At 38.4% G+C, this 144,179-nt stretch overlaps 2 protein-coding genes and 1 pseudogene across 6 annotated transcripts; 1 reads left to right on the forward strand and 2 right to left on the reverse strand.

Moving 5' to 3' along the window:
- The first annotated feature begins 1,319 nt into the window (after nt 1-1,319).
- TMEM11 (transmembrane protein 11) lies at nt 1,320-25,265 on the forward strand. Its single transcript, XM_074204850.1, is given in 3 exon segments — nt 1,320-1,639; nt 1,641-1,787; nt 13,051-25,265. Coding segments are annotated over 3 exon segments (969 nt in total). The 5' UTR covers nt 1,320-1,334; the 3' UTR covers nt 13,568-25,265.
- DHRS7B (dehydrogenase/reductase 7B) lies at nt 15,859-97,563 on the reverse strand. 5 transcript variants are annotated; one of them, XM_074204845.1, is made up of 9 exons: nt 83,450-83,526; nt 80,450-80,630; nt 60,185-60,338; nt 51,962-52,140; nt 46,366-46,475; nt 35,583-35,793; nt 29,405-29,497; nt 27,758-27,910; nt 15,859-20,135 (listed from the first exon to the last, which is right to left on the reverse strand). In XM_074204845.1, exons 4-9 carry the CDS (start codon nt 52,113-52,115, stop codon nt 19,930-19,932), a joined length of 927 nt encoding a protein of 308 aa, XP_074060946.1. In that variant the 5' UTR covers nt 52,116-52,140; nt 60,185-60,338; nt 80,450-80,630; nt 83,450-83,526; the 3' UTR covers nt 15,859-19,929. The 5 variants fall into 5 exon arrangements, with proteins under 5 accessions (XP_074060946.1, XP_074060947.1, XP_074060948.1 ...); XM_074204846.1 differs by lacking the exon at nt 80,450-80,630; XM_074204847.1 differs by lacking the exon at nt 60,185-60,338.
- A 43,135-nt stretch (nt 97,564-140,698) lies between these two features.
- Nucleotides 140,699-142,970, reverse strand: LOC141498850 (post-GPI attachment to proteins factor 6 pseudogene; annotated as a pseudogene).
- Nucleotides 142,971-144,179: the final 1,209 nt, after the last annotated feature.

A 144,179-nucleotide genomic window follows, 5' to 3' on the forward strand; every position in this document is an offset into this window, starting at 1 on the left:
CTTGTGGTGAGACCACAAACTGATCTCAACTTCTTGTGTCCCAGAAGGTTGTGATTTTCTTGGTCCAGATTGCAGAGGACCACTGGGCTCTCATGATCAGAACCTTGCTACCCCATGTTATTTCCTTTCCCTCTCCTTAGAATTATAAACACTTTTTCATGAGTCTCTTTGTTTTGGGAAACTCATGGGACAGATCATAGGGTGACAGCCTTGTTTATCCTCTTATCTCAACTCATGGCTTTGATTTATTTCAGGATTTGATACCATATTCTCTTCCTTCAATCCAAGGACCAGGGCTTGGCCTCCTTGTTCTTTCAGTAACAGCAAAACACTCTTCTGGCTTTTTTCAAGACAACTCAAATGTACCTCCTCCAAAGGAAGCCTTTCACAATCTCTCTTCATTCTAGTCGTTCTATTAAGCTTAGTGAATTTATTGAAGGCTGGGGCTCTTTTTCTTTCCTGACTGACATACTGGTTGACTGATTGGATGGGGAAGCTGGGTTTTGGATGGGTCAGTACAAGGGGAAATGAGTGAAGGGAAGGAGTGTCACTCAGTTAGTTAAATCTGACCATGTTCCCATTCCAAGACTGGTGAAGTCTGAGACTGACTCGGTATTATCATTCTTGTCCTCAGACTAAATGACCAAATCCCCCCCTCCAAAGGCTGCCAAGTTTTCTCTATGGACTTTTAGTTGTCAGGCAAAGCAACTTCCTGGGTGAAACTGGGACCTTCCTAAGCCCTCCCAGTAGCAGCCTGGCCGTCTCCCAGCCCTGGTGTGCTGTCTAAGCCTGGTTCCCAGCCCAGTCCTCGGGGACGCCAGCACTCGCTATGTGGCACCTCCATCTCCCGGATATAAAGACCTCAATTTGGCCACATAGTCCGTTTTTCTCTGGATTCAGGTTGGCGGGAGAGATGGGAGAATAGATGAAGGGGTGGAGGGAAAAGGAGATGGGTAGATGGATGGGGAGAATGGAGAGTTAATAGAGGAAGGGGGGATGAGTGACTAAAGGAAGGAGTGGAGGGAAAGGGACGGGGCTGGATGAATGGGTAGAGGAGTGAAAGGCGGGAAGGGGAGTGGGTGAAGGGGGATGAATGAAGGGAAGAGGAAGGAGGGGGCAGGGTGACGGGGGGGGGGGGCAGCTTCCCTCCGCGGGGACCTCAGCGGGCAGAGGCGGCGAAGGGCAGGGGCTCTCCGGGAGGGAGGCGCCGGAAGGGGCGGGGCTCGGGCCGGCCCGCCGCTCTCAGGCCTAGCCCGAAGCAGGCGGCCGGCGGCGGCGTGGGAGCGGGGCCGGCGGGAGGCTGGGGGCGGGGCGGAGGAGCGCCTCCCCGCTGCATGCTGGGACTTCTAGGCTCTCCCGCGCGGCCCCTCGGCCTTTCTTTCCCGGGGCCGGCGGCGTGCGGCGCCCGCCGGGCCTTTGCGTCTGAACTCTCTGGAAGGCTCGGCTGGAGGAGGGCGGATTTGGCGCCCAACACCGGCCCGGAAGGCGCCTCTCCTGCCCTCGTGGCCCTCCTCCCTCAGGGTCCGGACTACATTTCCCAGCGATCTTGCGAGCAGGCCGCCTGGCGAGGTGGCGCGGTGCACCGTGGGCCTTGTAGTTCCCGCTCGATTCGGGCTTCCACACCGGGGCTGCTCCGGCTCAAGGGCAGGACTACATTTCCCTTCGGTCCTCCCGGTTCCCCTCGGCCGCCTTGGCGGAGACATTTGCGAACCGAGTGTCTCCAAGATGGCCGCTTGGGGAAGGAGGCGCCTTGGCCCGGGCAGCAGCGGCGGCAGTAGCCGAGAGAGGTGAGTCCGGGGGAGCCGCGGCTCGCCCCGGCCGGCGGCGGAAGGTGTGGGGAGCCGAGCGGCGTTGCGGGGGCCCCGGCGCCTGGCCCTGCTCCCGCCTGCCCCGCAGTTCCCCGGACTCCTCCTCCCGCCCGCTCGGCCCCGGCTGTCTTCCGAGGGCGCCCGCAGTCCGAGCCGGGGGCGGGAGGGGGGAGGGCGCGGGGCCGGGCTCGGGGCGCCCCTCCCCCACGCGGGTGCGGAGGGGCGCGGGCGCGGGGCCGGGGGCGCGGCGGCAAGGTCAGCGCCGCCCCGCGGCGGGCACCGGGCGCCCTCCGGCCCGTGACCTTCCCCGCCGGCCCCGCGGGCCCCGGGCGCGGCGGCCACCGGGGCTGGCCTGTGGCGGCGACCCGGGCCCCCCGGGCCCGCCGCGGGCTGCTGTTGGCGGCGTGGTCGGGCTCCCGGACCCCCCCACAGGGCAGCGACGAGTGTTTGTGCCTTTTATTGAACGCTAAAACACGAATCCAGGGAAGAACCCATTCAAACCGGTGGGTGAGTGCCTCCTGGAAGCGGGGCATTTGGTTTTCTGGTTTCTCCGGCGCCTTTCTCCTTCCCCCAGTGTGTCCTGGCTCGGCGGAAGATGACCTGCGTGTTCGGGGAAGTTCGGCTAGGTTTGCTTGGGCAGCAGGCCCCCGGCTCTCAGCTTCCCCAAAGACCCACCTCCCACTCCAGAAGCAGGGGTGCAAGCAGAACCCTGCCATGGAGACCTAGCTTGTCAGCGCCTTTCTGGGGCACACCTACAGATCTGGCTTGGCTGGTGGGAAGACTACTCGAAGGGCAGGGTAGATTTTAATTGATTACACATCACCATAAATTATAATGGTTGCATGTTATTGAGTCTTATGACTGAAGTAGACTATTTTAAGGCTCTTCTAAATGACTTTGTTCCATGTCCGGTTTGCACTGATTAAAATTACAGCTCTAAATTTCTCATTCACTTTTAAGACCAGTTGCTGGGTTTACTTGACTGGCATCTGGTTGGTGGTGGAATTCTGAAGAAACATTTGTCTAGTGTGTGGGGCATGGATGGAGACTGGGAAAACCTAATGCACTAACTAGCATTCCGAAAACTGAAGTTTGTCTTAGAATGGAAGGGCTAGACTTTCTATTCACGCTATTACCGTTAGAGATTCTGCATATCCATTGTGATATAACTTTTCCAGAAACTATTTAAACCACGTTTACAATGTTAGTGGAGTCTGGATTCACTCAGGTGTAGGGGGAAATAGAGGGGGTGGAAATAGTGAAAAATGATAGCTGCTATTTGCATGTTGCTTTGTTCTCCATTCTAGTTGGACTCTTAATAATTCCTTCTCACATATTCCATTAAATCTAGGGATCCAACCATGTTTATAATGAAGAACAGCAGACTCTGAGCTGTAACCTGAATTCTTGTCTAAAATTCAGCACACTGGCTGCAAGAGCACCAAACAGAATGCCACTTGTTCCGTCGGATTCTTTGAGACAAACTTGCACACCTAGGACAGAACAGTGCAGGTATCTGTGTGTTCTGCAATACATGGGCCAACTTGGAACAGATCACAGCTCTACTTTCCCTATGTTTGCTGCTTAGACTAAGGCAGGGGCCTTAAGAGTTTGCTTCCATCAGTGATGGTTTGAATGTGAGTATAGTCATTTGTTTGGGGTTCCTTCTTTATAGTTGACTGAATGGATTTTCTTTGCACCCTGTTCTTTTTTGCTGTTATTGCAGCTACTATTTATGAGCCTTCAAAGGCCAGCAATATTTCAGATTTGTAGGTAAATGGGCCTCCAGGGTGGTTTCAATTTTTATTTCTCCAGGGTAAAAGTCATTTTCTTACTAAGCCCAGAGGTGCCTTTAAAAAAAAAAAAGAAAGAGCCTCTCCCAGGATATACTCCTCCACTACCTCTCCATGTTATAGAATCATCTTTTAGGAAGCAAGGATTTGGATAGGATTATTTTCAAGTCTTTCAGGATCACATCTTTTTTTTAGATGGAACTTGATTGATCCAAACTACTTTTTATTTGACTTGTATTTTGATGGTGAAATGGTTTTTAGGTTAGTACTCATGTTGAATATCTTGGTCATTAAAGGGACATTGAAAAGAACAATATTGGCAGGTCCTAGAAATGTTGACTTTTTTGGTCATTGTACTTCTGTCCTGATTGGCATTTTTCGTTTTAGATTTGAAAGCTGGAAGGCACTTTGAGATCCCTATTCTGGCATCTCATCAGAGAGACTCTTGAATTTTTATAAGTGGCTTTGTGGTATAACTTTTTCCATGACTGATTTGGAAAAGACCACCAAGTGTATTTTTTGCTCATGACTATCAAGGATTAAATCTCAAGCCTTTAGATGTTTTAAAAGGTCTGTGTTGTGTTCTGCTTAGCAAGCCAAACAAAGGCTAGATTCCTAGTTCACTTAAGTAGGCACCCAGTTGCTGTATTCATATTCTTGGAGTTGGATGTGACCATTAGGATATTTGCTTGGGTTCATTTTAGTTGAAGGTTGGAAATGAGGTGCCTCACCAATTTGTGAGATGAAAAGTTTTTTGAATTAATGCTGACAAACTGCTGCCTAGTATAAAACATTTAATGCTTTTTTTATATATGATCAGACATTTCTGAAATGAGAATGGTCACCTAATTGCCTGTTTTGAGGCTTATGAAGCTGAAAATTAAAGAAATGAACCTGGACATTAACTTAGTCTTTAAATTGGCTTGTGAAGGAAGGCATTGTTCAGTCAGCAAACTGAAATAATTTTGAAAAATGAGTAAAGGAAAAAAAAAGATGGAATCTCCCCTTTCTAGAGGTATTCTGGTGATTATGTGAACTCCCAATTGCTTTACTGTTTCTCCTTCCCAGTTTCACCTATGAGGAGACATTGCCTTTAGCCAGCGGAGGTTTATTTGTGATACCTTAATATTAAGTCTATATGTACCTGGAGGAGAAAGGTTTGGCCAAAGGAAGCTGTAATCCCTAGTTCTTGGAAACTAATAGTCTCTCTCCAGACCTCCCAGAGCTTGAAGTTCTCTGGAGTATTACCAGTGTCTAGCACTCTTGACATTCCCTCCTCCCAGTCCCCTTCATTTCCCAACATCTGCTCATGTTTCAGTAGCATGTAAGTTGCTATGCATGTTTTGGTCACTGCAGTTGCCAATGGAAAGGACAGGAAGATATTTTCCTGTACCCTTGTTTCCTTTGAAAGGTGCAAGATTGTGATATTTGGAGTAATAGAACAGTTGCTAGGAACATCTGAATTGTTAATCTTTTGGTCTTTATAACATACAACTTTCTGCCTTACTGGTCTTTAATTCTGAAGTAGATAAAATATATACTTTTGATCATTGAGTTGCTCTATACCTCTAGGGGGACAGTTTTTAAGTGTTAATTTAGGTTAGGCTTACTTAATAGAAAGTAACTCCTAGTCTTTTTTTCAGGACCCCCATTGGATGGCAATGCTATCTCAGCAATGCTTTACTGTTCACATTATAGGCATATTTTATTTTATGTAGTAGATGCTTGAAAACCCTTTTGTTCTATTTACTTGGGTGAAGTGGGTCTGAGGGGAATTTATAGGGTGGGGAAAAGATATTTTTAGGATGGGGAAAGCTTATAGTTAAAAGAGAAGATAATAAATCATGGGCAAACACTTGTGGACAAAGGAACTCTAGGTCTGCTCCTACAGACAACTCTATTAACCTTGATATAAATTACACTCATGAGTTACCTTGGAAATTTTCATTTACAAGTTGGTACTGCCTTCAGCCCAATTCTACCAAGCTCCTTAACTGCCATTATCTGAAGTGGACTCACAGTTGTTTCTACATGTAGTATTCAGGAAATGGAAAAGAATTTCAGAATTAACCAGCTACAAAGGGTTTGTATGCACATGTAAATAACCCCCATCCCTACTTCTGCCAGGAATGGAGAAAATTAAGAGTTAACAATATACAGTGAAAGCAGAGAAATGAATTGAATCAAGTCCATAAAAACAATATGGAAGAAACTAATTTGAATTCAATTTTAAAAGGCCTCTAGGTGGAGCTGGGAGGCTCCTAGGGTGTGTGAAGGCCTGTACCAAAAGTAAAAAAGGGTCTTTAGGGGTGAAATGATAACACAATGCCTGTCTAGGAATGGGAGTATGCCCTAAATTCCGATTTTGATAGATCTGAGAATGAATGTCAAGATTATTGATAGGTATTTGGTTTCATGTTAATGGACATTTCCACATCTATACTTGTGGTAGATGGTTCTTTATTAAGAACTGAAAGGGGGAAGGAGGATGTTTATGGTAGCACTATAGGGGCCATGTGTATTTGTGTATTTTAATGTTGGTTTTTTTTTTTGTTTTTTTTTTTTTTAGTTTTTGCAAGGCAATGGGGTTAAGTGGCTTGCCCAAGGCCACACATCTAGGTAATTATTAAGTGTCTGTCTGAGGCCAGATTTGAACTCAGGGATTCCTGACTCCAGGGCTGCTGCTCTATCTACTGTGCCACCTAACCGCCCAATGTTGATTCTTAATATACATTTAATACCTGCAGTGAAAATCATTTCAGAATATCATCCAAACTTTTAAAAGTAGATGAGTTGTTTTTTGTCAGAAGCCTAAAGCTCCCAAAGATAGAAACTTTTATCTTCCACTTTCTAGAACCAAGGTAGACTTAATGAACTTTACACATTTTATTGCAAACTACTGATTGATTTTGGGGGAAAGTTGGCCAATGAAACTAAGCATCAGTCAAAGTATAAAGTAATGTTAACTACTTGTTGGTTTCTGTTTGTCCATTCATTTAGATTATGTGACTTTTAGAAGAGTACTGTGTGTTGTTGGGTGATAACTAGAAATTAGAAATAACTTCCTCAGTGGAGCAGTGGAACTATTTTCATTTCCTAACTAAGGATGAAAATCAGTATCAGGAGTTCGGAGCTGAACCGACAAACAACATGATCTTGGCAGCCTTTCACAGTTCTAATAATCCATGTTAGAAGTAGCAGAGCATTATTTAAAATGTGAATTTTATGGACTGTCTACTCTGACCTAAACGAATTCTGACAGATTATTTGTTGTCTTTGGTTTTAATATATTGACTTAAATTTATACTTGTCCCTTATAAAATTCTGGAAAGCCAGTTGATTCACAAAACAGTGTCTGCTACCAGGATTGAGAGGGGCACAAAGACAAAAATATTATCAGCCTGTCCTCAAGGATGAGGCTCCAAAGGGGCAGGAGATGAAGCTTGAATACATGGAAGTATATATAAAATAAGGCAGAATAATTTCAAGAAAGAGAAATCACTAAGTTATTAGGGATCAGGAAAAGCCTCTAATAGGAGTAGGTGTGATCTGAGTCATGCCTGAAGGCAGATAAGGACTCTAGGAAGCAGAGATGAGCAGAGTGTCCAAGAAAGGCAAGAGATACATTGTCTTATAGAGGGAAGAGCTTGTGTGTCTGCCTATTTGTGGACTGGTCAAAGGAGTTTGGGGGTAGTACACCTCTGGAGGAGAAAGAGCATATAAAATCACTTCCTTTCCAGGCAGGTCTATTAATTCTCTTGTAGGGATGAATAGATAGCTCTTTTCAGGTCCCCATAAGATGCTGCCATTGACTTTCATGCCCCAGTCTTCTTTGAGCATCTCTCTGCCTTTTAATCTTTACCCTCTGAGTTGCTGGTGTTATTTGTTGGACAACTTTCCTTGACTTTGGATTTTTTATTTTCAAGCAGAAAATGTCTATTAGCCAGAGACATCCAAAGCAAGACATTCAGGTTGACAGGACCCTTGAGACCATGGTATATTAGAATTAGTTGAAGGATACAGTGATGATTAATGTCTAGATATTTGAGAGGAAGTCTGGTCAAAGAGGGACTTAAGTGATTTGTGGCAGTGTTCTTAGAAGTAGGAACAATGGGTACAAATTTAAGAGGTAAATTTAGACCTGATTGAAGAGGAAAATGCCCTTAGATGGTAATCCAAAAAAGTGGAATAGGCTGCCCTCAGGAGATGTAGTAAGTTCCTCCTTTGACTCTTAGTTGAGATGGTGTAGAGGACATCATTGTTCTAATAGGCTGAATTTCTGTGAGTTTTGTGACTTCTTCCACCTCTGAGATTCTATGACCTTTTATTTTGAGTAGTATTCCTCAAGTTCACATTGTTTTGGTTCTTTGCAAATAGTGTCTGTTTTCTTAACAGTGGATTCTCTAATGCTTTTCAGGAACTCAGGGAAGAAGGCATGATGGCAGGATACGACTTATAGTTGTATTGAAATATTAAATAATTTAAAAATGTATTTAATTGGGGGCAGCTAGGTGGCGCAGGGGATACAGCACCTGCCCTGGAGTCAGGAGTACTACCTGAGTTCAAATTTTGCCTCAGACACTTAAAATTATCTAGCCGTGTGGCCCTGGGCAAGCCACTTAACCCCACTGCTTTGCAAAAAAACTAAAAAAAAATGTATTTGTGCTATATACCCAAGTGCATGTGCTAACAAATTGGATTTGCCTTCTAGTAATTTTTATTTTCCTCTAACCCAAATGCTAAGGATTATACAAATCTTATTTTCAGGCATAGAATGTAGCTTTCCTATAGGGTAACCTAGTAGAATAGGTAATGATATGTATTACATCCTGATAAAAAAGAGAGATATCTATTCACAAAGCTACCAGAAATTGCATGATAATTGAACTAGCACAGATTGTGCTAGGATGGAAAACTTCAGTTTCAAAGGACTGATGCCTATCATTGAGTTTCATCATTTTCAGCAGTAACTTTAATTTTAAATACCTAGTTCTTCAGAGGAACCAAAATGAAAATATTAGCTTGTTTGTCTCCCTGTTTTTTTTTTCACATATTGGGCCCCTGGGGAAATAATTTTGGGTGAGTATTTTACTACTATTTCTGTCAAAGACAGTGACTCTTCAGGAGTAGAAAAGAATGGGAGGGAACTCAGATTGGGAAAATGTGATTGGGCTGAGGAATGACTGCTCAAAGATGTATGTTTGCAAGAGAAATAACTTTTAAGGTATTGTGATTTTGATTTGTAGTCTTAGGAAAAGGAAATAGTGTATAATTTAGTTTGCTCTGTAATCCTATTTTTAAAATATCCATTTAAGAATATTATTTGTAGGCTTTGGTAGATGGCCAAAGGAGTCCACTTCACAAAAAAAAAAGTTAATCTTTAGAAGAAGAAACAGACTTCATTTGGAGGAGTTGAGATATTAGCCAAAACTTGTTAAAAAAGCTGTAATTGAGACATCTGTTTGTTTGAGGATGTGGAGACACCTTGACCAAAGAAGTTCCTCCATTGAGTGATAGAATTTTTTGATTTTTCAACCCTTAAATCAGTTGAGTCCCAGGACTTTTAATCTAACCTTGATTGATATTTTTTTTTAAGTTTTTTTGCAAGGCAAATGGGGTTAAGTGGCTTGCCCAAGGCCACACAGCTAGGTTATTATTAAGTGTCTGAGGCCAGATTTGAACTCAGGTACTCCTGACTCCAGGGCCGGTGCTCTGTCCACTGCGCCAACTAGCCGCTCCTCTCTTTTTTTAAGAACTCTTCTTTCTTGATGTTTTTCTTCTTTGGATCATAGACTCCTTTTTTGGCTCATGCTTTTGAAAATCCAGAGAAAATGTCTAGGTCTGAGATTCTGTGAACTTAAGTTTTCATACACTTCAGAATTAAGACCCATTTATGCAAAATTCAACCTATTCAAGATTTCTACCTGCTTATAATTATTAATTTACCCCTCAGTAAGGAACTGATGATAGATTTAGACTCTGCTATTTTTGCACTGTGAACAAGCTGTTTTGGCAACACATAGTTGGAAACATTTTAACAACCCATCATATTTATGTAGCCCAACTGCCTTTAGGGAACTAATTTGTCTTCATAGCACTGCAGATAGTCTACCACCTGGTTAATTCCCATGATTGCCACCTTTAGAATATACTAAATTGAATTTAGCACACAACTTAATTAGAATGGACTAGTCTATTTTTAGCCAAAAGTAATAAACAATTTCATTCCCTAGAATAAAAGGGTTTTTTCTAGGCTCACAGGCACACACAACTCAAACCTACTGCTTATTGTGCTGTCCATTCTAATACACTTTACATCCAGTGACAGCTTTATCAGTCCATTAATAACTACTTTTGATTTTGATGGGAGCCTGTGGGAGAGCTAATCAGTTATTTACCCTAATTAACTTGAAAGTAGACTAAAACTAAACTTTGCCTAAGGCTTTTGAAAAGTTGACTTAACCTGAGTAACTTTGGTAATCTGCTATTTTAATACATTACAGGCACTGGCCCTTTTTCTTTGTACCCTGACATTCTCAGTTTACACACTGTGTATTAGACTTTATTTGCTTTCTTATTGATGATGGAGGGTAAGGATTTGGTTATAAATAGTAGATCTGATTCTTTGTTATAAGGCAGGAATGGGAAACGTTTTCTGCCAAATGCCATTTATGTTTATAAAATCATTCACCTGTTATATTTAATCAAATACTTAATTCACTCCTAAAAAGCTCCAAGATTTATTGAATTTTTGAGTCCCTGTTTGCCAGGGCAGCACCAAATCAAATGATTTCCAGGGGACTTTATACTGCCTGTTCTCTGCCTTGTTATAAGGACAGGTTCACTGGCAAAGGGGTGGATGGGAAGGTATACAGGGGAAAATGTGAACAGTGTAAAAACAAAAAATGTTAAAAAAAAAACTAAATTGCAAGCCTAAAAAAGTTCGAGTCAGATATCTCTCACATGTAGCTAATTAGGAAAATGAATAAATTTTATTCTAGATCTTTTGTTATAGTATTCCAAATAACCTTTTATTTGTTGTTATTCAAAATGGTATTTATTAACCAGTTTAGCTTAGAAATCAATCTTTCACTATTTTTTTAAATTAAAGATATTATTTAAGTTTTACAATTTCCCCCCCCATCTTACTTCCCTCCACCCCACCACGGAAAGCCATCTGTCAGTCTTTACTTTGTTTCCATGTTGTACCTTGATCCAAATTTAGTGTGATGAGAGATAAATCATATCCTCAAGGAAGAGACAAAAAGTCCAAGAGATAACAAGATTAGACCATAAGATCTTTTTTTCCCTAAATTAAAGGGAATAGTCCTTGAACTTTGTTCAAAATCCACGGCTCTTTCTCTGGATACAGATATGGTATTCTCCATTCCAGACAGCCCAAAATTGTTCCCGATTGTTGCACTGATGGAATGAGTGAGTCCTTTAAGGTTGAACACCCCCATGTTGCTATTAGGATGTACAGTGTTTTTCTGGTTCTGCTCATCTCACTCAGCATCAGTTTGTTGCAAATCCCTCCAGGCTTCCCAGAAATCCCATCCCTCCTGGTTTCTAATAGAACAGCAGTGTTCCATGACATACATATACCACAGTTTATTAATGCCATTCCCCAATTGAAGGACATTTACTTGATTTCCAATTCTCTGCCACCACAAACAGGGCTGCTATGAATATTTTTGTACAAGTGATGTTTTTACCCTTTTTCATCATCTCTTCAGGGTATAGACCCAGTAGTGGTATTGCTAGGTCAAAGTGTATGCTCATTTTTGTTGCCCTTTGGGCATCGTTCCAGATTTCTTAGAGATCAATCTTGATTAGTATGTAGAAAATAGTAATTACTGCTAGCATAAGTACCTTAAAATCACAGCAGCCTATCTCCTTCCTTGATAGGAATCTGAAAACTGGTACATCAGAAAACTGTTGTAGTCTTGTTTCATTTAGCAGAGTATTTGATAAGATTCTGTCCTGATATTCTTATGGACAGGAGGGAATGATGATGGCAATTTCACTATTTGACATTGAGCAACTGGACCCAAAGAGTGTTAGTTTGAATGATGGATTGGTATCAATCAGAAGTTGGTGTCTCCATAGTGAGAAGTGTTGGACTTGTAGCTATGAAGAGGCATGTTTGAATTCTTCAGATAGTCCCACAATAAGAGTTGATGATAAAACATGCAACTCACAGGGTTTTGTATCTGTCAAATGAAATGAGATAAAGTGCTTTGTAAACCTTAAAGCACTTACATGGATAATCAGCTGTTTTTATTCTATTCTTAGTGAAGCTTTTCCTGATTTCACCCACAAGATTTCAAAAAATAATAGGTGAATAATTTGATGTCTCATTTCCCCATCGGATAATAAGCTTGAATTTACCTTAAGAATCTAACCATGGTGCTCTGTTTAATACTTGCAATATAAAATTGAATACAGTATTTTCTGCAGTGGACTGAAGCTGAATCAAAGGATGGTCTTTTCCAGTGTCAATGATTATTTGAAATGCCCTACAATAAGTGGTTTGCTGGGTTATAGCTAATGGGATATGTTCTGGGTATTAATTATAAGTAGTGAATAACTGGCTAATTTCTGTTTTGGTGATAACACCTTCTCCCCTCCATTCAAGTTTGTCAATCTCCAGGAAGGAAGTTAATAGTTCTCCAAAAATCTTGCATGTAGAAAAATTTTATAATAAAAAGTTTGTAGTTCTTCAAGAAAAGCAGTTTTCAAATTGAAACCCAAGAAAAAACTTGCAATATATTAGCTTGTTTTGGATATCCATGTTTACTTTAGTTTATTAAAAACCTTAACGTCCTTGAATCTATTGAACAGGTATTTGGGCAGTGATTGAAAGGAGACAGTAGGGCTGTTGTTGCAGCTTTTGAGGAGTTCTGGTCATTTGGTCTTCTGACATCCATGCCAGAGGATGCTTTGTGCTCAATCACTAAAGACTAAATTGTACCATTGTATCCTTTGTTCTTAGAGACAAAGATGACTTCCTTTGAGCACGTGAGGGCAGTGTGTTATAACATTACCTTTTTATCAGTGTGTATTGACTTTCTACTCTCTTTTGGGATAATGCCTTAAATAAGTAAATTTAGTTTTATGCACTTTTTTTTTAGCCTGTTGTAATAGCCTCCAGAGATATAATTCTTGCCTTCTGTATCCTCCCCCAACTTTTTAACTGAACTCTACTTTTTTATCTGCAGCAAGACAGACCTAAAGCTGGCATGCTTTATATTAGGAAGTTTTCCTAGATTTTGGGGTCCCTTATTAAATTCTAATTTAGAGTATCCCTGGAGGCATTTTGAAGGTGTTGGATCTTTTCACATTTAAACTGAACTTCACCCTCCTAACTCCTCTCTAGGATGCCGGCATTGTTGAAATTAAGCAAATCCATTTTTTCTTTTTAATTCTCATTTTTCTCTCCTTAACAGGGTAACCTTGTCTGCCACAGAGTGTTACATCGTTCATGAAATCTACAATGGAGAAAATGCCCAAGACCAGTTTGAGTACGAGTTGGAACAGGCTCTAGAGGCGCAGTACAAATACATAGTTATAGAGCCCACCCGGATTGGTGATGAGACTGCCCGATGGATCACTGTTGGGAACTGCCTGCACAAGACAGCCGTGCTGGCAGGCAGCGCCTGCCTCTTCACCCCGTTGGCACTTCCCTTAGATTATTCCCATTACATCTCCCTGCCTGCTGGCGTGCTGAGCATGGCCTGTTGCACCCTCTATGGAATCTCCTGGCAGTTTGACCCCTGCTGCAAGTATCAAGTGGAGTATGATGCCTATAAACTTTCCCGACTGCCTCTGCATACGCTCACTTCCTCCACTCCTGTGGTGTTGGTAAGGAAGGATGATCTGCACAGAAAGAGACTGCATAATACAATAGCACTCGCTGCCCTGGTGTACTGTGTAAAGAAGATTTACGAGCTTTATGCTGTATGATTTCAGTAGACAAGGGAGAGAGAGAGGAACACCCACAAAAGACAACAATGTATTAAGATTTCCACAGTAACATTTTTTTTCCTCTGAAATGCAGTGGAGAACTGGGAAGGTGTTTGGTTGAATATTTTATTTTTCACAGTAAGACAAATCACTGCTACACCAAGGGATTTTCAGCTCACACTAAAATGTGGATCTGCAGTGACTCAAGACATGTTCTAGGCTGTGGAGGTCTGAGCAGTGGAATGTCAGTGGAAGCAAACTCTAAGGGGGTGTGAAATGCTTTTTTGGGGGAGGGGGGAACCTTTCAAGTATATTGTTTAACTGTACCATCCAGAGCCAGCCAGAAGCTATTGACCATTAAAATAATGAGCATTTCAAGTGTTCTCTCTCTCTCCATGCTTTTATATTTCCCTACTTTTTTTATGGATCTGCTTTAGGATGGTGGCTTCCAGCTGAGACTAATAAGGTTCAACTGAGGGACAAGTTGTGTTTTTGTTTGAATCTTAGAAGTTTACTTTATGAGAAGGGCCTTCTGCACCACAGTGAAATCCATTTGAATGGGGTGGGTGTAGTCAGCCAAAGGGTCTCTATCCAGTAGATTACAAAGCTTTACTTGATTCTGTGGAGGAGAGAAGAGGGGTGTATCACACTGCCAGCAAGGTACTCATCCTTCTTTCTCTGGACTACTCCTTAGTGACATTCAAGATGTCCAGGAAGTGTGAAAAAAAATCATTTAATTTTAGGCAGTGGGGTTAAGTGACTTGCCTAAGGTCACACAGCTAGACAATTCTTAAGTGTCTGAGCTCAAATTTGAATTCAGGTCCTCCTCACTCTGGGCTAGTGCTCTACCACTGCTACCTAGCAGCACCTAAAAAAATCTCTTAAAAAGATTAGAAACTCCTGCCCCAGCAGTTGTTTAAACTGTTTAAAGATTTCTCTGCTCATTTATCCTAGGTGATCAATACTTGTTTTTCCTCTTCTGTGGCCAGTTGCTAGACTGCCAGTTTAGATTTAAGGTTTTAAAACTGCCAAAACTATCTTTAGAGTTTGAATGCCTAAACATTTCATTTTCTGACTTGAGGTTGGGTAGCAAAATGGTGTTGGGATATTTAGCAGTGAGTTTAACAGTGAGCTTTTGCAGGTGATTTGCCACTGGCCAAAGGGAAAGTAATATCCAATCTCCTATTTGATTCAGAAGAGCTAATTGAAATCCTGTCGTGATGATCTCTCTCAGGGATCTAGAAGCTTGTTACCTACTTGGAAATCCTGTTTTGCTTGAATGACAAATGCTTATGTAACAGGTCCTGACTTGGGAAGGAAGCCACTTGCTCTGTTTGGAAATGTTCTATTTGCAAATCAAATTTCAGATGGTATAGTGGCTTGGAGCAGGTAGGTCTTCACTTGAGCAATGGAAGATAACTGTTGCAAGCTTAGGAGGTATTAGGAAGAAGCTCTTACCTTTGAAATAGAATCTGTTTTTATCACTACTTCCTGAGCAGCATTTGACAAGGTATGTTTTGTAAAGAGAATAACCCAAATTCTGAAACACTATCTTATTTACATTTTCTGTAGCCAAGAAGACTGGATGATCACTTTTTTTGTTTGAGGGGTTAAGTGACTAGCCTAAGGCCACACAGCTAGGTAAGTATCTAAGGCTGTATTTGAACTCTGGTCCTCCTGACTCCAAGGCTAGTGCTTTATCTACTTAGCTGCCTCCATGGTCACTTTCATGAAAACTAAGACAGGAAGTTTTAATCCTTGGTGTTTCCATAAGTAGTGGACTTCATCAATAAGAAAACTTGGAAATTTCTTATCCTGGCATCTGTTATCACCAAACCATTGTAAATTTTGCTCCCTAATATGAAGGTTAACCATTTTAGCTCATCCTCACTCATTTGTGATGTTAATTTCTTATTTCTAGAGATGGGGCAATGAAATAACTGCTATTACCCTGTATTATGCCAATCCTAGTGCTAATTTTAGATTATGGTAATTAATTTTTTTTTGCTTTTTGGGGTGAATGGATCATAAGAAAACATACCGTTGATGTTTCTATGTACTACTTTGTTGCTTCAAAGTACTTTATATACATGATTTCATTTGAGGTTCAAAAAATGACCTTATTAAATTGTGCAGGTATTACCCTTTTTTTACAAATGAGGAAACTAAGGCACAAAATAAAATTATTTCTTCAATACCCCTGAACATGTGGGAGCTTCCAGTGAAGAGAGGGAAATCCATTATCTCCTGAGGTAGCACTTATCACTGTCATAATTAAAAAGGTTCTTTCCCCCCCCCTTTTCATTGATCAGAAATTTTCCTTTCTGGGGCTTCTTCCAATCCCTTGCTCCTAATTCTGCCTTCTTAGGTTAAGCAAAACAAACCTAATCCTTTTTCACAAGACAGCTCCTTAAACACTTGAAGGCATCTATTCCTTTACTCCCCTCAAGTGTTCTCTGCTTTCAATATTAGTGTTATTAGTCCCTTTAGCTAAACCTGGTATGGCATGGTACCCAGTTTCTCCTCATCTTGGTGGCCCTTCTGGACCTATTCCAATTTGTAAATGTCCCTGGCATATTTTCCAACTTCATTCCTATCTCATCAATCATTCATTGAACAAACATTGATTGAATATGCTAGACAGATGGTGTAAGACTTTACATCAAGAACGAAGACCAAGACATAGTCTTGATGAAAATCTTTTTGTCCTCTGAAACCCTAGTTTACAGTAAACTTGCTTATAAACTTCATATATAATCTCCAGTGCTCTGGAAGCTTAGTGCAAACAGCTCTGTAGGAAGATTACTAATTATGAGGTTAAAAAAGGTGATGCAGTGAATCTATATAAGATAAGCTGGAGAAGGAAAATAAGTAGCAGAGTAGGACTTGGAAAGAAAACCTGGAAAAATGACTTGAACCTGATTGGTTGCCTAAAAATTCTTATGACACTAAAAGATTTTTTTTGTGTGGAAATTGGAAGAGTTCTGAAGACTTGAGAATAGCAGGATAAAGAAGGTAAGAACCATGCTGCTGTGTAGGACAGCAGTAACATCAGCCTTTTCTATTGTTGGCAAGGTACACATTCAATCCCAGGAATGAGGGACTAAAGGACTTTGGGCAATCTGAATGAATTCATTTATAGGCAGCTGTCCCTTCGAGTTTACACCTTCTAAAGATAATATCTATGGATTTTGTGTATTGAAAAGTCCTATTAAAACTATTTTGGGGGCTGTTAGGTGGTGCAGTGGATAAAGCACTGGCCCCGGAGTCAGGAGTACCTGGGTTCAAATCCAATCTCAGACACTTAATGATTACCTGGCCCTGTGGCCTCAGGCAAGCCACTTAACCCCATTTGCCTTGCAAAACCATCAAAACAAAAACAAAACTATTTTCATTTTGATCTAACAAAACTTTAAAGAGAAGCTTTTAAATTTTTAACCTAAAGCAGTTAAGGTGGCCATTAGGGGGGTCTGAGTTCAGCTTTTCCTCCCATTTAATTTGAGGCTTGGATAATAAAACATTTCAGTATTTAGAGTCTACTTAGCCTAGACACAGCTAAAGGTTGAAAATGCAGAAAAAAGGTAAAAAAGACAGTCCCTGCCCTTAAGCTACATATAGGACAAATAGGAAACAATCCCCAGAAGGACAAAGCTGGAGTTAGAAGGTGGGGAAGGCTTCCTGTAGAAAATGGAATTTAGCCTGGGACTTGAGGGGAGTCAGTAGTCAAGAGCTGAGGTGGGATAGTGGCCTCTACAGAGGGCAGTCTGAGAGAGCATTCAAGAATGGTGAGCTGGCATGTCTTGTTCCTGGAACAGCCAGGAGGCTGGGGGTGGGGTGGGTGTCACTGGATCACAGTGTAAGGTCCAAGAAGATTGGACAGGAAGGGGGGGACTTGGTCAAATGAATGTGTGTCTTTGATCCTAGAGATAACAGGGGAGTTGATTGAGTTAGGGGAGCCAGTGTGGCAGGACCTGCACTAATTTAAGGTAATAGCTTAAATGGCTGATCTAAGTAGAGAGAGGCCCTTGGGGCTGGTTATCCCAGTATTCAGGCATGAGGTAATGAGGGCCTGCACTAGACTGGTGGCAATGTCAGGAATGGTCTATTTGAGAGGTTATCTGATATGGGAGTTGGGAGAATGAGGACTCAAGGAGGACATCTAAGGTTCTGGGTCTGAGAGGTTTAATGTAAATTTAAGATGCATATCCAGTTTAAGCTGTCTGAAAGAAAGCTGGAGATTAGAGGTCAGCAGAGAGATTGGGGCAGGATGGATGGATGGATCTGAAATCGTTGGCATAGAGAGAGCAATATGGATATAATGTGATCACCAAGGGTAGCAATATAGTGGGATGAGAGAAGAGGACCCAAGACTGAACACAGACATAATCTGGAGGAGGATCCAGCAAAAGAGGAATGGTCTGATGAGGGATGGAGGAATGGGGGAGAGAGGTATCTAAAAAATCTGAAGCAAAAAAGTATCCAGGAGATTGCCCAACAGTGTCTGATCCTGCAGAGGTCACAGAGGAGACCGGATGGAATGGGATCACAGGAAGAGGGAAGCAAAGGCTTTAGAACTGTTACAAAGGGTCCATCTCAAGTTAAAACCTCAGTAGTGGATTGCAGCGCTGCTCTGATGCATCCATCTATACCCTTTTTCTCAAAGCTCAGTGTAAACTCTCAAACCTTTGTCAACATACTTTTTCACTATCCTTTCATTTTAAAAGTCACAGTATTTGAGCAGAGCTTGGAGCTCTAAGCATCCAATGAGAGAAAGCACACCCCATTCTTGTAAATGTCCTTATTTAATACTGCAGACATACAAGTTACAGCTGTGCTTTTGGTTTTGGATAGTCCCTGAAAGGAAAGAATACAATGTAACAACATCACATTCACCACTAGCCAGAGCAAAGAAAATTACAGGAAATTTTTATTTATTCAGAATTAGGATAAGAAATCTAACTAGCATCCAGGTCTCTGGATTACTGATCTGTCATTTTTTCACTGACCCATCAAGTCAAGAAAACTGGAAAAGTTCTTCATGTTATGGGCCTAAAAGACAGCAAGTTCAAGCATCTGCAAATATTCTGGGGTAGGAAGAGAACCACTTCCCCATTTTATCTGCTTCCATAGCACAACCAAAAATCCCTGTAATGTCCAAGACACCTTGGGTTGGAGGAGGTAGGAATACAAAGAACTCAACCCAAATTCTCCTTCCCAGAAATTGTAACTATATAATAAGCCTTCACTCCCACATGTCATGTGGCTAATTTTACTTAAAAATTTCAGTGCTGGCTGGATTTGTGGCTTATGAATCAGAGCAGCAAGGAACTCCAATGGACCCGCCAAAGAAAGGAGTCAGTCTAAATAGAAATAGCTCCTTAAGCCTCAGAATAGAATTTGACCCGTTTGGGTCCCGAGAGTCTTGAGAGCTAACAAGTTACTATGCCCGCCAAAGGGCTGGACTGCTTGCTTTCAGATTCATGTCATTTGTGAATTCTTGTTTTGAACTGTAGCCGAACCATGCACTGCCAGCATTGCCAGCATTACCTAATACTCAATTTCTACTGGTGTATTCTAACCTATTTGCCACTTTATATTTATTATAGTTATCATGTTGGGTGAGGATGAAACTTGAATTTTTCTGAAAATTCAATGTCCAGGGTCAGTACACCACAGAAGTTAATGTAAGCCCCTGCTAAAATGTTGAATGAGAGGCAGGACCTTGGCTGAGCTTGGAGACCTAAATTCTAGCCCTAATTTTGACTGATATACACTGACTAATCATGGACAAGTTATTTCAGGACCCCTGGCAACTGTCTTAAGAATAATTTGCCTGAGTAGTGGAAGAAACTCTAGACCTAGAGTTTCTTAAAGCCCCAAGGACCAAAGAATAAGTTAACAGAAATAGTTTTTTCAAATCAGTGCCTCCCAGGAAGCATTAAGGATGAGTTATATGCTGAAGATTAAGAGGCAAAATAATTTTTGATAAGCCCAAGGCTTGCCAAACCACTAGAATAGAAATCCTGATATTCCTTCTGGCTTGTATTGATTGATGAGATTGTAGAAATTGGCAACCTGGAAGTGTGAGGAAATGTGTTTTTTTCCAGCAGGTACATATTGTTTCCATCGTACAAAATTCTTTCACAATTAGAGAAACATGTTTCTGGGATACATTACTTTTTCTTGTGCGTTCAGCATAAATTTGCTTAATTCCTCTGTCCTACCATAAGAGGCTACCCAGTGATCTGCAGCAAACAGCTGTACCTTTTAGTTTCCATTAGTTCATTTGTCACATATACTACTACCAAACCAAGATCAGAGGACATGTCCTTGGTCTTGAATGAAGTCTCTCTGAAGTGAGACTAAGAACTCTTCTCTTTCCTTTCCTTTTTGGCTCTCAATGCCATGATATAGAAGAAGAGCCTAGGAGACAGAGTTCTCAGGAAGATGGCCAAAACAGGCAGGAGATCTGCTACCATCACTTCCTTTTTCTTCTTCCCCACAGCTGAGAGAACTGTCTGAGCCACCTCTGCAGGACTTCTGCCACTGACTGTCGTCTTGTCCATAACTAAAAATAAAGTCAGAAATCTTAGTACATAAAACTTTAAATCAATGTGAAGAAAGAAAAATCAGCTGGTTAAATTTCCCTACAAGGAGGCTACTTGTGCTCAGGAGGTGGATGTTGCTACCACTGCTGTGTGGCTCTCTGAGCTAAATGCCATGGTAGGAAGCACCAGCTGGTCAACAGGGAAAGAGTTTACTGAAGCTTAGCTCATTTGTACTTGATTAATGCCTTCACCACTGATTTTATTTACTTTTGTGACCTTGGGCAAGACACAAGATTCCTTCCAGAACAAGTTTTTAGATGTTCACTTTATCCTAATACTATACAGTAATCCAAGGAAGTACCCAACTGGTTGAAAATATATCCTCAAAGGGACTGGCTATACTCTCATTTATCAATTCATTGATGATGATGATGATGATGATAAGAGCTTACTATGTGACAGGCACCATGCTAAACACTTCTTTCTTTTTTAGGTTCTTTTTTTGCAAGGCACTGGGGTTAAGTGGCTTGCCCAAGGTGACACAGCTAGGTAATTATTAAGTGTCTGAGGCCGGATTTGAACTCAGGTATTCCTGACTCCAGGGCTGGTGCTCTATCCACTGTGCCACCTAGCCACCCCCCCCCACTTTTTTCCTTTAAGAAAGATTTTTATTTGAGTTTTACAATTTTTCCCCATTCCTGCTTCCCTTCCCCCACCCACACAGAAGGTAGTCTGCTAGTCTTTACATTGTTTCCATGGTATACATTGATCCAAGTTGAATGTGATAGAAATATCCTTAAGGAAGAAAAATAAAGTATAAGAAATAGCAAAATTACATAATGAGATAATGGGGTTTCCCCCCTCCGAAATTGAAGGTAATGCTCTTTGGTCTTTGTTCAAACTCCACAATTCTTTCTTTGGATACAGGTGATATTTTCCATTGCAGATAGCCCAAAATAGTCCCTGATTTTTCATGCTAAGCACTTTGTGAGAGGTGTTATCCCCATTTTACAAATAAGGCATCTGAGTCAAGGAAAGTTAAGTGACAGGCCCAAGACTCTATCCAATGTGCCCCATCTGCTTATGGTTGAAGTACTTCTATGTTTTAGGTACTACAATGAAATATATTCCATTTACCTGCCAAGACAAATTCAGAAACTATATGAAAATTATAATTAAAATTACAAAACATTTTTCAAATAAAATCATGGGTAGGTTGAGCTAATAATAAAAATGACAATTGCAGCTAAATTGAATTACTTATTCCAATCAAACTACCAAAAAATTACTCTGGAGGAATAAAAGATCAAGAATATCAATATTAAGGGAATTAATGGGGAAAAAAGAATGCAAAGAAAGTTGACCTAACTACCAAATCTAAAATTTATTATAAAGCAACAGTCACCAAAACTGTCTGGTACTAGAGTGGTGGATCAGCGGAATAGATTAGAAACAATATTAAGGGACTATAGTAATCTGTTTGATAAACTCAGACTCCAGCTTCTGGGTTAAGAACTCACTATTTGATGAAAACTGAAAGATAATATAGGAGAAACTAGGCATAGACCCACATCCTACATCCTATACCAAGCTAAGGTTGAAATGGGTACTGACTTTAGACTTAAAGGGTGATATCATAAGCCAATTAAAAAGGAATAGTATGTCTGTCATATCTGTGGAAGTAGTTTATGAACAAACAAGCAATATAAAATATAAAATACAAAATGAATAATTTTAAAGTTGTTGCACAAATAAAATCAATGCAACCAAGATTAGAAGAAAAATGTTGGGAAACAATTTTTACATCTAGTATTTCTGATAAAGGACTCATTTCTAAAATATATAGAGAACTGAGTTAAAATTATAAGAATAAAAGTCATTCCCCAATTGATAAATGATCAAAGGATATGAATAGGCAGTTTTCAATTGAAATTAAAGCTACAGTCATGAAAAAAATGCTCCAAATCAATTAGAGAAAAGCAAATTAAAACTGAGGCACCACCTCGCTCCCATCCAATTGGCCAATATGACAAAAAAAGGAAAATGACCAATATGGGAACACTAGGACACTTAATGCACTGTTGGGGTTATGAACTGATCCTACCATTATGGAGAGTAATTTGGAATGAAGCCTAAAGGGTAATAAAACTTCATACCCTTTGATCTAGCAATACCACTACTAGGTCTTTATCTCAAAGATCACAAAAAAGAATAAAAAAACTCATACAAAAATATTTACAGCAACCATTTTTTTACAGTGGCAAAGAACTGGAAACTGGGGGGATGCCCATCAATTGGGGAATGGCTGAATAAATTGTGTTATAGGAATGTGATGGAACTATTATTCTATAATAGTTCAGAATAGCCTGGGAAGATTTGCATGAACTGATGCTGAGTAAGTTAGCAGAACCAGAAGAATATTGTACACACTAATAGCAACACTATGTAATGATCAACTATGGTTTGTTCAGTTCAGCAGTACAATAAAGACAATTCCATATCCAGAGAAGGAACTATGGAGTTAAATGCAGATCAAAGCATACTATTTTTCTGTTTAAAAATTTGTTTTATGCATTTAAAAAAATAGTATTCCAAAGGGGTTGTTGCCATTTCATGTTTTCATCACTGGCATGAATGATGAAAGGAAAAGCATGTTTTACTGGGTTTGCAGTGAATCCATCTAGAGAGGTAAGAACAACACCTCTACCCCAGGGAGTTCTACAGGGAGCAGATATAAATCTAAGCAAAGTAATTTCTGAGGCTGGGGAGATAACCTGGGGAGGGAACATCAGGAAAGGCTTCAGGTAATCTTTAGGCAGAAGCTGAGACTAAACTAACTCTTAAGGTCATTCCACATCATAATTTTGTTATTCAGGCACAGTCCCTATGTTTTATATGGAGTGTCCTAACTTTGGAAAACGATTAATAGGATGGATTTCAAAAGGCACTGAAAGTTCCTTTGGTCTTATGTGCAGTCAGTCAACAAGCTTTTATTAAGCACTACTGAGAGCTAGTAAGGTGGAAGAGACAGTTCCTGACCTAGGGAAGGTGGGAGGTGGTGGTAGAGAGAGAGCTCCCAATAATTGGAGAAAACAGAATGGTGTTGGGATTTAGAATCAAATCTAGGTTTGGTTTCCAGCTCTGATAATTAAGACTGAAAGGATCTTAGCCTAGTCACTCTCTGAGCCTGTTTCCTTAACTGTAAAATGTGGAAGTTGGAAATAAAATGAGTAAGTTAAAATGTTAAAAAGAGAAATGCTGGATAAATATTTGTCTAGCTTTTCCTATAATATTAAGGAACTATTATCTGTATTTATCTGATTTTCTGTGGGCCTCTGATTCCCTCTCCATTGTTCAGTTTAACCTTCTCAAATATAATTTTGTCAAAATCTTAGAAAGTCACCTCAGCCCATTCCTTCCACCCCTCCTTCACCTTCTTGGCCCTTAGCCTTCCAAAGTCTTTCCAAGGTCTAACTCCAGTAAAGTCCATGTGGGTCACTCTTTGATCCCCCCCCCTCCTGCACAGGAGATGGGCTAGACTCCCTATGAAAGTTTGGCTGAACCTGTCCTCCATGCTGGATCCATATGAGACTAAGCCTAGTCACACATCTCATGGCTGTTTCCCTTTCCTCTTTCTTAAATGTCTTTATTAAGTTTTTGTGAACTTGTGAACTTTTGTGCAACCTGTGAATTAAAATCTAAGCCTTTCTTCAACTCCCTGAGTCAGAATGGTGAGTTTTCACCCCCCTTTGGTTGAACCCTGCTTTCTCCATCTTCAGTACTAGATGACTTCTGAGGTCCTTTCCAGATTAAAATCTATGATCCTATGACTTAATTAAATACTACTTAGAGACATGGATACACTAACGAATGACCTGGAAGTTCCCTCAAACCTTATGACTTCACTTGTTCAACTAAGGGAAATCGAGACGCATGTTTTTTTCACAGTATAATAAACTCTCAGGGGAGAAAATTCCTGCCAATAGCACTTTCTCTGGAACTTATTAATCTTACATGGATGAGTTAACTATAACAGTATTCATATTTATATGGCATCTGCTTTGAAACCTTGTACTATAGATAATGCAATTCTTAGCATTCCCACTTGAGGGATCCAAGGTTCAGAGAAGGGAATGAGGAAAGTTAATCTGTTGTAAATCAAATTTTAATAGTGGTTAAAACCATTCTTTTTGTACGGTGCATAACATCTGTACAAAAGTAGTAAAAAAGTAAATGATTACTAAATGCTTTTTGAACCTAATCCCCTTCCTTTCCCCCCAAAAACCTTATTAATCTTATAAGTTGGAACTCCCGATTAGATGACTTGCTAGGACCTCCCAGCCAGTGTATATGTATGTGTGTGTGTGTGTGTGTGTGTGTGTGTGTGTGTGTGTGTATATCAGAGGCCAGGTCTCTAGTCACTGTGCCATGCTACATTTCTTCAACTAATCTAAATATGCCTTGATGCTCATCTGTGATACTGACTCACAGATACATGTCCGGGTTCTCAGACTAATCTTCTCACTAGAAATTAACTGGGAATACAGTTACCATTAGAATTACAGAATACAGTTAGAAATACAGAATAAAGTTAGAATTAGAAATTATAATTAAGGGGTCTTAACGGTTATAGGATCATAGATTTAGAGATGGAAGGGACCCCAGAGGTCAAACTTAACCTCCTCTTTTTCCAGAGTGCCAATAGTCACAAAGCTAGGATCCTGAGGCAATATTTAAACCTAGGACCAATAGGGGTACAGAATAAAAACATTCTCTGCAATCAGCAATCTGTTGATGTTCTAAGTGAAATGTGACTAGCTGATAGGAAATAGAGGCAGTAGAATACCCAAAAGACCAAGTACTAACAACTATTATTGACAGTCAAAACTAATTTTTTTCACACTGTATTACTGTTAATATAAACAAATGGAAGTATATCCATTGTTGCTAATTTGAAAATGAACTCAGAACACCATCAAGGCAAGTTTTTTTAAGTATCAAATCTACTAGCCCTAGGTCTCTGAATGTCATTATTTATGCTATAAGGGAGAAAATAAGCCAACAAGAAAGTTGTGACTCTTGACAAGTGACAATCAAGCTTATATGTGTGTTTATAAATGTGTGTATATATTATATATACTATATATATATATATGTGTATATATATATATCAACGTGTATGAATATGTATATAATTGGTTGTCCTTTATTCTTACAGAGCACCAAAATGACAACATTATATTAGAGTCAAGTTTCATTGTGTACACTGTGGCTGATCAGGCCAATACAAGCTCTGAATGCTCTAGCACAGGTCAGGAATAAAGAAGTCATGTGAATACACACACACACACACACACACACACACACACACACACAAAAGTATGTGTACCTATATATGTATAGATGGATCTTACCAGATATTTTGCTTCTGAAGATAGACTTCTGTTATTGATGAACTTGTTGTGGTTTTTATGATAGAAAAAAAATCTGTGGTTTAATAACTTTCCTGAACTCTAGTATTACATTTCTAACACTCACTCCTCAGTGTCTTGTAAGTAGCTCAAACTTCACATGTACATACCTGTATCTATCATTTTCCCCAACAGCCTTCCCTCTTTTTAACTGATGGTATCATCATTCTCCTAGTTTATGTAGGCTCCAAATTTCAGAAACATTTTTAACTCTTTCCTCTTCCTGATCTATGATATCCAATTGATCCCAAATCCTGTTGATTCCAGCTCCGCAATCTCTCTCACCTCATCCATCTTATGCTAAGTAGCATAATGGGCCTGGAATCAGGTAGACCTGAATTCAAACCCAACTTTCGATAGTTACTAATAGTGTCCCTGGGCAAGTCACTTACCTTTTGCCTGCTATAACATAATAGCACATGCCTTGCAGGGCAGTTGTAAGGGTCCAATGAGATAATACTGTAAGGTGCTTAGCACAGTCCTTGGCTCACAGTAGGTATTTAATAAAAGTTTGTTCTCTTACACAACCCCCCAGTTTGGGTCCTCACTACTTTTCAATTAGCACATATTGTAATGTTCTTTTCACTCTGCCCCTGCTTCAAGTTTTTGATCTCCAAATCATTCTTCTTCACGTTATTTCCAAAATTTTCTTTCTAAAATGCATTAAATTGTAAACTCCTCACTTTGAGAAGGTCCCTCTCTATTGTCCATAAGAGAAAATACAAACTCTACAGCCTGGTATTTAACAAACTGAATCCAACCTATTTTTCTAGTCTTATTTCATTTTGTTCTTCTCATGAACTCTATTTTTCAGCCTGCTATTATTATTGCTACTGCTATTCTCCTCATTTTAGATGCATGTGCATACCTTCTAAACTCCTTCTTTTCCTTCCAAAGTCAGTTCAAGTACCACCACATCCTCTACAAAGCATCACCTAAGCCCCCAGCTCAGGATGATCTCTCCCTTTATCTCTTCTTAGAGTATTTTGACTAGACACTTTTGTTCTCATTGTCTTTGAATCATACTTACTTGTGTCCATATCATTCTCCCTGAGGGATATTTTCTATTTTATACACTCTCACTAAAACAATGAGCAGGTTTACACCCACAAATGCATTTGTTCAACTGTAGGAAAGAAAGTGACAATAAGACAGGAAGTGCCAGAACTGGTACTCAAGCTAAGCAAAAGAAGTCTCTAGGATTTGTCATAGACAGACAAAAGACAGACAAATCCAATGAAGATAGAAAAGAGAAGGTGGGTTCTTCAGGTCTAGGTAGACAGACATGATTCATAGTCCTCAAGAGAGGCACAGGTATGGAGGGTTTAAACTCTGATGCTGAGTCCGAGGCTGGTTAGTTTCAGCCCTGCTTTCTACAAAAATCTTGCAAGATTATCAGAATTATTTCAACAATTTGTAATCTCTGAAACAGCAGCAGATTCAGAGGGAGCCATTTGCTGTGACAACATGGAAATTCTCTTTCACTTCCCAAGGGAAAAATGTCACCTTTAAGTAAAGGTGACAGATTCAGTAAACTTAAGTTTTAATTAATTCTTATGTCAGATATGAAGGTTTGGAGACTTCAAGTTAGGAAGTAGTTGTTTTCAAGCTCTGCAGTTATTACAGGGGCCCTCCTCTAGAGTCAGTGTATCTAATAATCACATTGTTTGCTATTTCATTTCTGAAGATGACCATGACATCAGGGAGGTGATGCTATGACAAGCACGAGAACTGAATTTGATTGAAAGAATGCTGTGCTAAGTCACTAGTTTCACTTTCTCCTCCAGAGCCATTTGGGTCCAGTGGTCAGATATGGATGACAGGAGATGGTCCTGGATGGAAGGCAATCAGAGTTAAGTGACTTGCCTGAGGTCACAAAGCTAGTAAGTGTTAAATGTCTCAGGCTGGATTTGAACTCATGTCCTCCTGATTTTAGGACCAGGGCTCTATCCATTGTACCACACATTGCTTAAACCTGGCTAGTCTGCAATCACGAGTTCTTGCTGAAGAAATGGGAAAGTGATTCAAGACAGATCAGAGTTAGTATCTAAGAATCAACCCTGGCATCTGTTTATTCTGGGGAATAGAGAAACAAGAATCCCATAATCAAAGGAAGCAGTACTTTGTGATTTCATATGCCTGCAGCAACAATGATAACTTCCTATCCTCACCTCCATATTTGGTTCCATCTGCAGTTAAGGCATTGAGAGAAAGATTGGTTTGGATATAGCCAGGGCAGATTACAGTCACTTCAACTTCATGCTGTTCCACCTCGGCCCTTAGGCAGTCAAAGAATGCTTGGGTTGCATGCTTGGAGGCTGCATCTGCAAAACATGGCCACATAAGGAACACACAAAGGGAAGAAAATATTGACCCTAAAACAGATAACTTCATTCTTTATGTATTCAGAGCATTCTTTATGTATTTCAGAGCAGAAATTGCTCACTTAGTACAAAAATGTACCCATCTCAGCTTCTCAACTGAAGTGATTGTGAACCACTGCTCCAGAGGCACTGAGGAGGAACATGGTACCCATAAACAAATAACCTAAAATATGGTTTAAGTATATAAATGGGAGATTCTCAATTGAAATCCAGGGTTCTCTAAAACACAGCCAGGAATATAGAAATAAATATGGCTACAAAGTCAAATGAAGGAAGTTAAACAGTTATTCATTCACTGCACTGGGTTGTATTCTTCAGACCATTCTTGGAAGAGTTCTTTTTTTTGAGAAAATAGCATGGTTTGGCGAAAAGAATGCTGTACTTGGAGTGTTAAACTGGAGTCTTGGGATCTCAATTCAAATGCCAACTTTCATCTCCTGCCTTTCTGATCTTGGGGCCCAGACTCTTTGGTTCTATGCAGCTTAAGACAGACCTGATTCAAGGTTTCTTGGTATAGGACCTGGGTATGGCTAGGGAGGGATTTGCGTCTCTATCATTATTTCTATGGATCTGGTCTAGTTTTAACAATTTTAGGAACTGGTTTATTTCTGGGGCTCCCCAAAGATCTGGATTATTAAGTGCCAAACCCAAATTAGGCATCAAGGTTATACATCCAATTAACCTGAATCCTGCCAAGGGATGCCAGAACCAATCTGGGCTCCCTCCCTAGTATTCTTGGGCCTGGGATTTCTCTATAGATAATTAGAGTTTTAAAGAGCTGTGGAGTCCTAGTAGATAGCATCCTTAAATCTAGTTAGTTCCAATCTAATCTCAAGAGATCTTGACGACATTTAGTAAAGCAATGGTAAACATGTCTTATTTGTTTCAATTCTATGATAGGTGAAGACAAAACCAATGGAATGAGGTAAAAGTGAAAATACATCAAAATTAAATGACTAATTTTTTAGGAGAGAACTTAGAATGGTTCCATGACAATAGAGAATTATAACAAAATCTCAATTCAAATGCCACCCCTCTCATCTCCTGCCTTTCTAATCTTGGGACCTAGTCTCTCTGGATCTATACAGCTGAAGACTTGATTCAGGATTTCCTGGGGTAGGAACCAGGGATGGCTGGGGAAGAATTTGTTCCTCTCATCAGTATTAAAGAGAATTAAAACAAAATGGTGGATAAAAGGAGAAAAATACCATTTTTTTTATCACATTTTCAATTTGGATTTTTCTGGATATATCATGCTATTGAATTTCATATTTACTTAATTAAATATTTGTAACCTTCCTTTTAAACATTTTTTCAAGAATACTCATTACTGTTCTTTGCTTTTCCTTTAGTTGACTGGTTCACAGGTTGAAGCATGCAGAACTTTGAATAGGACTTTTTAGATTTCAATAAAGGATTTGAGGAAATACTCACATGCTGATCTGAAAGGAATACTGATTTTACCCTGAATGCTGCTAATCACAACAATGTGTCCTTGTTTCTTCTCTATCATGGAGGGCAGAATTGCTAAAGAAGGAGGAAAAAACCTTAACATAACAGATCACAATCACAGGAAGCAAAATGCTTCACAAAAACAGTCATGTTAAACAGATAAAGCTCACCAGAACATTTATTTAATTTATTGGGCTCTTACTGCAGCAAGGCATTCTTTTTAGACCTCTCTAATCTATTCAAGGTCTCATTCGCCAAGGGCTAGCTGTTCCAAACCCTTTCAAATCTCCTCAAGCCAATCAGTGGCACCCCTCTTCCCATACCTTTTCAGCTGAGACCTTGTCTCATACTTCACCAAAAAAAAATGAAGACATTAAATCTCTTTATGCTCCTCTTCATCTCATATTCCTAAATCATCCTATTCTATTTTTTTCTTTCCAATCTGATGAATAAAGTGTCCTTTCTACTTGACAAGGCCAAACCACCTATATGCACTCTAGACCCCATCCCATCTTCTCTACACATTGCCAACATCACCCCCATTATTTTATTAAGTTTCAATATCTATGTACTGGTTCCTTTCCTGTCGCCTATAAATACAACTTTGTCTCCCCCTTCTTTAAAAAAAAATTTGATATCATTTGACAATTCTTCCTAGTTTTGTGTCATTTTATATCTGCTCTCACCTATGGTTAACCTCTTTAAGAAAGGCACCATTAGGGAGCAGCTAGGTGGTGCAATAGATATAGCACTGGCCCTGGAGTCAGGAGGACCTGAGTTCAAATCCGACCTCAGACAACAATTGCCTAGCTGTGTGACCTTGGGCAAGTTTTAGCCCCATTGCCTTAAATAAAAATTTTTTAAAAAGGTACCACTTCTTCTCTCATTCAATTCTTAACTCTTCAATCTGACTTTCAGCTTCATCATTTCACTAAAACTTCTCTCCAAAGTTACCAACTGACAAATTTAATGGTCTTCATACTAATTTTTTTACTTATTTGTAGCCTTTGACACTTTTATCTTCTGGAGACTGTTTCCTCTGTAATACAGATGATTCCTGGATTCTAATCCAATACTATTCTTTCTCCTCAGTTCTAGTCTCATATCACTTAACCGCCTTTGAGATCTTGAACTAATCTAAAAATGTCCCAAAACAGAACTCCTCTTTCCTACCAGATTCCTTTCCCTATCATCCCTCTTTCTATCAGTCAATTATTTATTAAGCACCTAGTCTGTGCCAGACCCTGTGCTAAGTACTGAGGACACAAAGGAAAGGTCACAAGAGAGCTCCCCAGGAGCTCACAATCTGGTGAGAAAGATCAACACAGAATATACCCAAGCAAGTTCTTTGCAGACTCACTCAGACTCCACTATCCAGTCTGTGTCCAGGCTAGTTTCTGCCTTCACAACATCCCTCTCTTAGATTCCCCCTCTTGTCATTAACACAAATGCTTACTGGGTTGTCTCTCTATTCCAAACCCCCCTCTACTCAGCTGCCAAAGTGATATTTCCACAAAGTACAGGATTGATCATACTGACCCTGGCCTCCTCAATAAACTCCAGTGGCTCCCTATTACCTCCAAGGTCTACAAAATCTCTCACTTTTAAGTCCTTCAAATCCTTGCCTCTCCCTCTTCTTATACTTTGTGCAAGGATACTGGTTTCCTGCTGTTCCTTGAACTCAATATCTCCTTTCCTAACAGGGTCATTTCTTAGGTTATCTCCCAGTTCTAGAATCCTCTGCCTCCTGGTAGCTCTAGCTTTAAGAAACTCAAATCTCATCTTTTGCAGATGGCCTTTCCCAGACATTTTCCCTCACATTACCTCCATTGACCATCTCCTCCTCATTCCACCCTACTACCACTTCGAGTGCCTTCTCTATGAGTTTAACTTCTGTTTACACTGCATAATTGATATATGTGTAATGAGGTTGGGGTTTTTGGGGCATGTTGTTTTCTCCCATTAGAACAGGAGATAAAGGGTAGGTACTTTGTTTTTGTCCTTTTTTATGTCTGTTAAAAGATTAGGGTGACAAGTGGTCTTGAGACCACAATGACAGTCTCCCCACTGAGGGAGGCTACTGGAGCTCAAAGAATCTATATATAGAAATCACTGGTGTGATATTAGGTCAGATGGTCTTGAGGCAATCATGATAGTCTCCCCTCAATGAAGGCTGTAAACTTATAGAACATACTTGCAGAAAAATTCTGACTAATATTTTTGAAAAACATAGCTATGTTCTCTAAATGATATGCTTATTTTTCTTTTTTTCTTTTTTAAATTTCTTTTTATTAAAGATATTATTTGAGTTTTACAATTTCCCCCAATCTTACTTCCCTCCCCCCACGGAAAGCAATCTGTCAGTCTTTACTTTGTTTCCATGTTGTACCTTGATCCATATTGAGTGTGATGAGAAAGAAATCATATCCTTAAAGTAGAAACAAGAAGTCTAAGAGATTAGACAATAAGATATTTGTTTTTTTTCTAAATTAAAGGGAATAGTCCTTGAACTTTGTTCAAACTCCACATCTCCTTATCTGGATACAGATGGCACTCTCCTTTGCATACAGCCCCAAATTGTTCCTGCTTGTTGCACTGATGGAATGAGTGAATCCTTTAAGGTTGATCATCCCCCCATGTTGCTGTTAGGATGTACAGTGTTTTTCTGGTTCTGCTCATCTCACTCAGCATCAGTTCATACAAATCCTTCCAGGCTTCCCTGAATTCCCATCCCTCCTGGTTTCTAATAGAACAATAGTGTTCCATGACATACATATACCACAGTTTGCTAAGCCATTCCCCAATTGAAGGACATTTACTGGATTTCCAATTCTTTGCCACCACAAACAGGGCTGCTATAAATATTTTTGTACAAGTGATGTTTTTACCCTTATTCATCATCTCTTCAGGATATAGACCCAGTAGTGGTATTGCTGGGTCAAAGGGTATGCACATTTTTGTTGCCCTTTGGGCGTAGTTCCAAATAGCTCTCCAGAAGGGTTGGATGAGTTCACAGCTCCATCAACAGTGTAATAGTGTCCCAGATTTCCCACAACCCTTCCAACAATGATCATTATCCTTTCTGGTCATATTGGCCAATCTGAGAGGTGTGAGGTGGTACCTCAGAGAAGCTTTAATTTGCATTTCTCTAATAATTAATGATTTAGAGCATTTTTTCATATGGCTATAGATTGCTTTGATCTCCTCATCTGCAAATTGCCTTTGCATATCCTTTGACCATTTGTCAATTGGGGAATGGCTTTTTGTTTTAAAAATATGACTCAGTTCTCTGTATATTTTAGAAATGAGTCCTTTGTCAGAATCATTAGTTGTAAAGATTGTTTCCCAGTTTACTACATTTCTTTTAATCTTGGTTACATTGGTTTTATCTGTGCAAAAGCTTTTTAATTTAATGTAATTGAAATCATCTAGTTGGATTTTGGTGATGTTCTCCAACTCTTCCTCAGTCATAAACTGCTCCCCTTTCCATAGATCTGACAGGTAAACTAGTCCTTGATCTTCTAATTTGCTTATAGTACTGTTTTTTATGTCTAAGTCCTGTAGCCATTTGGATCTTATCTTGGTAAAGGGTGTGAGGTGTTGGTCTAATCTAAGTTTCTTCCATACTAACTTCCAATTATCCCAGCAGTTTTTATCAAAGAGGGAGTTTTTATCCCAATGGCTGGACTCTTTGGGTTTATCAAACAGCAGATTACTATAATCATCTCTTGCTACTGCACCTAGTCTATTCCACTGGTCCACTACTCTATTTCTTAGCCAATACCAAACAGTTTTGATGACTGATGCTTTATAATGTAATTTTAGATCAAGGTAGGGCTAAGCCACCTTCTTTTGGACTTTTTTTCATTAAATATGCTTATTTTTCTCCTGATAACAAATCCCTAAAATGACATTTTGCCATGACCTCTGATATGCAAATCAGTTGCAAGGGGACTCCCCACAGAAGAATTCTTTCTCAATGGAACCCCACCTTCGTGTTCAGTGGAGCTATGTCTCCATGTTCCCCATACAGCACTGTCCTTACATAGTTACACTCTATGTTAGCATGTGTATGTCCCCTTTTCTTCTCTCCCTTTCTCTGCCTTCCCCATTGTTTACAATAAAGCTTTGCACTGAATTGATTTTTCACTGTTTTACATGCTGACCTTAGCATCTGAACTCCCCAAGGAATTGTTTTCTCCATTGTACTTCCTTACACATAAATTGAGTCTCTAGATAAGGATTCAATCTACTGACAACTTTACCTACACAAAAGGAAGTATGACACTGTGAGCCAATTATAGAAAGCAAAGATCAATAGAGGATCCTTACATCTTTCCAGGAAGGATTTCCCTTATGCCAAATGACTATCATAAAATAACTACTGAAAATAATGCAAAAGCTTTATAGCAAGAAATGGGGAAGAAAGGGCAAGGAACAGAGGGGGAAAAAAGAGGACTACCATGATGGTCTCTAGACCATCAAGCCTAATCTCATACCAGTGCCTTCCATGTCTAGAGTCAATGAGCCATAGTCTCCCTTAAAAGGACACTATCATAATGGTCTCAAGACCACCAGACTCAATCTTGTAACAGTAACCTCACTGTTTAACACAGTGCCTGGCACCTAATAGTGTTTAATCAGTTTGTGTTGAATGACTAACAGAGTATATGTGAAAATTGTAGCTTCCTAAAGAGTGAATGTAGATTGTCTCATTTATCTACATATCTCCCAAATAATCTTTTGCTCATAAACAGCACAAAGAAAATAGCAGTTCATGATCCAACCTTGGATTTATGCCCAAAGGGCAATAAAAATGTGCTTACCCTTTGATCCAGCAATACCACTAACTGGGTCTGTATCCTGAAGAGATCATGAAACAGGGTAAAAATCTCACATGTACAAAAATATTCAATAGCTTCTCTGTTTGTAGTGGCAAAGAAATGGAAACAGAGGCCCATCAACTGGGGAAAGGCTAAACAAATGATGGTATATGGACAAGATTTGATACTATTGTTCTTTAAAAACCTGGAAATGGGACGGCTAGGTGGCACAGTGGATAGAGCACTGGCCCTGGAGTCAAGAGTACCCGAGTTCAAATCCAGCCTCAGAAACTTAATAATTACCTAGCTGTGCGGCCTTGGGCAAGCCACTTAATGCCACTGCCTTGCAAAATAAATAAATGAATAAATAAATAAATAAACCCTCCAAAAAACCTGTAAAGACTTGTATGAATTGATGCTGAGTTAGATGAATAGAACCATAAGAACATTATACACACTAGTAACATGGGGTCATGATCAACCATGATGGACTTCTCCATTTCAGTAGCACAATAACTGAAAACAATTTTAAGGGACTTGTGATCGAAGGTATCATCTCTATGTAGAGAAGGACTGTGGAATTTAAATGAAGACCAAAGCTTATCATATTCAATTTTTAAAGCTGTCTTATATATTATGACATTTTGTTCTCTCTAATGTTTTTTCTTTCTCTTAGATTTCATTCTTATTTCACAACACAATATCAATCTATGTTTAGCATGTTTACAAGTATAAAGCCTATAGCATATTGCTTTCTGTCAGGGGAGGGGGAAGAGAAGGGAGAAAAATGGTAAAACTCAAAACCTTGCAAAAAAAAATGATTAGTGGAAACTACCATTGTATTTAGTTGGAAAAACAAATAAAATAAAAAAAAAAACAGGTGTTCTATGAAGGAATGAGTGACAATTTTAATTGATAAATTCAATGCCCCATCCCCTTTTTAATGAAATTAATAGCAAACATCACTTAAGTTAAAAGCTGTGCTTGCTAAGTTCATTCATGAGAATGTAGAATAAGACCTGGGCATGAAAACTCTAGTTCCTATACCAAAGGAGATTTTGACTAATAACAATTCACGCTAAAAAGGAAAACAGTAGCAAATGGAACTAAAATCTGAGGGAGTTTCTTGACATGAAGCTATAAGCCAGAGATAGCAAAATCTGGACAAATGAAATAAGTAGTAATAAATAAGTAGTAATCAAACTATTAAGAAAATAAACATTTTAATGTATGTAATGGGTAAGAAAGGCAGATAGAAGGTGACTGAACAAGGGTTCAAGTTAACCAAACTCCAAAATGACATTCCTCTATTTAAAAGAAATTCATTGTCACTGTACCTTTTGTTAAGGCAACTGGACCGAAGTAGTTTGTCTCCATCACTTTTTTGTCCACCTCCAGGGCAGTATCCATTATCGAGCCTCGATAGCTGATTCCTGCATTATTGATTAATATGTCCACATGACCAGTGTATTTTAGGATTTCATTTGCTGCAGGGACTATTGTGTCAGAATCAGCAAGGTCAAAGACTACAATATGAGGTTCGTGTGTCTAAATTTGAACAAACAAAACAGTAATACAATTCAGTTTCTGAGCAACAATCATTTGATCAACATATTTATGTTTTGCAGAATTATTAAAGATTCAAACATTTTGAAAAGTCTAAAGATGGCCAATCTAATCTTTGACTAGAAGGATACCTGGAGGGGGACAGCTACATAGCATAATGGATAGAGAACTGGCCCTGGAGTCAGGAAGACCTGAGTTCAAATGTGGCCTCAGACATTTAATAACTGCCTAGATGTGTGACCTTGGGCAAGTCACTTATATAAAATTAAAAAAAAGTAAGTTACCTAGAATCTCAGAAGATGTACTGACCTGGTATAAAATCAACCAGGTTATACTCATCTTCATGATATTTTTTCTTTTTTTTGCAAGACAATGGGGTTAAGTTGCTTGCCCAAGACCACACAGTAACTAGATAATTATTAAGTGTCTGAGGCCAGATTTGAACTCAGGTACTCCTGACTCCAGGGCCAGTGCTCTATCCACTGTACCACCTAGCTGCCCCTATCTTCATGATTTTTAAAGCATTGCTTGCGTGGAATACTTCAACCTCATATGAGTTTTTCAGCTTGAAATCATTCACACTGAATTATTGTCATCTAAAGATTATAAGATAGGAAACTTCTTAGCAGTGAACTCTAGAATTTCATTACTTGTCTATCTTGCAAGTACACCGGTCATTCTGGAATAACTAAGATCTGTTAGTTCCAATAGGACCAGTATTCAAACCCAAAAGACACATTATAAAAGAACCACAAGTACAAAACTATAGCAGCTCTTTTTGTAGGTCACAAAGAATTGGAAATTGAGGGAATGCTCATTAGCCGGGGAATGACTGAACAAATTGTGATATATCAATGTGAAGGAGTAGTAGTGTTCTGTAAAAAAGTTCACAAATGGGCAGGACTTCAGAAAAGCCTGGAAAGCTTTGCAGGAACTGATGCTAAGTGAAATGAACAGAGCCAGGAGAACATTTTATGCATTAACAGCAACATGTGAGATGAACCAACAATGCTGGCCTCAGCTCCTCTAAACAGTTCAGTGATCAAGGACAATCCTAAAGACTCCTGATGGAAAATGTCATCCAAATTCAGATTATGGAGTTTGAATGTAGAGTAAAGCATACTATATTCACTTTTTTTTGCAAGGCAATGGGGTTAAATGGCTTGCCCAAGATCACACAGTAACTAGGTAATTATTAAGTGTCTGAGGCCGGATTTGAACTTAGGTACTCCTGACTCTAGGGCCAGTGCTCTATCCACTGCACCACCTAACTGCTCCCTATATTCACTTTTTAAAAAAATGTTTTTTCTTTCTTTCTCATAGTTCCCCCCCCCCTTTAGTTCTAATTCTTCTTTCACAACATGACTACTATGAACTGCATTAAACATGATTGTACATGTACAACCTATATCAGATAACTCACTGTCCTGGGGAGGGTAGAGAAAAGGGAGGGTAGTAGAAAAATGCTGAACTCAAAAGCTTACAAAAAGATAAATGTTGAAAACTATCTTTGCTTATAACTTAAAAAAATAAAATAACATTAAAAAAAACCACTACATTATAAGGCACCTACAAGTCACCCCAAGGAGATTTCTTTTCATTCTCTAATTCTTTATATTCATTATATTCTGAATTTATTTAGGAGATGAAAAGTTAACTACTAATAAAGTCAACTTTTAATTAATCAGAGACTGATTATTCAGGTAATGGATTCCCGAAGATCTTGGTTGTTACAAAACCTACTGGTTGGCTACCTTTTGATCACAGTTATTAGCTCTTTGGAACTCATGTACATTGATTTTATTATGGTAAGTAACTGATGAAAAACTGGTATAAGAAGGGCTATTTGAGAGCTGGTTAAAATATAATAGGGATACAGGCATATGTATGACTAAGTCAAAGTATGTTTTAAACTATATATGGCAAGAATTAATTGATGACAGTGAAGGGATAATGATAGATTGACAAATGCAGGAACTAATACAGTTCTACAAGTTGTGATGGATGATTATGGAAAGTAAAGAATATGTACAGGAGGGACAGGCAGTAACCTTGTTTCGTTGAACCATAGAATCAAGGTTACGCATCATATGAAATTAGTCCACATCAGAAGGGTGACAGACTGTGGAGAGCTTTACAGTGCCAGTCCAGTGGACTTTAAAGTGTGGCAATGAGGAATGATAGGATTTGTTTTAGAGGAGTTAATATAGGATGGATTGGTGGGTAAAAGAGAAGGTGAGGAAATCAGTTAGGATGCTATTGTGATAGTCTATATGTGGTAATGAGGGCCTGTAATGGGATAATGCTAGCAGAAAGGCTCTGACAGTTATTGAATGACATTGAGAAAGTAGAGCAGACAGAACTGGGTAACTGATTAGATGAAGGAAGGGAAGGAAAGGAAGTAAAGAAAATGCAGAAGTTTCATCCTTATGTGGCTGCCATTAAGAGAAATAGAATAGTCAGAAGAAAGAATAGGACTGGGAAGAAAGAAAATAAGTTACACAATAAAAATATGATGATTATTTATACAATAAGGTACAATGTGGGAGGAAGCCAAAACAGAAAAGTTCCATACAGAAACTATTAAGATATTGCACAGGTGTAGGATGCTGAACAACACATTTAGCATTGAACAAATATTTACTGAAGGTCTACTACAAATAATACAATGTTTTAAGTACTAGGAGAGAGGCAAAAATGAAGAAAAGTTCCTCTGCTTTCAAGGAAAGATTCTTTCCTCTCCATGAACCTTCCAGACTAAATACCCAAATCAGAGATATTTCTCTATATGAATTTCTACTCTGGGCCCTTTTCTGCCCTTTGGTGACTGTCTCTCTAGGAATATTATTACAGGAAAGTCCAGCCTTACTTCATTTTATTCTCTCCTTTTTAGCCAACAGGCTTTCCTTCTGCTCCTCCCTTCCCCTCCAGTTTTAAACCATGATCAAATAAATTCTGCTACAATTCCTGGATGGTGTCAATTTATTCTCAGATGCCTCCTTACTCCATATGCTGCCTGTTTTTCCCATTAGGGTTAAGTTCTTTGAGGGCCAGGACAGTCTTTGTATCCTCAGCAATAAGCTATAGGTTGGCACGTTGTTTGTACTTAATTAATGATTTTTCATTCGTTCAAGAAGCTTACAATCTACAAGGTGCAATGACATATTCAAATAATTACAAAACAAATAAGAATATGAGAGGTCCATCCATTAAAAACCTCCTCCTAGAATACCATCTGTATCCAGAGAAAGAATTGTGGAGTTTGAACAAAGACCAAAGACAATTACCTTTAATTAAAAAAAAAAGTTATCTTATTATGTAATCTTGCTATCTCTTATAGTTTGTCTCTTCCTTAAGGATATGATTTCTTTCTCAACACATTCAATTTTGATCAATGTATAGCATGGAAACAATGTAAAGACTATTAGACTGCCTTTTGTGGGGGGTAGGGGGAGGGAAGCAGGAGTAGGGGGAAAAACTGTAAAATAAAAAATTAAATAAATAAATTGGGGGGGAATCCCACTTCCTCCTAAGGCTCAATGCAACTTGAAGGTAACTGCATGATTAGCTTCAAAAGTTAATAAAAGGCAGATAGCACTCAGTAGTCAAAAAGATTAAAAAAAAAAAGCAGGAGCTTTCTAGTTTTCCAAAACTGGAAAGGTAGAAAGGACAGGCTTGGCAGTAGACCAGGTATCTATTTTTTAGGGACAAAGGAAAGGAGGGAGTGAGGAAGGAAGGAAGGAAACTTTTACTAAATCTCTCCTATATACTATATTATTATATTATGGAACTATACCAGGCATTTTACAAATATTATCTCATTTAGTTCTTAACAACTTTGAAAGATTGCTACTATCATCCCTATGTTCCCGATGAGGTAAGAGGCAGACAAAGCTTAGGTAATTTCCGAGGGTCACATAGATAAGTATTTAAAAGCTGGATTTAAACTCAGGTCTTACTGACTCTAGGTTCAGACTTCTATTCTCTATGCCACTAGAAGTTCAGCCATAGTCTGATGAGTAATCCATATTCTAGGAGAACAAATTTCAAAAGGATTATAAAAAGGATAAGAAGAAACCTATAGTCTAGTTCTTTAGGGGAACAAAACCCAGAAAAAAATGGAAAGCTCTCAAGAATGAAATTTTTTTTTTTATTAAAGATATTATTTGAGTTTTACAATTTTCCCCCCAATCTTACTTCCCTCCCCCCTCCCCCATGAAAAGAAATCTGTCAGTCTTTACTTTGATTCCATGTTGTATATTGATCCAAATTGAGTGTGAGAGAGAAATCATATCCTTAAGGAAGAGACAAGATCAGACAATAAGATATCTAAGAACAAATTTTTGAAGAAACAAAGAGTAATAATTGATGAGATAGAAAAAGAAGAATTTTTTAATGGAATCACTGTGAAGAGCTAGAACTCAGATTCAATACTGATTAAAAAAAAGGAAAATAAATAGAAAAACAAGTTCTCAAAACAAAGAAATATAAGCTATGAATAGCCATATGAAAAAACTTTTAAAAACTAGAGAAATGAGAATGAAAACAACTCTGGTGTAAGGGCTTGCCCAGTCCTTTTCAGGGCTGCTCATTTACCTTTGGTGTCCACCTGATTCACCAGTTTTCACCTGAGGTTCTAAGTAGCTGTGGTGACCACAACCTTTCATGGCAGAAAGCTAAACCAGGTTGTGGGACAACTGAGAAGCCTCAAACTTGTTGGTGGATTAGGGGAATATCTACCTCAAGCATATGAAATGGATGGATGCCAACAATTTGTTCCAATAGTCAAGCTGTTGAAGACACCATGGTCATTCACTGCAACCCTGATCACTGCAAGTCATCTTGACTTTTGTCCTGCTACTGGACTTTGATGACTCAGGAAGAAAGAGAAAGACCGATGACTATGCAATTCTACCTTACTTAAATCTAATTCACATATAAGACATCACTTTATGATGTCACTGGTCCTTTTCAAAAACTAAGGACAAACAACAACAGCAGCCTAAGGAAGGGACGGGGTGCTCAAATGAGCATCAGTAAGCCTTAGTTCATGGGTTTCTTGTTTATTTTTAAACTTCTTTTGGATTCTGAGTATCCTACCTGAAGTTATTTTATCTTTAAGCACATTATTTCTGTTTTGGAGATGTGAGAGGTCATAGGATTCAGAGAAAATAATCTAGTCCTTCATTCTATTAATGAGAAAGAGAGAAATTTACTGGGGAAAATGGAAATGGGAGGTAAAACGAGGAAATTATTTCACATAAAAGAAGCAAGAAAAAGCTTTTACAGTAGAGTGGAAGAGGGAGAAGGTGGCAGAGAGTGAGTGAGCCTTACTCTCAACAGAATAAGCTCAGAGAGGGAATAATATACACACTCAATTGAGTATAGAAATCTATTTTACCCTAAAGGAAAGTAGGAGAGGAAAGGGATGGAGAAAGGGGGTGAAGGGTAGTAGGTGATGGGAGGGGGTAGTCAGGAGGGACAGGGTAGAATGGAGAGAATAAATGAGGGGGTGGGAATAGGATGGAGGGAAATACAGTTAGCAATAGTAACTGTGGGAAAAAAATTTCTCTGATAAAGACTTCATCCCTCAAACATAGATAACACAGTTAAATTTATAAAAATAAGAGCCATTCCCCAAATGATAAATGATCAAGAGGTATGAACAGTTTTCAGAGGAGGTTATCATTGCATTCTCAGTATTGACAGGATAAATGTGGGTTGCAATAATTCTGAGATACTACTTTATGCCTACTGAAATGGCTAATAGAACAGATGGACAAAATGATAAATGTTGGAAGGGATGTAGGAAAATTGAGACATTGATGGAGATGGAAGAGCTGTGACATAATTCAATAGTTATGAGGAGCAATTTGGAACTATGCCCAAAGGGCCTAAAAACCATGCCCATCATTTGGCCTAGCACCACTGCTAGGTCTGTATTCCAGAAGAGATGAAATATGGGAAGAAAAGAACCTTTATGTATAGGGATATTTATAGCAGCTCTTTTCGAGTGGTAGAGAGCTAGAGTTGAGGGAATGCCATTGGTTGGGGAATGGCTGAAGACATTTTAGTATGTGACTGAAATGAAATGCAGTTCTGCTTTGGGAAATGAACAGGATGCTCTCGGTAAAAAACAAAACAAACTTACATGAGCAGATAGAGTGAGAAATGTACTGTACACAAAGTAACAGAAATATTGTAGGATGAGTTGTGAATGATCTACCTTTTCTCAGCAATACTATGACCCAAGAGAAATTTGAAGGAATTATAAAGAATGCTATCCATCCCATAGACAGAGCTGATGGTGTCTGAATACAGATTGAAGCTTACTTTTTTTCCTGCTTTATTTTTCTTGAGGTTTCTCTTTTTGGGGGGTGGGCTATGTTCACTTTCACAACATGACTACTGTAGTACTATTTTTCATGACTACACATTTTAACTTACATCAGTGTAAGAGAATGGGGGTGGGAAGAAGGAGAGAATTTGGAACTCAAGGTTTTGGAAGTGAATGATGAAACTTGTTTTGGCATGTAATGGGGAGGAGAATAAAATTATATATAAATAATGTAAAGGAGCCTGTATGACCTGTTCTTGATAAAACAATGTTGGTATTTTTATGATTGCTATTCACTTTTCTAGATATTTACTAACCTTCCAATTAATAATAGAATTCTGCTAGGAGTACGTCAGTTTCATCAGAAAATTTTTTTCTTTCCTTTTTTGGATATTGGGACTTCTGTCCCCTAGTTCTGTCTCATTTATTGTAATCTTTTACTGACTGACAAATGTTCCATAATTATATTTGCTATTTTTAAAAAATTGTTTTTATTTTCAACTCAAACACACAAAAAGGCATTTCTATACTTAGGGCAGAATATAAAAATAAGATTCAATAGAGCTTGTGAATCTCCACTTCAAAATCCTTGCTTTTAAAAAATTATATAATAAATTCTGCCTACCACTTTCAAAACTATCCTATTTAACTATACTTCCTATGTCATTAAAAGTTAATTTTTCCTCTTGTAAGTATGTTTATACTAAGTTTTCCTGAGTGAGTTACTCTTGGTTGTAAGCCTGTATTCCTTGCCTTCCAGAATATCATATATCAAGCTCTTCATTCCTTTATAGTGGTTCCTTGCTAAATCTTCTGTGATCTTGATTGTGGTTCTTTGGGACATGAATCCTTTCTTCTTGGCTGAAAGCACTAATTTTTTTCTTTGGCTAAACTATTACTGAGAGTTTTCATTTAAGGGTTTCTCTTACAAGCAACTGGTAGATTCTTCTTTTGTTCGCTCTGCCCTCTGGTTCTAAGAAATCTGAGCAGGTTTTTTTTTTTTTTTTGCTTTGTTTTGTTTTTAAGATTTTAAAACAGTGTGTCTAAGATTTATTTTTGATCATGGCTTTTCAGATAGTCCAATCATTTTCAAATTCTCTCCCCATAATCTGTTTTTCTCCTTAATCTGCTATGGGATACTTTACAATGTCTTCTTTTTTGAATTTGTTTTAATTTTTCTTGTTTTCTTACAGTCATCAGCTTCAATTTAGTCCATTCTAATTTTTCAGAAATTTTGTTTCTTACACAAATTTTGTATCTCTTATGCTAAGCTATTAATTTCCTTTCCAGTTCTTCTCCCATAGTTCTCATTTCTTTTCTAATTATTTTTCTTGTGCTCTCATTTCATTGATAAAAAACATTTTTAAGCTCTTTTTAAAAACTCTTGCTTCTCAGCTGGGTGTACATGTTTGCCAGTTCTTGTATAGAATACCTATTCTCCAACCTCTTCTGAAATCCTTCAGATGAATGATTCCCCCCTACTACCTCATAACTCTCTCTGAAAACAGCCAATTGAAAATATGCTAGGGATACATTCTGCAGTGTCCTTTACCTTATGGGTGAAGGATTCATGGGGAGATTTGATGATGAGCCAGAGATAAAGAGTTCCTTCTACAAATGGAGATTTTTCAATCACTAGGTTTGTCCAATAATGGCCAAAGGAAAAAGAATCTTTATAGAAAGATAATATAATATAATCAGAAACAATGAGAACTGTATATAAAAGAATAATAATGACAAGACCAATCTGTAAGATCTGGGTTCAAGTTCTAGCTCTGTCATTTACTTGCATATAACCATATCTCTCTGAGCTTCAACTTGCTAAGAATATAACAAACAGGGGGCAGCTAGGTGGCCCAGTGGATAGAGCACTGGCCCTGGAGTCAGGAAGACTTGAGTGCAAATCCAGCCTTAGACATTTAATAATTGCCCAACAGTGTGACCTTGGACAAGTCACTTAATCCTATTACCTTAAATAAATAGAATTTTAAAAATATATTTAAAAAAGAGACTATAACAGTCATTGTCCTAGAGCTGCATATATTACGTGGTTGTGAGAAAAGCAATCTGTAAATGGTAAATTACTATGCAAAGGAAAATTGTTACTGTTGTTCAGTAGAATTCAAGTAAATAACAGGATCAAAGAAGTCAAAGAAATTAGATGATAGGCAGGTCAAAGGAAAGGCCCTCAGACTTCAAGTAGAGTTCTGAAAATGCATTCAAGTTTACTAAGAATAGCATACATAGCCTTTTTTTTTTTTTTTAGGTTTTTGCAAGGCAAATGGGGGTTAAGTGGCTTGCCCAAGGCCACACAGCTAGGTAATTATTAAGTGTCTGAGACCAGATTTGAACCCAGGTACTCCTGACTCCAAGGCCGGTGCTTTATCCACTGCGTCACCTAGCTGCCCCTATATATAGCCTTTTGAGCCAGGTTCTATAGGGATAGGCCTGTTCCATTTGGCTCTGGAGACTCTTTTCTCATCCCTGCTATATAATAAATAAGGGTACCAGAGTGAACAGGGTACTTAGTGTATACACACAGTATGTTGTTTGAATATTCTCATTCTCTGAGGATAAACTTGATTTTTGGAATTGACCAAGAGTTATTTGGGGCCAAATCTGACAAAGTGAATGACCAAGATGCAACTATAATTTCAACTTAAGTGATTTTTGCAAGTAAAGCAAGATTTAAATAAGATACAGATTCCTGTCCTCATGTCCTATACAGGGGAAGATATGGCATATACAGAAATTACAATACAATGTAATGTATGATATGAGAAACACAAGCAAAATAACAGGTCATATTTGAGGGAATCTGGGCAAGGCTTAAGAGAAGAAAGACATTTGTAGTTCATAAACTGGATAATTCTCCTCCCTCAACAAATGTTCAAGTGCCTATGCAATTTAGGGAACAAGACTACAAAATCAGAAAGATGTTTGCAATAATGACAGTATCACTAAACCAAGTACTGATCTCCCAAGCAGACTGTACATGTAAACTTTGGGTTGGATATTTTTTAAAAGTCTTGTTAATTTTTATTTTGTTCTATCACACAAGGGAGGAATATAACACATAGTAAAAGCTTGAGATGACACTATTAACTTAAAAGATTGCTACTGTTATTCCCCTGCCCCCAAAGCCAATGTTATCTAGTGGTAGGTTCTTTATATGTGATCTACAGCCACCACCTTTCATGTTGTTTGTCTGGTTTTTTTAGATTTTTCAAGGCAATGGGGTTAATGTGCCCAAGACCACACAGCTAGGTAATTATTAAGTGTCTGAATCCAGATTTGAACTCAGGTATTCCTGACTCCAAGGCCAGTGCTCTATCCACTGCACCATCTAGCTGCCCCCACCTTTCATGCTGCATACAGCATTTATAGTCCTACTACTTAGGGAACTGGGTATTCTAGAAAGGATCAAATGGTTCATTCATTCACTTAAAAATCAATTATAAGGTGCTTATTATGTGCAAAAGACTATAATGTCCTTTTTATTAAATTAAGAGCAGGTATTAGAACTAGTGAAAACAATCTGGGAAGAAAGATAGGAGAACCTGATTCTTTTTACTTTGTAAAAAATGACCAATACTATCAGATACAGATGATATGTTACTTAGTCTCACTGAATTACTTTTTCTTTTTAACTTTTTTTAATTATAAAGGATGACTTTTTGGGTAGGGACAATAGATAAGGAATTTGGAAATGAAGATGATATAAAAACTGTATCTATACATATATATAGATATAGATGACATATAGAAATTTACATCCATAACCATGTGCATATAATTCTAGACGTGTATATATGTAACTATAATATATGCTTATAAATGACCAGTTGTTACTTGAAAATTGGGTACTATATGTATATATCAATCTCCATGTGGTAGAGAATGAGAAATCATAACAGAAAACCAAAATCACAGCCAAGTTCCTAGTAACTACAAAACTTCATAATTTGCCATCTCTTAACTGAGAAAACACCAAGTGTTCCTCAGTAAAAGAGGGACCATGATTATTTAGTCTGTTTTGATGTGAAACAGCATTTCAAGAGATGTTCTGCCTCCAGTTTCAAAATATGCAGCTTCAATGTCTAGTAGTAAACAAGAATGTCTTGATATGCCCTCAGAAATGCCTAGCTCTACCAGACTCAAAATGTTTATCTCCAGGGCAGAGGCAACAAATATTCTTTCCCTCATTCCACTCTTACCTTTTTAGAGTGAGTAGCAGATAGTTCCCGGACAAGCTCTTTTAGTTTCTCTTGGCTTCTTCCACAAATAATTAATTTAGCACCAGCTGCATAAAAAGTTTTAGCACATTCTAAAAGAAAACATAGTAAGAACATAAATGTTATAATTGAAGACATCCAAAACCATTCTCTTCTAAAATAATTAAATGGATAGATGATACTTACTGAAAATTCAGAAGATACAGATGATTGTCCAATGCATTTCTGCCTCTATCCCCCACTTCCCCTACCACTGCTTCCTACCACTGGGGTCCATGTTCACAAATCTGACTCTGATTTTCCTAACAGAGCTCTACTGCAACTATTTCCAACTCTTACTAGAATAATAAAAAAAATATGAGTTGTGATGTTAATTAAGAGTTAAAGTCACTCATTTAAAGAGGCAGAGTATGGTCAGGCTCTACCCCCACCAGTATGACATATCCTAAATGCTAATTTTCAACAACTCTGCTATTTATCCTAGGTTTCCAGCTAAATGTGTTAAAAAGAGGAGCAGTTCTGGGATATTCACAATCTCCATAGTGGTTCTGTGTGCTATGAAAAACAGATTTAAGATCATTAAACAGCTTTTTAGTATTCAGGAGGTAAAAGAAACTTTTTATCTTGGCAACCTTTATTTTAAAGGAGTTGAATGTTAGAGAATTCATGACTTCACTGTCAAGAAGAATGAGGAGATAGGTATGTCTTTTAATGCATTTTTTTTTAGTCTAAATACTCTTTCTCAGTATTATTTTAAATTTCATTTTAACCATAAGAGGTCACAGCAGGATGAGAGAGGAAGTCACAAGACTGTTCTGGACATAGAGGCTCTCCCTTCTCAAGAAAGAAAGTTCATCATTAAGTGTCATTCTAATTCTGTTTTTAAACCCCTCTATTTCTCACTAAAAGATACTCCAAATGGTCTTCCTTTCAACTGATCAACCCCAGTACCAAATTTCTCAGAACAATTTTATGCATCCCTGTCTCTCTCTATACACACACACACACACACACACACACACACACACGCACGCACACACACTACTTCTGCATGTATAAAATCTAACTGCACTGAACTCTGTGAGAGAGTTCATCAAGGGTATTTTCCATTGAGCTCATACTTGTATGGCCATCTTTTAAATAAAAGTTAATAAATTCATTCAGTAGGTCAGTCTCTCGACTGGCAACAGAATACAAGTTTCTTCAAGGCTAGGACTTTGTTGATGGACTTGCTCATTTCATCAGTGCAACAATCAGGGACAATTTGGGGCTGTCTGTGATGGAGAACACCAGCTGGATCCAGAGAAAGAACTGTGGAGGAGTTTGAATAAAGACCAAAGACCTTTAATTTTTTTTGGGGGGGGGGGTTATCTTATTATGCGATTTTGATATTGCTTATACTTTATTTTTCTTCCTTAAAGATATGATTTCTCTCTCATCACAATCAACATAGATCAGTGTACACCATGGAAACAATGTAAAGACTAACAGAATGCTTTCTGTGAGGGGTGGGGGGAAGGAAGCAAGATTAGGGGAAAAATTGTAAATAAATAAAATCTTTCTTTAAAAAATATTCATAATAGGAAAAAAATAAATCTATGGTATTCTTAAAATAATACACTAGTAAGCACAGTGTATGGCATATGACTGATGGCAGGTAATTGCTAAAGGTTTGTTGAATGAACGCATGAAGCCAAATGAAGAATAGGATCGTGATGCAGAGTACACTTTTGTCTAGCCTTAGTGGGTTCTGTCTTTTAGGTCAGCAAAGTATTGCAAGCTCAGGCCATCCCAGCACATGTAATTCCTCTTAACAATGAGCCAGACTTCCAGAAGAAACTGTTAGAAAGATTTCTGTTAAACTCAGATGGCAACATTTTAGAGAGGAAGAATGTTCCCTGAGGTTCTTCATCATTCCCAAAGGAATGTAAAACTTTTGATGACAGACTTGATGAAGGAATAAAATAAACTACTTTAGGTCATACCCCAAAGAATGGAGAAGAACACAGAACTGAGGAGAGTACATCTTAGGAAGGTCAATATATAAATAACCTTTGAAAAATGATAGTCCAAGCTTGAATAGCTCTGAGAGCAGCAAAGTCAGAATGGGAGGAAATGAACCCTGTACAGAGAGGAACTGAGAGAGAACAAAAGGCAGGAAAAGCATTTCATTTTTAGACTTTAGGAAAACTATATAGGAAAAGAAAAGATATGAGGGCAAGGGGGAGAGTAGAAAAGGGTCAGAAAAGAGTTGCTGTCCCCAGAGCTATCATTTATCAAGGCTAACATATAGTTCTTCTCTGAAGCAAGATTTCTGGGATTTCTTAGTGTATGTATGTTAGCTTTCACAAATTTGGGATGGAGGCTGCCAATTATGGGTATATAAAAATATATTGTTCCCTTAGTTGACAATAATATTGTTTGCTCAAAGACAAACTTGTCCAAAAACATATATATTCATATGAAGTAAATGTCAAACAGTCCTAAGAAATAACCTAGCTCCTAAAAAGCTTTAAGGCAAGTTAGCAGATTTACCCAAGAATGGTATAAGTTTCTTCCTCTCAAAAAAATCCCCAAATGATTTGCTTGTTTTTAACATTCTTATATAAATAAAGACTGAGTCCCTGAATCTGATAATAAATTACTTGGAAATTAGACTGGACCAAAGAGAAGCTAATGACTATTAGATGACAAGAAATATTAAAGTTAAAAGACTGAAAAAATGGAAATATAAATGTAAAAATGACTGAATATAGGTCAAAGAGAGATAATTTAAGAATCATTGAATTATTTGAGAGCTATTGACCAAAAATCTCCAAAAACTCTTAGAACAAGAGAACATAGTAAAAACTGAAAAAAATTCTGGTCCCCTTCTGAAATAAATCTCAAAATAAAAACTCTCAGAAACATTATAGACAAAATTGAGAGCTTCTAGGACAAAGAAAAAAATATTTCAAGCATACAAAAAAATATAATCATAGATAGTCCCCATCATAATGTTTATCCTTTATTTTTTTTATATTTTTAGTTTTTTGCAAGGCAAATGGGGTTAAGTGGCTTGCCCAAGGCCACACAGCTAGGTAATTATTAAGTGTCTGAGATCAGATTTGAACCCAGGTACTCCTGACTCCAAGGCTGGTGCTTTATCCACTATGCCACCTAGCTGCCCCCTTGTCCTTTATTTTTGAAGAAGACCATGACATCAGGGAGGTGACACCATGACAAAGACATGAATTGGACATGAGTGAGGGGGGGCTGTGCAAACATAGAAGAGTCACAGACAAGATCATAGAAGTTTTAGCAGTTACTATGATAAAGTGGAGAGTTTAGACAATATTCCAGAAGGCGAAAGAAATAGATTTACCACCAAAAATAATTTACCCAGCAATGAGAAAAATGAATCTTTAATGAAACAGAGGATGAAAGGACCAGGGCTCCTAACTTGGGGTGTGAAGAGAAACATAAAAGGAATGAGCAATCATAAGGGATTAAACAAATCTGGATTGTTTACATTCCAATATGTAGATACATATCCCCTCAGAATCAAGTTATCATTAACAAGGATTACAGATACGGCTTAATAATAACCTATTTTGATGATACTTAAAAAATAGAAATTAAAGGAAAAAGGAATTCATTAAGGAGGAAAGGAAGAAAAAGGATGAGAGAAATTCTTTGATATAGTCTGAGTGAGGCAAGAAGACTGTACAAACAAAGAGGAAGGGGGAGAGGGAATGAATGATACTTGAACCTCACTCACTTTCATCTGAACTGGTCAAAGGAAAGAAGACACACACATAATTGGGTGTAGAAATACATTTCATTCCAGTAAAAGAATAGGAAGGACAGAGAAGGCAAATTAAGAGAGGGGTCGGTTCTGAAGAAAACAAATTCTAATCATGGAGGGTGGGGTTTAGGAAGTAGAAATTTTTCTTTTTTTTGTGAAGCAGAATTTAAAAGGAAAGGACAAGAGCACTTGGTGAAGTAAAGAAAAGTTCAAGGGAGAAACAGAAACATATATTATTAAACTTAGCATAACACTGTTATTTTAGACCCTTCTTTGAAAAGAGAGAACAGAAAACTAATCAATGACCAACAAGAATTCCAGAAGATTCAAGATGAAATATGCTACCCACACTAAGGAGGTGATATACTCAGATTCCAGTTTGATGCTTATATGTTTTTTGGCCAGTTGGGGAGTTTGTTTTGCTTCACTCTACATATTTATTACAAAGGTTTTGTTTTTCTTTCTTAAGGGTGGGAGGAGGGCAGGAGAGAGAGAGAGAAGGTAGCCTTGCATCAATTGGAAAAAAATGAAATTAGTTTTAAAAAGAAAGTCTAAGTCGAATGCAAATGAAATTAGAAGGAAAACATAGATTAGGCTTCATTTATCCAAGATAACTCAAGTTAGTCCAATTGACAAGTAAGCAAGGACTATTAACAGGCAGGTTTGTGGGTATGCATATTTTTTAATATTATTATTTGTTTTTTTATTTCATAACAACTTCCTACACTGGCCATTTCCAAAAAATATATGTGTCTTCATTTGCATACCTATCAGAAGGCAGGCAGCATGTTTTTTCATGAGTTCTTTGGAATAAGTGGTAACATTGATCTTAATAAGTCTTTCATAGTTGTTTTCCTTTACATTATTGTATTCATTATATAAATATGTTTTTACATAGTAAATGTGAGAATTTGTTTTGCTTAACCATGTATATTTCTAACAAGGATTTTTTTTTCCATAAAAGTGTAGGAAAAAAATAAATGCTTGTTAATTGAATAAAAATTAAATTTAACTAAAAAGAGAATACTGGTAACTTAGAAGATGGTAGTTTCAGTTGTGTGAATAGGATGGAAGTCAGATTGCCTAGAGCTGAGGAGTAAGGGGAGGTATTAATTGTAGAAAGTTGTATTTTTTTTTCACTCTAGATTCCAGTAGAAGTTTATCTGAGAAAGAGAGGATAAAGGATAATAATATCAAGTGAGAAATTTTTGATAATTGAGGAGACCTGGCCATTTTTAAAGATAGTAAGGAAAGATTCAATAGAGAGGGTAGGCTGAAGATAAGAGAAAGGAGGGAGAAGACCATGGAGACAATATGCTAGAAAAGATGGTAGGAATGGACTATGGAATGGACTATCAAGGGAACATATAAAGGTGCTAACTTTGGCAAGAAGTACCATCTTTTTCATCAGAGATTGGAATAAAAAGGGAGAAATGGGGTATGATATAGGGTAAAGAGAGCTCATGATCCACATCCTTATTTTCTCATTAAAGAGAGCAAGTGGCAGAGTTTAGAAAAGGCAATAGGAAGAATGAAATATTCAGTCTTTTAGGATAGCTAAAAAATTCTGCCTAGGAAATGGGATTAAAACAGAGTCCACTTCTAATTTGGCTAGAGAACTGTATCTCCCTTATCTAGAATTCTCTCCTTCCTAAATTTGACCTTTTAAAATCCCTAATATCCTTCAATTTGAGCACTACTTCCTGAACTCTTCTAAGTTCTCAGATGCTACTGTTGGGACCTAATTTCCCCTACTTTTTCATCAGCCAGCAAACATACTTCAAAACTTACCTTTTCCTAGTCCAGAGGTTGCCCCTGTAATCACTACTACAGAATCCTGGATGTAGGCCTTCATTCGGAACCTCTGAAGCAACTTGAAGAGACCGAAGATACCCATGCAGCCAATGAGTAGGGGGATGATGGCCATGGAGGTGATATAATCCATTATCTTTCCCTTTGGGACAATCCTCCTAGGGGTGTCAGGTGCAAAAAAAAAATGTTTATGGCAAACTAAGAAGATTTAATAATATCCCATTCTATCTGAGAAATATTCCAGATCTCTTTATCAAACCTAAACTCTGAGCTCCAGCAAATATTGCCTCCTTCCCAAAATAATTATACTAGGTATTTAGTTTCCAAAAAGCACCATTCTATTACTTTTGTTGATGTTAACTTCTCTTACCTATGGTTTTGTCTCCTTTTGTATATGTATGCATGTATGTAACCAATACTGATGTTACTAAAGTTGCATTTATATTATTTACATTGTTATATTCACATATGTGTTACAGTACTAAGTTACAGGTATATTTAACAAAGCCAAACTCACTGGAGCTCAGACCTTAATTTTTTTTTTTGGTGGGGGAAGGTCTGAATATTTATCAGTGTAGGAAACAACATTTATAGAAACTCCCTCCAGCAAAAAGTTCAGTTAGGAACTAGTTTGGCAATTGGGCTACTGAGAAGTTGAGTACGGTCACACATATAGTCTATTTCAGAGGCAGGTCTTGACTCTCAAGCTGATTCTTTATCCATCATGCTATCCTTCCTCTCACAGATTTTATTTCTAAATTTTAGAGGAATTGAGAGGATTTAAAGTAAATTTAAAGGAGGTGGGAAGAACTGGACAGAGGTCTAGTCTGGATGTTATTAGATCTGGATTCTCTTTTTAGATCAACAGCTACTCATGTTGTAACCACAGATACAAATAAATTCCTTTGCATTCCAATGCCCCCTTTAATCCCCAAATTGAGGAGTTAGACCAGATCTCTAAGATCCCTTCTAGCTCTTAGGAATGGTATTAATAATATATTTGGTTTTAACTAAGTTTGCTGGTTAAATAATTGTCTTTATGCTATAGGTAGCTAAAATATTTGGGCTCATTTAACTTTCCACAAGAAACCTATATTTTGGGGGGCAGCTAGGTGGTACAGAGGATAGAGCACTGGCCCTGGAATCAGGGGTACCTGAGTTCAAATCTGGTCTCAGACACTTAATTACCTAGCTGTGTGACCGTGGGCAAGTCACTTAACCCCAATGCCTTAAAAAAAAAAAAAAGAAACCTACATTTTTGGAACTGAAATGATAGACTATTACTAATTTCAATCCCATAACATTTTAAGAATAGAAAATCTCAGAATAGGGGGGCTAGGTGGCGCAGTGGTTAGAGCACCGGCCCTGGAGTCAGGAGTACCTGAGTTCAAATCCGGCCTCAGACACTTAATAATTACCTAGCTGTGTGGCCTTGGGCAAGCCTCTTAACCCCATTGCTTTGAAAAAAAAAAAACCTAAAAAAAAATCTCAGAATTAAAATAACAATAATTATACAAATAGTCTACTAAGAACCAGTTCAGAAGCAGAAAGAGCATAATGAGACTTAAAGCATCTGATCCAGGATAAAATCATAGCTTTGCCCCTTTCTAGCCACATGACTTCAGGCAAATCAATTAACCTATCTTGAGCTTAAGTTTCCTCACATGTGAAAAAGGAAATATTTTAAGATATAGGAAAGCATTTTTGTAAACAAACCTTAGGGCACTACATAAATGTAATAAAAAGCAATTAGTACCAACATTCCACAAAGGCTAAGAGCACACTTCTACATAAGTTTGGTCCATGATTGTCATAATGATCATCAAAGATATTGTATATAATCTAGAACAGTAAAAACAGTTCAAGGAGAGCTCAGTGACAACTGAAAAGAGGGATAGTACAAGGCTGTGGCATCCATCTAAGCTTCGCATGAGAGTTCAAGTAGTTAAATGTGGCTCAATGATATAAGAAGAGTGAACACAGAGCCAAGGAATGGCTAAGGAGGCAGTAGTAATCAATCAATCAATCAATCAGCAGTTCCACCAGCAGAGCATTAGTGTACTAGTTTTCTTTTTTTTGTTTTGTTTTGTTTTGTTGCAAGGCAGTGGGGTTAAGTGGCTTGCCCAAGGCCACACAGCTAGGTAATTATTAAGTGTCTGAGGCCGGATTTGAACTCAGGTACCCCTGACTCCAGGGCCGGTGCTCTATCCAATGCGCCACCTAGCTGTCCTGTGTCCCAGTTTTCTTAATCTACCATGTGCATAAGTACTGAGTATTGTGCTAAGTACTGGAGATACAAATTCAAAGACGGAAACAATCCCTACTCTCAAGGATTCCATTCTTAGGAGAGTGTAAGGATGAACAAATGCCTTTGTCTGACCCACAGTACTCTATAGTAACAGGGCTGAACATGATTTTAAAAAGATCAGTAACACCATTAGTCAACTGGGTTGAAAGAATCACTGATATAAGATGACAATCTTCTCTCCTACAATCCATCATACCTCGTTGAACCCTGTCTAATAGAGAAGTCAGATTTCCTGTATGGTTAGCTGGTCAGTCAGACAACAAGCACTTATTAGATGCCTACTATGAACCAGGCACCATGCAAAGGGCTGGGAAAACAAAGAAGGGCAAAAATACAGTCCATGCCTCATGGAGCTTACAGTCAGTCTAATGAGGAAGAAAAACAAGAAAGCAACAATATAGTGTATGTGTGTTTGTGTTTGTGTTTGTGTGTGTGTGTGTGTATGTATATGCAGTGCAAGGGAGAGTTAATTCTAATTCAGAATTCAGCATTAGCAGTGGGAAGGAGCAGAAAGACTGCTTGTAGAAGTGGGATTTGAGCCTAAAGGAAGGTTAGGAGGAGGAGGGGAGAAGGGGTAACATTCCAGTGAAAAGGACAGGGGAGAGACAGAATTAGGCATGAGGAAACAGAAGAAGACTGATGAAACTGTATCTTAAGAGAAGATGGAATTAGGAGAACAAGGAATAGTCTGTCAGATCTATGGAGAGGGGAGGAGTTTATAATCAACATTATAAATGAAAGAAGAATGGAAAATATTTATTACATTAAATTAAAAAATTTTTGCACACATAAAACCAATACAACCAAGATTAGAAGGAATGCAGAAAGCCAGGAAATAATTTTTACAGTTAGTATTTCTGATAAAGGACTCATATCCAAAATACACAGAGAATTGAGACAAATTTAATAGAATACAAGTCATTCTCCAATTGATAAGTGGTCAAAGGTTAAGAACAGGTGGTTTTCAGATGAAGAAATTAAAGCTATTTATAGTTGTGAAAGTGTTCTAAATCATTATTGATGAGAGAAATGCAAATTAAAACACCTCTGAGGTACCACCTCATACCTATTAAATTGGCTAAAATGACAAAAAAGGAAGATAATCAATGTTGGAAGGGATGTGGGAAAACTGGGACATCACTGCACCGTTGGTGGAACTGTGAACTGATCCAATCTTTCTGGAGAGCAATCTGGAATGACGCCCAAAGGGCAATAAAATTTTATGTACTCTCTGAACCAGCAATACTTCTACTAGGTCTATATGCCAAAAAAGAGGAAAAGACCCACTTGTACAAAACATTTATAGCAACTTTTGCAGTGGCAAAAATTTGAAAATTGAGGGGAATAAAATTGTGGCATATCAATTTGATAGAATACTGTTGTTCTGTAAGAAATCATGAGCCAGGGGGCAGCTAGGTGGCGCAGTGAATAGAGCACAGGCCCTGGAGTCAGGAGTACTTGAGTTCAAATCCAACCTCAGACACTTAATAATTACCTAGCTGTGTGGCCTTGGGCAAGCCACTTAACCCCATTGCCTTGCAAAAACCTAAAAAATAAAAAATAAAAATAAAAAAAGAAATCATGAGCCACAGGACTTCAGAAAAGCCTGGAAAAGACTTTGTAGGAATTGATAATGAGATTGTGAGCAGAACCAGAACATTGTAGATAACTACAATATTGTGAGATGATTAACTATGATAGAAGAAGCTCCTCTCAGTAGTTCAGAGATCAAGGACAAAAATGAGAGAACTCTTATGGAAAATGCCATCCCTATCTAGAGAAAAAACAATGGAATCTGAATGTAGAGCAAAGCAAACTGTTCACTTTTTAAATTTTCTTTTATGTTTTTTCTTTCTTACTCATGGTTTTTTCCCCCTTAGTTCTAATTCCTCTTTCTCAATATGGCTAATATGGAAATGTTAAACACAACTGTTTACATTACATGTACTTTTAACAGATTGTTCACTGTCATAGGGAAGGGGGAGGGAAGGGAGGGTAGCAGAAAAATGTGGAATTCATAAACTTGCAAATGGATGAATGTTGAAAACTACCTTAGCATGTAATTGGAAAACTAAAATAAAATAAATAAAACTTCTTTTATGTTTTTCTTTCTCATTTTTCCCCTTTTAGTTTTAATTCTTCTTTTACAACACGACTACTATGAAACTATGTTAAACACTTGCATAATATACAACCTATATCAGATTACTTACTATTGTGGGGAGGATGGGTGGTAGAAAAATGTGGAACTCAAAAGCTTACAAAAAGATGAATGTTGAAAACTTTGTATGCAATTAGAAAAAATAAAATGGCATAACAAAAAAGAAACAGCTAAAAAAAGTACACGGAAGGGAAAAAAATTTAAGATAGGAAGAGATCTAGGTAATGAAAGGTTGCAAATGCCAAATAGAGGATTTTTTATATTTGATCCTGGAGGTAATAGCCATTGGAGTGTAATGAGTATGTGGGTATGAGTATAGCATGGTGACATGGGGGTGGGTGGGAGTGAGAACTTGAGGAAAATCATTATAACTTAATGAAAAGAGACTGAAGGGGGGGGTGTTTGTGTGTGTGTAAATATTCTTTTTTAGATTTTTACAAGGTGGCTTGCCCAAGGTCACACAGCTAGGTAATTATTAAATGTCTGAGGCCAAATTTGAACTCAGGTACTCCTGACTTCAGGGCTGGTGCTATATCCACTGCGCCACCCAGTCGCTCCATAAATATTTTAAGTATGATTTTAATATTCATTTTTACTTCTTTCACAAAATAACCTTGAGGAACAATGGAATGGAAATGGGAAGAGGCAAAAGATTAAGAGAGGTAAAAATCCTCAAAATATTTCCTTGTTCTCTCTGTACCCTACATATCTACTCCTCTATTGGAAGAATTGTGGCCTTTCCCTGAGAGATGCAGGGATTGGTTGGTAGTAGTCCAAAGCAGCTCCAGAAAGCTTAGCCTGTCCTGAGGCAACATTAGAATTACCCAAGGCCCTGAATCTCATAGGTAATACTAGAACCAAATTTAAATTTTCCTCAGTGTCTACAGATAAAGAATATTCTTACTCTCTCTGCCAAGATGCCCTATGGACCAGAGTCATCCAATTCTTTTCAGTTCACACCTACAACCCTGGAGTTAAACAAAATAAAAAGAAGTAAAGAATGTGCTATGGGTAACCTGCCATTCATTTGATTTCATTCTTCTCAATGCTGCTTACTCACTTCATGAGGATTGAAGCCTTAGGGGATATCTTAAAAAATGCTCTGGAAGAGAATTCGTACTATAAACAGACAAATTAGGCCAAGAAGGTTAGAAGAGACAAATTCTCAAAAACTCAAACTCTCCACATCTCTTAGGGGAAGAGAGTTTAAAATGAGACACCTCAGCATGGCTTCCTACTGGAAGAGGAATCCTATGATTTTTATCTTACATATACTAAAGATACTAAGAATTCAACTAGAGCCCAAACAGCAAGAAACAAAATGGGTAAAAGAAAGGGAAACTACAAACTTTCTAACTATCTATACCCAAAGAAGAGGAACCTTCTAGGATTTCGTAAGCACTTAAAACAATACCTCAGTCCAATCTGGATCTCCTGGAACTGAAGGACATTTTGCCTTAAGAAAACAAGTTGTCAGGTTAATGTAATCCATTTGTCATTCTATAGGCTTCATTTCTTTGGGGAAAGCAGATTCCTGCATTCAATCAAGCATGTTGTTAATGACTCAAAATGAAAAATGAGTTTAAAATCAGTTACAGATCTGTCCCAGCTGCCAAACCAATGTGTGCTATGTATTTGGGAGAATCAAGCTCAATCTCAAGATTTACTCCTCTGATGATTTAAAGCAGGGAGTTTCACAATGTTCTAAGGGAGTATTTTAGGGACTTAAAGATCCATTCTATTTCTGCTCCCCTCCTGAAAAATTAAGTAAGCAACAATGAGGGAATTAGAGAAGAGGACATTCTATTTATCTTTTTTTATTTACTCAGCTATTAGAGGGGATGTAACACTATTGCTACAATTTCCCTTATGTTGGGTATCATCCTCCCACCATCTAGACCGACAAAACCTGGTTTACCCAAAGAGGTCAGCATTTTCCTCTTCAATTTTTAATCTCAGACCCCTGAAAGGGCTAACTGACCTCCTCAGGTACTCACAGCATACATGTGTCAAAGCAGGACTTGGACCCAGGTCATCCTAACTCTGAAGTTAGCTTTCTATCTTTTACTCACTACCACCTCTCATGTTCCCATATTACCACTTCCCATTTTCAGTAATCAGGACTGAGTTTCTAAATAATCCACTCTTGCCTTGCTTTGGGGGTACCATCTTCTATCAAAAAAATAAAAAAAAGAAAAGGAAAAATTCTCAAAGTGACACAAAACAATTGTGAAGATTCAAAAAGTCTTGTGTAAAGTAGTGAAAATAATAAAAGATGCATGGAAAATAAAAAGTTTTAAAAACTAAAAGTTTTATTTGGGAGATAGGACCTATAAAGGAATTAGTTTTACATAAATAATTTATTACCCATTTTCTAAAACAGAAACTAACTTTATAATTTTAAAAGGTCACAACTAATAACTAATTAGGAATTCAGAAACCTAGATCTGTGGCAATTTTGTTGGGAAGATTTAAATGGGAGAAAAATGTATTGCTCAGATGATTTTCTATGTTTAAGGATCAGTATGGAGAAAGGAAGAGGGAACATATATCATTATTTTTATGGGTCACATGACCCCATAATAAGTGGGGTCATGGAGAGAAAAAGCTGTTAGGACTTGAAAATAAGGAATGAATCATTTCTAAGCACCAAGTAATAGACAACTATGGCTATAAATAGATGCATGGTACATAAAACTTAATTATATACAGACACACACGAACACAATTAAATTGTACTATTAATGGAAAAAAGGCTATTTTTGCATGTCTGGTAATTTTAAATAGCTGAAAAAACTTTAAGGCTATCTATTGGTGCTTTAAACCTGTTTTAACTTAATTTAATTAGAACTGTAACTAGATGAAGTTTTGCTATTTAAAGTAAAGAGAGAAAATTCTGGTACTTAACTCTAGATTCATTCTCAGAAGTCAGAAAATATCACTATTCGTTTGTAATTCAACTATTCTAAATTTCCAAAAACAGTGATCAGGACATCAAGTAAGGAAGAGACAACACTATCTTGTAGCTGAGATGACACAGAGCTCACCCAGGGGCACAGTAAATACTTCTTTTAACTCACTTTTTCCTACTCCCTTCTTATTAGTAAGAACTCTATATTACATTTCATAGGTAGAAACATTTTCCCTTACAATTCTTGTCTCCTTCCCTAGCAGATTTTAAAAATCAAAGAACAGGAGAGAAAAATGATCCATTACCACTATCACAACATTTCAACTTGTTGATGTTGGTTTGTTCAGACATGACACAGAAATAAACCATTAATACCCTCATCTGAGAATAAAAACATTATTTTATAAGAGAAAGTATATTAAAACCTTTTAAGTCAGAAATGGTTTCAGGACAATTAAAAGGCTTGGATAACAGTAATTCACAATGTTACGCACAGCAGAATCAGGTTAAAGGGCAAAGAAGGATTCCAACTGGAAGGAACACAAATCATGAGGCAAGGTGTGGCTTAATATCTTAAAAAGCAATAAGGATCCCTTTCCTGCAAACACATTCTACTTTCATAATCAAGTATTGTACTAACTATAATCCAGCCAGTCTATTTAAGGTAACAAAAATCAGATAAAAATCTATTTTCAGAAAGTGCTGGCTAAAAGGAGAACCAAGTTCCTCTTTTTGTGACCTAGTAGATATCTAGTCAGCAGCAACAGCACAGAGTCCTTAATTAGCTCCACTCTTTGGATTGAAGAAAATATAATATCCTACCTTTGATAAACACTCCCCAGTAGTGGGTCCCAATGCCAGTGTTTTTCCTGGGTCTTCTGACACAAGGGTAGACAGACAAATTGGGAAATGGCAATGCACCAAACAAATGCTCCACAGCCAACAGCCAATGGTCAGGATTACTGAGAACTGTTTTCTAGAAAAGCAATAGGCAAGTTTCCTTCTGTGCCCTTTGTCCCCCAATCCACCCTCAGCTTAAAAAGTTATAGACATATGTGAAAAAGTAAACCTTAAAAAATACTTAAGAAATTTTTAAAATAATTTTTCTCATTTTTTGAATATATTTTTGACAGATAATTTTGTTCTATTTCTTGGTTATATATATTAGAATTGTTTTAACACTGATTATTCTAGGAAAGTCTTATTTAGTCCCAATTTTATTTTCTTTTCTTTCAGATGATGTGATTTATAAGCCTTCCAGACTAGCTTTTCTTCCATAGTTTATCTGATGCTAACATGGAAATATTGTTATGCAAAATTTTGCTTACATACTTTGTAGTTATGAGCACATGTGGTTTGCATGATTATTTTCGTGATTCTGTGTTCATACTTATTGCATGAGGTTTTACATAATAATCTCTTATTTAATTTTGCTTGCTGTAATAGTACAGTTTTTTTCTCTAAATAAATATAGATGTGTAGCTCAAGAAATCTCTTAAAAAATAGGTGTTGAAGCACCTAATGTAATGTTCTATGTTGGATGTTAAAAATCAAAGGCCTCCTAATATCAGAAATAGATAAGAATTGTAAAGATACAGATATTTTCAGAATGGTACATAAAGTTTGGAGTTTAATTCATTAACACAGAGTCAAAGATTAAGCACTAGAAGAGATCTCAGAGGCCATCTAGTCCAGTCACCTCCTTTTATAGACATAGAAAGGTTACACAAGGATATAGATTCTCCAATTCCAAATTCAATATCCTTTTCATTATAACAAAATACCAAGAGCAGAAAGAAAAAAATAGGGAGGGAAAACAGGAAGAGAGATCAGAATTGTTGGCTGGAAGTTCAGCAAGCTGCCAATTCTGTAACTTGTGACTACAATGGCAGAAAATGGCCTTCTCTTGCTTAGTCCCTGGAGAAGGGTCAGAGGGGTTGTTGCTGTCCTTCATAATGGAAAAAGACCAAAATGACATCACTAAGTTGGAATCAACATATAGTGTGTGTCCACCTGTGGCTGATCAATCCAATATGAACTCAGAAGAGACTACCACAAATTGGACACAAACAATCCAAATATTTATTTGGACTAAATTTTCATAACACATTTCTTCTGAACTACAACAATTCTTCCTTTGCTCATTCAGGATATCTCCTTTGATGTGGGCATGCCATGCTGGGCAGGCTGTGCCAGTGATTCCTAGGTCTCACAAGAGATATCAAAGTTATTCAGAGAGACCTTGGGACTGTCTTTGTATCACTTCTTCTGACCACAATGTGAGTGCCTACCTCGTGTGAGTTCTCCATAAAAGGTTTTTAGGCAAAGATATATTTGGCATTTGAATAACACAGCCAGTTCATAGGAGTTGGACTCTCTTGAGGTACAATTTGAATATTTGTCAGGAGAAAGGAACTAAAAGCCTAATACCTTATCTTGCCAGAAGATCTTCAGAATATTTCTAAGACAAATGAAAAGGAATAACTGAATGAATGAAATTTAAAATGAAAGTTGGTTTAATTTTGTGGAATGGTGTTTGAAGACTGTGCAGGTTTCAGACAAACAATGAAGTAAGTATAACTGCTCTATATATCTTCAGATCAGTAGACTAATAGCTCTTTTTTTCCCACACTTGCCTTGAGAGTCTCCCAAACACTGAGAAGACTCTGACAATGAATGCATCTGTCAATTTTTCATCTATGTGCACTTAGTGAAAAGTATACTGCATTCAAAATTTCTCCATTTGCTATAACTGATGATTCAGTTATAGCAACATATGGATGGTATAGTGCTAGCTGGTAGAGAACTGTTTTCTTTTCTTTTTTGGTAAGGTAATGGGTTAAATGACTTGCCCAAGGTCACACAGGTAATTAAGTGTCTGAGGCCAGATTTGAATTTAGGTCCTCCTGACTCCAGGACGGGTGTTCTATCCACTGGCCCACCTAGCTGCCCCAACCTGTTTTCTTTCCTTTTTTTTTATTTGTTAACATTTTGTTTTCCAATTATATACAATAGTAATATGTACCTATCATTTTTTGTAAGGTTTTGGATTTTACAATTTCCCCCCACCAAAGGCTGTCTGATAGTCTTTACATTCTTTCCATGCTATAAACTGAATGTGTTATAAGAGTAAACATAACCCACCCCCCCAAGAAGATGAGAAACCTCAAGAATAAAGAGAAAAAAAAATGTACTTCAGTCTGTGTTCAGATTCCAATGACTCTATCTCTGGGGTGAGTTGCTTTCATTATCATAAGTCCACCAGAGAAGATGCTTCAATATTTTTCCCACATTTGCTATTACTAGCTGTACCTCCACTCTATTCCTCCCCACTCTCATTTATTCTATTCTCTCTCGCCTTTCATTCTGGCCCTATCCAAAAGTGTGTTCTATCTCAGTACCCTTTCCCTCAATCTTCCCTCTCTTCTATCACCTATTCCCCCCTTCCCTCCCCCCATTCCCCCCTTATCCCATCCCTTTCTTAGTTTTCCCTCTAGGGTAAGATAAATTTCCTCACCCTATTAAGTGTGTGTGTTATTTCCTCTCTGAGCCATTTCTGATGAGAGTGAAGGTTCACTCATTCCCCCTTGCCTTCCCCCTTTCCACACTCCATTGAAAAAACTTTTTCTCGACTCTTATGTGAAATTTCTTAGCTGCTTCTTCATCTCCTTTTCCTTCCTTCCAGTACTTTCCTTTATCACCCACTGACTCTATCTTTTTATCATACCATTATATTCCGCTCCTTCCTATATCCTATATGCTCCTTTTTAACAGCTCTTATAAATGAGAAAGTTCATGTGAGTTATCAATATCTTCTTCCCATGCAGGAATACAAACAGTTCAATATCATTAAGTTCCTCACAGTTAGTCCTTCTCTTCCACTCCCTCTATGGTTCACCAGAGTCCTATACTTGGAGATCAAACTTTCTGTTCAGCTCTGGTTGTTTCAATAGGAAAGTCTGGAAGTCCCGTTTCATTGAATGTCCGTCCACCTTTTCCCCTGAAAGAGGATGTTCAGTTTTGATGGGCAGTTGATTCTCAGTTGTAAAACAAGATTTTTTTGCCTTCCGGAATATCATATTCCAATCCCTACAAGCTCTTAATGTAGATGCTGCCAGACCCTGTGTAATCTTGACTATGGAGCCTCGGTAGTTGAATTGTTTGTTTGTGGCAGCTTTTAGAATTTTCTCTTTGATTTGGGAGTTTTGGAATTTGATCATAATATTCCTGGAAGTTTTTCTTTTTGGGATCTCTTTTAGGAGATGACTGGTGAATTCTCTTAATTTCTATTTTACCCTCAGCTTCTAGGATCTCAAGGCAATTTTGTATTTCTTGAAAAATGAAGTCTACGCTCTTCTCCTGATTGTGGCTTTCAGATAGCCCAATAATTCTTCTGGATCTGTTTTCGAGATCGGTTGTTTTTTCCAATGAGATATTTCACATTTTCTTCTAATTTTTGGCTTTTTTAGAAGAATTTTATTTCTTTCTGATTTCTTGCAAAGTCATCAGCTTCCTTTAGTTCCATTTTTTCATTTCAAGGAGTTATTTTCTTCAGAGAGCTTTTTTTATCTCCTTTTCTAGCTGGCCAATTCTGTTTTTTAAGACATTCTTCTTAGTTGCCTTTTGTTTTGCTTTTTCCATTAGGCCTAAACTGGTTTTTAACATATTATTTTCTTCAGTATTTTTTTATATCTTTCATCAAGCTGTTGATTTGATTTTCATTATTTTTCTGCATTGTTCTCATTTCTCCACCCAATTTTTTCTCCACCTCCCTTAATTGCTTTTTAAAGTCTTTTTTTGAGCTCCTCCATAGTCTGAGCCCATTTTCTATTTCTCTTGAAGGTTTTGGATAAGGAAGCTTCGATTTTGTCATCATCTGAGTGTCTTGATCTTCCATGGGACTAAAGTAATTCTCTATAGTCAGATTCTTCTTTTTTTGGTGTTTACTCATTTCCTCAGCCCAAGACAGCACTTCCAAGGCTTTGGTTTTTTTTTTTGGGGGGGGCACCCCACTGGAACCTTTATTCCTCCAAGGTCTTATGCTGTCTTGCCTGTGCTTTGATATTTGGATGCCCCCCCTTTACTTCCCTCTGCCCTGGGGGCTATAAGAAGAGATCCTGCTATCTTAGTATGGAAGCCCAAACTGCAACCTGGATCTGAGTGTAGGCCAACAGCAGAATCCTACCCCAAGGGAGAGCAAAGAAATCTCTGCAGTCTCTGGGGGTGCAGGCTGCATTCTCCAGATTCTCCCTGCAGATTCTGTGGCTGGTACTCCCTCACTTCACACTCATTCTGGTATAGCAGAGTTCTCTCACCATCCCTTCAAGCTGTTGCTGGTGATCTCTGGGCTGGGCTGTGCTGTGCTGTGGCAGCAGCTTTTTTCCATCCCCGGTCCAGGTGAAACGAAACACACCTTTCTTGTGGAACTTCTAAGTTATATTGGACTAGGAAAATGTATCACTCAGTCTTTTCGTGGGTTATGTCCCTCTAAATTTTGGCTAGAGTCGTAATTTTGGCTTTTGGAGTTTGAGGGGGAAGGAGTTCCCAGGAAATGCTGCCTTCACGCTGCCATCTTGGCTCTGCCCCGCCCCCAACCTCTGTTTTCTTAAGTCTTAACTGTCAGACCAAAATTAGCAAAAGTGGCAAAGTATGCTCTGTTTCATTTCTACTTCAGAGGCTGCACTGAGCAAACAAAATCAATTGCTTTAGTTTGTAGCCTTTTCAAGTTAAATAATTTACTGTCAGTGTAGTAGCTCACTGAGGGCATCTAACAACATCATGGAAAACCACAATGCTAAAAAGCATGGGAGCAAGCACATAGCTATGCTTCAATCCATTGGTAAATGGGAAAATGCAAGAGCATTGTCTATTATCCAGAACCCATAAAAAACATGACATCATGAAACTGGCATAAAATACTAATGAATTTCTACAAACAACCAAATTTTGCCATGATCTTCCACAAGTCTTCACAGCTAAAAGAAACAAAATCTTTGGCTAGATTAATGAACACTGTATACAGACCTTTATTCTGTTCCTGGCATTTCCAGGAATTATTGGGCAGCAACTATTAGGTTAATCATTCCTCAGCCCTTTCTGAAACTATACTGGTTCTCAGGTAGAGTTCACTGTCCAGGTAAAGAATCAGTCTATTGAGAACTCTGGCAAGAATTTTGCCAGCAATGACTAAGAAAGAGACCCTCTCTCCCACCCACCCCCAACTGTCACAGGACAACTTATTTCCTTTTTTCCTTTATAAAGATGGACAATGGAAGCATCCTTAATCTCCTGTGGGATAACCTTCTCTTCCTAAAACTCAGATTTCAGTCAGTTTTGGTCTGAGCAGTAAACCTTCTGCTTTATAGATCCCCATTGGAATCAACACCAGGCACTCTGCCACATTTAAAACCTCTTTTTCAGTTGTAAGTTTGGCTAGAGAGGGACTTATTTCAGTCAGTGGCTTCAGCATTGATCTATGACAGTCTACTAAGAACATTATGGAAATGTTCAGCCTAGTACTCCAGGATCATGATCATGTCCTCAACATGGATCAATTTGGCTATATCAGTATTGATTAATAAGTTTCTGGTCCACAGAAAGCCTTCAGGATATAATAATGCACTACCAATTCTTACTATAATTGTAAAACTGATTTTCATCTGCCTTCTTACTATACCAAGAATTCTGCATGTCTCTAAGTTTTGCTTATACTTTTTTTTAGGTTTTTTTTTTTGCAAGGCAAAAGGGGTTAAGTGGCTTGCCCAAGGCCACACAATTAGGTAATTATTAAGTGTCTGAGACCCGATTTGAACCCAGGTACTCCTGACTCCAGGGCCAGTGCTTTATCCATTACACCACCTAGCTACCCCTTGCTTATACTTTTGATGGGAGTCAAATGCTGCCTTTTTAGAGATGGGTGAATTATTCTGTACAGTTCTTGTTTTGCATTAGTAGTTTCTGAATTTTCCCATCATTTTCATCAAATCTGCTATTTGTGAAGGTTTTGAACTAGATGAGTATATTCAATGTTGTACATCAAATTTCTCAGAGCTGCCCACTCCTTTTCTGCTTCACTCTTACCAACCATGTGTAGGTTTAGCTTTCCTTTCAAGTCAGCAACAAACTGTTCCATCATGGAGAAGTTTTAATTAACCTGTGGTTGTTGTCTTCAGATAGCTATTCTGCCTTGGGGCTACTGCTCTGTTGAATGCAAAAGTTTAGCCATCATCTCTGTCACTCTCACATCCAATCTGTCTAAAATGTCTAAAATGTTTGCTGTGAAGATACATCCACAAAGTTTTATTCCCTTTAGATAGTGTTATGATGAGAAGGTAAGGAGATATACAAGTGACCTTTGCTGTTGCTATTTCCAATTCCCTTCCTCCCAAGACCTCTGCCGTGTCCAATAACCAGGGCCTACATTAAAATCACCCAGAACTACAAACTTGTCCTCTTTTGGCACAATGATGATGAGAGTCTCTAGGTCTTCACAAAATTTTTCATTGGCCTTATAGGGGTTTGTCATAGCAGCAGTATATTCACTGATGATGGTGGTATGGTATGGCAGAATTTTCTGCAAGTGGCAATCACACTGTCATGTCATTGGAGAAGTCAGTAAATACAACTTTCTCCAAAGTTTGCTCATTTGAGAGGCAGTCTCCTCAAATATAGGTTCATACAACACACAGCAATGCCTCATCAACTCTGATCACCATCTCAGTCATATCACCTCATGAATTCACTATTAGTTTGCAATCTTTACATGAATGAAAGATCTAAGGCATTCTGGCTCCACCTTCTCACCATATGCTCCCAAGATGGAAAACAAGGCCACATGCTGCACCCTGCCTTCTCCTTCCTCTTTTTGGAGTCTTTTTATCAGAATACTATGTGAATAATACCAGATACAGATCATGAGCTCAGGGATCAGTAGGTTCCTGCAAAAGCATCTCCATCTTCATAGCTACACAGAGGAGCAGATTTTGACACAGTATCACACTTTCATCTTAACCACCTTAAGTTTCATGCACCTCATCCCTAAATAAGTAAATTATACTAGATAATTTCTGGAGCCTCTTCTAGTTCTAGGTCTATAACTCTATGACTATCAATTTAATTATTCCAGTAACTAAAGTAAAACCTATAATGGAGTTTTATCTTGACAAATAGGAAAGCTTATCTTTATCAATGAACTCTAGACTACAGTACTCTATAAAAAAGCCAATGAGAATCTATTTAATTACTTGCCTTAAGTAATCCTTTTTAATTTAAAATTTATTATGAGTTTAAATATCAAGATAAACATTTCAATATACAAAGAAAAAAATTGTATATAAAATTGTGAATTTCTATTACAAAGCCTTTTAAAAGTATATATTAAATTTAATAGGAAAATAACAAGTGTCCTGCCTGTTTTATACCTTAACTTTTTTTGTTTTGTTTTTGTTTTTGTTTTTTGCAAGGCAGTGGGGCTAAGTGACTTGCCCAAAGTCACACAGTTAGGTAATTATTGTCTGAGTGGGATTTGAACTCTGGTCCTCCTGACTTCAGGGCCAATGCTCTAACCACTGTACCACCTAACTACCCACTTCTGGGTATTTTTAATGCTTCATCAATGCTCTTTTTTTTCCTATTATGGGGGAAGGGTTTATTGTTACTACTACCTAACAATTCTCTTTTGCCCAAATAAAAGCCCTCCTCTGTAACAAAAATAATCAAGCAAATCAAACTGACTCATTTGACTAAAAATGCATTTCTCATATTATAATGCTGGGTTCACCACCTCTGACAAGAGGTAGAAAGTATGCTTTATTTTGAGTCTTCTTGTTGGTCACTGCAATGATCAATTGATTAAGTCTTTCAAAGTTGCTTTCCTTTACATTATTGTAATCATTGTATAAATTTTTTCCTCTTGGTTCTCACTCACTAGTTGGTATTGATTCATGTAGATCTTCCGAGATTTCTCTGAATTTTTTTCTCATCATTTCTTATGGTGTAATAATATTTCACTTTCCAGTCCTTAATGCTGTATTTTTTGTATATTTTGTTCTTTTCCCTCTATCTTTGATCTAACCTTTGAGTTTTGTTTTATTTCTTTGGAATATATACCTAGTAGAGTTATTGCTCAGTTAAAGAATATAAACAATTTAGTAATTTTCAAAGTAGAATTACATTTATTTATATACCATATTGATCTTCCCCTCCCCCCCAAAAAAAACACAAAAAGGAACCTTTTTCTTTTGATCTCTACACAAGCATAGAGTCTAATAGGAATTCTGAAAGGACACTAATTTCAGAGGTAAAACATGGAATTTTACGCTAATCTAATTACAGACAAAATTAAATTATAAAATTGTTTGGTATAGAACATATATGCTATATCATTTTGGGAAAGGTACTTCAACAGAGTAGGATGCTCCTCATATGGAAACTCCTTTCATAAATGCAGAATGGCAACTCACCTGTCACTGAAAAGATTAAATGAACTGTCATCCTCCACACTGCTGGCATATGCCTAAAGCCAAACTTGAACTCAAGTCTCTCTGACTCTGTGATCTTCAACTCATGGTGCCTTCAGTGGTCAAGAATAAGGGAATTGATTCTGGTGGGTTTTTTTTTAAGCCTTAGTTCTAGGTTCTGTACTTTTAAACTATAATATATAACTCACATAACTCAGAGCCAAGTGTGTTTTCAAATTACCTGAAAACACACAATTTTTGATTCCAGCCAGGTTTGTATCTGTAGCAAACTTGGCAGCATTTAATTAGAAGCTTAACTTGGAGAAGGTCAAGTTCTAGAGATTACTGTCCTATCACCACCATTTCAGTAATGATAAGGGCAAATTCAGATATATTTGAAACACTAAAAGTCACAGAGAAATAAACAAAGAATGAAGCACAGGGGCGACTGGGTGGCGTAGTGGATAAAGCACCAGCCTGGGAGTCAGGAGTACCTGGGCTCAAATCTGGTCTCAGACACTTAATAAGTACCTAGCTGTGTGGCCTTGGGCAAGCCACTTAACCCCATTTGCCTTGCAAAAACCTCAAACACACACACACACACACACACACACACACACACACACACAAACACAAAAAGAATGAAGCACAGACAAGGAGGGAGTATTGAAAGCAATATGTGGAATTTATTATATATACTTAAAAAAACCAACCAGTATCAAAGGAACATTCAGTTTCATATAAAATTCTCATATATTCTGCTATGTATATGGAAATGTTCTTCTTTATGTGTAAATTTGAAATAAAAAACAAAATTTAAACACTAGAACCACAGATTACTAAAATCAATTTCAGTTTCTAATTTTTTTTTTAAAGAATAAATCTAGGGGTGGCGGGTGGCACCGTGGATAAAGCACCGGCCCTGGAGTCAGGAGTACCTGGGTTCAAATCCGGTCTCAAACACTTAATAATTACCTAGCTGTGTGGCCTTGGGCAAGCCACTTAACCCCATTTGCCTTGCAAAAAAAAACAACCTAAAAAAAAAGAAATCTGATATTAATATAAAATATGACTTAAATCGCAAAGTAATTCTTTACTCCTGGAGAAGAAAGTTTGGCAAAAACTGTAGACTTTTCAGCTCCCGGCAATGTGGTTTGTTTCTCACAATTCACTTTAGACTAATTATCAATGGGCAGAAATTGAACTGAAACATTTTTAATAGTGTTAGGGACACTATGTTGCTTAATACTAAATTACAATAATGTGATGGAAAACACTACTTATTATCAGAAGCAGTATGGTTTAATGAATAAAGAGCTGGCCCTGGAGATAAGACCAACCTGCCTCCAATCCGGGATAAGTCACTGGACCACCTTGTGGCATGACCAGGGGCAGGCACATCTAGTTTCAGTCATATAAGGCCCAAGAATTCATTTGGATTGATGCAACTGCATGTGGAACTCAAAATTCAATTAAATCTAGGAGCTTTTTAGAGGTGAGTTAATAAACGTTTGACCAAATATAGTAGGCTAATTTTTAAGTTGATAATTTTGTATGGTCCACAAACAATGTTATATACAAATGACCTTGGCAGAAAAAAGGTTCTCCACCCCTGGACTAGTAATACTTTAAATATACGTTGTAGAAAACCATATGCCTATGAAGAGTTTCCTTACCTGAGTTTCCCATACACACAGGAAATCACAAGCTACTCCCTATATATGCCCCAAACCTAAGCTTAGAGATTCACTTATCTCATGCATTACATACTTTCCATGTTCTTTGAGAAAACTAAATTATTTCTAACCTTTGGGTTTTTTTTTTTAGATTTTTCAAGGCAATGGAGTTAAGTGGCTTGCCCAAGGCCACACGGCTCTGTAATTATTAAGTGTCTGAGGCTGGATTTGAACTCAGGTACTCCTGACTCCAAGGCCAGTGTTCTATACACTGTGCCACCTAGCCGCCCCCTAACCTTTGTTTTTAAGAAAGGACACTGAAAACAGGGATAGTTTAAGTAAATCAAAAGAAGAAATCTAGGGGGTAATCTAGTTGAAATATGACACTTAAAACTAAAGTGTTTTTAAAATTGAAAATTACAATAATACCTATTCATTATTTTTCCATATTGTGGAGGGATCCAGACTGACCAGTCTTTTGTTCTCCCTCCTGGCTCTGCTCCTCATATTTCAAAACTATGTTTCAGCTGCTAATATTCCTCTGAAACATCAAATCATCAATGCAATCTACTCACTATGGAAAATTCCCCCACTATGCCAGTCTTCTTCCATTGGTGAGTTTACTCTTCCTGAGACTTCCAGTTGTTGAGGGGCTCAGACAGAGACAGACACTCTTCACTTCCCTCCCGGGTCTGCTTCTGATTTATGGATTTCAAAACCATGTTTCAACCTGCTATCTCATTCTACAACTCTCTCAGCATCTCGGCTCTTCCTTATCCTGCAATTTTCACTTACTGCAGTGCCCTAGTCCACCTGAAATATCCCTCTTAAAGGGTCAAAACCAAGTTGACTCCTTTCTCCCACTGATGGGAGGCTCCTTTTTTTGTGGAGGGCCACAGGCTAGCCAATCTTCTTTCCCTTTCCAACTCTGCTCCTTGACTTCTGGACTTCCAAATCAGATCCCTTCAGATACCTCTCTTATTACCATGACCTCTGTTTTTGGTTTCCTTTTGTGTCAGCTGTCATTCCTAAATGAAAGCTCTTTGAAGACAGGAACTGACTTTGGACTGGTCTTTGTAACCTCCATTGCTTAGCAAGTACTTAATAAATGCCTGTTTTCTCAATCCTTCACAACTCTGTAAGGACAGTATCATCCTTATTTTACAGATGATGAAACAGAAATATTGAGTGAACAGCCCAAGATCACACAGGGTTAGTCAGCAATGGAGTTGGGAACAAGACCTACTTCTGCAGGCATTGGATGCATTCATCTTTCCACTGTACCATACTGCTTTTCAAAAACATCATTATGAAACACATTAACAATTTTCTTTTGAAAAATAAATTTCTTGAAGTTTCTCTTTTTGAGAAATTTAGAGCAGCAACTTAAGATCACTTCATTAAAACAAGAGCACAGGGGTGGCTAGGTGGCACAGTGGATAGAGCACTGGCCCTGGGGCCAGGAGTACCTGAGTTCAAATCCGACCTCAGATACTTAATAATTACCTAGCTGTGTGGCCTTGGGCAAGCCACTTTAACCCTATTTGCCTTGCAAAAACCTAAAAAAAAAAAAGTACAAATCAAAGAATGACCCTTTAGTGAACTTAAAACAGATGGGAAGGAAAGAGAGGGATAAAAAAGAAATGATAACCTGATAGGGCTTTTCCAGTTCCAACTTCTATACTTACATCTAAAAATAACTCAACATGGGCCATATCACTTTCTTTTACAGTTTGTCCTGTGGAAAATAAATAGAGCTCAGGGAACTTTTGGGCATTAGTTTTTGGAAGACAACTTCACTTCATTGCTGAGATTTACCACTTCTATTAAGTCTTCACAAACTGGGGAAAACATGCTTGTTAATTCCAGTATTTATATGAACAAACACAGAATGACACTCTGCCCCTCAACCTCCTCCATGGTCCAGGGGGTAATGTCTCCATTGATCTCCTGAACTCCAAACTTGTGTTTCAAATAGTACTCTTATTAAGTGTCTGAGGCTGGATTTGAGCTCAGGTACTCCTGACTCCAGGGCCAGTGCTCTATCCACTGCGCCACCTAGCTGCCCCCAAATATTATTCTTAACATTCATTGGAGTTATTACCATTATGAGTACACAGATTATTTTGATCTGCATTTTATAATCTGAAAGTTGATATACAGTTGATATCCCCATCTTTAAGATAAAGCTGTACCCAATATATCCAATAAAAAATGTCAAAAAGACAAACTGATTTTTTTTTTTTAGGTTTTTGCAAAGCTAACAGTTAAATGGCTTGCCCAAGGCCACACAGCTAGGTAATTATTAAGTGTCTGAGACCGGATTTGAACCCTGGTACTCCTGACTCCAGGGCCGGTGCTTTATCCAATCCGCCACCTAGCCACCCCTAAACTGAATTTGTAAAAAAGGATATTCACTAGGTCATCCCAGACTTCAAGCCAAAGCATAGTAAATTGTTAATATAAAATCTCTGTCTAACGTTCTTCACTTAACAGAAAACTGAGACCTACAGTATTTTATTATATCCAGTCAAATGAAATTATGCCCACTCCCACAACTCCATTAGAGGATACTAGATGTCACATCAATTTAAAATTATATGGGAACAAGTTGTTCAACTTCAGAGTAAAATATTTCCTGTATGACATCTTTAGAGGCCGGGTAATATAATGGAATGCTAGACTGGGAAGTTTTTTCCCTTCAAGGCAATGAGGTTAAGTGACTTGCCCAAGGTCATACAGCTAGGTAATATTAAGTGTCTGAGGTCACATTTGAACTGAGGTCCTCCTGACTCCAGGGCTGGTGCTCTAGCCACTGCACCACCTAGCTGCCCCTGGGGAGTTTTTTTTTTAATTTGTTCCAGCTCTTACTCTACCATTAGGTAGCTGCTGACAAATCATTTAATATTTAATCTCATAGACCTTCATTAGTGCTATCTGTAAAACGACTGGGTTCTGACTAGGTGATTGTTTTAAGTGCCCTCCAGTTTACTACTTTCTGGTAATTAAGAGTTTGGATTGAACCTATCTACATCAAGTAAATGGGAATGGCAGCATGTTAAAAATTCTAGAAAATACATTCTCTGAAATTCTAGATGGGGGGAACTCAAGTGCATATTTAATTAATTCGATGGAAACAGAAATGGAAATGTAGCAAATTTAGGCTACAAATTGTATCATTTCTTTTCCTTTTTTTGGAGCAATTAGGTTAAGTGACTTGCCTAAGGTCATATACCTAGTATCAAGTGCCTGAATCTGAATTTGAACTCAAGTCCTCCTGACTCCACTGTGCCACCTAGCAGCCCACAAAAAAAATCTATCATTTTTATATGGAACCAAATACCAAGAGGGACTCAGCATATTGTTGGGGGTTTTTTAGGTTTCTGCAAGGCAATGGGGTTAAGTGGCTTACCCAAGGCCACACAGCTAGGTAATTATTAAGTGTCTGAGGCTGGATTTGAACTCAGGTACTCCTGACTCCAGGGCCTGTGCTCTATCCACTGCTCCACCTAGCAGCCCCTAGCATATTGTTAAGAGTAGAAATGGTAGTTGCCAGGAAAACATCAAAGAATTTTAGAAGCTGAAGGAAACTAAATGAAATATATTTTCATAATTACTATTTATTTTCACAGTGGAAACAAATTCAGAGATAAAGCAACCTGAAGAGGTTTACAAAGGTAGATAAAACACCCAGGAACAAAACCAGTGCCTCCCTCCAATACACCATTCTGCACCACATACTGTTATTGAAGATGTCTGGTCATGATATAATATTTTTAACATACTAGTCATGTTCTTTCTGCCTCATGTGAAACTGCAGTGCCCCCCAATATCATGGTTAAGAATTTTTTCATCCCAGTACAGTATGTTCTTGTTCATCATGAATACATTACTCCTATCATAGCCTTCAGAAACAGGTCTCAGCACTAGTTTCAAAAAAAAATATGTTCCAGTTAATTATGGACAAGTCATATTTGAAGCAACTTGGGTCACTGTAATACTAGTCACCTTTGTGGTGCTGCCAAAACTTCATTTTTCCTAAGAGAAGATAAAGGAAAGCAGGCTCCTCAATCACTAGGAAGAACAGGCACCACTATGGCTCTAGGAACAGAGGTCTTCTATGTAGAAAAGGGGGCTCTAGGAACAAAGGTCTTCTTTGTAGAAAAGGGTTTATGTCTTCTTTTCCCGTGCATACTGCTCCTAGGTTTTAAGATACCTATTTTAATCTCTTGAACTCCAAAAAGTGACAATCACTTCAAGGTTACAGTAGTGGGGCCATGATGAACTTTGAGTAATCAACCAACTAGGAATCTTTGACTTCAGGAAAGATGACCAATTAGCAAAATGACAAAAGACTCTACTAAAGCCTCTTGAAAGAAAAGCAAATCTTAAGCTTAAGAAAAAAAATTCTTTTACAAGAAAAAACTATCAAGGCAATCTTTATTTAGATGCCCCTAATTTTAGGTCTTCTTGGAATATCTTGTCTCTCACAATCAAGATGCTATCTATCATTTAAGTCCCAACCCAGTTCCTTCTTCCTCTAAGAAGTCTTCCTTGGTAAAGTGATTTCTCACTCTAAAACCTATTCAGCATTTATTTACATGAATATTTATAATTAGAAAGGACCTCAAAGTTCTAAGGTTTAGACTACATAGTAAGAGGCAGAGTCAGATCTTCAGTGTTCCTTTGGAATTAATCATTTGATACCTGTTAATGTAGTTATCATAAAGGTGTCTTAAGATCCTAAAATGAATTGATTTTTCTGGAGGGCAGGGATGATACCTAATAGTTCCATGCCCTACACGTACATACTGTTGAGTCAAGAAATGGTGTTTGTGATGTTAGTATCAATTTGAGAGGGATTAATTTGGTGGCAGGTCACACTAGGCTGGGGGGAAGAGATCAAAAGTTTTCAGGAAACTGATGAAATATTAACTGGAGGTCTGCAACAGGGTGGTATGAAAGGATGAATGCAAAAGATACTTGAAAGGAAGATTAGACAGAATTTGGAATTGGTTCAAAGGTATATAAAAGAGAAGGAAGAATCAAAGTTGAAGAATTTGGCCTTTCTAGTTGAGAAAATATTACAAATTTGGAAGTGGGAGAAGAGGAGCAAAATGGACAGGGAAGATAATTGTAGACATGCTAAATGTGATGTGATATGAAATATTAAAGTGAAAACATTCTTCAAGCATGTGGCACCCAAGCAAAGGATCAAGACAGTTAAAGATTAAAAAAAAAGGTAACAGAGTTGATAGATGGAGCCAGTTTCTAAGAGAAAGAATATAATTATAATAGTTTATATAGTGCTTTACAATTACAAAACAGGGGCAGCTAGGTGGTATAGTGGATAGAGTATGGGTCTTGGACTCAGGAGGACCTGAGTTCTAAACCAGACTCAGACACTTAATAACTGCCTAGCTGTGTGACCTTGGGCAAGTTACTTAACCCCATTGCCTTGCAAAAAACAAATAAATACAATTACAAAATACTTTAATAGCTAGCATTTATATATAGTGCTTCAAGGTTTACAAATATCTCATCACATAGTTACAACCACCCTGGGAAGTAATGATCCCCATTTCTATAGATGAGGAAATTGAGACAGAGGTTAAGTGACTTAATTAGGGTCACACAATTAGTGTCTGAGGATGGATTTGAACTTCTCTTCCTGTGGATTTATATACTTTATATCCCTTTAAAAGTATTTATATGGTATATAATCATGACAACCACCTGTGGGGAAAATCATTGTCCCTTTTTTACAAATGAGGACAGAGGCTCATGCAACTTTTATGCAGTGACACAGCTGATTAACACAGACATTAATTGGCAAATGATCAAAGTCTCAAAGTTTCAACTATCACCTTTCAGTAGATAGTTACCAAAATCCACACCTCTGTCTCAGACTTTAGTCTAGATCAACATTTGCAACCGTTTGCAGATCACCATATGTCAAAGTAGAAACAGAATCCAACAGTTAACTCATGAAAAAAAATGAAAACTCCAAGAAATACTATGGCCAAAATCCAGAGATTACATAGGTCAAAGAAAAAGAGCCGAGGAGCTATCTTCCTGACTCCAGACCTGGTGTTCTAACCATGGTGTCATTTGGCCACTTAGGGAAAAGTATGAGGGAGAAAAATAGGAAACAAATGCCGAACAGCATCCAAAAAGGCAGAATTTAAATATCAAAGAGCTAGTCAGAATCATATAGAATTTAGCTACCACCAATAAAAAGAATGTAGAGCTTGAAATATGCTATCTCAGAAAGAATATAGGCTTATAACCAAAAATAAGTTAGCCAGAAAAACAGTATAATCCCAAAGGGAAAAAATAAATCTCTAATGAAATTAGAAAATTTTCAAGCTTTCCTGATGCAAAGACCAGAGTTATGAGAACACTGAATGCAGAACAGACATGTGTTTTTTGGACATGGTCAACAAAGAAATTTGTTTTGCTTGATTATATGTTTCTCATTTGGGGTGGTGGCATGTAGTGAGAGAAAAGACAGATTTTTTTTCCCTAACTGAAAAACTATATAATTTAAAATAAGCGTGTCTTTAATATTTATTCAACTATAATTTTATTAATTAGAACTATCCATAATATTGAGTGGGATCAAGTCTGAGATTTCTTCAGTAGAATATTATAGATTAGAAAATAGTTGAACTATGTGCCCCCTCCTCCCTTGACAAAGTAATTTCTGGGATTTTGGTAAAGAGTCAATTGACCATCTTATCTGTTGAAATCCCGTTGTCCTCCATTCAATTCCTGGGACTGAAGGGATAATCCTGTTTAGGTTTGAATTATATGCTCTTTTCCTCAGACTAATTTATGTGTCTAGATTGTAAAGACAACATTCCTCATTAATGAGGGTGGGTCAGCTGGGGGGGGGGGGATCCAGTTAGAATAAATGTGATTCTTGGGTCTTTTGCTTTTAACTCAGTCTCTGCAATTGATTGGGGCCCTTTCCTGGAGAAATGAATAAAAATTTCTCTTCATACCTTGAGAGCTCTCCGAAATTTATTTAAGTGGCATCCATCCCACACAATATTTTTTTTCAATTTTATTTTTATTTTTTATTATTTATTCATTTTTCCCTCACACAATATTTCTTAAGTAGGTTCTTAATATTGTGTCTTTATAATTTGCATCACACAAAAAGTTTCAATAGGATAGAAATCATGTTATATGATCATAGCTTTATAGCAGAGGAGACCTTATAGGCTATCTTGTACAATGACCTCATTTTATAAATGAGGAAACTAAGTCTTAGGGAATTTAGTAAGTTGGACAAAAATCACAAAAGTATTACGCACCAGATAGGATTTAAACCCCAATTCTCTGAGATTTAAGAGTCAGCACTCTTTCTACAACTCTGCCTTTGTTTACCTGACTTTACAATTCCTAATAGAACACTGACCAATAAGTAGTTAATAATTAACAATTTTGAGGATAAACTCAGTCACATTATAATTATGACTTAAAAAACACAAGAGGAATGTAGCTTGGTCTATGAATGCAACAAAAAGAGACTTTTCACCAGAAAAGTCTTTTAGAATAGACACTTTATTTTTTTTTAGGTTTTTTTTTTGCAAAGCAAATGGGTTTAAGTGGCTTGCTCAAGGCCACACAGCTAGATAATTATTAAGTGTCTGAGACCGGATTTGAACCCAGGTACTCCTGACTCCAGAGCCCGTGCTTTATCCACTGTACCACCTAGCTGCCCCTAGAATAGACACTTTAAAAAGAAAAATGTTTGAAAAGGAGCAAAACTAATAATTTCAAGTCTCAATATGAAATAAAGGAGGTAAGAGTTGAGTTTTGCAAAACTCTTCTACTCCAATAGGAATGTATTTTTCTACCCTTTACATAGGACCTTTAGCCTGCTTTTAGTAGTGGCTATAATCTAACCACACCCTTTCTCTAATACAATGAAGAAACAAATCTGATCTTAATCCAATGTTATTCATGAATTATTTTTCCTGTGTGTGTGTGTGTGTGTGTGTGTGTGTGTGTGTGTGTGTATGTGTGTATATATATGATTCTCATATTGTTTAACACATTTTTGCTTGGTATTCTATTTTACTAGAGACAAATAGCAATTGAGAAAAACCATGACAATTTCAAAGTTTCATTAGCATTAAATTGCTGGAAGATAAACCCCCCAAACTGAGAAGGGAGAAGGAAAAGGGAAAGAGGGGGAAAAAATGGATAAATAATAGACAATGAAAATTTAAACAACTCCTTTTATTTTAAAATATTATTTTCCAGCCAACTTTTCATAAGTGATTTTCTTTCTTTATAATTATTTGATAACCAAAAGGTCTCTCCTTAAATGAAGCTTCTCACAGGCTAAGAAGTTACTAAAGAAAAGGGCCATAAATTTTTAAAGGAAGGAGGGTGAGGGGCATAGACTAATTGAATAATCAAAAGTAACTACATCCTAAAGCAAAGGTGTGCATCACAGAATGTGATAGCTATGTTTCCCTTAAAACTATGTAAATTGGGGCAGCTAGAAGGTACAGTGGATAGAGTACTGACCTGAGTTCAAATCCAACCTCAGACACTTAATTACCTAGCTGTGTGTGTGTGACTTTGAGCAAGTTACTTAACCCCATCACCTTGCAAATATCAAAAAACAAAACAAAAACAAAACAACCCAAAAACAACAAAAAAACAAACCCAACTATGTCAATCATTCTCAGAGTTTTGATTTACATACTTTTAAAGGAAACAACAACTGGGGAATGGCTGAACAAGTTATGGTATATGACAGAGAATTCTATTGTTCTTATAAGAAACCATGAATGGTTGGACTTTAGAGAAGCAAGGAAAGAATTCTAGGAACTGATGCTGAGTGAAGGGAGCAGAACCAAGAGATCATTGTGCACATTAACAACAACACTGTCAGATGATCAACTATGATGGATGCAGCTCCTCTCAGCAGTTAAGAGAGTTAGGACAACTCTGGGGGACCTATTATGGACAATGCCATCTCAATCCAGAGGAAAATAAACACACAAAAAACCCCCAGAGTCTGAATGGTACTATGCTCACTTTGTAAAAACTTCTCTCATGTTTTTCTGTCCTATTCCATTATTTCTTTCTTTTCCTAAGTCCTAAATCCTCAAACACAAAATGACTAAAATATAAATATATTAAAATGTAAATATGTAAATATATATATATATATATATATATATATATATATATATATATATATATAAATATTTTTTTTTCAACTTTTACCAGACTGTTTTGTTCCCTGCTGAGGGGAGGAAGATGGGAAGGGAGGGTGGAAGAAAAATGTTTAATTTATAAATATGCAAGTGGATGAATGTTGAAAAATATCTATAACATGTAACTAGAAAAATAAAATATCAATAAAAAAAAAATTTAAATATTATGGATGAAAGCAACTTTCAACTAGTTTGTGTGTGTGTGTGTATATATATATATATATATGTAGTAATTGGGACAAAAGAGGAAAGCTGGTCTTTTAAATGTACTGATTAGCACTGCTATGTTAAAAAGTTTAAGGGTCCTCAAAAGGTTTAGGGGATAAATATATTACTAAATTTAGTTTGAGTTCCTAAAGTCCAAATGGAGGCCAGAGCCCTATTACATAATATACAGTAACTCCACATATATGATTGCTTAACAATTTCCTTGATTCATATTAGCAAGATTGTTTAATAGAACGGGGTTATAAGGCCATATTAATTTACAAATGAGAGTACATTTTGTAACATATTTATTGGCATAACAACAAGTTTTTAAAAATTGCTTATACAAATTTAGGAAATGTTTAAATTCACTATTCACAATTTAAATAGTCAAAACTATTATGGCTCTGTGCTTAGTAATGGCTAGATCTTAATAAAATGAGCTGCTTACAGAATTGAACTTCAAAGTCTATTGGTAAAGTGATGTTTAAATCAATTCACCTGCCATCAGCAGATTTGTCCTTTCCACTAAGGAGTCTAGGGGCGGCTAGGTGGCGTGGTCCATAGAGCACTGGCCCTGGAGTCAGGAGCACCTGGGTTCAAATCCGGTCTTAGACACTTGATAATTACCTAGCTGTGTGGCCTTGGGCAAGCCACTTAACTCCATTTGCCTTGCAAAATCCTAAAAAACAAAAACAAAAACAAAAAAACCTCAACTAAGAAGTCTACTGGCCAAAGTTACAGGTTCCTGAGGGTTTTAAGTAGATGGCAGGAAGAATACTGCTAGAATCAAAAAGAATTTATTAATTTTTTTTTTACTTCATGGGTAACAAGAAACTTCCAAGGTAAATTTAGCTTGCCAAGCAATCTCAATTCTAATCTGCAAACTTGTTACTAATATATGCAAATCTAACTTGTTTTGAAGTATATAGATAACTTCAGATCACTTTTAACTTAAAAAATAAGTAATAGGGCAGCTAGGTGACACAGTGGATAGAGCACCGGCCTTGGAGTCAGGAGTATCTGGGTTCAAATACAGCCTCAGACACTTGATAATTACCTAGCTGTGTGGCCTTGGGCAAGCCACTTAACCCCATTTGCCTTGCAAAAAACCTAAAAAAAAAAGTAATAAAATATTTCTCATTTGTATCACCTAGAATAATAATTTTAGTACATAATCATACTGCACAGTACATAATCATAATCATACAGCACTTTACAGTTTAAAAAGCATTTTCATACACATTAACTTAGTTGATATTCATATCAATTTTGGCAGGTGGGTGATTATTTTATCCCAATATTATAAATAAGGACACTGAAGCTCAAGAAAGGTTGTCACAAAGCAAGAAGTCAGAGCTAACCCTAGTAATCTAGGTTTCCTGACATTAGTTCCAAATGATTTTTCCTCTAAAAGTGTAAGTAGAGACAAAACCGAGGTATGACAGTCTTTTGGTACTGATGAGCATCTATTCCAAAATCCTCATTTTACAAAGCTTTGAAAACTAAGCTATGAAGATCAGACCTTAAAAGGCCAAACTACCAGACACAAGTTCAGGCACCTCATCACCAAATTTTAAAAGAAATAATATTAGCGATTTTGGGCTTGTCACTTCACCTTTTTGGACCCTCAGTTTCTTCACCTGTAAAGTGAAGAGATTAGACTAGATGCCCTCTGAAGGTTCCTTCTATTTTTAGATCTATGATCCCAGGATCTTGAAGTCAACACACAGGAAATTATGGTCACCTATGGGCACCAAATTAGCTTTAGCTTTTTGATTACTTTATTATTACTTTCATAACACAGAGTAGGGCAATGTAAGGAGGTATGTTCTTCTGTTCCTGATCACAGAACAAGGACAAGTCAGTTTGTCTTTCAAAACCAACTATTTTCTTTTTTGTACAGCAATGATGGCATTTTATTTTTGAGAGCTTTAAAATTGAATGCAATATAGCCAATTTAGCTATCTATTTTACTAGAGGTGAGCAGAAGCACAAATAATGCAAAATGACTAGTATGTTATTTTTAACTTTTAGTAGCAATCTTTTTGGACTATCTTTTACAAGTACTTATCGTTTTATCCTATTTATGCCAATAACCAACTCAGGATCAAACCTATTGCTTAAAAGTAGGCAAATGCCTTCTTTACCTTTCTTTATGCCAAGTGAAGTGCCAAAACTTTAGTAAGATTTTTTTTTTAAGTTTTTGCAAGGTAATGGGGTTAAGTGGCTTGCCCAAGGCCACACAGCTAGGTAATTATTAAGTGTCTGAAACCAGATTTGAACTCAGCTACTCCAATGCTGGTGCTGTAGCCACTGTGCCACCTAGCCACCCCTCTTTAGTAAGATTTTAACAAATGCTCGTTGACTATATGAACAAATGAGTTGTTGAGAAGGATTTACAAAACTGACAAGCCTCTAGAGGGATAAGTTTGTATAAACTAAAAATGAGTATAACCAATTACAAAAATGAATCTCTTTATAAACCTATTACTTTTAAAAGTTTTAATGTGGCCTCAGGAGAACTGGATAGTGTCGTTCATAAAATTAAGGAAACCAATCTAAAATACTGACCTACTAACCCACCAACAGGTCAAAACCAAATGCAAGTAAAAAGGAAACGAGAATGGCAATATTCTTTGAAAAAGGTACATTTGTCTGTACCAAAAAAACTAGCACCATTTACACCCCAATAAAGTGGCTTAGTACTGATTGGGGGAAAAAAAGGTACACTTCAAGTGTCAAATCATGCTGTAACTACACTTATCCCCAAAACATATCCTGTTGGAGGTATAAGAAAGCCCGCACAAAAGGTTCAGGGATATTAATTTCTTCCTCCTTTTGTTTCACAAATGAAGAAACCGGGTCCCCAAAGTGTAAGTGGAGACAAAACCGAGGTACGACTGTCTTGGTGCCGATGAGCGCCTATTCCAAAATCCTCATTTTACAAAGCTTTGACAACTAAGCCAGGAGACACCCGGCCCTCGCCTCCCAGTGCCCGGACAGACAGATACGGACCACAGAGCCGGGGGAGTCGACTCTCAACTCACTTTGGCGGCTGAACCCTTGCTCTCCCTCCCCCCGCCCCCCGCGTGGTACGCCGGAGGCGTTTAATAAAGGCTTGGGGCTCGGCGGGCTGTGCCCGGCTCGGCCGGCTGTGCCCGGCTCGGCGGGCTGTGCCCGGCTCGGCCGGCTGTGCCCGGCTCCGCAGGTCCCGCAGGTCCCGCCACCTCCGCTGGCGCATGGGGCTCGGGGATGAAGGGCGGGAAAGGGACCAGGAGACGAGCCAGTCTGAGGCCTCCACACGGCAGCCCCGGCCGCTCCGCTCGCCTCACAACCACTCTCCACCCGGGTGGAGACAGGCAAGGAATTCGCTCACGCTCCCCCCCCGCCGAGCGGCCGCGCCCCCGGCCAGGCAGGACTGGCTTCGCCCTCCCGGCCCTTTCCTTCTCTCCTTCCCTCCAAAGCCCCGGCGATTCTTTCCCCTTAGAACCCCCCTACCTGGTTGCCAGAGAGACCATGATAAATCAACTTTGCCCGCCTCAACAGGAAGTTGCGTAAACGTCCATGAACTTCCGTCTCCAGGGATGCGGCGCGTGCCGCGGCGCACCCACTTCCGGAAGAGAGCGCGCGCGAAGAGAACGTGGCCCCGTCGTGTGTACGTGCGTGAGAGCGCGCGAGCGAAGGAGGACGTCCTGCGGTCCCGAAACCCGACGCCCCAATTCAGGCGCCAGCCTTCCCACGTGACTTCGCGCGGCCCCGCCCCTCTGTGACGTGCAGGTGGCGTGAGGTTGGAGACTTCCGGCTGTCTTCAGAGTCCTTCTGTTAGAGCTCCCCGTATACAGAGGGGAAACGTGAGCCTGCGCCATTCGGGTTCCGCCCTGGGTTGTGGCCGGGGGCGGGGTAGGGGGCAGGGATATCCCGGGAAGTTCTGGCCTTGGATGTTTCTTCTCCCGACCTCCGAGGGGGGCAGCAGGGCCCTGTCCGCCGGCCAGCAAGTGGACGGGACTTGGGGGAAGGAAGGAAGCAAGGAAGTTGAAAGAACAGCTGTGAACTTGACCCTGACAGAGACAAATGGGTTGTTTGTTAAATGTCATCTGTTACCTTAAGAAGAAACGAAATGGGGGCGGCTAGGTGGCGCAGGCCCTGGACTCAGGAGGACCAGAGCTCAAATCCGGCCTCAGACACTTAATAATGACCTAGCCGTGTGGCCTTGGGCAAGCCACTTAACCCCACTGCCTTGCAAAAACTAAAAAAAAAAAATGAAATATTGGCTTAGGTGCTCTTCCCTCGTGGACTGAGGAAGGAGGACTTGGAGTCAGCTTCTATTCCTTGCCCGTGGGCGAGTCATTTTAATCTCTCTCCTTTTTTTTAAGGTTTTTGCAAGGCAAATGGGGTTAAGTGGCTTGCCCAAGGCCACACGGCTAGGTCATTATTAAGTGCCTGAGGCCGAATTTGAACCCGGGTACTCCTGACTCCAAGGCCGGTGCTCTATCCACTGTGCCACCTAGCCGCCCCCATGTTAATCTCTTAAGAGTTTCTGTCTTATATGTAAAATGAAAATCATACCTCTACCTAATAAAAGTACTTGTGAGGGTTAAAAGGAGATTATATAAAGCAATTTAAAAACTTAAAAATCCTATATAAATGGGATTACTTTTAATAAGCAAACGGGATGGGGTTTTCTCTCTTTAATTCAGAACCCCGCTTTTTAAGCACCATTTAATTGTGAAAACTTAAATATTTTTGACTCAAGGACCTTTGAAAAGTCATACAGTCAATATTTCTGCCCAAGGAAGCCCAGAACCAGAAATCCTATAGTTGCCATTGTGGTTTCAAGGCTAGGTCAAGTTTAAAATTTTTACTTTTTCTAATCCTGCCTTGATTTAACTATCCTTTGAAAAGAGTAACCTCAATATTCTTCACTATATAAACATAAATACAACCTCTAGTTTCAATTGTGGTAAAGATAAAGCAATTCCAGTACTCAAAAAAACTTTTAACACTATTAAATTAAAACAATGGACATAGATAACACAAAGCTATGCATATATGTATTTTTCTTAGGGTTCATTTTTCTAGAACCTGCTATGTCTCTATGTCTGTTATGTCTCCTGAGAAGTCTTGGAGTATTTCTAATAACTTTGACCCAGGCCCCACTGACTGGGTTCTCCCCCTCCATTATCTATAATCTGACTGACTAGCATCCTGGTTCTTTTTTTTCCCAATTAACATCAATTAACTTTTACAAAAGGATATTTAAAAATATGGCAAGCATTTCCTCCAATTCCTTTAATGTTGTGCTGTTTTTCTGTACTGTACAACTCTTCAACACTCCATTTTGGGTGAAGATACTGGAGTGATCTAACACCTTGGGGGCACTTTTCCCTATACCACTTCCATCTCTGGAAAGACTGGGCCAATATTTATCATTCTCTTGTTCAACATTTAAATCAGTGACATCTTGGGGTGATATCTTGAGTCATAAGTAAATTTGAATTTAAATGAGGTAGAGTTGTACAAAGTCACTAACTACTCTCTTTCCCAAAGTCATCAAAGTCCAGTAGCAAGGCAAAAGTCTAAATGATTGGTGATGTCCTAGGATGCAGTGAGTGACCTTGACATCTTTATTGTCTGATTAAACTCTTAAGTGCTCCACAACATCTGCTTCTGCCACCTTCATGGCTCTTGGAGCTGATTATTCTCATCTACCCATTCCTCCAGGGGAAGTCTTCACATGCTTGGAGTAGATAGCCCCTAACTCACGGAGTGTTTACCTCAACTTGGTTTAGCTTGGTCTGCTGAGATGATTTTACTGGAGTGTGGCTTGGAGCCACTGGCAAAAACTGAGTGACAGATAAGACTCTAAAGGTGAATGAGTGACTGACAGACCTTAACACTAGACATCCTAATATTCCTTGAACATCTCATACACTCCACATGTCGAAGTTTCTACATAGCATTGGACTCTCAACAAGTTTACATCTAGATGCAATAGGATTATCAAATGATTTTCATAGTTACCATCAGTCTAGATCTTTCATCCTGGAGCATCTATATTCAGCAGACTGTGAAACCTGGAATGAACTTTACTTATGGATTCCCTTGAAACCCAAATCCCTAGAAAGCTTGTTCTCCTGACCTTTTGAAATTCATAAGATCTGAGCCTCCAATTTCTCCTTCTAAAAATAAAAAAAAAGGCAGGAAAAAAAAATTAAAAATCTACATGGCTTCACATTAGTCTCAAAGGGAATAGAACCCATTCCTTGATTGCATCATCCCTTACTTAACACTGTCAAGTCAAACCAAAAGCAGAGACCCACTAAGAGAACAATCAAGTCAATAAGCATTTATTTATCAAACACCTATTATCAAGCACTGCTAAATCCTAGGAAAGACAAAAATAATACCTGTCTCAAGGAGTTTGCAATCTAATGGGGCAGATGACATGCCAACAACCATGTACAAACAAAATAACATTCAAGAAAATTGCAAATCTCAGAGAGAAGGTACCACCTGTGTAATGCAAATTGCATTATGCAAATTCAGACCTGGCTGAAAAGGACTGAACAACATTTATAGCAAAAATGTTCAAAGCACTGTGTTAAACCATAGGGTTATAATTATGAAAAAGACAGACCCTACCCTCAAGGAGCTTATTATGTGATCCAGGTTCCCCAGTCTCTCTCACACATGGAATAGCACTAGAAGTCCATATGTCAGTTCTTAGTCCATTTCAAAGCCGATTATTATCATTCCACCTTCATATGCCTAATAACCAATATTTATATTATACTACTTTGATGTTTTCAAAGTGCTTCAGGCTCATTATTCACTGGGCCATTTAGCTACCCCCAAATTCCCACATTGGTCATGTTTAAAAATTTGCATCTCATTCTTTCAGTACATTTCCTCTGCCACAAAGTGTTATATTCTTTACAATTAATTGTTTGCAACCATGTTTAATCATTCCATCCATCAGAATTTCTTAATTCTTTAGAATTGTTCATTTTTTTAAACACTATTGATGTTATAATTTAAATTGTTTTCCTGGTTCTGATCACTGAAACACTTCACATAAACCTACTCAAATTTCTATGAAACCCTCTGGAGGATTTGTTTTCAATTCTTGGCTCTACTGTTTATTACCTGTATGACCTTGGACCACACTTAAGAGTTCTAGGTTTCAGACTCTTCGCTTGTAGAATGGAGGGTTTGAATAGTAGACATCTAAAGTTCCTTGCATGTCTAAGACTTTGATTCTACATAGTTATGCACCAATGTGATGAAAAAGATTACCTTAAGGTGAGGCTATTTCTGAAAAACAAAAATTGAAATTCTGGAGAGCAGTAAAAAGCTCCATCTTCAGAAAAAAGCCGGCCTCAGCAACACAATTTTGTTTTTTCTTTTTAAAATTATTTTATTTTCCAATAATATGTAAAAATAATTGTCACATTGATATTTGTGAAGTTTTTTCCCTTCTACTATCCTCTCCCTAGTTCTTTCTCAGGATGTGGGTGGCATTTTTCATTTCAGGTCTTTTAGGAATTGACTTTGATCATTGTATTGCTGAGAGGAGCTAAGTTTGTCAAAATTGATCATAGCCAATGTTGCTATTAAGTTGTAAATTGTTCTCCTGATTTTGCTCCCTTTATTCAGTATCAATTCATATAAGTCTTTCCAGGTTTTTCTAAATTCTTCCTGCTCATCATTTCTTATGGGACAGTAATATTCTATTACATTCATATAACACGACTTGTTCTACCATTCCCCAATTGATGGACATTTTCTCAATTTCCAATTCTTTACCACCCAAATGAGCTATTAATATTCTTGTACTTGTGGGTCTTTTCCCCTTTTGTGTGATCTCTTTGGGATACAGACCTAGTAGCAATATTGCTGAATCAAAGGGTATGCACAATTTTATTACCCTTTGGGCTTAGTAACAAATTGCTCTCCATATGGTTGGATCATTTACAATTCCACCAAAAGTAGCAGCACAATTTTGAACAGAGATGATGAAGTCCAGAGCAGAATCAAGAGACAAGAACTTAATCCTTTCTGGTCATAGTATTTCAGAGTTCATTCAGTTCAGCCTCTTTATTTTATAGATCGTAGGATCATAGCTGGAGTGAAACTTGGAAGTAATCTAGGCCAGGTTCCTCTTATAGATGAAGAAACATTAGTCCAAGAAGACTAAATTACTTCTTTAATGTTACTCATACATTAAGTAGCAGAATACGGGGGGGGGGGGGGGGGGGTGTTGTGCTGTTAGATGGTGCAGTGGGTAGAATGCTAGCCCCAAAATCAAGAATACCTGAGTTCAAATGTGGCCTCAGATATTTTCTATCTGAGTGACCTTGGGCAAGTCACAAGTCATCACCAGTTGTCTTGATTTACATCTGGCTACTGAACCCAGATGGCTCTGGAGGAGAAAGTAAAGCTGGTGACTTAGCATAGGAACCCCCTCATTCAAATCCAATTCACATGCTTCTCATGGCATCACCTCCCTGATGTCATGGTCTTCTTTGAAAATGAACAAACAGGAACAGCTAGGTGGTGCAATGGATAGAGCATTGGCCCGGGAAGTCAAGAAGACCTGAGTTCAAATTCAGCCTCAGGCACTTAATAATTAGTTAGCTGCCTGACCTTGGGCAAGTCACTTAACTCCATTGCCTTACAAAAAAAAGAAAAAGAAAAAAAAAAGAAAATGAACAAACATCATCGGATCAGCAGAATCAGAATTTAAATCCAGGTCCTCTGAATTCAAGACCAGGCTTCTATTCATTACACAAAAAACTGCTATTATATTTGGAAAGTAAAACACAAGCTACAAGGGAGGGTTGTTAGTCTTGCCAAAAGTTTCAGGAAGGACTAAGAAATTGGAATAAAATTAAAGATTTATTTGTTTAAAGATCCTTGAGACTATCCAGGATCATTTTTTTTAAAAAAAGGGAAATCAATTAATCATTTAGGGACTATTCAGTAAAGCAATTTTTATGTAATGCAAATTTGCCCCTTCCCACCCACTTCACTTAGCTAATATAACAACGGCTCAGACAAAATACCTTTCCACAAGTTATAAAATGTACTAAAATGCAGACATACTAAGTATCACCATGATAATTTATGAAATAAAAGATAAAATATGCACAAATATGAACAGCAAAGTTAACAGATGTCTAGGATGTATCTCTTACCCACCCAACTGTACCCTCATCTTTATCAGTAGTGGTTGCAACTTTTTTCTCTAGTATACAACATTTTTTCCTAATAACCTGAAATACAACTAGAAAATTAGGTTCATAATCCTTAGAAAAAAGTATAAATGTGATAAACATGGATTTCCTTTACATTAACTCCTATGTGATTTTTATTTAAATATGTATTTTTCCACCAATGCAATGGAAGTTTTCAATGATCCTTTTTTTGTAAGGTTTTGAGTTTTTCATTGTTTCTCTTCTTCTTTTCCCTCTCCCCTCCCCCATTGGAAAGCAATCTAATATAGATTCTATATGTAAATCTGTGATAAACACAAATCCATATTAATCATGTTTTTTATTAATCATGTTTTGAAAGAAGATAACTTCTATATCATTTTAAAATATTCAAAACTCCATAGTGCAGTGAAATAAATACTGTTTAGTCCACATTTCAAATTACAATTTGCTACATTGGAAGCTATCAAGAGATGTTTGGACAATGACTTCCTTCATATATCTGATGATAGCAAGCGATATTATTGTTCTCAACTAGTTTATGAACTTTTAAAAATCTTGAAGTATTTGAATCCTTTATTTTAATACAAGAAAAAATTCACTTAGAAGATGAAATGTATCTGCCAACTTTTTCATGGTGAACCTAAGGTTCAAATGTTTCTGCAGGCTTTGCAACTAGCAACTCAATCAGATCCTCATTCAGAATTCTCATTCAGGTTTCTTTTAGAGTTCTTTAAGTAAAGTCAAATTTGCTTTATGCAAATTTACATAAAGCAAGAATTTTCTGTAGTGCCTACTAGGTGCCAGGTGCTGGCATAAAAAGATAAAAATGAAGTATTTCCTGCCCTCAGGAAGTTTATATTCTGTGTACACATGAAAGTATTTGTAGAATACAAGATAATATTGGGGAAAGCAGGCACTGGAAGCGAGGAATCAGGAAAGAGCTTATTTAGGAAGTGGATTATTTGAAAGAAAAAAATAGCACCTTGTGTGAACTTACTTTCAACTAACAATTAAATTACATTATGGTACTTTAATAAAAACAACCATGCATATATTAATTCATTTCTGTCGAATTAAAATAGTAACAATAACATTTGACTTGTATACTTAATCTTTTAAAATTAAAAAAACAAAATTAATTTTTCCTTTAGTGATTTTGTTGGAAGTGAAACTGTTATTAGAGTATATGCCAGTGGAATTTAATTTAATCTAAAGATGAAAAGTATAAAATGTACCAGATATAGACATCTAGAGTAAGAAGGAGAGAAGGGGGACAGGGAAGGGGGCGATGTGAGTGATGGAGGAGAGGATAGACCATGGGGGGAGAGTGGTCAGATATAACACATTTTCTTTTTTACTTCTTACAAGGGGCTGAGATTGGATGGCCTGTCCTGGACCATAGGGCCGGGTAGATGCTGGGTAAGGGGTGGTATGTGAGCTCAGGGCCTCTTGGCCCCAGGGTTGGTGATCTGACTGCTGCGCCACTCAGTCACTCTACAACACATTTAAGAAGAGCGACAGAGTGAAAGGAAAGAGAAAGCATAGTATATGGTAGTGGGGAGGTATGAATGGAGGGAGTTGTGATCAGCAATGGCAATGGTGGAAAAATATGGAAGTAGCTTTTGTGATGGACTTATCATAAAGAATGTGATCCACCTGAGACAGAGCTGGAGGTGTTGGAACACAGACTGAAACACATTTATTATTATTATTATTTAGGGGGGGTGGTTTGCAGGACAAGTGGGGTTGGGTGACTTGTCTGGGGCCACATAGCTGGGTGATTGTTGGGTGTCTGAGGCCAGGTGTGGACCTGAGTGCTCCTGGCTCTAGGACTGGTGCTCTGTTCGCTGCGCCACCTGGATGCCATTATTATTATTATTATTATTATTATTATTATTATTATTATTATTATTATTATTGTTATTATTATTTTCTCTTTGCTTTACTTTATTGCTCATGAGGGTCTATATTTTTGGGAGGAGGGGATATTATGTTTACTCTTAAACAAGAATATTTTAATAATGTTTTAAAAAACATCATTTGTACAAAAATAAAAATAAATAAATATAAAATGGGAAAAATAAATAAATAAAATGTACCAGAAAAGCAAGATACAAAAACGGATTAGATTTCCCGTGCTCTACATCCTATTTTCTTCGGCCTTTTTTATTTTGAAGTCTTAGAGAATTTAATTTCTGCATGCTTGATAAAATGATTTCCAAGTAATTGAAAGACTTAATGATGTAACAGTATGGAGTCAAGACAGAAACAACTCCCTCTACCTCTAGAAACATTGACATATCATCTATATATATAGAAAAATACAGAAGTGTGACCTCGGGGTGGCTAGGTGGTGTAGTGGATAAAGCACTGGCCCTGGAGTCAGGAATACCTGGGTTCAAATCTGGTCTCAGACACTTAATAATTACCTAGCTGTATGGCCTTGGGCAAGCCACTTAACCCTATTTCCTTGCAAAAAAAAAAAACAAAAACCTAAAAAGAAAGGAAAAGAAGTGTGACCTCAACTTAAAAAGCCTGAACTTGCTCACTCAGAGATAAAGATATTCCAGTTTTGCTATTTACTATCCCAGTGCCCTTGGGCAAGTCATCCTCTTGGTTCTTCTGTAAAAAACAGGACTTGGACAAGGCCTACTGTCCCAATGTCCCTTCAGCTCTTAATCTACCATCCCATGGTCCAACTCTTACTCTCAGGGGGAGATTGAAAGCTCTGACAGCTAGAGTTATGAGTTAAATTCCTTTAGTGAGGGGTCTCTGTCAATCAAACAACTCCACATCTCTTAATGTCCAGACATGTCTCACCTTGGCACATTCCTGTTGTGAAAACTGAGGAAATAAATGTTGGATGATCTTTTTTTTTGAGATCTTATAATTTTTTTTATTTTTGTTAACTGAAGTTTCATTCCATTTATTTATGGATGCCATAAGATGAATAAGCAATGTGAAAATAACTGGAGTTGGAATTTTTGACTGGGATCATGTCCTGAATCCTTTAGCAAATCTCCAAAACACTAGGGAAGTTTAGGAAGGTTTCCATAGGGTCTTTTCCAAAGTATTATGCACACTCAGGATTCCATGCAGGGTGCAGGATATTAGCCACATTCCTGCTCTGTCCCATATATTCAGGTAGTAACATCTTCAGTGACCAATTAGTTCTACATCACTGGTTGTTCCACACCCCTTGAAGCCAGAGATTCTGGGGAGAAAGGCAGTGACCCCAAAGCAGGACATGGCACTGGCTGGCTTTGGAGGGGTGAGAGCTCCTGGAAGTGGACCCAACTCCCAAGACTTCTTTTCTTTCCTTTAGCACTGACAAGCTCACAGCTGATAAAGTTCTTGAAATTCTACATGAACAAACTGGCTGTTTGAGGAAAACAGGTCTATTCTAATAATAGATGCTATTTACACAAGCTTCTTTTTATCATTTCATTTGACTGAGTGATAAAGCCCATATTAAGTGCTTGGTGGGTAAAAGGATCCAAGTCAGAGTCCCTGCCCTCAAGGAAATTCCAACATAAGAGAGATCCAGAAGTCAGAAAAAGGAAGGGAGAGAGGAAGAAGACAAGTACAAGTCCACTTGTTTTGAAAATAGCCAAGAAGTAGCATGGAAGGAGGCCTGGTTCTGGGCAAGGTCATTGTCTTTATCGAGATCCTTATCCTTCTGGCCTCGGACACTTAATAATTACCTAGCTGTGTGGCCTTGGGCAAGCCACTTAACCCCACTGCCTAGAAAAAAAAATCTAAAAAAAATATCCTTATCCTTATTAAAAGTTTGCCTTTCAGAACTCATAGTGGTCCCATGGTTACAGTCCAAGTTTCTTGGGTGAAGGGAACGAAACACTGGACAATGATAGGTAGGAATTATGATTTGGAAATAATAATGACCCTTGTGAACAATAAAGTAAAGAGAAAAAAATAAAAATAATAATAATGCAGTTTTGTGACATAGGTTACATCAATGTTCAGTGATTGTTTTTTGTGTGAGAATTTTCTCCACCACAATCCCTCTAGGAAGTCTTGGATGCTGAAGTGATTAAGTGACTTGCCAAGGATCATACAGTTAACACAGAGCTCAGCTTTTCCTCTTTCCAAATTCAACACTCTCCCCACTAAGCCAGGCTTCTTCTTTTGACATAGGTAGTATAGATATTATTACCTACAATAATAACTCCACAACAAAGTCTTACTCCAATGAATGAGGAAGAGGAGAATTTTGCCAGTGATCCATAACCTCTGGCAGACTCTTCCATATTGAAAAGGCTTTGACTTCTCTGGCCTAGCCCCCCCCAGACCCCAAGAAAAGCCCAGTGACCTCTTCTCAGTTCTCTAGAACAGTGGAGAATAGAGAAGAGCTGCTGGGGGAAGCAACAAACAGAGACCTCTCTGATTTAAAATATTACTTGCTAATTAAGACCAGTTAGAAAATATAATTTCTTTAGGTACCTCATATTGTATATTAAGATTTTAAATAGCCAATCTGTAATTATTTAAGCTTATCACACTAAATTTCTCTGTTATAACTTAGATATCGCTTAAAAGATAAAAAAACAAATAAAATTCTTTTGAGTATTTTTTAAGCCTTTAAAACTTGCACAGCCTATGTCTTCAATGGAGAATATCATCTGTATCCAGAGAAAGAATTGTTAACAAAGACCAAGGACTACTAACTTTAATTTAGAAAAAAAAACCTGATATCTTATTGTCTGATCTTACTTTATGCTTCTTCCTTAAGGATATGATTTCTCTGTCATCACATTCAATTTGGATCAATGTATACCATAGAAACAATGTAAAGACTGGCAAATTGCCTTCTGTGGGGGGGGTAAGGGAGATTAGGGGAAAAATTGTAAAACTCAAAATAAATAAAATCTTTTTTTTTTTTTTAGTTTTTCCAAGGCAATGGGGTTAATTGGCTTGCCGCTCAAGGCCACACAGCTAGGTAATTATTAAATGTCTGAGGTCAGATTTGAACACATGTACTCCTGACTCCAAGGCCAGTGCTCTATCCACTGTGCCACCTAGCCGCCCCTATAAAATCTTTAAAAAAAAAGAAAAAACTTTCATAACCTAGTAACAAAACATTTTCTTCATCGATTTATGAAGAGGAGTAAGACATTTCTTTTAAAATTCAAAATACAGGTTTTAAAAAATGTATTTAAGTTTAATATAATTTGCATCCAAATTCTAAATGTCCACAATATACCTTTTAGATCAATAGAATATTTTATAAAAAATAATCCTTAATTTGTACCCTTTAAAATATTCAATCAAAACCAAAATATCTCTCTATTATTGAGTCTCATTTTCTTAAAACAAACTTAGCTTATACTCACTTTTTTATTTTTTCAGAAAGACAGTGAGGAATCTAGGAGAGAAAAACCTTCAATGTGAAAAAGATAAGAAGAATAATAAAAGGGAGAGCTGCACAGCCAAGTTATCAGAAGAGGAAAAAGATTTTGTTCTAAGAAAGAATTTTAATTTTCCCCCCATTTTACAGTTGAAGAAAACAAAAACAAACCAAAAAACCCAAGCAGACATGTCATTCAGAGACAGAGAGAGAGAGAGAGAGAGAGAGAGAGAGAGAGACTGGAGACCAGAACCGAGGCAGCCAAAACAATCAACCACTGGATTGGGAAACTCACTTCCTCCAGCTAGAAAGGGGAAGGGGACTTGAGACCCATGTACAGGAAAGGCCACCAGCAACCAATTCAAACCAGTTTTTGCCTTTTGCTTGTTGCCCACCCGGGATTTGAGAAAAGGGGAAGGGAAAGAGAGACAGAGACAGACAGACATACAGAGAGACAGAAAGATGGAGACAGAGACAGAGACAGACAGAGAGAGAGAGAGAGAGAGAGAGAGAGAGAGAGAGAGAGAGAGAGAGAGAGAGAGACTACCCTGCCTGTCAATCAGATCAGAACATAATGAAAGTTAGGAAGAGAAAAACAAAACTCTGTTCTCCTTCAAAAACACAATTTTCAGGAAAATCTGTCCTATGGCACAGAATCGTGAGTTTTGGGAAAAGAAAAAGATACAATTTCCCCTGTTTCCTTGCTGTGAAGCAAAAAAAAAAGGGGGGGGGGAGAAATACAGTGAGATGTTGGCTCATTAAGGGAGGGGAGAGTGAAGAGGGAGATTGCTCAATCGGGACACAGACACAAGCCAGAAAGACTGACCAGGCAGAGAAAACCAAGAGCTCCATTCTGTCTGTACCACATAGAACTCACAATTTAAACCAACATCTACAAAATATATAATCCAAGTCAGAGCACCTCGAACCAGGGGCCCCAGCACTCCAAGGAAAACCTACATTGCTCTCAAGCTAGAGGATCCCAAAAAACACAACACAAAGACAATGGGGTGCCACACAAGACCCTTGCATTCATTAGAAATACCACTACAGACCTAATGCCACACTTAAAAAGTGACAAGTCTCCAACACCCTCCCTGACTAGAAAACACCTGCAATTATTACAAAAGGTGATAATCCCTAAAACCAGTGGTAAAATCCAGAGAATATTTAATTTCCAAATAAAACAATTGAGTTGCATTCCATCAGTGTAAGAATCAGGGACAATTTTGGGTTATCTGCGATGGAGAATACCATCTGTATCCAGAGAAAGAATTGTGGAGCTTGAACAAAGACCAAAGACTATTGCCTTCAATTTAGGGGGAAAAAACCATTATCTTATTATGTAATTTTGCTATCTCTAATATTTTATTTTTCTTCCTTAAAGATATGATTTCTCTCTTATCACATTCAATTTAGATCAATGTATACCATGGAAACAATATAAAGACTAATAGATTGCCTTCTGTGGGGGTTGCGGGGAGGGAAGCAAGAATGGGGAAAAATTGTAAAACTCAAAATAAATAAAATCTTTCTTTTAAAAAAACCAATTGAGGGGCAGCTAGGTGGTGCAGTGGATAGAGCACCAGCCTTGGAGTCAGGAGTACCTGGATTCAAATTCCCTCTCAGACACTTAATAATTACCTAGCTGTGTGGCCTTGTGCAAGCCACTTAACCCCATTTGCCTTACAAAAAACTAAAAAAACCCCACAAAAAACCCCACAATTGAGTTGAAAAAATAGTAGCTTTAACTTATTTCAAGGCCAGTTTTGGATAAACTCAAAATCTGTCCTATCTTTTTTTTTTTAATGGGATCCCATATCCAGCATATCCTGACTCCAGGGCCAGTGTTTTATCCACTACGCCACCTAGCCGCCCCTCCAGCATTGTTAAAAGGTAATCTACCCCATTTACAAGTCAAAATTGTCTAAACCCACATCTGTCAATTAATACACTGATTCAGAATAGCTCTAGGATTTGAAAAGTTCCAGATCTCTTTCCTTTTGAGGAGCACATCTCACTACAGACTGAAGACCTCTTCTACAAACCCTTTTCCTTCCAAGGAGCGCATCTGAGTCCAGACAGAGGCCTGTCCCTCCTCATAATTCCTGTCCATCTGAATCTAAGGGCACCAAAACTCTTAATCTTAAAAACAAAAAATTAAAACTATAGGGTTCAAATAAGATGACAAAAAATATAGTAAGATATGAAGTTTTATTCTCTGTGATTTTACATTAGCCTATAGGTGGAAGCCATTCCAGTAATGACCACAACAAGCATGGGAGATCAGAAAACTTATATAGCAACAAGGGAAGAGGAACAGAACATACATAACCAAGAGTATGTACATACTTTCCTGGAGACCATTCAATTATTTGATATCAAAGAGAATCATCCAATGCTATCTTGCCCAAGGGAGGTGATCTTTTTTATGAATTTAAAAAGCAAGAGGACAGGACTAGTCTTCTTTTCAAAGTCTAAAGGAAGACACTTCCTTTCCTCACAGTAGCTAAGAAAATCAACCTTTGACCAGTAACATAGTTATAAAAACTTATAGTAATTATTATTATTATTATTATTATTATTATTATTATTATTATTATTATTATTATTATTATTACTCTTTGACACTATCAAAGGCCGGGACCTTTAAGTGATGTTTCTTTATGATCACCAGCATTTCTCGATCTCCACTGACAAGATATGATGGGATGGATAATATTTTTGATTGACAGCTGGCAAATTTTCAGTGAACCAACTTCCAGCCAAGATGGTGAAGGGAAGACAGGCACTGCGATAAGTGCTGCTTTTTCCCCACGAAAATAACATGAGAGAAACCTCTTAACAGAAATTTGATCAACAAAACCCAGAAAGAGAAGCTAGGAGAAGAACACCTACCAAGAAAGTCTGTCTCAGGGGACCCTGGGTGAATCCAGAGAGGAGAGCAGAGGATCAGCTTGAGGACAGCAGTTGGGAGAAGACAGAGGGCCAGTCTCAGCCATAGAGACTTCGGTTAGTGGCAAATTTAGCTTTGGAGTCTTTGGCAGAGGGGAGGGAGAAGAGGAGCTATGGGAGGGTCAGTTCCAGCACAGTCTCAGAGCACGCCTGGAGAACAATCAGATGGGCCAGGGACCTGGACTCCATACTTTCAGCAGAACCCTTTGCCCAGAACAAACAATATACACCCCCCTTCCCCTCGGGACAACAGAGTTCACTCAAGAAATTAACTCCCTCCTCCAGGGGTTCAAGGTCAACTGAGGACCTTAAACACTCCAGAGAAAGCAACCAGCGCCCCCTACTGTCTGGCCCTTGGAATTACTAAGCCAAGTGAACAAAACCTCCCGGGTCTTCAAAAGCAAACCTCTGAGAGCCAACTCCCTCCCCCACCCCAAACAAAAGATCCTAGAAAGATGAAAAAAGGCTGGAGAAAAGAGAGGCCCATGGAGAAATACTTAGAAGAGACAGATTCTAACCCAGAGAGACCTAGCACTGCTGAGGAGAATATGAATTGGTCTCCAGCCCAGAAAGACTTCCTTGAAGAAATCAGGAAGGAGTTTAAAAATCAATTGGAAAATTGGGAAAAGGAACTCAAGAGAAAATTAACATGTTGCAAGAGAAAATTAACATCTCACAACAAGAAAACAAATTCTTGGAAAATACAACTGGACAAATACAAAATGAGAATAACTCTTATCTTCATTTGGGCAAATGCAAAAAGAAAATGATTCTTTCATCCTCACTTGGGCAAATAGAAAAGTCCTTCAAAAATAGAATTGACTGGGGCGGAGACAAGATGGCAGCATGAAGGCAGCATTCCATGACAACTCCGACGCCCCAAACCCCAAAAAAACAAAGGATGGTTCCAGCCAAAATTTAGAGGGGCAGAACCCACATAAAGACTGAGTGATACATTTTCCCAGTACAAGATAACTTAGAAGTTCCGAGGGAAAGGTGTGCTTCACCAGGACCAGGGGTTGGGAAAAAAAGCCATGGTGCAGCCCAACCCAGTGAAGCCCAGATCGGCACAGCCCAGAGATCACCTGCAACAGCTTGAAGGGGCAGTGAGAAAACTCTGCTGCACCTGGGTGAGTGTGGAGTGAGGAGCACAGCTGCAGAACCTGTAGTGAGAATCTGGAGTAAGGGAGGTCTGCAGAGATTTCTCTGCTGTCCCTGGGGTAGGACTCTGCAGTTTGCCTACACTCAGACCCAGGTTTCAGTTTGGGCTTCCATGCTAAGATAGCTGGATCCTGCCTTAAAGCCCCAGGGCAGAGGGCAGTGCTGTGGTCATTCACATATCAAAGCACGGGCTAGAGAGCATAAGACCTTGGAGGAATAAAGATCCCAGTGGGGTGACCCCCCCAAAAAAAACCAACTCCAAAGCCTCAGAAGTGTTGTAAATTAGTCTTGGATTGAGGAAATGAGTAAACAACAGAAAAAAGAAGGATCTGACCATAGAGAATTACTTCAGTCCCATGGAAGATCAAAACACATACTCAGATGATGACAAAATCAAAGCTTCCATATCCAAAACCTCCAAGAGAAATAGAAAATGGGCTCAAATTGTGAATGAGCTCAAAAAAAGACTTTGAAAAGCAATTAAGGGAGGTGGAGGAAAAATTGGGAGGAGAAATGAGAGCAATGCAGAAAAATCATGAAAACCAAATCAAAAGCTTTGTGAAAGATATACAAAAAAAAAATACTGAAGAAAATATGTTGAAAACCAGTTTAGGCCTAATGGAAAAAGAAAAACAAAAGGCAAATGAGGAGAAAAATGCCTTAAAAAGCAGAACTGGCCAGCTGGAAAAGGAGATAAAAAACTTCTCTTCAAAAGCAAACTCTTTCAAAAGCAAAATGAAACTAAAGGAAGCTAATGACTTTGCAAGAAGGCAGGAAGAAATAAAACTCTTCCAAAAAAGCCAAAAATTAGAAGAAAATGGGAAATATCTCATTGGAAAAACAACTGATCTTGAAAACAGATCCAAAAGAAATAATCTGAAATTTACTGGGCTATCTGAAAGCCATGACCAGGAGAAGTGCCTAGACTTCATTTTTCAAGAAATAATACAGCAAAATTGCCCTGAGATCCTAGAAGCTGAGGGTAAAATAGAAATTAAGACAATTCACCGGTCACCCTCTGAAAGGGATCCCAAAAGAAAAACTTCCAGGAATATTATAACCAAATTCCCAAACTCCCAAATCAAAGAGAAAATGCTAAAAGCTGCCAGAAACAGACAATTCATCTACTGAGGCTCCATAGTCAGGATTACACAGAATCTGGCAGCATCTACATTAAGGGCTCATAGGGATTGGAATATGATATTCCAGAAGGCAAAAGATCTTGGTTTGCAACCGAGAATCATACCCAGCAAAGCTGAACATCCTCTTTCAGGGGAAAAGATGGATTTTCAATGAAACAGGGGACTTCCAACTTTCCTAACAAGATGACCAGAGCTGAACAGAAAGTTTGATCTCCAAGTACAGGACTCTGGTGAACCATAGAGGGAGTGCAAGAGAGGAACTATGTGGAACTTGATGATGTTGAACTGTTTGTATTCCTGTACAGGAAGAAGATATTGATAACTCATATGAACTTTCTCATGTATAAGAGCTGTTAGAAGGAATATATATAGACAGCACATAGGAAGGAGCAGAATATAATGATATGATGTGGTAAAGAGATGGAGTCAATGGGTGATGGGGGAAAGTATTGGGAGGAAGGAAAAGGAGGTGAAGAAGCTGAGAGATTTCACATAAGAGTAAAAAAAAGTTTTTTCAATGGAGGGGAGGGGAGAAGGCAAGGGGGAATGAGTGAGCCTTCATTCTCATTGGAAATGGCTCAGGGAGGAAATGACATGTGCACTTAATAGGGTGAGAAAATCTGTCTTGCCCTGGGGAAGCATGGGAGGAAAGGGATGGGATGGGGGGAATGGGGGGAGGAAAGGGGGGAATAGGTGATAGAAGATAGGGAAGATTGAGGGAGAGGGTACTCAGATGCAACATACTTTTGGACAAGTCCAGGATGAAAGGAGAGAGAGCATAGAATAAATGAGAGTGGCGAGAAATAGAGTGGAGGTACAGCTAGTAATAATAGCAACTGAGGGAAAAATATTGAAGCAACTTCTCTGGTTACTTATGATAGGGAAAGCAACACACCCCAGAGACAGAGGCACTGAAATCTGAACACAGACTACAGTACATTTTTTATTCTCTCTCTCTATTCTCCAGGTTTCCCATCTTCCTGGGAGAGGGGGAGGGGTTTATGTTTATTCTTATGTTTAGTCCTATAACATTCAATTTACATTAATGTATGGTATGGAAACAATGTAGAGACTGGCAGACAACCTGGTAGGGGGAGGGAAGGGAGGAGGGGGAAAAATTGTAGAATTCAGAGCCTTGAAAAAAATAATGGTTACATATTACTATTATGTATAATTGGAAAACAAATAAAATGTTAAAAACAAAACAAAAAAAATAGAATTGACCAACTGGAAAAGGAGCTGCAAAAGATAAATGAAGAAAAATCTTCTCTAAAAAAAAAAGAATGGAATCAGTGGAAACTATTGACTTCATGAGACAACAAGATTGTGTTAAAACCAAAAAATCAAAAAAATAGAAAAAATGTAAACTACTTCATCAGCAAAACCACCGACCTTGAGAACAGGTCAAGACAGGAGAACCTGAGAATTATTGGCCTTCCTGAAAACATTGAAGAGAAAAAAAAGCCTGGACTTAATATTACACGATTTAGTGATGGAAAATTGCCCTAATATTATGGAACCAGAGGGCAAAATAATTATTGAAAGAATACACCAATCCAGGGTGGCTAGGTGGTATAGTGGATAAAGCACCAGCCCTGGAGTCAGGAGTACCTGGGTTCAAATCTGGTCTCAGACACTTAATAATTATCTAGCTGTGTGGCCTTGGGCAAGCCACTTAACCCCGTTTGCCTTGCAAAAACCTAAAAAAAAATACACCAATCCCTTCTGGAAAGAGATCCTAAAATGAAAACACCAAGGAATATTATGGCCAAATTACAGAACTATCAGGTAAAAGAAAAGATTCTACAAACAGACAGAAAGAAAAAATGTAAATACAAAGGAGCCACAGTAAGGATTATGCAGGACCTGGCTGCAGCAACATTAAGGGTTGGAAGGGCCTGGAATGAGATATTCCAAAGAACAAGGGAACTTGGAATGCAGCTAAGAATCCACTATCCAGCATAGCTGAGCCTTCTCTTCCAGGGAAAAAGATGGACATTTAAAGGAAATGGGAAACCTCCAAGATTTCATGATGAAAAGATCAGAGCTAAATTGAAAATTTGGACATCAAAACTGGCTATATACCCACTTGGGAGAAAGTGTCTCATAACTCTTTTTTTTTTTGCAAGGCAATGGGGTTAAGTGGCTTGCCCAAGGCCATAAGGCTAGGTAATTATTAAGTGTCTGAGGTCGGATTTGAACCCAGGTACTCCTGACTCCAAGGCTGGTGCTCTATCCACTATGCCACCTAGCCGCCCCCTCTCATAACTCTTGAGAATTGTAACTATTAGAGAGAATATACATAGATGGAAATGATGGACACTACTAACTATTCTGTGATTCAGAATGATTTAAAAACAATACCTCCTTAAAAGGGGGGGCAGTGAGGAGAAGGGAGGTTGGAGGGAGACTGAATGGGGTAAATCTCAATACATCAAGAAGTACAAAAGACATATTGTAATTGAGGGGAAGAAGGGAGGAGGTGAGAACCACCTGAATCTTCATCTCATCAGACTTGGCTTAAAGTTAGCTTAGACACACTAGTTAAATTAAGAAACTTATCTTACCTTTCAAGCATTAAAAGGGGGAAAGGGGGGGAGGGGAGGGGAGAAAAAGGTGAACTAACAGAAGGAAGGGAATAAGGGGAAAAGAGAAAGGGGAAAAAAGGGAAGGGGGGTTGATATCGGAAGGCAAACACACTGAAGATGGCAATATTTAGAAACAAAACACTGGGAAATATAGATAAAGGGAAAAAAGGAAAAAATATAAACAGAAGGAAGATAGCATGGAGGGCAATAAAGAGTCAGTAATTATAACTTTGAATGTGGATGGGATGAACTGTCCCTTAAAACACAAGTGAATAGCAGAACAGATTAAAAACCAGAATCCTACAATATGCTGTTTACAGGTACTCATTTGAAGCAAAGAGATACATATAGAGTAAAGGTAAAAGGTTGGAGCAAAATATATTTTGCTTCAGCTGAAGTGAAAAAAGCAGGTGTAGCAATCCTTATCTCAGACAAAGCAGCTTCAAAAATAGATAGCATTGGAGAACCCACAGAGGGACCCAATGAGGCAGTTCTCCTACTCAAGGTAACTTGGAAAAGAGCAGAAAGTCTCTGCTTCCCGGGGGTTGGAGGGGTGGCCTGCCAGAGGGGTGGCCCACTGGAGCGAAAGAACTTCAGCCTCCCGGAAGCAGCCCCAGGGTGCTGGGAGCCACTGCTCACAGCAGCGGGGGAGTCTCCTGAGCTGCACCCCAGGGAGCACCAAGCACAAAGTGGGGGAACAGCGGTGGACCTCTACCAGAGGGAGCACTTGGAGCCCAGCCTTCAGGGCACACAGCAAGCAACATGGTCTTTCTGCAGCCCTGATCCAGGAACAGAAGCAGGTGGAACCCATAAACAGGAGCCCCCAGGGCATGAGCTCATTGAACCTAGGGAGGGGAGTGAAGAGAGAGAGACTGCAGAGCTTTGTCCTCAGCCCCAGGAACAGGACTCTAGGGCTCTGACCACATTCAGATCCTGATTGCAGTCTAGGCCCCCCGGAGGAGCAGCAGGGTCCCCCCCACCTCAGCCCCATGGCAGAGGGGGGCGCATATAGTCATTCACAGACCAGGAGGGAGGAAAGAGCCTCACACACTGAGACCCTTGTGGGAGTGTCCCAAAAGATCAGGAAGCACCCCAAAAGAGGTGCAGGCTGGGAAAAATGAGCAAGCAGAGAAAAAAGAGGAACACAACTGAGAAATATTTTGCAAATAAGCCCAAGAATGATCAAAACACTCAGTCTGAAAATGAGGAAGCACAAGCACCTGCATCTAAAGACTCCAAGAAAAACAGAAATTGGGCTCAGGCTATGACAGAGATTAAAAAAGACTTTGAAAATCAAGTGAGGGAGTTAGAAGAAAAACTGGGAAAAGAAATGAGAGAGATGCAGGAAAAACATGAAAATGAAATCAGAAGCCTAGTCAAGGAAATAAAAAAAAATGCTGAAGAAAATAGCATGCTAAAAACCAGCTTAGGTCAAATGGATAAAACAGTTCAAAAAGTTATGGAGGAGAAGAATGCTTTAAAAAGCAGAATGGGCCAGATGGAAAAAGAGATAAGAAAACTCTCTGAGGAGAACAAATCCTTAAGACAAAGAATAGAATTCAGGGAGATTGATGAATTTGCCAGAAATCAGGAATCAATACTTCAAAACCAAAAAAAATGAAAAATTAGAAGAAAATGTGAAATATCTCATTGAAAATCAACTGATATGGAAAACAGACTTAGAAAAGATAATTGAAAAATTATTGGAATACCTGAAAGTCATGATCAGGAAAAGAGCCTTGACATCATTTTCAAAGAATTACTACAGGAAAATTGCCCTGATATCCTAGAAGCAGAGGGCAAAACATAAATGGAGAGAATCCACAGATCCCCCCCAAGAAAGAGATCCCAAAAAACCAACCCCTAGGAATATCATAGCCAAGTTCCAGAACTCCCAAGTCAAGGAGAAAATATTACAAGCAGCCAGAAGGACACAATTCAAATACCATGGAGCTGCAGTCAGGATCACACAGGACTTAGCAGCAACTACATTGGAAGCTCGTAGGGCTTGGAATAGAATATACCAGAAGGCAAAAGAGCTTGGAATGCAACCGAGAATCAACTACCCAGCAAGGCTGAATGTCCTCTTCCAGGGAAAAAGATGGACTTTCAATGAACCAGGGGAATTTCAAATGTTCCTTTTAGAATGGCCAGAGCTGAACAGAAGGTTTGATCTTCAGATACAGGACTCGGGTGAAGCATAGTGATTGGAGGAGAAGGGGAAAATATGAGGGACTTAATGATGATGAACTGCATGTATTTCTGTGTAGAAAAATGACACTGATAATACTCATATGAACCTTCTCAGCTAATAGTGCAGGTAGAGGGAGCTTTTATAGTTGAAGCACAGGAGAAAGCTGAATTTGAAGATAAAATATGGTGTAAAAATGGAGTTAATAGGAAAAAAAAGGGAAATGAAATGGGAGAAAGAAAAGGAAAAGGGGGAATAGGCCAAGATATGTCATATAATAAGACTTTTCTTTATTATAATGAGCTATTGCAATGATATGGAAGGGGGGAAGGCAAGGAGGAATGAGAGAAACTTCGCTCTCATCAGAGGTGGCTAGGAGAGGAAACAGCATATATACTCAGTGGGGTATAGGCATTCGGAGTAAGGAGAGGGGGCAACAGTGGGAGATGTGAGTGATGGAGGAGAGGATGGATCATGGGGGGAGAGTGTTCAGATATAACACATTTTCTTTTTTACTTATTGCAAGGGGCTGGGATTGGATGACCTGTCCAGGACCGTAGGGCCAGGTGGATTCTGGGCCTAAGGGGTGGTATGGGGACTCGGGGCTTCTTGGCCCCAGGGCCAGAGATCTGTCTGCTGTGCCACTCAGCTACCCTACAGCAGAGTCAGAGTGAAAGGAGAGAGAAAATATAGTACATGGTAGTGGAGAAATACCAAAGGAGGGAGTTGCGATCAGCAATGGCAACGTTGGAAAAATATGGAAGTAACTTTTGCCATGGACTAATCACAAAGAATGTGATCCACGCACAACAGAGTTATTGGTGTTAGAACAAAGACTGAAGCACATTTTTTAATATTATTATTTTTTGGGGGGGGTACAGGGCAACTGGGACTGGGTGGTCTGCCTGGGGCCGCATAGCAGGGTGATCCTTGGGTGTCTGAGACTGGATTGGGACCCGGGTGCTCCTGGCTCAAGGGCCAATGCTCTGTCCACCACCCAGCCACCCCTACTATTATTACTATTTTATTTTATTTTGGGTCTTTTTTGTTCTTTTTGTTTGTTTGTTTCTGCAGGGCAGTGGGGATCGGGTGGCTTGCATGTCACACGGCTGCGTGATTGTTGGGTGTACGGGGCCGGATGTGGGCTCAGGTGTTCATGGTTACAGGGCTGGTGCTCCGTTCATTATGCCACCTGGCCATACCTACAATTATTACTAATTTTTTAATTTTTTTTCTCTCCCCTTTACTTTATCGCTGAAGCAAGTCTATATTTATGGGGGGGAGGGGGTATCTTGTTTACTCTTAAACAAGAATATTTTACTAATGTAAAAATAACATTAATTGTACAAAATGAGAATAAATATTAAATTAAAAAAATAGATAGCATTGGGCGGCTAAGTGGCATAGTGGATAAAGCACCTGCCTTGGAGTCAGGAGTACCTGGGTTCAAATCCTGTCTCAGACACTTAATAATTTCCTAGCTGTGTGGCCTTGGGCAAGCCACTTAACCCCATTTGCCTTGTAAAAACCTAAAAAAAAATAGATAGCATTAAAAGGGATAAGGAAGGAAACTATATCCTCCTAAAAGGTACCATAGACAAAGTAATTTCAATACTGAATATGTATGCATCCAATGGGATAGAATCCATATTCTTAGAGAAGTTGAAAGAGTTACAGGAAGATATAGACAGCAAAACTCTACTAGTGGGAGACTTCAACCTCCCCACTCTCAGATTTAGATAAATCAAATCATAAAATAAACAAGAAGGAAGGTAAGGAGGCAAATAAGATTGTTACAAAACCTAGATATGATAGACTTATGGAGGAAATTGATTGGGGATAAAAAGGAATATACTTTTTTTTCTGCAGTACATGGCACTTACACAAAAACTGACCACATACTAGGGCATAAAAATCAATAATGATCAATTGCAGAAAGGCAGAAATAGTGAATAAATCTTTCTCACATCATAATGCATTAAAAATCATATGCAATAGTGGGCCAGGGAGATAAAGACCCAGAACTACTTGGAAACTAAATAACCTCATTTTAAAGAATGAGTGAATCAAGCAACAAATTATAGAAAGAATTAATTATTTCATCCTAGATAATGACAATAATGATACAACATACCAAAACCCATGGGATACACTCAAGGCAGCTGTCAGGGAATATATTATATCTTTAAATACTTACATGAATAAATTAGAGAAAGAGGAAATCAATGAACTAAATATGCAACTAAAAAAATTGAAGAAAGAGCAAATTAGAAATCCCCAATTAAGTAACCAATTAGAAATTCTAAAAATTAAAGGAGAAATTAATAAAAATGAAAGCAAGAAAATGATTGAACTAATAAATAAAACCAAGAGCTGGTTTTATGAAAAAACCAATAAAATTGATAAACCTCTGGTCAATTTTATTTAAAAAAAAAGAAAGAAGAAAACCAAATTGCTAGTATCATAAATGAAAAAGGTGAACTCACCACCAATGAGGAGGAAATTAAAGTAATAATTCAGAATAATTTTGCCCAACTATATGCCAATAAATTTGACAATCTAAGTGAAATCGATGAATATTTGCAAAAATATAAGTTGCCCAGATTAAATGAAGAGGAAATTAAAAACCTAAATAGGAAATTAAAAACCTAAATAGCCCTATCTCAGAAAAGGAAATTCAAGAAGCCGTCACTGAACTCCCTAAGAAAAAAATCTCCTGGGCCTGATGGATTCACAAGCGAATTCTACCAAACATTTAAGGAACAATTGGTCCCAATTTTATATAAACTCTGGAAAAATAGGTGAAGATGGAACTCTGCCTAACTCTTTATATGAAACCAATATGGTGCTGATACCTAAACCAGGAAGAGTTAAAACAGAGAAAGAAAATTATAGACCTATCTCCCTGATGAATACAGATGCAAAAATCTTAAATAAAATCTTAGCAAAATGATTACAACAAGTTATCACTAGGATAATGCATTACAATCAAGTAGGATTTATCCCAGGAATTCAGGGTTGGTTCAATATTAGGAAAACTGTTAGTATAATTAATTATATCAACAACAAACTTATCAGAAATCATATGATTGGGGTGGCTAGGTGGCACAATGGATATAGCACCAGCCCTGGAGTCAGGAGTACCTGAGTTCAAATCAGTCCTCAGACACTTAATACCTACCTAGCTGTGTGACCTTGGGCAAGTCACTTAACCCCATTTGCCTTGCAAAAACCTAAAAAAAAGAAAAGAAATCATATCATATCAATAGATGCTGAAAAAACTTTTGACAAAATACAGGTGCTTCACGCCTAGGAGTGAAGTACCTGTACCTTGTAAGGTATATATCTTGCAAGGTTCATGAATAAAATGTACAACTTTCTCTCACTCTAGCAGGTTTTTCTTTTCATTTATAATAGCCACCTACCCACCTGCAAAGTTTTAACCTGAAATCACAGATTTAGCAATTAGAAGAGTTGAAATTTAAACCCAGGTATTCTGATTCTAAATTCATTTTTCTTTCAGTTATATCAAATTGCCCTCTTTTATGATCTCCATGCAAAGCAAGAATCTGTACACAATTTTAAAGGTAGCAGCAAAAGATCACAGAGTCATAACTGCTCCAACTTACTCATTTTGGACATGAGGATCTGAGGGACACCCCACCACCACCACCATGGAAGGCAAGAGATTTGTCCAAGGTCACACTGTGGTACTAAAGGGGAAGTTGGGATTCAAACCCACATCCTCTGATATTTCCACTGCATCATGCTAATTCCCAAAGAATAGTATACACAGATAATTAGAATATATCAAAGGAGAGGGTGGGATAGTTTAAAAAAATAACATTAACCTCTATCTCTTCCTTATACAGAATGCTATTATACTTCTTAGCTAAGTGACCCTGGGAAAAATCACATAACCTTAGTTTCCTCATGTGCAAAATAACATATACCTTCTAGGATTATTGTGAGGATCAAATGAGCTAATATTTGAAAAACATTTAGTCCAAGGCTTAGCAAATAGTAAAAATTATATAAATATTAGTTATTACTAATTAATGAATTAAGTAGGATCAAGGATTTAGAGTTAGAAGGAACCTTGGAATCCATCTAGTCCCACCACCTCATTTTACAGATGAGGAAATATAAAAGGTCAGGGTCACAGAGAGGAGAGTTAGCATTTGAATTTCAGTCTATTTTGCAATCAGTTTTGTAACCTCTGTTCCACATGGTAGATTGATACACTAGAATCTAACAATTGACCCCAGCTTGGTACTATGAATTCGAGGAAAAAATGTTCTTGTTCCAAAGAACTGATTCCCAAGGAAGAGAAAAATCTAAAAGAAAAAGAATCACCACTTTTATTGTCTGGTGGTTTATTATTCTTTATGTTTCTCAGTTGGGTCACTTAGATCGCTTATAAAACAGAAACACTTGTTGGAAATATAAGTTATCATTTGAAATGAGAACATACAAAGCACAGAGAGAAAAATAAAATAAACTTACTTCTCTTGATTACAGCTCTAATGGATGACAAGGATTCTTGACTAGAAGAAAAAGCAAACATTGGGTGAGCATTAGTAATACTTTTAACAAAAAACAATTCATCCTATTCTATCAAATTTATCTGCAGTTTTCAGCACTAGCTCAGACATTGTAGGTAAGTTACCTGCAGATAACAGCAATGATGATGACAGTCATACTAATGATAAGACAAAATACAGCACTCATTCCTAATAAAAACACTAGAGAGTATAGGAATAAATGGTTTGTTCCTTAGAATAATAAGCAGTATCTATCTGAAACCATCAACAAGCATTATATGCAACAGGGATAGGCTTGAGGCATTCCCAATAAGATCGGGGTGAAACAAGGATGCCCATTATCATCACTACTATTCAATATCATATTAGAAATATAAGCCTCAGCAATAAGAGAAGAAAAAGAAATTTGAAGGAATCAAAATAGGAAAGGAGACCAAACTCTCACTCTTTGCAGATGACATGATGATTTACTTATAGAATCCCAAAAAGTCATCTAAAAGCTAGTAGAAATAATTAGCAACTTTTGCAAAGTAGCAGGATATAAAATAAATCTTCATAAATCCTCAGCATTTCTGTATATGACTAGCAAGATACAGTAGAAAGAGCTAGAAAGAGAAATCTCATTCAAAGTCACCTCAGACAATATAAATACCTGGGAGTCTACCTGCCCAGGCAGACTCAAAAACTTTTTGAAAATAATTACAAAACTCTTTCCACACAAATAAAATCAGATTTAAATACCTGGGCAAACATCAACTGTCATGGATAGGTCGAGCTAATATAATAAAAATGACAATTCTACCAATACTGCATGCACCCTACCGATCAAAATTCCAAAAAATTACTTTAATAAGTTAGAAAAAGTTGTAAATAAATTTATATGGAGAAATAAAAAGTCAAGAATTTCCAGGGATTCAATGAAAAAAAGTGCAAAAGAAGGTGACAGCCTTACCAGATCTAAAATTATATTATAAAGCATCAGTCATCAAAACTGTCTGGTATTGGCTAAGAAATAGAGTTGGGGATCATGGCTTGTTGAAATAGACTAGGTGCAATAGCAGGAAATTATTATATTAATCTGCTGTTTGATAAACCGAAAGAGTACAGCTATTGGAATAAAAACTCTCTCTTTGATAAAAACTGTTGGGGAAAATTGGAAGTTAGTATGGAAACTTATATTAGACCAATACTTCACAACCTATACCAAGATAACATCCAAATGGATATAGGATTTAGACATAAAAACCACTATTATAAACAAACAAGAAGATCAAGGAATAGTTTACCTGTCAGATCTATTACATTAAATTAAAAAGCTTTTGTACAGACAAAGCCACTATAACCAAGATCAAAAGAAATGCAGTAAATTGGGAAACAATTTTTGACAAAGGACTCATTTTTAAAATATACAGAGAACTGAGTCAAATTTTCAAAAATAACAAGCCATTCCCCAATTGACAAATGGTCAAAAGATATGCAAAGGCAATTTACAGCTGAGGAAATCAAAGCAATCCATAGTCATATCAAAAATTGCTCCAAATCATTACTTATTAGAAAAATGCAAATTAAAGCATTTCTGAGATACCACCTCACACCTCTCAGACTGGCCAATATGACCAGAAAGGACAATAATCAGTGTTAGAAGGGTTGTGGGAAATCTGGGACACTATTACATTGTTGGTGGAGCTGTGAACTCATCCAACCTTTCTGGAGAGCAATTTGGGATAATGCCCAAAGGGCAACAAAAATGTGCATACCCTTTGATCCAGCAATACCACTACTGGGTCTATACCCTGAAGAGATTATGAAAAAGGGTAAAAACATCACTTGTTCAAAAATATTTATAGCAGCCCTGTTTGTGGTAGCAAAAACTTGGAAATTAAGTGAATGTCCTTCATTTGGGGAATGGCTTAACAAACTGTGGTATATGTATGTCATGGAACACTATTGTTCTATTAGAAACCAAGAGGGATGGAAATTTAGGGAAGACTGGAAGGATTTGCATGAACTGATGCTGAGCGAGATGAGCAGAACCAGAAAACCATTGTACACCCTAACAGCAACATGGGAGTGATTATTAACCTTGATGGACTTACTCATTCCATAGGACAGGGACAATTTTGGGATATCTGCCATAGTGAATACCATCTGTATCCAGAGAAAGAATTGTGGACTTTGAATAAAGATCAAAGACTATTCCCTTCAAATTAGAAAAAAGAAACACATTATCTTATTGTGCAATTTTACTATCTCATACTTTATTTTTCTTCCTTAAGGATATGATTTCTCTGTTATCACATTCAACTGAGATCAATGTATAACATGGAAAGCAACATAAAGACTAACAGAATGCCTTCTATGGTGGTGGGGGGAGGGAAGCAAGAATGGGGGGAAAATTATAAAACTCAAAATAAATAAAATCTTTCTAAAAAAAAAATTTCAGTGAACCATAAGAAAACTGTCCTTGTGGCCTCTGCTATCCATTTGGATTCTTTTTTTATTTTTTTAGATTTTTCAAGGCAATGGGGTTAAGTGGCTTGCCCAAGGTGACACAGCTAGGCAATTATTAAGTGTCTGAGGCCGGATTTGAACTCAGGTACTCCTGACTCCAAGGTCAGTGGTCTATGCACTGTGCCACCTGGCCACCCCTGTCCTTTTGGATTCTGAAATAGATGATTGTCCCTGACCTCAAGGAGCTTTCATTCTAACAGGGGAAAACAACAAATAAAGGGAGACTCAGAGAAGAAATTCTTTGGAAGTTTTATGGAGCATGATAAAGCAAAAGGCTAATTTATCACCTGGGGAGAAGGGAAGGGTCAATACAAGTATTCTAAGATTCAGGATGATAGCACAGAAAATTTCTCAAACTCCTTGATTCTAGGATTTTGAAGCTCTGCCTCTCTTGGATATCTGACTACGGCTATATGGAATGATGACTTGATGTAGAATGAGCGCCACCTACCGAAAGATCCACCCTCCTTCTCAAAGCACCAAGTTGGCTCCATTTGCCAGTAAAAACTACCCATCTCTCTGAATATAAGCTTAAATGTTAGTGGGAAGTGAAACAGAAATCTTAGGAACATAATGAGAAAAGGAGACAGTTATGAACTAGGACCACAGATTATTGCAAATGTAAGGCCAAAGAGCAGATATCTGGGGCACAGATAAATTTTCTTGCCTTTTGTACTTTTATGAAAATAAATCAGCAGTTTTCCCTTGAGGAAAATGAGATTTATTATTATGTTCTGAAAAGTAATGAAAGTAATTGTTTACTTGAGTTTCTACATCAGGGAAACTATTTTCCTTTTTTCTGCTTGTTACATATTTAATTCTGCTGGAAGACTAGCTGAAATGACAATATTCAGAAACAGCAAATCCATATCCCTTCCATGGAGGATTAGAATATTATTAAACTTCTTTTAGGATGTTTTGGTTCTCCTTAGTCTTATTGATCTGCATCATTTCTGTTGTGAATAGTAGACTAGACGTGCAGTCAAGAAGACCTGTATCCAAATTCAGAGATTGCTAACAGCAAGTTTTTGTACCTCATTTTTCTCATCTATAAAATGAGAGGATAGGGTTAATGGCTCCTAAGATCCCTCCTATTCTAAAACTATGACACTATGAATCTTCTAATCCCGAATATATTTTCATCCCCTCTGTTCAACTGGAGCATATGAAGGAGGCAAGAAATACTGAAGGGAATTAACATTATAATAAGATTGATTCTTTCTGAATAAGTCAACAACAGATTAAAATCAAGGTGCCTGAAAATTAACCTTCTACAATAATCTAATTCAACTGATTTTTCCATTTAATATCCTGATGGAGATTTTCTCTTAGACACTCTCCCCTGGGGATAATTTGTAATAAATAAGGTACTAGTATTTTGGGGGTGTCTTCTGAGGGAATTGTCTCAAAGCAAGAGCCAAAGAAAATTCTGGATCTAGAAGGTATCTCAAAGGCTAGCTTGTTCATCTCCATCATTTTAAAAATGAGGAAACAGGTTTACCCAAGGTCACACAGCTCATAAGTGATAGAGATTAGACTCAAAGGCAGGTTTTCCTACTTAAAATCCAGCATTCTTTCTTTTTTATTATTAAATTAACTTTTATATTTATTCTGAATGTAGAATGGGTAATTGTATATATGAAATAAGACAGAGAAAAAGGATAGTGTGTGAAATTGCAAGGTTTTTGTTCACTATTATTTCACAAGTCTTTCTGGAATTAAGTTGGTATCAGTAGAGATGCAGAACAAAAACAATGACTGCAACTGTGAAGGAGGGAAAGATGGCATCCCCATCATTGAACCTGAAGGGTGGATTCAAGTATGAAAGCTGGACTTGAGATTGCTAATTATATTTGAAATGAGATTTAAAGAACCTTTTCCATCTGAATGATGACTTTGATTTGTGTTTGATCAAAAACCATCAACAAATATCATTGAATCTACCAAGTTCAAGGTCATTTTATATTCTTTTGTGGTACCACTCCAACCTCTACTGTTGTATTATTATTAGTACTGAAGGTTAAGATTAATCTTTCAAGGAGATTACAAATCCTTGACTGAAGAGATTGTGTCTAATCACCTCAATATCAATATTATACCTCCTGATTTTTTCCCCTTCTTGTTCTTTCTTTTTTTTTCCCTTGTCTTTAAAAAAATACAGTTTGTTACATGAGATGACTCTCAGTGAAAGAGTAGGAGAGAGATACAGGGGTAAACTAGGATACTATTAAAAAAAGGCATCAATAAAAATGATTTTAAGGGGCGGCTAGGTGATATAGTGGATAAAGCACGGGCCTTGGAGTCAGGAGTACCTGGGTTCAAATCCGGTTTCAGGCACTTAATAATTACTTAGCTGTGTGGCCTTGGGCAAGCCACTTAACCCCATTTGCCTTGCAAAAATCTAAAAAACAAAACAAATGAAAATGATTTTAAAAATTATACCTACTATGTATTGAGGCATTCTTTTGGGACCTGACTTGCAGTGCAGTACATACAGAAAGAATGCAAAACATGGCCCCTGCCCACAAAGAACTTGGATTCTACTGAGGGAGACAGTCAGTCAACTAGCTTTTATTAAGTTAGGCACTATGATATCAGTACATATAAAAAAAAAACCCAAGAGAACAAAACAAAAGAGTGTGTATACATATAAAATATATCTATCTATATCTGTCTCTATAACAGGCTGATGATTTCATTGGTATAGATGTTAGGGATCCTTGAGGACCACAGTTGTGAAATGACAAAGGTAATGGTTTAAAGACCCTTTTTTTTAGGGTTTTTTTTTTTTTTTTTGCAAGGCAATGGGGTTAAATGGCTTGCCTAAGGCCACACAGCTAGGTAATTATTAAGTGTCTGAGATCAGATTTGAACCCAGGTACTCCTGACTCCAGGGTTGGTGCTTTATCCACTGAGCCACCTAGCCACCCCCAATGTGTAATCTTTAATACGATTGGTGCTTAAGCTGGTAGCATGAGCTGTCCACAAGTACAGAAGTAGACTAGGATATAAGCTGCTGTGTGACCCTAATAAAATTTGGAATGCTTTACCATCTCTGCCTCCCATCTCATTCACTGCAAGCTAAGAACAGTCCTCTGCTGGCCAAAGGACTCAAGTAACCGGTGCAACTAACACATAGATAGCTACCAATGAAGAAAAGCTCTTTATCAATACATTTTATAGTCTTGGAGAGCTACCCATGGCGTGGACATATTAAGATGCTAAGCCCAAGGTTGGGGCAGCTAGATAGCATTGTAGTGTAGAGTACTGGCCTGGAGTCAGGAAGACTCTTCTTCCTGAGTTTAAATCTAGCTTCAGACATTTACTATCTGTGTAACACTGGACAAGTCACTTCACCCTGTTTACCTTAGTTTTCTCAACAACAGTAGCTATATAGCCAGTAACTATCCAAGCCCAGGGTCACACATGACCAGGAGATATCTGAGAAAGACCTTGAACTCATCTCTTCCTGACTCTTAGGCTGCCTTTCTCTACTCACTACTACCCTAGAAAATTGAGTGCTAAATGTGTGGATAGAATGTAGTAAGAAAGGCAGTTTAGCTTAATAGATAGAGAACAAGTTTTAATATTTCTAGGATTTCAAATCCTACTTCTGACTCCTCCTAAGTACTGGTGATCGTTATTGGAAGTGTAAGTTTTCACACTGGAAATTTTCTGAGGTCAGGACCAAAAAAGAAAGGGAATGATCAGAGAAAAATCCTGCTTTGAGGCAAACTCAGGAAATAAGGGGTAGGTTGGATAGAATGATGGACCTGGAGTCAGAAACTCATCCTCCTGGGTTCAAATATGACCTCAAACTTAACCTTGTTTGTCTCAGTTTCCTCATTTGTAAAATGAACTGGAAAAGGAAATGGTAAATCATTCCAGTGTCTTTGCCAAGAATGGGGTCTAGAAGAGTTGGACACAACAACAAGAAATAAAACAAAAGGAGTTTATTGACACACCAAAGTATTAAGCAATTGGAGTGGATTTACCAACAAAGCCAAATTTTAAATTGCTTTTAAGATGGAATTGGGATAAATGACATCTTAGCTCCTCCCTATTATAGAATCATTGGGAGATAAGAATGAAATAATCCTCTAGGGGACCTGCCCTCTTTTTCCATGTGACTGAGCATAGTATCTAAAAATTGAGCAAGATTAAAATACAGGGATCACTCAAACTATATTTTGTGCAATGACCTAAATTTGCACAGTAATAAGTACTATAGAAGTTTAGAAAAAAATCAGTTAGGTTTGGCATGATTCAGGAAGGAATATATATATATATATTTTTTATTAAAGATATTATTTGAGTTTTACAATTTTCCCCCAATCTTGCTTCCCTCCCTCACCCCCACCCCATAGATAGCACTCCATCAGTCTTTACTTTGTTTCCATGTTTTACCTTGATCCAATTTGGGTATGATGAGAGAGAAATAATATCCTTAAAGAGAAGAGAATTCTCAGAGGTAACACGATCAGACAATAAGATATCTGTTTTCTTTTTTCCAAATTAAAGGGAATAGTCCTTGTACTTTGTTCAAACTCCACAGCTCCTTATCTGGATACAGATGGTACTCTCCTTTGCAGACAGCCCAAAATTGTTCCCAATTGTTGCACTGATGGAATGAGCAAGTCCTTCAAGGTTGAACATCACTCCCATGTTGCTGTTAGGGTGTACAGTGTTTTTTCTGGTTCTGCTCATCTCACTCAGCATCAGTTTATGCAAATCCCTCCAGATTTCCCTGAAATCCCGTCCCTCCTGGTTTCTAACAGAACAGTAGTGTTCCATGACATACATATACCACAGTTTACTAAGCCATTCCCCAATTGAAGGACATTTACTGGATTTCCAATTCTTTGCCACCACAAACAGGGCTGCTATAAATATTTTTGTACAAGTAATGTTTTTACCCTTTTTCTCATGTCTTCAGGGTATAGACCCAGTAGTGGTATTGCTGGGTCAAAGGGTATGCACATTTTTGTTGCCCTTTGGGCATAGTTCCAAATAGCTCTCCAGAAGGGTTGGATGAGTTCACAGATCCACCAACAGTGTAATAGTGTCCCAGATTTCCCACATCCCTTCCAACAATGATCATTATCCTCAGGAAGGAATATATTCATGGAGAAATTTGCACTGAGGGATGATGAATACAAGCTTCTTAAGGGCAGTGACTTTCACTTTTGTCTTTGTACTCCTAGTCCATGGCACAAAAATGCTTAATAAATCCTTAAAGCTTGGAGGCCACTAGATGGCGCTGTGTATAGAGCACTAGCCCTGGAATCAGGAGGACCTGAGTTCAAATCTGTTCTCAGACACAAAATAATTAACTTACTAATAGTGTGATCTTAGGCAAGTCACTTAACCCCATTGCCTTGCAAAAATTAAAAAAAAATCCTTGAAGCCTTTATGATGATCATATTTTCACAAATGTTGAGACTGGAAATTATCTCAGTCCAGCACAAAGTTTCTGAGTTTGTCTTATTGGGGGAGGGAAGTAGGAAGAATATTGATTTCATCAGTGTGATGAATGCTAAGTAAGGTAACTTCATTCACCAAAAAAGAACCAGAAGCATAAATCTGTAATTTATCCTGGGAGATTTTCCTGGGGGCACAGGGGAATTAAAGGACTTCACTATAATCACAAAGCTAATTCTTTTGTTTTTGGTTGTTTTTTTTAACCCCAAGGCAATGGGGTTAAGTGGCTTGCCCAAGGTCACACAGCTAGGTAATTAGGTAATTATTAAGTGTCTGAGGTCAAATTTGAACTCAGAATACTCCTGACTCTAGGGCTGGTGCTCTATCCAGGGCACCATCTAGCTTCCCCACAAAGCTAATTCTTGCAGGTCTTAGACCTTGGTCAGACATCAAAGATGCCAAGGTCTTCTACTGCATCCTGGGCCATTCACAGCTATCTTGAATTTTGTTCTGCCTCTAAAATTCCATCCTTCTTGAAGAGAGGGTGAGTCTGATGACTCACTTGCAATCTTGTCTCACTTAAATCCACTTCACTCACAAGTCAAGATACCACCTCATTATGTCCTCTTTGAAAATGAAGGAAGGATAGGGGTGGCTAGGTGATGTAGTGAATAAACCACTGACCCTGGAGTCAGGAGTACCTGGGTTCAAATCCGGCCTCAGACACTTAATAATTACCTAATTACCTAGCTGTGTGGCCTTGGGCAAGCCACTTAACCCTGTTTGCCTTGCAAAAACCTAAAAAAAAAAAAATGAAGGAAGGATGACTTGCAAGAGAATCAGGTCTCTATTCATTATGACACACTGTGTCACAGTGGAGCAGTTCTTTTATAAATCTAGAATTGCAAAGATCCACTCATTCATTCTGGAGGCAGCAATCAGCTTTCCTTTGCAATTGGAAGGAGGTTTCTCTTTTGCTGAAGCAAATTGTTAATTATAAAATATGGATCTGTGTTAAGTTCAAGATATGGATTTGCCATTTCATCAGTGGAACAAAAAGAGCTCAATGTGGTGGTTTAGGGACAAAGTAAACTGACCAAGAAAGGGATTTGTCTTTAATATTTCAAGTACTAAAGTGCCTATTAGCATTTACTCTCACTCTCCAGTGAGCTAATTAGATCAGACTATCTTCAAGCTGAACCCTGCCCAGCTTCTATTGTCTGACTAGTTCTGGGATCATATATTTAGCACTGAAAAAGATTCCACAGATAATATAGTCCAACCCTCTCATTTTACTGTGAAAAGAATTAAGAGGTTAAGTGCCTTGTCCAAGATCAAACAACTAGTAAATGGCAAAACTGGGAATTAAGTCTAGGTATTCTGATTCCAAATTCATCATTTTTCTATTGTCTATCTCTCCCTGCATCAAAGACAATGATCAAGGACAAGAAAGTGTGTGTGTGTGTGTGGGGGGGAGGTCTAAAAATCTCTTGAGATAGGAGGATCATTTGAAAGTTGGAAAATAATGAAATAAAGAGTTTGAAATTCAACTCTTTCATATGAATTAAATCACTGAAAGTTCCATCAGAACAAAAATGAATGTGCTAGGGACCGAACCTTCTGTCCTCTTTGATGTTGTTCAGTTGTTTTTGATTCTTCACAGCCTCATTTGGGGTTTTCTTGGCAAAGATATTAAAATGACTTGCCTTTTCCCTGCCCAGATCATTTTACAGAGAGGAAATGACTCCAGGCTTGGTACTCTAGGCACTTAGGGTGCTACCTAGCTGCCCCTTCTTACACTTTGCTCCCCACATCCTCTTTAATCTAGGGTCTCTGGTCTCCTGACGTTCCAGCGAGACACTTCATTTCTCAGATCCTAGAATTTTCTCTGGATGTTTTCCATTTCTGGAATACTCTTCCTCTTCTGCTCGAAGTACTGACCTATGTGACTTCCTTTAAATCCCAACTAAAATCCTATCTGACAGATAGAAACCCCTTCCCAAAACCTTTTTTTAATTCTAGCTCTTTCCCCTCTGTAAATTATTTCCAATTTATCTGTAGCTTATTTTGTTTCCATTTGTTTTCACGTTTTGTTTTTGAGGGCAGACAGTATCTTTTGCTTTTTTTAATGTAATCCCAAATGCTTAGCGGGCCCTTAATAAATGTTTATTGATTGATTGGTCATAAGGCATGCCCTGGTAAAATCTATGCTGAATCCCTTGCCCTATTTTAATTACAGCTTTCTCCCTGAACTCCATTTTCTTCCAACATCTTTCAAAGCTTCAAATCTCTCAAAATTCCTGTGAACATTCTGTCACTTATATTCTATTCAGACTGTATTTGATAAAAACCTAAGAAAACAGCAGTGGTGAAGAGTTGCTCTTAAGTGGAACTAGCAGAGTGTCATTCCTTCATAGCATCACTGAGCACTAAGATTTAGTCTTTTAATCTGACTCTTTGAGGCTGCAATTTTGTGCTCCAGTTCCCTACCTACGATCCTGTGTCCTTTATAAAGAATCTAAGATTTGACTGCTTCTTGGAGGAAAGTTTTGACAGGCTGTTCAAAAGTCTCTGCTGAGAGCTATGACTTGCTGTGGAGAAAATGCCTAAAGATCGGCAAAATAGCTCTAATTCAAGTTGTTTGTGTTTGAAGCACAGGGATCTTGGAGTCAAAAGAAAAGGGAGGGAGCAGCTAGGTGGTGCAGTGGATAAAGCACTGGCCCTGGAGTCAGGAGTACCTAGGTCCAAATCCCCTCTCAGACTCTTAATAATTACCTAGCTGTGTGGCCTTGGGCAAGCCACATAACCCCGTTTGCCTTGCAAAAACAAAAACAACAAAAAAAAAGGAACCCTCAACTAAATTATGAGACAGTTGTAACAAGGGCCTGGGAAATTTAAATTTTAAAAAGACTGGGAACCAAGGTTTTTATTGGTCTTATTTTAATTGATTTTGATATGAGCTAAATTACATTAGGTCTCACAATGGATAGAGCACTGGATTTGGAATCAGGAAAACTAGAGTTCAGATCCTACTCCAGATACTTATTAGCTGTTGCGACCCTGGCAAGTTACCTAATCCCTGTTTGTCTCAGTTTCCTCAACTGTGAATTGAGGAAAATAATAGTCTCTACCTCACAGAGTTGTGATGACCAAATGAAATAATATTTATATTTATAAAGTGTCTGATACATGATAGATGCTTAATAAATGTTCCTCTCTTTCTAAGACAGATATAGCAAGATTAACAGTTCCTTGCCGAAAAAAGGAAGGTGATTAAGAAAACATTTTTAGGAAACATGATGAACAGGTTAAAAAAAGCTGTCTATACTTTATACTCAATATACTTTTAAGATACACTTTATCAAGCAATAACAAAGGATGATAACGGGGATACATCATTAGATTTTTTTTTTTAGGTTTTTGCAAGGCAAACGGGGTTAAGTGGCTTGCCCAAGGCCACACAGCTAGGTAATTATTAAGTGTCTGAGACCGGATTTGAACCCAGGTACTCCTGACTCCAGGGCCAATGCTTTATCCACCAGCCCACTTAGCCACCCCATCATTAGATTTTTCTAATGTAATTGAAACATTCTAGAATCTGGAAATTGTCTAAAATCCAAAAATGGAACAAAAAGGTCTTCTTTAAATAACATCCACATAAGCTTATCCTATTGGTATAAGTATGTAGGCCAGATCATTGCCTTCAGAATTTATAGAAGAGTTATCCTTCAGGAACTGACTAAATGATTAATGTATATACTTTTGGGATAGCTAAGTAGCTTGGTGAATAGAATGCCAAACCTGGAATCAGGAAAGTGGGTCTTCCTGAGTTCAAATCTAGCTTCAGACACTTAGTAGTTTTATCTGATAAGTCATTGGACCTTGTTTGCCCCAGTTTTCTCATCTGTAAAATGAACTAGAGAAGGAATTGGCAACTCCCTCCAGTGTCTTTACTAAGAAAACCCCAAAGGGCTCACAACGAATTGTCCAGCTGAAAAATGACAAAACTACAAAGAAACTGTGAACTGCTCATCATTATATTTCATAATTGGCATCTCCCAAAATACCTAGCAAGACATGATTTGGTGACTAGAATTATATATCAGAAGTTTTACCCTCATTCATGGTAAATCAGACAGATAAATCACCATGTTACAAACATAGACCTCAAAATATCCTGGACATTGACCAAACCATTGCCCACAATCACCCAGATATTAACATAAAAATTTAAGAACAACTTTTGTCATAGATATTACCATACAAAATAGTCATGATTTCTAAGCTACATGAAATGAAAAACTTTCAACATATAGAAACCTAGAAGAGGAGATTAAAGTCATGTGAAAGGGGCAGCTAGGTGGCGCAGTGGATAAAGCACTGGCCCTGGAGTCAGCAGTACCTGGGTTCAAATCCGGTCTCAGATACTTAATAATTACCTAGCTGTGTGGCCTTGGGCAAGCCACTTAACCCCATTTGCCTTGCAAAAACCTAAAAAAAAATCCCCAAAAACCCCTAAAAAAATCATGTGAAGACAGGATGAGATGAATATCATTCCTATTGTCCTATTGTCCTATCTCATTCTGGATTTGGCCAGGGAAAACTATGTTTGAAAGTTGAGAGTGTTTATGTATCAAACACAAAAATGTGTATATATATATATATATATATATATATATATATATATATACATACATACAAAAATGCATATATATATATATATATATATATATATATATATATGCATGCATCTATGTACAACATAGCCATAGAATGATTGGGGGGGGCAGGCATTAGCAGGCAGGACAAGCAAGAAAAACTGAACTCTGTAGGAAATTAGTAATACATTATATATGTCCTGGCAATTTAAATCATTATAAAGTAAAATTTGGATCATCCCAGTTCCTCAGAGTCCTCTGTAAACCCTACCATGTGGGTAGGAATACCCTTTTTTGATTGTCTACATAACTGGAAAAACTGCATCTGTAAAACTAGTCAAATTCAGAGAATCATTCCCTTTTCCAAGTGTTCTTTCCTGCTGCATCCAAAGGATAAAGTTTGAAATTCATCCTCAGGGAGGATGAACTGAAATGAGAATTGAAATACCTCCCCCTACCCTTTTTACCCTGGTTCCAAGAAATGTGTTTTTTGCCCTCAGTTTCAGGGACTAGTGGTGATTCCCAACAGAGTTGCCATACCCAGGAGTCCAAGCTGGGGTTATCTTGGAGCCAGGATTCAGGAAAGGATGTTGCATCCTAGCCAGCCTGGCAGGGAATCCCTGAAAAACTAGAGTAGCTGGGACCTAAATCTGATGGAAGTTTTGGACTTGGAGTTGAAACTGCGTGTGCTAGAGGAAATGAGCTAATTTATGAACCTGATCTCCCTCCCCTCCCCACAGACTGAGGTGGTTGGGGTAGGGGGCAGGGAAGAAGACTGATTATGCCTCCTTTGTATTGGGAAGAGTTAAGTTTTTATATTTATGATCATACATTTCTATGTAAAAGCTAATCCAAGGGGCAGCTAGGCAGCCAAGTTGATAGAGCATTGGCCCTGGAGTCAGGAGGACCTGAGTTCAAATCCACCCTCAAACACTTAATAATTACCTAGTTGTGTGGCCTTGGGCAAGACACTTAACCCCACTGCCTTGCAAAAAAAAAAAGCTAATCTAGCTGCCAGTGGCGAAATGGAACTGAGGTACAAGGAAACACTCTGTCCAGTTGAAGAAACACTCTCAGATCAGGGCTGAAGCCATTGGCAGAGAGCCTAGACACATCTTCTAAACCCCATAAGGATACTAGGGAACTCAGGAGCAGCTAGGTGGCACAGTGGATAGACCACCCACCCTGGAGTCAGGAGGACTCAGGTTCAAATCCAACCTTAGACACTTGACATTTACTAACTATGTGACCCTAAGCAAGTCACTTAACCCTGATTGGCTCTCATCCAAGGCTCTCTAATTGTTCTGATCCATAACAGGTCATTGGACCTAGCTTTGGAGGAGAGCTTAGCACAGCATCCTCCTCACTCAAATCTAATTCATGTTGGCATCCCCTCTCTTATGTCAGGGAGCCCTAGGGTAGGGATGAAATATAAAATGCATGGCCTTCAAGGCAGTGGGAGCTACAATAGCAAGTAGCAAGTGTTAACATTACATTGTAAATTGTTAGAACCCAGGGACCAGTAATCATGAGCACATTCTGTCTTCTGAGGGAGATCAAGTTGCTAAACAAAACTCATATAATAGAGATAGGTAGTATTGATGTCTCAACAGCATAGCTCTTCTTTAAGTAAATTATCTAATGCAGAATTTCTTAACTGGAGTCCATGAACCCCCAAATCAGCCATGGTTAAATTTCATTGTTTGTGAACTTGAATGGGAAAAAAAATTACTCTTTGTTTTTATTCGAAATGAGAGTTGGCATTTCCTTCCATTATGAATGTAGGCAACAAACTACAGAAATATTAGTAACTGTGACCAACTGAAATCAAAGATAATTTCTTATCATGTAATTGTTAGAAATATCTAAAAATATTTACTGTCATCATTCTTTTCATTACTACTTCAACACAACTAGATAAGAAGTAAAAAAAGTGTTGTTATATCACAAATTTGTTTTATTAAACTGCATTCAATATAATTGGTTTCTTTTTAATCCTTAGTATTTTATTTTATGTATTTAAAAAAATTATTTGGAGGAGTCCAGGTTTTGCCAGATGATCAAAGACTAGCTCTTCCCCACACCAAAAAAAAAAGGTTTAGAACTCCTGTTCTAATTTGCTTAGTCTCTCAGGCACTGAACTAAAAACTGGAAATTCAAAGATATATGCTTTTCTTCTTTTTTTAAATAAAATTGACCAGAGGTTTATCAATTTATTTTCATAAAACCAACTCTTGGTTTTATTTATTAATTCAATAATTCTTTTGCTTTCGATTTTATTAATTTCTCCTTTAATTTTTAGAATTTCTAATTTGGTATTTAATTGGGGGTTTTTAATTTGTTCTTTCTCTAATTTTTTTTAGTTGCATATTTAGTTCATTGATTTCCTCTTTCTCTAATTTATTCATGCAAGCATTTAAAGATATAATATATCCCCTGACAGCCACTTTGAGTGAATCCCGTAGGTTTTGGTTTGTTTCATTATTGTCATTATCTAGGATAAAATAATTAATTCTTTCTATAATTTGTTATTTGATCCACTCATTCTTTAAAATGAGGTCATTCAGTTTCCAATTAGTTCTGGGTCTATATTTCCCTGGCCCAATATTGCATATGATTTTTATTGCATTATGATATGAGAAAGATATATTCAAAAGCAATTGATTATTAGGTTTTTATCCTCTAGTATATAGTCAGTTTTTGTGTAAGTGCCATGTACTGCAGAAAAAAAGGTATATATCTTTCTATCCCCATTCAATTTCCTTCATAAGTCTATCATATCTAGGTTTTGTAACAATCTATTTACCTCCTTAATGTCTTTCTTGTTTATTTTCTGATTCGATTTATCTAAATCTGAGAGTGGGAGGTTGAGGTCTCACACTAGTAGGGTTTTGCTGTCTATGTCTTCCTGTAGTTCTTTTAGCTTTCCCCCTTTTAACACTTGAAAGGTAAGATTTTTTTAAGTTAACTGAATGTGTGTATAAATTGACTTTCATCCAAATCTGATGAGAGGAAGATTCAGGCATTTCTCATCTTCTCCCTTCTTCCCCTCTATTATAATAGGGTTTTTTTTGTGCTGCTTAATGTAATGAGTTTTACCCCATTCAGTCCCCTCCATCCTCCTGTCTCCTTCCTGTCCCCCTTTCTAAGGAGGAAGTGTTTTTAAATCATTCTATCTGAGTCATAGAAAATCCTGAATATCCATCACTTTTGGGTAAATATAGTCTCTTTAATAGAGTTACAATTCTTGAGAGTTATTAGAGTCTTTCTCCCAAGTAGGGATATAGCCAGTTTCATCCCATTGGGCAGCAGTCTCATGGATAAGTCGTGAGTGCCCATCACTTCTGGCTAAGTATATTCTCTGTGATAGAGTTAAAATTCTCCAGAGTTATGAGAATCTTTTTCCCATGCTGAGATATAGCCACTTTCATCTTATTGGATAGCAGTTCTTTTTCTTTACCCCCCCCCTTTTTTTACCTTTTATGAGTCCCCTCCTGTTTGATGTCCAAATTTTCTATTTAGTTCTGTTTTTTTTAATCAGGAATTGTTGGAAGTCTTCCATTTTGTTAAATGTCCATCTTTTACCCTGAAAGAGAAGACTCAGTTTTGCTGGATAGTGGATTTTTGGCTGCATTCCAAGCTCCCTTGCTCTTTGGAATATCTTGTTCCAGGCCCTTTGATCCCTTAATGTTAATGCAGCCAGGTCCTGAAGAATCTTTACTGTGGCTCCTTGGTATTTAAAAATGTTTCTTTATGGCTGCTTGCAGGATTTTCTCTTTTATCTGATAGTTCTGGAATTTGGCCACAATATTCCTTAGTGTTTTCATTTTAAGATCTCTTTCTGGAGGGGATTGATGTATTCTTTCAATAACTATTTTGTCCTTTGCTTCCATGATATCAGGGCAATTTTCCATCACTAAATCCTGTAATATTAAGTCCAATTTTTTTTTCTTCAGTGTTTTCAGGAAGACCTATAATTCTCAGGTTGTCCCTTCTCAATCTATTCTCAAGGTCAGTGGTTTTGCTGGTGAGGTATTTTACATTTTCTTCTGCTTTTTCTATTTTTGGGTTTTGTTTAACAGGCTCTTGCTGTCTCATGGAGTCATTAGTTTCTGCAGACTCCATTGTTTTTTTTTAGAGAAGAATTTTCTTCATTTACCTTTTGCAACTCCTTTTCCAATTTGTCAATTCTATTTTTTTTTTTTTTTTTAGATTTTGCTTGCTTGCTTGCCCAAGGCCACACAGCTAGGTAACAAACTGAGGCTGGATTTGAACTCAGGTATTCATGACTCCAGGGCCGGTGCTCTATCCACTGCATCACCTAGCAACCCCTGTCAATTCTATTTTTGAAAGACTTTTTCATTTGACCAATTGAGGTTTTGAGAGAATTATTTTCCTTTTGCATTTGTCCAATTGTATTTTCCAATGATTTGTCTTCTTGTTGCAAGGTGCTAATTTTCTCTCCCAAATTTTCCAATTGATTTTTAAACACCTTTCTTATTTCTTCAAGGAAATCTTTCTGTGCTGGAGAGCAGACCATATTCTCCTCAGAGGTTCTAGGAATCTCTGAGTTGTGTCTTTTCCTTCCAAGAATTTTTCTGTGGACCCTCCTTTGTGCTGGCCTTTCTTCATTATGCTAAGACCTTGTGTGGGGAGAGGCTGGTTCACAGAAGTTTGGTGTCCAGATCCCTAGAGGCTTTACTCACTGAGTATAATATATCTACAGCTGACCAGTAGGGGTGCCAGAGGTTTTGTTCACAGAGTGTAATATCTCCATCTGGCCAGTAGTGGGTGCTGGTTCCTTTCTCTGGAGTGTCTGTGACCTTGATTGAGGCCCTCTAGCTTGTCCTGGAGGGAGTGGTTGAAGCTGTTAAATACTTTTGTCTTTGATCAATGGTGGGCTCTACCCTGGGGTGAGCTGATCACTCTCCTGATTGTCCGCTGAGGTGGTTCTGGAGCTCACATACCTGCACCTGGGGCAGAAATAGTTGGGAATTGTGTTTGTTCTGGGAAGAGGCTTCAGCTGAAGTGCAGGTGTGGGCTTTGAGCTCCTCCACACCTGAGGAGCCTAGGTATCTATGTCTGCAGCTCTCCTGCACTGGAACCCTACCTCTTGTCCGGCTGGCAAGCTCCAGAGGGTCAGCGCCACCACTAATGCCTCTGCTCCCTAATTGGCCCTTGCCCTCCTGGTCGACCAGGCTCTAGCCCTACCACTGATTAGGCTAATCCACAGCTGATCCAAGCTCCCAGGCTCTCATGGTTCCCTGTTCCTGGCAGAGTCTTCCCTCTGAGCTGGGACTCACCCATGATCTTGGAAGACAGATCTTGAGGTCAATGTTCTTCTCCTGGCTTTTCTTTCTGGGTTTTGTCAATCTGATTTCTGTTAAGAGGTTTGTTTCATTTTATTTGTTTATTTGTTTGCTTGTTTATTTATTTATACATTTATCCATTTATTTATCCATTTATTTGTTTGTTTGTTTATTTTAGTTTTTTTTTTTTGCAAGGCAATGGGGTCAAGTGGCTTGCCCAAGGCCACATAGCTAGGTAATTATTAAGTGTCTGAGGCTGGATTTGAACTCAGGTACTCCTGACTCCTGGGCCCATGCTCTTAACCACTGTTCCACCTAGCCACCCCTGTTTCATATTATTTATAAGGGAAGATCAGGAGACTTTAGAACTGTGCCTGTCTTCTCTCTGTCATCTTGGCTGGAAGTCCATAAATGTGCTTTTAAAGAACTTACCTTCTGCTGAATGAGTGTGAAACAAGAAGACAAGACTGACTTGAGGTAAGCAGGATCCCTTCCTCTTAATACAGGAAATTAAAATTCCATTCCTAGTTTCTTTATTTCAGAGATATCCTGAAAAGGAGAGTGTTAACATTTTACAGAGTTCTAGAAGGAAAATATTCACCAAGAAAGATATAATCTAATTATGAATTAATAATTTAAATAAGATTAGATAAATTCTATGGAGTTAACTTAAAAGTTAAGAAGAAAATTAATTTCTCCATGGTCACACAATTGATAGGAGATATAACTTGAACTCAGGTCTTTAAACTTCCTTACTCATTCTTTTTTTAGAAAGATTTTATTTATTTTGAGTTTTACAATTTCCCCCCATTCTTGCTTCCCTCCCTCACCGCCCCCCCCCCCCACAGAAGGCAGTATGTTAGTCTTTACACTGTTTCCACGGCATACATTGATCTCAGTTGAATGTGATGAGAGAGAAATCATATCCTTAAGGAAGAAAAGTAAAGCATAAGAGATAGCAAAATTACATAATAAGATTTTTTTTTCTAAATTGAAGGTAATAGCCTTGGGTCTTTGTTCAAAGTCCACAATACTTTCTCTGGATACAGATGGTATTCTCCATTGCAGATACCTCAAAATTGTCCCTGGTTGTTGCACTGATGGAATGAGCAAGTCCATCAAGGTTGATCATCACCCCTGTGTTGTTGTTCTTTGTTGATTCTTGAGCTGCCTCCAGGATAAGATTTTTTTTTGGAGGGCAGGAGATAAAGGATGACCTTTTGAGATGCTGTATAAATGTAGTGGATAGAGGGCCAAGACCTTGCATAGTCAGGATGACTTGGATTGGAATGCTGTCTGACATATTTAGCTTTATGTTGCCATGGGCAAGCCATTCCCTTCCCCAGACAAGCAAGTTATAGACTAGTATGGAGGAATTCCCTACCTGGTGGCTCAGAGTTATCAAAAAAGATAAAGAGAATTATATGTCTTTAGATACTAATTCCCAGAGTGGAGAAATATTTACAGGAAAACCCACATGAACAATGAACCAGGAGTAGGACAATGGGCATTAGACTATTTAAAGAAAAACTATTGAGACATTAATACTATTTGTCACTATTATATGAATTTTCAGTTAGCAACTGCTATTATAAATATGCATATATGTGTATGTATACATATATTTTCAGTACTCAATTGTGAAATAAAAATACAATTAACTCTAAGATCCTTTGCTTTTGATGTTTCATAAAGGTTCCCTTTTAGAGAACTAATTCCTTCTGCAAATATTGTTAGTAAATAGTTACTGAATTTTTACTCTTTTGTCCAGGATGAAATGATATCAGCTTAATATTTTTTTTACAAGGCAGTGGGGGTTAAGTGGCTTGCCCAAGGCCACACAGCTAGATAATTATTAAGTGTCTGAGGCCGCATTTGAACTCAGGTACTTCTGAATCTAGGGCTGGTGCTCTATCCACTGTGCCACCTAGCCACCCCCCATATCAGCTTAATGTTTGATACATTTTCAATTCCATCCTGATGGAAAGTAGTCTCATTTATTTTATATATCTTGTTCTCCATCAAACAAAGTACTATCCTAGAAGAGAAGCATGCTGGAGCTACCTGAGCAGATTTATTAAATTATTAAATGTATTATATATTTTTTCCACTAGATGGCGATTTTGAACAAATATTTCAGTCACTATGCAGGTATTTTTTGCAAAGCATTTGCTATTATTTTCTTCCCTTTCTGTCTCCATTACTCCTCCATTACCTCTGTTTACCATGAGGGACACACTGATGCTGCAGAGTGATATGTTGCTGAAGAGGAAACAGTCTTCCCTCCTCTCCTTTTCCCATTAGTCGACCAGCTTTTTCTTTTAAGTGCTATTTTTTTAGATTCCTGTACAAATGGTGTTTGACTTCAGAGAATTGAATTCTTTCGATCCATTCTATTCCCATAAGGAAACAACTTCATAGAGTAATTCCATTCGCCTTGACCATGAGTGAAGGACATTTAGGGAAGCTTTAACCTAAATAAATAAATGAAATAGCTTAAGAAAACCTCTCATTTAATAGCTCTTTGGATATGTCTACTTTCTTTTTAGCACAAAATTACAAAGAAGAGACCTTGGATTTCAAATACATCTTTGTATTCATGAGGCTCTCATCTATCCAAGGTCACCAGCACTGAAGGTTTCTCTTAGCTCAGTGCCTCTGGGCTGAATGAACATTGATTCTCACAAGGTATCTGCCAGGCAGTAGGGAATTTAAATCGTCATGGCTTAAAATGTACCCAAATCTGTCAGTGGGAGATTTAGAGACTTTATTTCAGAGAGAAAGCAGTTTCCCCTTTAGAAAAGACATCATGATTCTAAAACGGTCTTGGTGAGAATCTATAAAGGCTTCCCTGTACATTACCCAACACACATGCCTATCAATCACAGCACAATAGCAAGGATGAAAGCCTGGATAGCTAGATGCTGTGTTTTGATCTATAATGGGAAGGTCCAAGTTCTCTTCCTTGCCTACCTCGGAGGTTGGTAGAGTGGTGTAAGATGACAGAACAATGGAGGCAGAGAAGAGGGCTGAGACATAAGCTCCTTGAGGTCAAGGACTTCATTGCCCTTTACTTAGGCTGTAATAGGTGCTCTGGAGCTAAATGATGTTGATGAGTTGCTATATCTGATGCTGTAGTAGATTTTTCTCTGTAGCGATAGGCAAGTTATTTTCTTTTGTTAGCCATCAGTAATTGCATCAATAAAGATTCCTTTTCCGAGGAAATAATTTAGTAAATGTTTAGCCTAGAGAAGAGGATAGAAAACATTACATGGAGTGGGGGTGGTGGAGGAGGTGGGGGTAATTATAAATGTCATCCAATATGTGTACAATTCTGTTCTTAACATACAGGTTATATGTTAGGTGTGATGTAATTTCTAGGAGCTCATGAAATAAGATGGGGAGATGCATAAGCATATTCTGAGAATTAATGAAAGGGTTAAACTAAATGTTCCTTAAAGTCTCTCTCTTTTTTAAGGTTTTTGCAAGGCAATGGGGTTAAGTTGTTTGCTCAAGCCCACAGGGCTAGGTAATTATTAAGTGTCTGAGGCCGGATTTGGATTTGAACACAGGTACTCCTGACTCCAGGGCCGGTGCTCTATCCACTGCACCACCTAGCCATCCCCTAAAGTCTCTTCTTGAGGTAAAACTTCTGAGTCTAACTAAGCTCATGAATACGGGGGGGGGGGGCTGGTATAGTTTGTATTCCCTGTTGGGGGGGAGGCAGAGGTTGGCTGGCACATTACAGTCAGCCCCTTGGAGGAGGTGTGGGGTACCAGTTTTCCCATAGAGGGATGAGATAGCTGGCCCTGGCCGAAAAGAGTTCATGTTGGTGGGAAACAGTGGAATTGATTAGTGAGAGAGGGTAAGAGAGAGACAGAGATAGGAAAGCCAGAGACAGTGACAGAGAGACACTGTGAGGAAGGTAGGTTGTTTGACTCCCATAGAAAGTAGGAGGAGATTGTTAGCTTAAACTTATATATGCATTACAAAGACTGGGGTCTACCTGTGATAGTGCCTTTGTAGCTATCTGTGTGTAAGATAAAAGAATGGGGCCTGATCTGATCAGACCTGAGATTAGATCAGGCCTTCCCTTCTGGTTCCGAGTTGACCTTGGGTCCTTGTCCTCTGCAAGTGCACCTGCTCAAGGAAGTCCATGCATATTACTGTTCACTCCCCTGTACTCAGTAGTATAATGAACAGAGAGGGGAAAACATATAGGGGCGAATGAATCAATTAGATTGTGACCCTGACCAATGATTGGCATAAAGGGAAGGAACAAGCCTTTCAAACTGCATTTAAGACTAGACATTGGGGCGGCTAGGTGATGCAGTGGATAAAGCACCGGCCCTGGAGTCAGGAGTACCTGGGTTCAAATCCGGTCTCAGACACTTAATAATTACCTAGCTGTGTGGCCTTGGGCAAGCCACTTAACCCCATTTGCCTTACCAAAAAAAAACCACCTAAAAAAAAAAAAGACTAGACATTGCTGTAATTCAGGGCCTTTCTCTCTAGGAGAGATGGTCCTTCTTTGCAAAGAAGTTAATTAATAAAAGCTACTTTAATCACTCTGAACTCAGTATTATAATTACAAGCCATTGATAACAGACATCAATACTGCTTAGTTACATGATCTGATATGGCTGAAGAGAAGACAGTCTCTTTGCTTCTTCCCTTCCCCCTATAAATCAACCAACTGTATCAGAACACAGAAAAGACAGAATCAAAGAAACACAGACAAACCCATTTCAACTGATACACAGTGAAATGCATAGAACCAGGAGAACATTATGGACAATAACAACAATAATGTAAATGAAAAACAGCATGAAAGGCAGCCAAACTTTAAAATTGATGCAAAAGTGTGCTTAATCCTCTGGGATATTCTTAAATTCCAGTCTTTTTAGAGTTGGTCCCATAATCCTGTTTCTTTTTTCTTTTTTCTTTTTTTTTTTTTTTGGTAAGGCAAATGGAGTTAAGTGGCTTGCCCAAGGCCACACAGCTAGGTAAGTATTAAATGTCTGAGGCCAAATTTGAATTCAGGTACTTCTGACTCCAGGGCTGGTGCTCTATGCGCCACCTAGCGGCCCTCAAATTAACTTTAAAAAGAAAGAACCCTGATGGGAATTCAGGGAAGCCTGGAGGGATTTGCATGAACTGATGCTGAGTGAGATGAGCAGAGCCAGAAAAACACTGTACACCCAAACAGCAACATGGGGGCGATGATCAACCTTGATGGACTTGCTCATTTCATCAGCACAATAATCAGGGACAATTTGGGGCTGTCTGCAATGGAGAATACCATCTGTATCCAGAGAAAGAACTGTGGAGTTTGAACAAAGACCAAGGACTATTACCTTAAATTTAGGGGAAAAAAATGGATATCTTATTGTCTGATCTTGCTTTCTCTTATACTTTATTTCTTCCTTAAGGCTATGATTTCTCTCTCATCACATTCAATTTGGATCAATGTATACCATGGAAACAATCTAAAGACTGGCAAATTGCCTTCTGTGGGGGCTGGGGGGGAGGGAAGTAAGATTAGGGGAAAAATTGTAAAACTCAAAATAAATAAAATCTTTACAAAAGAAAAATAAAGAACCCTGAATTTGAAGTCAGTAGACCTGATTTCATATCCCAGCTCTGCTATTAGCTGTGTGATCTTGGGTGAGTCAATTGTCCTCTCTCAGTTCTTTTTTCTATTTTTTAAATTGAGAGGGGTAAGAGGAAGAGTGAAATAAATGATTATTAAAGGCTCCTTAATGATTCCTGTTAATCTATGAAGGCCTGACCATCATTTACTTGCTTTGGGACTTTGGTTTTGTTTTGTTTTTATTTTTTTGTGTGATTTTTCCCAATTATATGTATAAATGATTTTAACATTTTAAAAAATTTTGAGTTTCAAATTCTCTCCTTCCTTCTCCCCCTTCCCCCTCCCTGAGAAGGCAAGTAATTTGATATAGGTTATACATATGTAATCATGGAAAATATATTGCCGTATTAGTCTAATTACAAAACAAAGCACAGACCAACCTTCCTCCCCCCTCAAACCAAGATAAATGAAGAAAGTAAAAAGCATGCTTCAATTTGCATTTGGACTCTATTAGTTCTTTTTCTGGAAGTGGATAGTATTTTTCATCCTAAATCCTTCAAAATTAAGTTGGATCATTGTATTGATAAGAACAGCTAAATGATGCACAGTTCATCATCATATAATATAGCTGTTACTGCGGTCTCCTGATTCTGCTCATTTCACTTTGTGTCAATTCAAATAAGTCTTACCAGGTTTTTCTGAAATCTTCCTGCCTATTATTTCTTTTTAAAATTTTTAATTATATAAATATTTTATTTGTTTTCCAATTATACACTATAGTAACTTCTACCAATCATTTTTTGCAAGGTTTTGAATTTTACATTTTTTCCCTCTTTCTCTTCCCCCTCCCCAACAGAAGGTAATCTGATATAGTCTTTACATTTGTTTCCATGATATACATAGATCAAAATTGAATGTATTGAAGAAAAAACATACCCTTAAGGAAGAAAGAAAATATTAGAGATAGCAAAATTGTGTAATACATAAGATAAATTTTTGAGGCAGCTAGGTGGTGCAGTGGATAGAGCACTGGCCCTGGAGTCAAGAGTACCCGTCCAGTCTCAGACACTTAATAATTACCTAGCTGTGTGGCCTTGGCCAAGCCACTTAACCCCATTGCCTTGCAAAAACTAAAAAAAAAAAATACTTTGGATAAATTAAAAAAAATTGAAGATAATAATCTTTGGTCTTTGTTTAAATTCCACAGTTCTTTCTCTGGAAACAGATCCCCTAAAATTGCAAGTCCATCATGATTGATTATCATCTCATGTTGTTATTGGTTTGTTTTTTTTTTTTTTGGTAAAGTATTGGGGTTAAGTGATCTGCCCAGAGTCACACAGATAGGTAATTATTAAGTGTCTGAGTTTGGATTTGAACTCAGGTACTCCTGACTCCATGTCCTGTGCTCTATCCACTGTGCTACCTAGCTGCCCCGCCATATTGCTGTTAGGGTGCACAATATTGTTCTGGTTCTGCTCAACTCACTTAACATCAGTTCATGCAAGTGCTTCCAGGCTTCTCTGAAATCCCAGCCCTCATGATTTCTAATAGAACAATAGTGGTCCTTCACATACATATACCATAACTTGTTTAACCATTCCCCAATTGATGGATATCCCCTTGATTTCCAATTCTTTACCACCACAAACAGAGCTGCTCTGAATATATTCACACATGTGGGGTTTTTACCCTTTTTCATGATCTTTTCAGGATACAGACCCCAGTAGTGGTATTGCTAGATCAAAGGGTGGGCACATTTTTATTGTAGCTTCCTTATATATATAAAACAAAGAAGTTGGACAAGTAATAATTCACATTCAAATATGAAGAAAGGCATGGGAAAATGAGAGCATAGTGCAAGATACTCCGGAAGCAAGCAGTGATACAGTTTGGCAAGAATGAACAAGAGTTCTTGTGAATAGGAGCAATATAATTTTATATTTTTTTTAGAGGCAATAGGGATTAAGTGACTTGTCCAGGGTCACACAGCTAGTAAGTGCCTGAGTACAAATGTGATCTCAGATCTTCCTGACTCCAGGGCTGGTGCTCTGTCCACTTTGCCCATGATAATATTAAAATTTGACAGGGTGCCAGATTGTAGAGGGACTTATATATCAGGCAGAAAAGTTTGAACTTTTCCTGGTAGGCAATAGAATTATTAAAGGACAATAGCTTACCTTTAGATAAGTATGTGTGAAGAGGGAATAGAATTGATCAGGACATTCCTGATCATTGATTTTCCATCACCTGATGAATTTGATGATCTTTTCTCAGTCCTCATCCTTCTTTTGCCTCTCTCCTTCATTTGACACTATTGACCACCCTCTTAGATGCCCTCTTCTCTTTAGGTTTGCCCTTCTGAGTCACCTTTGCTGGTTCATTATTCATATCTCATCACTTAACTGTGAGTGTTCCTCAGGGTTCTACTTGAATCCTTTTCTTTTCTTTCTTAATACTCTTTTTTGTTTTTTGTTTGTTTGTTTTTTAGGTTTTTTGCAAGGCAATGGGGTTAAGTGGCTTGCCCAAGGCCACACAGCTAGGTATCTGAGACTGGATTTGAACCCAGGTACTCCTAACTCCAGGGCCTGTGCTTTATCCACTGCATCACCTAGCCTCCCCTCTTTCTTAATACTCTTAATGAACTCATCAGCTTCCATGGATTTAATTATCCTCTCTATGCACGTGACTCACAGGCACATGTCTCTTTCTCTCTCCCCTGAGCTTCAGTTGCACATCACCAGCTGCCTATTGGACATTTCAAGCTGAATATCTTAGAAATAGCTCAGATTCCACGTATCTAAAACAGAACTCATATTTTCCTCCAAATCCAACCTATCCTCCAAATTTCCCTATTCCTATCAAAGAAACCACCATTTTTCTACCCTTCCTGTTTAATAACCTTGATATCCTTGACTGCCTACTCTGCCTCATACTAAAAGGGCAAATAACCAATCTTTTCATTTCTACCCCCACAACATCTCTCATCTGACATTTTCTCTCTACTCACCCAAGCCCCAAGCCAACACTATAGACTCATGACTTGAGACTGTCGCAATGGCCTCCCATTTGGTCTCTCTACTTCATCTCTCTCTTTTAAAAAAAAAAAATTTAAGGCAATAAGGTTAAGCGACTTGCCCAAGGTCACACAGCTAAGTAATTATTAAGTGTCTGAGGCTGGATTTGAACTCAGGTACTCCTGACTCCAGGGTCAGTGTTCTATCCACTGAGCCACCTAGCTGCCCCTACTTCATTGCTTTTTACTCAAATCCATCATTCATGTAGCTGCCAAATTGATTTTGACAGATTCGACCTTGTCATTCCCTTTTAAACAAATTCTATTGGCTCCTTCTTGACTACAGAATAAAATATGTACTTGTCTGTTTGGATTTTAGCAGGAGTAGAATTGATCAGGACACTCCTGATCATTGATTTCCTAACACCTGATGAATTTGATGATCTTTTCTCAGTCCTCATCCTTCTTTACCTCTCTCCTTCATTTGACACTATTGACCACCCTCTTAGATGCTCCCTTATCTTTAGGTTTCTCCTAGGGAAGACTAGAAAAAAAAAAGAACTCTTTCTCTGGGGTAAAGGGATTACTTAATATCCAAAGTATATTGTAGTTAATGTAAATAGGACTATTTTCAAGATGTTGGAGTTTATTGCATTAAATTTTTAAAAGACTTAATCATGTCATTATGAGTAATTTACATAACTGGAAAGCATACTAGTTGGGGCTCAGGAGCCAAAATAATTGTAGCTATATGATTGCCTATGGTTCACCCTAAAATCTGGGAAAATCCTCTAGGCCTGCTGTGGTGAATGTGTCAGACCAAAGAAAAAGTAGAGGGAACTCATTTGAACATGCCTTCTATACCAGATAACTCCAAAATCCCCTTCTGACTTGTGAAGTCAGATGGAATTAACTACTGGCTATCTGAAGAATAGTTCCCATCCTATATAGACAAACTGTTCTCATCTGCCCATTCCACCAGAGAAAGTTCTCACACTCTTGGGGTAGATATCTCTCTAACTCATTGAGGGATATCAATGGGTTTGAGGCCTGTCAGTTATCCTCAACCTGGTTAGCTTATTTGCTGAGACAGTTTGATTGAGGTGTGGCTCAATGCTATGCATGCTACAGCTTCTGGGAGCCACAGATAAGAGTTGGGTGAAGGTGGATGATAAAGGTGGATAAACAGCCTTGAAAAAGGGTTTAGTAAGTCCTCACACCAAGGAGTACTAGTCCTCCCTGAACACTCCATATACCCCCTTGAGTTTAGATTCCCCTTTGGTGTTACTTTCCATGGGATTTAAATTATCCAAATAACTCATGTTAACTGCAGTGTATGGCAAGATCCAGATCATTTGCTCTTCTGTGTTATGGTTTTAAAGAGTTCTTACTGATGCTCCAGGGATGGAAGGTAAGATGAGGACACATGAATGTTCCTTTCCCCTTTTAAGAGAGTTGCTGAAAAAAATGCAAAAGAAGGCAGCTTAGCCTCACCAGCTCTAAAATTATATTATAAAGTATCAGTCATCAAAACTGTCTGGTACTGGCTAAGAAACAGAGTGGTGGATCAGTGGAATAGACTAAGTGCAAAAGAGACAGCAGGAAATGATTATACTAATCTGCTGTTTGATAAAACCAAAGACTCCAGCTTCTGGGATAAGAGGAACATCTCACACCCTATAGGATAAGATCAAAATGACTGCAGGATTTACATACAAGACAATATTATAAGCAAATTAGGAGAACAAGGAATAGTTTGCCTGTAAGATCTATAGAAAGGGGAATAGTTTATGACCAAAGAAGAGATAGAGAACATTATAAAAAACAAACTGGATAATTTTAAATACATTAAATTAAAAAGCTTTTGCATAAACCCATTCTAACCAAAATAAATGTAAATTGGGAAACAATTTTTGTAATCAGTGTTTCTGACAAAGGACTCATTTCTAAAATATATAGAGAACTGAGTCTAATTTATAAAAAATACAAGCCATTTCCTGATTGACAAATGGTCAAAGGATATACAAAGGCAATTTTCAGATGAAGAAATCAAAACTAACTATAGTCATATGAAAAATTGCTCTAAATCATTACTGATCAGAGAAATGCAAATTTCTACTACCTCACACTTCTCAGATTGGCTAATATGACCAGAAAGGATAAGGATCAATGTTGGAGGGAATATGGGAAATCTAGGACACTAATACATTGTTGGTGGAGTTGTGACCTGATCCAACCTTTCTGGAGAGCGACCCAAGAACAATCCATATAATGTATACCCTTTAATCCAGCAATACCACTACTGGGTCTATACCCTGAAGACATCATGAAAAAAGAGAAAAAAAACAAATATACAAAAATATTCATAGCAACTTTTTTTTGTTCCCATGGTATACATTGATCTAAGTTGAATGTGGTGAGAGAGAAATCATATCCTAAAGGAAGAAACATAAAGTATAAGAGATAGCAAAATTACATAATAAGATAGTGTTTTTTTTAAATCACAGGTAATAGTCTTTAGTCTTTTTTCAAATTCCATGATTCTTTCTCTGGATACAGATGGTATTCTTCATTGCAGATACCCCAAAATTGTGCCTGATTGTTGCACTGATGAAATGAGCAAGTCTATTAAGGTTGATCATTGCACCCATGTTGCTGTTAGGGTGTACAATGTTCTTCTGGTCCTGCTCATCTCACTCCATGCAAATCCTTCCAGGCTTCCCTGAATTCCCATCCCTCACGCTTTCTCTAATAGAACAATAGTGTTCCATGACATACATATTCCACAGTCTGTTAAGCCATTCCTCAGTTGAAGGACATTCACTTAATTTCTAATTCTTCGCCACCACAACAAACAGGGCTGCTATGAATATTTGTACAAGTGATGTTTTTACCCTTTTACATCATCTCTTCAGGGCATAGACCCAGGAGTGGTATTGCTGGACCAAAGGGCATGCACATTTTTGTTGCTTTTTGGGCATAATTCCAAATTGTTCTCTGGAAAGGTTGGATGAGTTCACAGCTCTACCAACAATGTATTAGTGTCCCAGATTTCCCACATCCCTTCCAACACTGATCATTGTCCTTTCTGATCATATTGACCAGTCTGAGACATGTGAGGTGGTACCTCAGAGATGCTTTAATTTGCATTTCTCTAATAAGTAATGATTTAGAGCAATTTTTCATATGACTATGGATTGCTTTGATCTCCTCATCTGTAAATTGCTTTTGCATATCCTTTGACCATTTGTCAATTGGGGAATGGATTGTTTTTTTGAAAATTTGACTCAGTTCTCTGTATATTTTAGAAATGAGTCCTTTGTTGGAAATGCTAGTTGTAAAAATTGTCTGGGTGGTCACTTTTGACACTGGGTTGGTCAAAATTATTTCTCTAAAGCAAGTGTCTGAGAATGTCACTCATCTGCTCAATGATCTTTGTATTACTTCCAGGATCAAGTAGGAAATTCATTGTTTGGCATTTAATATTCTTCTTTTTTTCTTTTTTAAACATTTTATTTGTTTTCCAATTATATACAATAGTAAATTATACCCATCATTTTTTTCAAGGCTCTGAATTCTACAATTTTTCCCCCCTCCTCCCTTCCCTCCCCAGCCCCAAAGGCTGTCTGACAGTCTCTATATTGTTTCCATGCCATACATTGATGTAAATTGAATGTTATAAGTTGTAAACATAACCCCCCCCCCAAGAAGATGGGAAACATTAAGAATAGAGAGAGAGAAAAAAAAAATTGTACTTCGATCTGTGTTCAGATTCCAATGGCTCTGTCTCTGGGGTGAGTTCCTTTCTTTATCTTTAAGTCCACCAGAGAAGTGTTTCTATATTTTCCCCACAGTTGCTATTACTAGCTGTACCTCCACTCTATTCCTCGCCACTCTCATTTATTCTATTCTTTCTCTCCTTTCATCCTGGCCCTGTCCAAAAGCATGTTGCATCTGAGTACCCTCTCCCTTGATCTTCCCTCTCTTCTGTCACCAATTCCCCCTTTACCTCCCCCCATTTCCCCTCATCCTGTCCCTTTTCTCCCATCCTTCTCCAGGGCAAGACAGATTTCCTCACCCTATTAAGTGTGCATGCCATTTCCTTCCTGAGCCATTCCCAAGGAGAATGAAGGCTCACTCATTCCCCCTTGCCTTCCCCACTCCCCTCCATTGAAAAAGCTTTTTTTTTGACTCTTATGTGAAATCTCTCAGCTTCTTCTTCATCTCCTTTTCCTTCCTTCCTGTACTTTCCCCCATTGCCCATTGACTCCATCCCTTTACCACATCATACCATTATATTCCACTCCTTCCTATGTCCTATCTATATATGCTCCTTCTAACTGCTCTTATACATGAGAAAGTTCATATGAGTTATCAATATATTCTTCCCATGCAGGAATACAAACAGTTCATCATCAAGTTCCTCATAGTTAGTCCCTCTCTTCCACTCCCTTTATGATTCACCAGAGTCCTGTACTTAGAGATCAAACTTTCTGTTCAGCTCTGGTCCTCTCGTTAGGAAAGTTTGAAAGTCCTCTGATTCATTGAAAATCCATCTTTTCCCCTGAAAGAGGATGTTCAGTTTTTCTGGGTAATTGATTCTCAGTTGTAAACCAAGATCTTTTGCCTTCTGGAATATCATATTCCAATCCCTACGAGCCCTTAATGTAGATGCTGCCAGATCCTGTGTAATCCTGACTATGGAGCCTCAGTAGATGAATTGTCTGTTTCTGGCAGCTTTTAGAATTTTCTCTTTGATTTGGGAGTTTGGGAATTTGGCTATAATATTCCTAGAAGTTTTTCTTTTAGGATCCCTTTCAGGGGGTGACCGGTGAATTGTCTCAATTTCTATTTTACCCTCAGCTTCTAGGATCTCAGGGCAATTTTGCTGTATTATTTCTTTTTTTTTTTTTTGCTCAAAACAATTTTATTCAGACAGAAATCAAATAGGAATCATATCCCCTTTATTCTTGAAGAGGGAAAATGGGAGTGTGGGGCAATTTGGAAGGCAGGAGGAGTCAGCCTATCATTGACAGTCCCTGCTGCAGAAGAACAGCTGGGCCACTGGCCAGGTAACTTCATGTCACTGCATAGAGTTCCTCCTGGGTGTTTTTACAGAGCTAGTAGTGGCAGATGAGTTTCTGTGACCAGGCCCAGGGTTCTGTGTTCTTGTCACGAGGGGGTAGAAGGAAAGTCACACTACTGGCCATTAGCACATGCCATATGCTGTGTGTATAGAAGTAGTTGTCACTGGTCCCCATGAAGGTGTAGATGGCAATGGCCACAAACACCAGAGAGATTCCAGGGAGGAGGTAGAAGGCCCATCTCTTCCATGATGTGGGATAACAATGTCATCGATGAATACATCTGTATACCCACATGCTGATCATCATAATGAGGGCACAGAGGCAGGAGCCCATCATGTTCCAGATGCCCCTTCCATCCAGTTGCAAGGACATTGCAATGCTTAGGGTCCCCAGGATAAAGAGCACATATTTCACTAAAATATTTAGTCGAGCCATGCAGAGGATTGTAACCCAGATTGACACCACAGAGCCCAGAAAGTCACAGTACTGGAGTGTGTCATAGTCCATGATGCAGAGCACTGCCACCCCAGGCTGGTCACATGCATGATAGAACGTAGAGAAAACCATGGTATAGGTGTAGACAGATGCTTCCACCAGGTAATGGCGGTAGACAGCGATGGTGATGGGGAGCAAGAACATGAGGATGCTGAGTGTCAGCAGCAGGGTGGCCAGGTTCTGCTGCACCACCATTTGGGCCTTGGTATCATCAGTACAGCTCCAGCCCTGCCAGCCAGCTTTGCAAGTACAGCTGGCATAAAGGTATCCATGTCTTCGGAGCAGTCTACACTGACCATAGGAGCCACAGTCATTGAAGCAGCGGGACAAGGACAGAAAAGTCTCCACATTGGCTTGAACCTGCTGACACTCACTCAGATTCTTGGGGCAGATGAGTTGTAAGGAGAGGTACCAACTGCCAGTCTCTGGATAGGGGACAGAAAGCATGGCCTCATGAGAAGAGTCAGATAGGTACAAAGAGTATCCTTCAAAAAAGGCTGTAGTGCAGTTTTGAGAGCTACTGAGGCTGAGGACAGGCGAGGTGGCACTCAAACAACCAATCACTGAAATGTTGTTACTGCCCAGAGTCGTATTGAGCTTCAGGTTGATGATGAAGGTGCTGCCACTATCCATGCCTGTGTTGAGATTGATCAGGAGCAGGTTGGGCAGACTGGACCATACAAGAATCCCAGAACCATTCAGGGGCCAGAAGCGCACGGAAACCACATCTAGCTTCTCCCGAATAACCGGGTAGTTGAGGAGGCAGAAACCACTCAGAGATGAGGCATTTCGGAAGTCCCCACCAGGGGAAAAGGGGCTGCTGCCCACACCCATCCTCTTGTCAAGGTGCCAAGGGCTTTGCCCCTTGGACAGAGAGGCTGCTGATACATTGAGACTCTGGTTCAGGTTGATGTAGGAGATGACCAAGGGTCCCAGACTCCCTGGCTGGCACACTGTGAAGGAGGCAACAGCATCGAAGGCCACACTGACGTTGGGTTCGGCCCTGCCCTCAGCTGTCAGCTGTAGCCAAGTGTTCCAGGTGGGGTGCAGGGAGGAGCAGGTGGCAGGGCTCCTGCTGATCTGGACAGCTGAAGACCTTCTGAAAGGATTGGGGCAGAGTGTTGGGCCCAACAAGGAGGCTCACGGGGAAGACCTGGCTCCCATTAGACACACAGCTCCTCAGGTCTAGTTGGAGGTCTGAGGTGTACTTTGGGATGAAGACCTTGAAATGCCTCAACTGGGAGCCAGAAAGGGTCTGTGAGAGCAGCCTGTCATCATTAGTCAGTCGCAGCAACAGCATATCTGGTTGGAAGATGTAGGTACAGGGGGTGGCTATGCCCTTCACTTCTATTTTCTGGGGCTAGCGAGGCAAGTGGGCTGCAATGAACCAGTCACCAGATGCAGGGTTAGAGACATTGATGATAGTGTTGTTGTGTATTAGCTTTATAGAAAATGGGGGTCGGACTGTGGTGTTGTCTGGGAACTTGGTTTCCAAAGGGTTGATGACTGGAGGAGCACCATAACGGAAGTGGACAGTGATCTCCACATCTGTGCACTCAGAACCTGGGCCTTTGAATGCCTGTAGCAGCCAACGGAGCAGCACCGTGTCAGAAGTCACCTGGAAGTGGTAGAGCTTGGCACTGCCATACCAGCTGTAGAAGGCCAACTTCTGGGGGCTCTGGATTAAAGTACTCATATGAATATTGCAGGTTGGGCTGAGGAGGAGCAGCCACGCCAACGGCCCCGCCACCGCTGTGGTCCAGCCCATGGCTCGGCCGTGCTGGGCCCCGCTCTATCCGGCCTGCGGCCCCAGCCCCTGGCCACCCGCGCCCTGGCCGCCTGCACTGCCGCTGTCTCTGCTTCTGCCCGGGGTGCCCATCGCCATGGCCACTCCGAGCTGCCGCCGCTGTATTATTTTTTGAAAAATGAAGTTTTTTCCTGGTTGTGGCTTTCAGATAGTCCAATAATTTTCAAATTATTTCTTCTGGATATGTTTTCAAGGTCAGTTGTTTTTTCAATGAGATATTTCACATTTTCTTCCAATTTTTGGCTTTTTTTGAAAGAGTTTTATTTCTTCCTGATTTCTTGCAAAGTCATCAGCTTCCTTTAGTTTCATTTTGCATTTGAAAGAGTTACTTTCTTCAGAGAGCTTTTTTTATCTCCTTTTCCAGCTGGCCAATTCTGCTTTTTTAAGGCATTCTTCCCCTCATTTGCCTTTTGTTTTGCTTTTTCCATTAGGCCTAAACTGGTTTTTAACATATTATTTTGTTCAGTATTTTTTTGTATTTCTTTCACCAAGCTTTTGATTTGGTTTTCATGATTTTTCTGCATTGCTCTCATTTCTCCTCCCAATTTTTCCTCCACCTCCCTTAATTGCTTTTCAAAGTCTTTTTTTGATCTCATCCACAATTTGAGCCCATTTTCTATTTCTCTTGGAGGTTTTGGATATGGAAGCTTTGATTTTGTCATCCTCAGAGTATGTGTTTTGATCTTCCATAGGACTGAAGTAATTCTCTATGGTCAGATCCTTCTTTTTTTCTGTTGTTTACTCATTTCCTCAGCCCAAGGCTAATTTACAGCACTTCTAAGGTTTTGGGGTGGTTTTTTTGGACATCTCACTGGGACCTTAATTCCTCCAAAGTCTTAAACTCTCTAATCTGTGCTTTGATATGGAGATGACCACAGCACTGCCCTCTGCCCTGAGACTATAAAGCAGGATCTAGCTATCTTAGTAAGGAAGCCTAAACTGCACCCTGAGTCTGAGTGTGGGCAAACAGCAGAGTCCTGCCCCAGGAAGAGCAGAGAGATCTCTGCAGACTTCCCTTACCTTCTCTGGGGGTGCAGACTGCTTTCTCCCAATTCTCACGGCAGGTTCTGTGGTTGGTGCTCCTCACTCCACACTCACCCAGGTGCAGCAGAGTTCTCTCCCTGCCTTCAAGCTGTTGCTGGTGATCTCTGGTCTGGACTGGGCTTTGCT

This window comes from Macrotis lagotis, chromosome X (assembly GCF_037893015.1).
Source record: "Macrotis lagotis isolate mMagLag1 chromosome X, bilby.v1.9.chrom.fasta, whole genome shotgun sequence".
NCBI classification, from domain to species: domain Eukaryota; kingdom Metazoa; phylum Chordata; class Mammalia; order Peramelemorphia; family Peramelidae; genus Macrotis; species Macrotis lagotis.

What these genes read in the sequence shown, in the direction of transcription:
- DHRS7B (XM_074204844.1), bottom strand. Translation starts at nt 83,469, where the DNA reads ATGGTCTCTCTGGCAACCAG. An exon ending in TCCAGTTGCCTTAACAAAAG is followed by an intron (nt 29,498 to 35,582) that starts GTACAGTGACAA and finishes CTCCTTCTTTAG; the next exon opens with CAATTCTGCCCTCCATGATA. An exon ending in AGATGGAACCAAATATGGAG is followed by an intron (nt 20,136 to 27,757) that starts GTGAGGATAGGA and finishes CTTTATTTTTAG; the next exon opens with TTATGGACAAGACGACAGTC.